A 144,179-nucleotide genomic window follows, 5' to 3' on the forward strand; every position below is an offset into this window, starting at 1 on the left:
CATTGTTAAATCTAGTACAGTAGTCCTGCACAGTTTCATTTGGTCCTCTCCTAATGTTTTCATATTCTAAAAGGATTTGAATAGGGTTCTTTTTATTTTCCCATATATTTAAAAAATGCTAGTAAAATACTTCTAAACTATCTATACTATTGTTAGGTAAAGATCTAAACCATGTTCTCACATCGCCAGCTAGATTCTAGGAAAAAATTCTCATTTGGACATCTCCAATATCAATTTCATGCAATTCAAAATTATCTATCATCTTTCTTGTATGCTGTTGTGCAGTGTAGGATCCTGTGCCATCAAATACGATAATTTTTCTATGGTAATTTGGTGGCATGGCACCTTGTGGAGCAGGCATCACAAGAGGGGCATATCTATTTGCCATGGCTCTAAGTTGGGCAGGATTAAGAAGTGGGGTTTGAGTACCAGAAGGTGATACAATGGGAAATGGAGAATTGGGAGTGGTAGGTGTTTGATGGGTAATGATAGGTTGATGGGGAAGTGAAGTTATAAATGGAGGTGAGGACTGAACTTCAAAGATGGAAGGGAATAATGGTGAACTGAAGGAAGCTGAAACTGATTTGGAAGGATCATGGATATTAACAGTAGTAAGGGATGACTGAGGGGAATTTAGAATGTATTGATCAATTGACAAGTTTTCCCTTTGGATTTCAAATTCTACTGTAAATTCTAGATCAAGAACTATGTCATCAAGTGAGCTCTCAGACCTAGTTCTAAATAGGGAAAGGTCAAAAGCCTCATCAAAGGGGAGGTCTTCTAAAAACAACCACTCATCCAGGTAGGAATTTACTTCAATTGAAGGTGTACAACTGACTAAGCTTTCCTGTCTTCTGGATATTCTTGAAATCAGATTAGGATTATCAAATACTTGGGGAGGGTTTGGATCTGGGTTGGCCCTAGTATAGTGAGTTCTCCTTGAAGCCAGAGTTTCAAAATTTTCTAGTTACTTTATTTTTATGAGATTTTTATAAACAACTTCTAATAAATCCTTCAAGAGGCTTCGATTAAAGATTTGAAATTTCTCAAAGGTTTATTAAGACTGAGGATTTGAGTCCCCAGTATGGTCGCCACTATGTTATCACTCAGAATTCTTCCCTAGAAGTTGTCATAAGAAGGAATAATCTGAGGTAACCACAAACCTAATCTTTTAGACTCGGGTTCTAGCCAACCTAAATCCAGAGAGGGCTCTCTCTTTATAATTTAACTTTGTTTTGGGCGGGATTTTAGGCTAGTTCTTAGTGCTCATAGGGTTTTGATTTTGGCTGGGTGGTGGAATTCTGGGAACAGATGGACAGAGCAAGGCCTTCAAGCCATTGGGCTATGAAGTCAATCAAATTATGGCTTAACTAGATTAGATCAATCACTAAAGGGAGAGTATGTAGGGCAGGCTAGTAAAGCAAAAGGAAAATCTTTAGTTTCAAATGGATGAGGTAGTCCTAACCAGGGTGAAAGGGCAATGAAGTATCCTTAGACCAGGATCAAGATGAAGACCAAGAGGTGATCATGAGCAAAGGGAAACTAAGAATCCTTTACTATAGACCTAGGGGGGAGACTATGGAAGTAAGGGAGCAATTAAGAATTCCCAAACTAAGATAGTTTAGCAGAAAACATTAAGAATGTAAACAGTCAAAACAGAGAGCATTAAAGCCAGTTCTGAAATATCATTCCTAGATTAACATTCCAATTTCATAGAAACACATATGATTATTAATAAACATAAAGAGAAACAATAATACACATGAGAGAGAGAAGACTTATTTGATTTCCGCTTTACACAAGGATCTTGTGAAATGTATTTACTTTATTCCTTGATCTAGCAAGCCAATCCAGTCTTGATTACAATAGCTCCTTAACTTGAGAAGAAAATGTTTATAGAAATGTCTTTGAATCCACCCTAAATACTTCGAAAGGTGAAGTATTTATACAAAAAATATTTACAAAATATCTTAAAACAATATGAGAATTAATCTAGGAAATCAAAATATCTTTAAGCATGAAGATAGAGACAGATGGAAAACTGTATCATGTTGTCCCTTTTATTATGGTTGTGCTGGCTGTGGCAGTTCAAATTTTGACCTCTTTAAGCTAGCTAATATTTGTATGCTGAAATCACCTTTGTCTTCAACCTTTGACTGATACTCTTTAACCTGTTACTCTTTAACCCTGTTTATCTGTCCTTTCACCTACCTTCAGATTCACTGTGGTAACTTATAGTAAATCTGTCATTGTTACCCACCATTCACTTTCAAGCAACTTTACCTTGAGCATATTTCTATATATCTCATCTGCCTCAGTGTATTTGGCAAAATTTGGCTTGGTGACGAAGAGATGCTTCACCTCATGCTCTAGGAAGAATAGACTTTCTAAATTATCGTATAATACTTTCCATGTTGGCAATGCCTTGACTCCTGAAGTGCTTGCCTATTCCTTGGACAATTTCTCTAATCTTTCAACATAGTCCAATTGGGTCATAAGTTTGTCATTGATTACCATGGGATTGGAAAGGCCTTTACTTATCAAAATTTGAAGTTTTGCCATGAATCTGTCAATACCAACCTACAAGTCATGGCATTTTTTCTCTAAGTTAAGCATAAGGCTTATTTTAGAGAGAACCTTTTTTATTTTAATGATGGTTTCTGTTCTGTCCTCCACACCAAGCTCATATAGTTCATGCTTGTTCTTGCTGTTGAAGAAATGGATGAGTTGATTAGCTTCCTCATGTTGGTCCCCTAGGTCTTCCTTTACCTTTTGTATTGCTTCGGTGGCCACTTTCACCAGTTCTATTTGCTCGAATATTACTTGAATTGATGGCCAAACATCATTGACAGAGTCAATGATATTAGCCCAGTTAATCTCCTTAATTTGTCCTAGTGGCTTTTGCAATGTTAAATCTTTTTCAAGGAACTTTATCCTCTCACCCATCCTTAGGGCTTTTTGTGCTTCTTCTTTCTATTGTATTTGTGAAGCTAATAGTCAGTTTCTAAGCTTGTCACTTTCTCCTTAAGCTTTTTTAGCTCTGTAGCCTGGATGGACATTTCCTCCATGGCTTTCACTAACTCTGTTGTCTTTTCTATTGATGTACCTACAGTTGTAGACTCGGTTGTGATTGGCAGTGATGTAGCAGGTGGAGCTGTTGGTGCTAAAGAGGCTGCCAATGTTGAGGGAACTGCAGTAGAGACTGTGGGAATAACAGTCTGTGGAGTGGTGGCCAACTCACTCTGTTTAGACTGAATCAATGTGTCCAACTCTTTCTCAATTTCTTTCAGCTGATTATTTAGCTTAAGGACCAAGTCCATAAGCTCTTCTTGTTCCTTCTAAGTCTCTAAGACTTCTGTTGTTTGTGGATGATGGAGATGTGGAATTTTGAGCTACTTTTTCAAAGCAGCTATGTCATCATTCTTCTTTTTAATTAACCTTTCTACAGCCTTCACATCTTTGGGATCATGTCCCAACTCTATGATTAAGTCCTCCAAGGACTTGATTCTGGTGTCCTTTGCCTGTGAGGAGGCCTTTTCTAGTTGAAACTGTGCTGATATATTATTCAACGAATTCTGTAACTGGTGGGCTACAATGGCTTTGCTTGTCAAAATGGAATATATCATCTCTCTTGTCTGTTTATGCAACTCAATCTGGTCAATAGGATGTATTTCCTTTCCCAACACTTCAAAATTTGTCTTCTAGTAGTCAGCAACTGATCTGGGCTGCTGATTGGTGGGCTTCAGAAAAGTCATCTGCATTTTTCATTCTTTCACATCAAAGCCTGACATAAGCCTTGTTTGGTTGGTGGGAGCCATTTTAAGGTACTGTGCAGAGCTTTGGGCTTTTAGCCTTTATTTCCTTGTACTTTTCTTTGATATCCTGATCCTGGTCAGCTGGAATCCTTGATGAGGACACTTCCACACTTTCCTGTTTTTCCAACATCTGAGCATGTGATGTGGAAGGTTCTTATGTTCCTCCAGAGGGAGTAGCATGCCTGCTCCCTTCTCTTTATGTGCTTGCGGCTCCAACTATTTCTTCTGTGAATTCTTGCTCGGAGAAAGGATTTAATCTTTGTCTTTTGACATATGTTTGTGAAATGGCTGTGCCTGAAGGAGTGGCCTCCTCCCTATCTCTTTTGAGGTTTCTCTCCTCATTGAGAGGAGTCTGCACGATAGGGGGAGTACTCATGATGGGCTCTAGCAGTCTTGTTTGAGTCAATTCTTCTGATAAGTCTGGTTGTTCTGACTCTTCTTGCACCTAGGGTATTTCTTCTACTTGTTGCTCACTGTGTGCTTATGCTTCCCATTGTGCTTGGGATTCTCCTAGTACCTATATGAAATAACCTTCATCAAGTATCCTCTCTAGATCAATTAATGCATTTTCAACAACAACTTCAGTGCTATCTCTGTCCACTAGAGTATTTTCCACCCATTCCAACGGATTTGCATATTTTTCTATCTCAGGGATTTTGTGGTGGATATAGGGAGACAACTTGTTTTTCTGTCTTCTATTGCAGATGAAATTAAAGGGGTCATATCTCCATATGAAGCTTTGTTTCAGTTTGAGCCTTTGAAGGATTTCTTCTGCTTCTTTTCCAGCTTCTCGACTATTGCACACAAAGGGGCCTAGTTGATCTTTGATTATGAGTTGAGCCTTCTTTTTGGCTTTAACAAAATATACCTCATCTGAATTGATTATCTTTTTGTAGTACTCCAGAGAAAATAACCTCATTCGAAGGTATATGGGTAACTTTTATGGTGCTAAATCACAGCCATAGATCCTAATTTCAGAGTGATTTTGGTACAAGTACCAATCTCCCACTTTGTGTTGTTTTGAACGCTGTAGGATCCTCCTGATATCTGAACTGATTCTCGGAGGAGGACTCCCTAGCAGCATGGTCACTATAGGATGTACAAAAAGATCTATGAAGTCTGTGTATGGATATGATGATTCAAATTTGTAGATCAAAGGAGTCCATAAGACTATTGACCTAGGGTTGCCTCTGGTATCAAGTTTTTGAAGAGTAAATGGGAGTTTATCAGCTTGATAATATAAGAAAAGGTGGTACAAAACTGAAGAATACTTAAATACTCTTTCACTATTCATCCTCAAGAATTGATCATGCATTTTATCTGTTATGTACTTGGCATAATCATACATGATAGCAGGGGGTTGTCCTATGGTAAAAATCGACATGAAGGCTAGAATGATTTCATCAACATATTCACTTGTAGTATAGCCTAAGACAATAGATATCATTGACACAATGCCCTGTCCAAGTTTAGAAAATATGGTCCACATGTATGGGGGAGGATCCTTTGGAATATGTTTCTCTTCCACAATAAAGGTTTGGAATATTTCAGCAAGTCTGTCAGGGGTAATCTTGGGGAATTTGTCTAGTAGGTATCCAATGGAAATGGGGGTCATCTTTTGTCCCGGTTGCAACTATAGCATTTCATTGATGGATTCAGCAGTGATGGTGAAGAGTACATCCTAGTTTGGATACATCACTGCTCTTTAACACGGGCTATAATTGGTATGACAATAATGAACAATTTCAGGGAAGAAATGCACCTCTGGGAATTGGTACTTGGGCAAATTGGATTCCCAAAGCCCAATTTCATCAGCTTGGTTTAGGTATTGGTCCCTGTATCGGCAGTATAGTTTAATAGGGGATTCACGGATAGCAATGTCCTAGATTTGGAAATCTGTCCACCAAAGGGAGATGGTCTAAATCCAGATGGGGAGTGGTAATTGGTCAGACATCCGTTACAACTAGAGAGGCCATTCTTAGTTCTTGTGGATATAAGAATGGGGAAAAGGGTTTTCAGTCAAATTGGGGCAATTTGGTTCAATTACAAAGTAGTTTGGGGTTGCTGTGGAGTTCTTTTACTTAATTACTTAATAATTTCAAGCAATTGAGTAACAGGTTTAGGAATGAGACAGGGTTTCTCGGTGTATTTGGATAAATACTTGGAATTTTTTGCTTTGATGGGTTGACGGGTGACTGTGCATGGTTGCAGGAAGTCTATTTGAACTGGAGGGTCGACTGGAAGTTCAGTGGCTTCTGCAGGTTGGCGGTTGGATGTGGGTTGGTAGTTGAACATAGTCTGTCGCGTGCATGGAGGTCTAGAGCGCTCTTTCATGATAAAACAAAAAATAATGAGTTTTTTAGTTTTATTCGCAAAGTCAACCATTGGCGGGCACATGGGGAAAATGTACGTTTGGATTTTAGTGGGAGATGTGACATTTTATCGTCTAGCGGGAGGTGGTAAGCGTGTTTGATCACACTGCTTTTGTGGCTAGAGTGGTTTTGGGGGGAGGCCGCCTGATGCCACTCATCGGGTGCCACATAGCATCGGGGCCCAAAAGAAAACAGCCCATATCAGGTGGGTAAAGGTCGGGTGATGGAGTCTGCCTGATATGTATAATAACCGTCGAATTGAATGGGGAGTGATCGCACGGTGATCAGGGTGGGGATTTTATATGAAGGGAAACGGAGGGGCCCGACCAATGATTAAGCACGGTGGGTTTAATAAAATGGTGGTTTAAGGTGGGTTTAGGGTGTCGGGGGTGATTTGATTGGTGGAGGGTTAGATTATTAATTAACCATAGATTGGTTAATTAACTCTTTTAGTCAGGTTGGTTTATTAATAAAGTTTATGTTTCAAACTTTTTTGGGGGCGAGTTATTAATACATAGGGATTTGTTATATAACTATATGGGAAGGGTTTTATTGCTTTTTTTTGGGATTTAATACATATAAAGTTAAAAGTTATTAATAAAAATGAAAAAGTGCTAAACTATAATGTATTTCATTCATTTGCCATTGTCATAAACACATTATACTTAGGCTTAAAGTATTTTTGGGTTTTTTGATAAAAGGGGTCTTTTTCATGGGGGCGATCACTTTTCCTAGGATAGCAAGGTTTTATCCTTAGAAAAGGGGGTTTATTAAGGGAAAATGACTTTTCCTTAGGAAAATGATGTTTTTTCTTAGGAAAAGGGATTTGTTTGGGAATATGAGTGAATTGAAGCGAGTGAATGTTTATGAGGGGGTTTTTAGTACTTAGGACCTGTAAGTCATTAGGCCGAGGCTCGGGTCCCTCCAGAAGTCAGAGAAATGCTCTGAGCCCCTTTGACTTGAGATTTTGGGTACTTAAGACTTTTTATTGGAAATTAGTTAAGTGAAAGGTGTAAAGAGTGAGGGAAGCTAATCAATTTTGACTTTGTGGATTTGATGCATGTCCAGTTTTGATCCATAATTAGAACTTAGATGAAGAAGGTGAATAATATGCTTTTATCTAACAATCATCACAATTCTGCAACCTTTCTTCTACCTACCCATCTACTCATCCTACCATTTTTACTTCTCTTTATTAGGGTGCACTTACGTTGGCAAACCCTTATCAAAACATTTGCTTTTCTTTTACAGAAGTAATCTAACTAAGTCTAACCTTATTACATCCAAGGGCTCAGATTAAACAGTTGAGCTCTTTTTATTCACTCTACCTAATCTAATTATCTGTCAAGATTACACTGTTTGGTCAGATTTTATTCTCTATCTATAAGCATGAAATTGAAACATGAAATAGCCAAGTTTAAACATTTTGACTCTCATGGATTGTGGCAAAGATTACAAGCTGCACACAATCATTTATTTTGCACAAAAACAAAATAGTAGTGGCATTTTGACTTGCACACTTTCATGGTCTTTTCTTTTCTTGGGGTTCATATTTTCATCTTTTTTGACCTTTTTTATTATTTTTGTCCTTTTATTTTTCTTTTAGGACATACCCTCTTTATATTTTTTAATTTTTTTTTAATATGGAAAACATTTGCAGAAAGCAAAGGTATCTATATATTACAAGTTTAACCTCAGCCATTCAAAAATTATGACTCCTATTGGTATAGGAACCTAATAGAACTACAATTGTACTATCTACTCCATGGTGTTGGTACTATCATTCATTTATTTGTTTGTCCAATACATTTTAGCATGAGTAGCTTAGTTATGTTTAACTAGATGTCCCTTATGTCTTCATGTATTAATTATCAAGGTTGTATGCTATGATTATGCTTGTCTCTTCTATGTGTAGGACTTGATCTGGAGCTGACTCAGGGCACTTCCACCTAGCTGCATTGTGCTCTCCAGCAAATATACATGGAGACTTGAGGTAATCCACCTATCTTGCTTTGATAGTTAGTTAATGTTTATGGACATGCATGTAACTTTGTGATGGCTGCAAATAATCTTACAGTCTGCCAAGGGTCCCGCGAAGACCCTTGAGGGTATCTGAATTCTCCATACACCATGAGTTTTATCCTATAATAGAATTGGCGACTCCGTTGGGGACTATACATATAGTTCCCATTTTACCCGGATAGTTCTTAGTTTCCTCCTCCTTCTAAGACCTCCCTATACTTCTGCATTCCCTTTCTGACCCACCAAAACCTTTTTGCATTATGCCTTCATATATTCATCCTTGAATCTGATCCTAAAAGCCCTATTTTGAGTTGTTTTCCCACACTAATGCAGGTTAGCAGACTACACAGTGCTTTATAAAGCTCTGTGTCTGCACACACAGAGCGTTAGTGGACCCAGTAACTCTCTGTGGCCACTGCTACAGAGCGTTAGTCCCCCAAATCTTGACATACAGTTGTGTCTATAAACTCAAAGGGATGGGAAGCCTACTCATGGACTGAAAGGGATTTGCAGTTGCATTTTGTTAGCAAGATCGGTGTCCTGAAAAAAATTAAAAATAAATAAATAAAATAAATAAATTAGTAAATAAGTTTTTTTTCTTTCTTAAAACATTTTTTATGAAAGAAAGATCCACATTTTTTATTCATTCTTCTGCTTAGCTGGTTAAAAGCTGCTTTATTTTGGTTTCAAATAGTTGTTAGGAAAGCATTGGAAAGATTTATGTTGGTTATGCATGTGTTATAATGACTAGGATGCATGGAACAAATATGAATATGTGAAAGACTCTCACCTATAGAATACAGTTTGTTTTCATCGAATTGAATATTTTTTAAGCATTGTCTTGTGCATGATTTTTGAGTTAGAGTGCCATCACATTTCATACATCAACTCACCTATTGAAGACACTGAAAAAGTACACATAAAATTTACCTAAAATCAATCAGTAACTCTTTATTGAGCAAACAAACATTAGTTCAAGATAGGATTTTGGGATAGGCAGTGTGAGTAAACTGCCCAAGATCAAAAACCAAAACTAGTGTCATTAAAAGAGAGAAAATTCCTGCTACACTCATACAACCGGGACCACTCCAACCAAAGCAGAGCTAAATACGAGACAACATCGAACTGTAAGTGAAGGTAGCCTGCCTTCGCTTGCAACTCCTTTGGGTATTCTGTGTATTGGGGATCCATTCAGGGATTTCGGAGCTGAGTCGGGGACTCAGGTATCCTACCCACACAGCATACTGTCTACGACTATGTCCCCCACAGTAGTGTTTGTGATATGAGGTATCCTTAATGGCCAAGCTTTGAGGGACTTACACAAGGTGACTGGGGCGGAATGCCCTGGTACCTAACACAGATGGACCTACTCTATCTTCAGTTTTTGGGAGGGTGCTCGTCTTCATGAGAGTACTTGGCCCCTCAATCTAAGGTTCAGCTAAAGCTCTAGAGTAACCGTAACTGTACCTTTGGCCAGCCCTCTCTGCTATTCATTTTGATACTGGGTTTCATCTCCAGTGAGTGGTGCTTATCCGACAAGGTCATTTCCCTCTGTTTTCTGATTGATCAACTTAGTGTATTTTTTATATTTTTTGGGTACCCGTGAATTGTCAATAATCCAAGGGATCCAAAGTCCCTAAACATGATGTTCCTACCCCTAGAGGAACAAGGTCAGCAAACCAACAGCTCTCAGATCAGTTCTCCACCTGAAAACACTCAAAAACAAGCAATCCTGAAATCAAAGCAGGTGCTCCACTAGGCTTCTGCGCTGAAACTCAACTCCTCCATGGTGTACCTGCGTTGCAAAGCAGGTAGAACAAAGCCCACCTGCGCTGAGCGAGATGGGACAAGTGGCACACTGAGTCATTGCTCTGGAATCTTCCAAAAATGACACTTGGATCAGGGATTTCGCCTTGTGATGAGTCAGAGGCTCTGCTTCTCCAAGTGGAAGCAAGGTTCTCCAAGTGGACTCAAGAACTGAAGATCAACTGAAGAGAGAGAGGACACAAGGCAGCTACACATCAGTTGCAAGCTGACTCATCCTTTCTCAATTCATCTATATATTGAGCTCTCTCCTATGAGCTCAGGAGGCTGGAATTTTGTGCAAAGTAATGATATGCTGTTGGTTTCACTATAGAGCTATTGGGTGATTGCTTGAAGGAGGTGAAGAGGAGAAATTCTTTCTGCTGGGAGGTGTTGCTGGATTGGGGCCTTCAATGGTTGTAACACTCTCAGAACTTTACTTCTTCCATTAATAAAAGCTATTGAGGTTCTTCTATATGCACTTGTTTCAATGATGTGTTGTGATAATTGTATATTTGATTTATGCTAATCCTTGAATCAGTTATGATTGCATGCTTCTTGTAGTTTCCTTCTTTGTTATTTTGCAGGATCTCATTGTAGCTGGGCCAGCAAAAGAGCAAGGAGCTGGGAGCAAGCAAGCAAAGAGAAGAGTTTGGATTCGACATTAAGTGCAAGGCAATGGTTAGTGCATTTCTTCATTCTCTCTTGCTTTCATAAAGAAGTAAACCTTAAGTAGTTTTGTTTACAGTTGTTGCTGAGGTACTATCACCCTTAGAGTGGGATAGGGTCATCCGAATGGGATACTTTTCCCTACAACAAACTGGCGACTCCACTGGGGATCGTATCTGTTTGATTGTTTGTAGTATTTTTCTATTCATTTCCTGAACAAAAGAGTATCAAATCGAAAAGCTTTTGACTATATCAAAAGCGAAGTAGAGGGCAGCTACTCTAGCTCAGTTCTGAGCATGTTCATGATTTGAAGAGCTGATCTACAAGGATCCTTGTAAGCTCTTAGTGATAGCTTTTCATCTTCCTTGTCATCCCTTAGTGTGTGCTTGACTGATAGCTTCTGATTTGAGCAAAAACTGTGAATTTTTGAGAAAATTGTGACCCGGAAACTATGAAAACGCAACTTTCGTTTTCCAAAGCAGGTAGTACACAGGCTACCTGCTTTGCAACGCAGGTCCCGAAGGGGCTACCTGCGCTGAGAGCCAGACTGGCTGTGCAGCACCTGCATTGGCCCAAATTTGCCTTGTGCAGTTGGGGTTTCCTCCCTTTTTCTTGCCTGTTTTCACTATAGATTTTGCAGCCAGTTACCAGTCTTGTACCTGTTCTAAAACCAACCTTACTTGCCATCATTCCGCCTCTGTTATATAACGAAATTGTACTTGTTCTTTTGTATTTCTTACATCATTTACAATTTCCCATAACGAAGGTGAACTAGTCCTGCTTTGGCCTCTTAGATCTGAACCTGTGTTAGGCAATTTTGCTGGTCTAAAGAGTTAGCTTGTTTGCTGTCCATAGCTGATTAGTCTTTTTACTTTCGTCATTATGGTTTGATTTCATGTATTTCCAGTGATTAAACAAGTAAATCTTAAGGTGTCTTTTGATTTTGGACTAGCTTGTTTACTTTCGCTTTAAATCGAAATCAAAGTTATATAACAACTTTCTTTTTGTAATACATCAACATTAAGAAAGGGAAAAGAAAATACATGCATTGTGCATTTTGCATTTGACTGCTTGCATGACGATTTAGGAAATTTTGCATTAGTGTGTGCTCTATGATCTGTGTGAAAAAATTTTCCTTTCTTCTCCCTCAGTAGTTAAGATTTTCAAAGTTGAAAGATTGAAAAGTTTGCTTCTCATCTTAGACTGCATTCAAGAATTTGTTACATACATCTCGTGGTGATCCTTAAAGGCAAACTGCTAAGCAAGATCAACATTAAAATAAATTCAATTTACATAACAACGCTTTGTAACATAACACAAACACATAGAGGTCTAGGTAGAGACGTGTTCCGGCGTCGTTAAACTTAGTGACTGTCGATCTCTACGAAGGTGGGTGATTCCTCTTGAGAGTCGGTGGCACTAATACGGACTTGTGCTCCCACGTACCGTCGCGTATATATTGGGAGACCCCTATAGGAACAAAGCCTTTATCCATAGGAAGCTGTGTCGGCCGCCCTACTAATCGCGATGCAGTGAACACAGCATTCACGAAGATCGACCACCCGTACCGTAAAACGTATTCTGTGGTTTCGCGAAAAGTTTGGCACACCCTCTGCCTAGAACTCCAGAGCAGTTTCTTTTGGCCTTTTTCAAACTCTATAACTAAAAAAGTCCAACCGAGCATTTGTCACTTCGGGCTCGTTAAAACATCGAAGGAGACTAGAGTCATCTTTAGCTTTTTCTCGACTCTTAAAACATGAAAAAGCAAAGTTGTGTCTAAAGCGTCGTTAATAAAATTTATTTTAATCGGAACATAATCACCTGTTATTCCCACATTGATCTTTCAGTTGAAAAGTATGGAGCCCACCAACCAAGGAAGTCACCTTGGTGGAAGTCCCAATCCCTTCTCCTCTTGGGGAGATGTTGGTGCGCCTTATATGGCCACATTGTCACTTCCAGGATTGACAATTGGCCTACCTGTATGGCTCTTTTCAACTAATGTAGTTCAAATCACCACAAATCCTGAGCAGTCGAATCAACAGTCAGACTAGTCTAGAGCTGCCCACCAGCCTTCCACTTCTTACAATTCTTCCTCTGATCCTTCATCTTCGCAAGGTAGAGCCGGCAAAAGTCAGCCTCCCATGGAGAAGAAGGAAAAGAAGAAGAGAGAAAAGAAGCAGAAGGGGCCTATGGCGAAGGCGACTGAGGGCAAGCAAAAGACATCTGACAAAAATCCACACACTGCACCGACCGGGCCTAAATCGCCATGTGTCATTTGCAAAGGGACCCACTTCCACCGTGATTGTCCTTGTATTCCCCGGATACTAAGGGACTGGTCCCCCAGGTTGCACAATCTGGTAGCATCAACCTCTGGTAGTCATGTTGATTGCAGTCCGTCAACTAGCGAGAGTGAAGGACGAAAAGGGAGACCAAGATCACCTTGTATGCTGTGTGAAGGCGATCACGCCATCCACCGATGTCCATTCTTAGATGAGGCAAAGAGAGTTTTGGAAGATCGTTCGGTATCACCGTTACGACTTCCTCCTGGATATCAAAAACTCGCGCCTAATCCCTCGGTAGTTGAAAATCCAGCTGGCCCGCTCAAGTGGTCAGCTGAAGTGTCAATCATTGAGAATGAACCAACTGAATCTAGACCAGACGAAAGTCTAAAGGTCGATACGGTAGTTGACCCGGTTCTTCCTTCAGAAGTTTCATCCTCAAATAACACCGTCGTTGAAGATTTATCTTCAAATGACACCCTCACCGAAGAGAATAAGGATGACACCATCCAGATTCTTTTCGTCAACACAGACTCTGATGAGCATCAGGGCAATGCGCCCATTCCTTTATCGCAGGAAGGAACATCGTCAGGGTCGTATCCGGCCGTGTATTCGGTCCCACCACCAAGCAACCTAGTTGTATCCTTTGATTGGAATCAACTAGGCAGACCCCGGTTACCAGCCAGTATACCATTCAGAATCATTGTCCAAATCTATAGAATGGTAATGGCTGGAACTATCATTGATGAAGGGGCATCTGTGAGTATCCTTTCCTCTATTTCTTGGAAAGCACTGGGTTCCCCGGCGCTTTTACCTGAGATGAGAAATCTATCAGGTTTTGATAAAGGAACCAGTCGCCCGTTAGGAATTCTCCCCAATGTTCCCATTACATTGAAGGGGAAGACAGTTCATATGAACGTCATGGTCGTCCAGGGACCCTTGGTTTATAACTTACTCCTTGGACGAGACTATATATATTGCATGGAGGCGATAGTGTCCTCACTCTTCAGAGTTATGTGTTTTCCGCACGAAGGAAGGATGGTCAAGCTCGTAGACCAACTTTCATTTCCAGGATCACGCATCGCAAATAGTCAAATACCATCCCTTAACGGTTTATTCACTCAAGGAATGCCTCCACCCCCGGTTCTACTTCCCGATGAATGCGAGTGATTCGGAAGAAAGAACTGGGACCCAGGGGGCATGCACCCTGGCCTGCCTTGGGCAGAGAAAACCTTGGGTATAAAGTTAATTTCCGCAGAAGAATATGACTAGTCCGTACCCCGTCTGAAAGAAGGAAGAGAGGGTTGTTCTAGAATAAGATTCTTTTGTCAAAGTTATGTGAGTGAGATAATCTGCTTCTCGCTCCCTTTGTCTAAAAAGTAGGCTCTCCTGAGGGAGGAGATCCATTTGTGGCGGCAAGTAGCCACCATCTTTGAAGGCAAGCCTCACCCATTAAAACATATGTTTTGAAGGATAAGTAGGGGCAGCCTCCAAAGAAAGAGATGAAATTGTTGCGACAAGTAGTCACCATCCTTAGCAACCTAATGATAGACATCGCCGAAAAGAGAGTTTAGTTTGCGGCAGCAAATAAAACCATTTTTCGGATAATAAGAAAGAGGCAGCGCCTTGAAATTATACTTTATACCTGGGGGCATGCAAACCTTTTGGAGTGCAAACACGGGACGACTATTTATTTTTTAAATTTTTAGGTCCTCCCTTTAAACCTGTAGGTCTAACCCATTAAACTCGTAGGATTAGCCGTTTCCAGCTTGCATAAAGAAAGGATGTGGGGCAAAAGTTAAAACTTGCCAAATAGGAGCATAGCTTCGTGAGATAAAGCTCCTTAAAAAAATAGCTATCTCACCTGAGGCGTTTCTTGTATTATGACTGGTATAATCGAGCAGTTTTAGCAATGTTCATGCTCGTTAAAAAATAAACGCAAGATCCGAGCAGTTTTAGCACATAGTTCATGCTCGTTAAAAAATAAACATAAGTTGTGAGCAATCTTCCCCTAGAGTTCAAGCTCACCCAGAAAAAATGAACCGGTAAATAACCTTGGTAAATGTAACTTTTGACAGCCATATTAAAGCCCTTGGTCGTGTTCTTGCAGTCTCACCTCCATCCGTTCATTTGGCCAATCGTTCATCTCCATATGTTTGTTTACCCATTTTGAGGAACAGCTGTGAAGAGTGATTTCACCTAGCCATCCTTGTGACACTGCCGTGATTGGAAAATTCCAACCTGTACCTGGAATCTACTGCTATCCCTGTTTATCACTCGTTCCTCAAAAGACGAGTCTTCTTTGAGCTCTTTTCACTGACTCGTAAAATATGAAAAGTTTGCCGAGTTTTGGCCTTCCAGCTCGTTAAAGCGACCGGAAGAGCTATCCCTCCTCTAGATTTTAATCTTTTTGGACCTGAGGGATTATTGCACAAAAAGATCGAGCGCTTGTTTTGTTCGGCTCGTTAAAAGTACCGAAAACTCATCCCTTCTGTATTGTTTTATACTTTTTCGGACTTAAGGGATTAGATGACGAAAAAGGAATTCTCGAGTTGACTTTATGTACCTTTTCAGACTCTCTAAAAATGAAAAGGACAGAGTTATCCTTGTCGTTAGACTCGTTAAATTTATTAAATAGCGACAAACTTGTCTTTAGACGAGAATGAGTTTCCCTATCGCTAAGCTCGTTAAAACATAGCGATGGGCTTGCCCGAAGGGCAGGTTATAGAACAAGCATATGTTATCCTCCTCAAGCTTGACAAAAATAAAGAGGTACTGGTCAGCAATGACTGGGGAAAAATTGGGAGAACCTCACAGCTTTAATGGTAGCAAGTCGCTCTTGAACATGACACTTTGTCCTCCGTACCACATCGGGTTGGGTTGTTTCATTCACCGGTCTCATCACCATGGTCCTCGCCACACCATCCACATTTGGGGTAATGCTACCGATCCATCACATCAGTGTCATTATATGTTCAAGAGATGTTGTTCTGCAAAGAGTCAACCGTGTCCCATCCACTACCATACATTGTCCTTCATCCATTTCATGACCGCCACCCTGAATCATACATCACAGTTTGTTTTCACCTCATCACAATCACTAGCTCCGTTCCGTGTCACTGATGTGGGATTCATTAAGGCCCTCCTTTGATGGATCGCTCCTTGTCAACATCAGCTCATTATCCAAGGAGTTGATCTAGGAACACCCCCTTCAGTACTTTGAAGCTTGCATGCCTCAATGGCAAGTTTCTCACTTCCGGCGACAGGTATACATCAATGACCTTCGACCAGAGGATTTTGCATGGTGGTCGACGCCAAGTCTTTTATTCCCACCATGTGAATTGTACTGCTGTACCTTGAGGGTCATCATCCTTATCGGTGATTCCTCTCGCGCTTGTTAACGGTTTACATTATTGACCGGTAATCAAGCGATGTCTTTCCATGTTCGACTTCAAGAAATTCTCACATGGATCGACTTGTACATCGAGTGAAGATCGGAAGAGATTGAAGACCCCGGATCTAGTTTCATCCATCCGGGCTGCGATATATATTCAGGATATAAAGACATTTGATGTGTACATCATTGCAGCAAATGATCATCCTTCTCAAAGGATGATAATTTCAGCATAGAATTATCAGTCTACCATCAGACGATCGTCTGTTCTATGTACCGAAATGAATTTATAAAGCTGAGCATGGGAATGCCCGCCTCAGCTAGATCATGAAAAAGTATGAAAAATAATGTATTGTATTGTATCTTATTACAGGACACTTCTCAGCAGATTGAATGAACTTCAGATCCTCCTAATAAAGCATTTCACCCGATAAATGACCTCATACTTTAGGGGGCATCTGTTATAGACAATTTTGTGCCTTGCAGCATCAGGCATGAATTGTCAATAATCCAAGGGATCCAAAGTCCCTAAACATGATGTTCCTACCCCTAGAGGAACAAGGTCAGCAAACCAACAGCTCTCAGATCAGTTCTCCACCTGAAAACACTCAAAAACAAGCAATCCTGAAATCAAAGCAGGTGCTCCACTAGGCTTCTGCGCTGAAACTCAACTCCTCCATGGTGTACCTGCGTTGCAAAGCAGGTAGAACAAAGCCCACCTGCGCTGAGCGAGATGGGACAAGTGGCACACTGAGTCATTGCTCTGGAATCTTCCAAAAATGACACTTGGATCAGGGATTTCGCCTTGTGATGAGTCAGAGGCTCTGCTTCTCCAAGTGGAAGCAAGGTTCTCCAAGTGGACTCAAGAACTGAAGATCAACTGAAGGGAGAGAGGACACAAGGTAGCTACACACCAGTTGCAAGCTGACTCATCCTTTCTCAATTCATCTATATATTGAGCTCTCTCCTATGAGCTCAGGAGGCTGGAATTTTGTGCAAAGTAATGATATGCTGTTGGTTTCACTATAGAGCTATTGGGTGATTGCTTGAAGGAGGTGAAGAGGAGAAATTCTTTCTGCTGGGAGGTGTTGTTGGATTGGGGCCTTCAATGGTTGTAACACTCTCAGAACTTTACTTCTTCCATTAATAAAAGCTATTGAGGTTCTTCTATATGCACTTGTTTCAATGATGTGTTGTGATAATTGTATATTTGATTTATGCTAATCCTTGAATCAGTTATGATTGCATGCTTCTTGTAGTTTCCTTCTTTGTTATTTTGCAGGATCTCATTGTAGCTGGGCCAGCAAAAGAGCAAGGAGCTGGGAGCAAGCAAGCAAAGAGAAGAGTTTGGATTCGACATTAAGCGCAAGGCAACGGTTAGTGCATTTCTTCATTCTCTCTTGCTTTCATAAAGAAGTAAACCTTAAGTAGTTTTGTTTACAGTTGTTGCTGAGGTACTATCACCCTTAGAGTGGGATAGGGTAATCAGAATCGAATACTTTTCCCTACAACAAACAATATGGTCGGAAACCATTATACAGTTCAAACCCCCAGATACAAGTATCTAGGGGCATTCCCAATTTGCACATACAGATCGAGAACGTAACAATTCCCCCTTCATTCTCAGGCATGCATGGTCAGTCATTGATTAACATGAGCATTCCTTATGTCAATCAAGGACATATGGTTAGTTCTGTGGCGGGCAGGATTCCTCAAGGAGGTCCCAACCAATCCATGGGGGCACCCTACTCATAAATTCAAATGAGTCAAGGGGGCACTTCTTATCTTGGGGGAAATTTTATACCCCAACATCACATTCCCCATGGAAATCCACACTACAACGCCATACCCCAAGGCAACTACTATACCACGCAGCCTATGTATAATATTGGGACTCAAATGATGGGAGGACCGCAAGGATCCTCAAGTCATATGTCATTGCCTTGGTCCGAGTCGGGGGCACCACACACTTTGCCTTTCTTGGCAACGTTGGATATCCCTGACTTGTACAAACTTACAAATGACCCCATCTATCATAACTTACTTTGGCTGCCGATCTCACATAAAATACCAACAAACATCCCCAAGTTCGAAGGGAAACAAGGGGAGGATCCGAGCACCCATATCACCACCTATCATCTTTGGTGTGTTTCCAACTCCATGGTGGATGATAGTGTCTGGTTACGTCTTTTTTCCCACACCCTCACTGGCAATGAAACTAAGTGGTACATTGAGTTACTGTGTGCGTCAGTAAATACCTTCGACGCTCTAGCAATGGAATTCTTAAAGCACTTCCAACTACCCATCTGCTGTGAGACTGGGATAGAGCTCCTCACTTCATTATGTCAGGATACTGCCACCCACATCTTTGATCATATACATGAATGGAGACGTAGGCAGAGGTTAGTCAAAGCTCCACTCCTAGGCTATCTCTTAGCAGACTGGTTCTGCAAGTCCCTACTCCTGTAAATCGCTAAAGATGTCGCTTTAGGTGGTGCAGTCACAAAAGACCAATCCATACATCGTGCCCAACACTTAGATCTAATATATTCACAGTCTAGAACTCTTTATGATGTAATCCCCAATGCCCCTCGCAACTCCAATGTTTCCTCTACTCAGCACCCCAAAGCGCACGCCTATGGGATTATCGGCGCAACCCATGGGGCTGCTGTAAAACAACTCAGCGATCACATTGCCCAGATGTCAGTGGACCCCTCTACCAAATCAACTGCTCTCCCTACCGTTATGATAAACTCTGTGCAGTCTACGCAAAAACCCGGTCGTAAGAACAAGAAGAATAAGAAAAAGACCGCTCCTTCTGAGGAGCAGTCAACAAAGCAGCAAAACCCAAAGCAAAAGGCTGTTGCACCTCCTGACAATGGAAAGGATAAACCCGCCCGATTCCCTTGCAAAATCTGTGCGCAAGACCACATGACATATCTGTGTCCGCGTCTTCAGGAATGCACAGATTTCATTGCTAAAAAGGACACCGGAAGGACCCCTACTATCCTAAATAATCCTTTCCCCACTCAGCAGTAGCAACACCTTATTACAAACCAACCCCAACCCCCACAAGGGGGCAATGGTGGTTTGCAACATCCTTCAGCTGGTGAAGGATCTTCTACCATTTACACCTTTGAAACGGTAGATCTAAAAACAGGAGCCAAATTCTATGGATCACTTGTCGCTCATGCAAAGGAACCTTCCTCAAGTCAAAACCCACCGCCGCCCAACGATTTTCATATCGAAAGGCCAGTTGCTAACCTTGTGATTTGCCCCCCTAAAGGGGCACTTCGATGCACAACACACAATACATCTGCACGTGCCGCCCAAAACTATAGCATTGTAGAAGACTTGGCACAAGCGTCGTCGGCTATGTCGGCGCTTGAAGTATTACAAACATGTCCAGCACAAAGGAAATCTTTTCTTTCGGCTATTGGTGGTATCGACCCACAGGATTCCATGCTTGCAATTTTTGACATGGAAAAGTGTAAACCTCCCCTTTCTCACCAGCTTGCATTTCAGGTGCAAATATTTTCGAAAGGTAAAGGTATACATAGAACTGTCATCGATGAAGGTGCTTCTACCTGTGTCATGTCGGCTTCATGTTGGCTCGCTTTGGGTTCTCCAACCCTATCCCCGCCGTCGAATTCCCTTAAATATTTCAACGGCCACACGTTCATCACAAAAGGTTACCTTGCCGACTACCCCATCACTCTGAGTGGGAAAATAGTAGTGGTGGATATTGAAGTCATTGATCATAAACTCGACTATAATCTACTTTTGGGCTGCAGTTGGAATTATGTCGTGAATGCCATTGTGTCTTCAGTCTTCCGTATCATCCTATTTCCCTTAGATGGAAAGATAGTCATAGTGGACCAACTGTCCTTTTGCACCCCAGATTACTCCCCGTTACCTAGCGGCTCTGTACCCTTAGTGGGTGGTGTACTTGACTCTTACGTCAGTATCGATACTGGTCTATTGAAGGGCTCTTCCCTGATGGGTTGTTTCCCTCTTCCGCTGCCCGCGGTTCCATATACGGTCTCTATGGTTTCATCCATTCCTCATGAACTGACTGATCCTTGGATCCTCACAGCCCCTTCAGACATTGACACTTACGGAGAAAAAATGTCACTATCACCAGCTGAATTGGCCTACCAGGCCATTCAATCTGCATCCGAGTCTCCAGTCACTTTGGTCACGGCCAACGGTACCACCGCCCCTCCCATAACTACTCCTTCTTTCAATCCCCTCAATCAAGTCCTACCTAAGGACAAAGCTATTAGAGAGATCATGAGTTTAGAAGAGCGACCTTGGGAGGACTTGCACCATCATGTTTCAATATCTGATTCGGACACGATGCCTCTTCAAATCCTATCATTTGATGCACCTGAAATCGTTTCCTCACCATATACGACTATCCAAACTTTGGACTTGGAGGGAAACATGGGTAATCTTTCAAAGACATTTCCCATCAATTTATTAGTCAAGACAGGCATTATGGAAAACATACAGATTGGGGCCAATCGCAATCTTGAGGAAATTGCGAACTTCACCTACCCTTTTAAGGACTTCCATGACGTTTTCCCTTGGTATTATGAGGAAATTCATGGCATAGACCCTTCTATTGTCAAGCATGAGATCAAGAAGTATTGAGAGTTCTTTTTATGGTATTTTTCTTTCTCGTTAATCCAAAAAACCTCGAGTCTCCTTCTTTGGGCTCGTTAAACTACTACAAAGAAGATATGAGCATGTTCTTTTTTGGGACTTTTTCTTGCTCTTTAACTGAAAAATCCTCAAGTTTGTCATCATTGGGCTTGTTAAACACATACGACGATGGTCTAAGCAACTCTTTTTCGCTCTTTTTCTAGCTCATTAAACTGAAAAAGACCATTAGAGCATTCTTTTTAGGCACTTTTTTCTTGCTCATAAAACTGAAAAAATCCTAAGTTTTTTCTTTAGGCTCATTAAACATTTATAAAGATGACCCGAGCATTCTTTTAGGTACTTTTCTCACTCGTTAAACTGAAAAATCCTGAGTTTTTGTCACTAGGCTCGTTAAAAATCTACGGCAGCAACAAGAGCACTTGCTTTTTTGGGACCATTTCTCGCTCTTAAATCAAAAAATCCCCGAGTTTTTCCCCTTCTTCGGGCTCGTTAAATCTACGAAGAAGGAATGAGCAGTTCTTTTCCCTCTTTTTCCTTGCTCACTAAACTGAAAAAGATACCTTGAGTTTTCTTCATTTGACTCGTTAAAATTTGATGAAGGTATTGAGTTTGTCATTGCGTGACTCATTAAAAATTCATGATGAAAAACAAGTTTAGTCCATCTCCTCGTACTCGTAACAAAATGAGGTCAGCATCTACAGAACATAGGTTTCTCTTTATCCAGATTAATTAGACTAACTCGCGGAAAATTAACCGATTTGGGTCTACTATTAACCTTTTGTCGCACCTGGTTAACAACTATGACAAAGGGACCATCATGAAGTCATTCTTTACGATCTTTTTAGACTCTCTAAATATGAAAAGACCACCGAGTTGTCTAGTCTGGACTCATTAAATTAAACAGATAAGATATAGAGTCGCTCTTTTTTCGATCCTTTTCAGACTCTCAAAACATGAAAAGATCGATGAGTTTTCCTATCTGGACTCATTAAACTAATCAGATAGGGCATAGAGTCGCTCTATTCGTGGTCCTTTTCAGAGTCTTAAGATATGAAAACATCGATAAGTTTACCCATCTGGACTCACTAAACTAATCAGACAAGGAATGTAGACAATACAACTGCATTCAGTATTAGAAAGCGTGATTTGGGAGCAGTCATTCCCTTGAACATGGCACTCCCTTAGATAAACCTTCCTTGTGACGGCCTCTCAATATGAATCCTACCATACTATGAGTTTAGCCTAAATACCTCAATGTTCTTACATCTACGTATCCTAATACTCTTAGGTGTTCATGATTCTAGTGTTGCATGGTTAAAACCGTTTTCGTGCTTTCTATTGTTTAAGGGTTAACCTTTTGTTTCCTCCATCAACCCATCAAGCATATCCTTTCATCATGCCCTCTATTGTTTAGACCCAATGCTCAAAGATTCCTCAAAAAACAAATCATTCTTGTCCCGTTTCGTGTCAATTGATGTAGGACACATTATTGCCTACCTTTCAACAGGTATCTTCCTATCGACTTCAACACTCTATCTAGGAAGACAACCCAGAAACACATTTAGTGCCTTGGTACTTGCAGACATTAGTGGTAGGTCACCTTGTGTTTGATCAAGGTTCTCATTATTGGCTCCTGGTTAAGCGATTCTACGGGTGTTCGACGACAAAAACATCTTTCACACTTGTTAGATTGTACTGTGCATCTTGGAGACCATCACCATTATTGGTGGCCTTCCTCGCGTCTGTTAACGGTCTCCATTATTGACTGGTAATCAAATGATTTCGTGCATGTTCGACATCAATGCATATATTCACATGTATCGATCTATGTTGTTCGGTGAAGCAGAAATCAAGACCTTGGGTAGAGGCTTGCATCAATCAGCCTTGCTTCCTCTCCCAAGTTGCGTATATTGTTTTTTGGAGACAGCTCATCAGAATGATCCTATTATGACACCGGATCCACATTGTGCTTATCAGCAACCAACATTGTCATATCTCTTTTATGAGAAAATCACTCTGACATAGCTACTAAGCATGGGAATGCCCGACTCAGGACATGATTTTAGTAGTTTTATATATATGTGTTGTATCAGGTTTCCCGTACCACCCGAAGCTCCGATCCTCTCTCTCTTTTTGTCGAAGAAGGAAAATTACAGTTAAGTAAAGTATTTCGGCCATCGTCGCAGCCTCTGATCTCACACTTTAGGGGGCATCTGTTATACAACAAAATGACCCCCTCATCAACTCAAAGGGGAAAGACATGATAGCTGAAGCAAAGACCAAGATCACATGCCTTGTTTCCACACTAACGTTGGCTATACACTGACAACTTGCTTTATAAAGCTTCTCTGTAAGCCTAAGGGTGTGTTAGTGACCCTACTAACTCTAGTTGTTAGTTCGGGAACAGCGTTAGTGGATCCTAATGAAGTTCTAAAGGTCAAAGGAGCAAATTGAATCATAAATATATAGATATTTGCTCCTAAATCTACTCAAGAAGAGCAAGGAAACATCTCAAGTTTGACCTATTTGGGGGATTTCTAATCCTAATGAAGGAGGCAAGTGGGAAGGAGCTAAAAAGCATGACAACTTCATTGCTTTTACCCTAAGGAACTCATGGAGGAACTTGGCAACCCTAACTCAATTGATACATAAGGAAATCTAGGGCTATGGTGATAGAGGACAGATCATTTGAAAGATAGCTTACTTGATTGTTGAGCATAGTCTCAAATCTAAGCATAAGAAGCTGGTAAGAAGGGGGGGAGAGAGAGAGAATATGGAGGGGTAAGGGAAGGCTGATGCAACAGATGGTTGTAATCACTCTTCCGACATTAATATAGATCTACAGTTGTACTGTCTATATAGTATAACTAGGGGGGATAATATGGGGTACAGAGGGAGGTACCCAAGGGAATAATGTAATAATGGGATGGTCCATAGTAATAAATAAGGTGATTAACCTGTATCATGTAAGGGACCACAAGTAGTTAGCAATAACGTAATAAGCCCATGGTATTAGATAGATGGTATTGAGGGAACCATGGTAATGACCCATGGTATTGTATGTATGAGGCCTATATAGAGGCTAGAGACTCCCCATTGAGAGATGTGAAGGATTATTGTATGAACAAGCATATGGCTTGTGGAGTGTTCTCCTTCCTTAAGGAGTGAATGTATGGTGTTGCCCTACCTTAAGGGTTTGATTAATAAAGTGAAGCATTTCTATATTCAAATCTTGTTATTTCTTGGGTTTATTTCTATTATCTTATATTTTTGGATCAGATCTATAACAAGTGGTATCAGAGCACTTTCTTGGGAAAAACAGAGATTTTTATTTTTATTTTTACAAGAACTTTTTGGGGCAGCAAGTTTGTAGATCAGATCTATACATTCTAGTGAAAAAATTGTAGAATATAATTGCAGATCTGGGTTCCTTGCAAAAAAGTACCCAATTTGAAAAAATAAATCGGCCGAATCGGAGTCCGGATGAGGGAGATATTGTTGATTTAAAAATTAGTTCCGCTGTAGACATTTTTCGGGGCGGTGAGTTTGCAGATCAGATCTATATGTTCTAGTGTAGGATCTATAGAATCTAATCATAGATCTAGGTTTTTGGTGAAAATATACCCAATTTGAAAAAAAAAATCGGCCGAATCAGAGTCCGGATGAGGGAGATATTGCTGATTTAAAAATCAGCTGTGTTGCAGACATTTTTTGGGGCGGCAAGTTTGTAGATCAGGTCTATACTTTCTAGGTCAACATGTGTAGAATATAATTGTAGATCTGAGTTCCTTGCCAAAAATACCCAATTTGAAAAAAGAAAATCGGCTGAATCGGAGTCCGGAGGAGGGATATATCGCTGATTTAAAAATCAGCTGCGTTGTAGACATTTTTTGGGGTGGCGAGTTTACGGATTAGATCTGTACATTCTGGTGCAAAATCTACCTAATCTAATTGTAGATATGAGTTCTTTGTGAAAAAATACCTAATTTCAAAACAAAACTCGGTCGAATCGGAGTACGAATGAGGGAGATATTGCTGATTTAAAATAAGCTCTTTTCAGAAACTTTTATGAAGGTGGGACAACGGCAGTGCGAATATGAAATTCCAGTGCCTAGATCGGAATTTGGTGAAGATGTAAAAATTTGATGGCTCTAATTCAGAAATATGGCTAGAAAAAATGGAACAAAATTTCACTCTGAATCACATTGTAGATGATGAAACTAAACTACGTGTGGCAGACCTTTACTTGGACCAAGAAAGATGGCAATGGTGGCAGGGGCATTCTAAATGCTATCCGTGGACAATTACTTGGTAGATGTTTGCAAAATCCATTTGTGACCACTTTGAATGTAAATCTAATTTTTTGGGTCCTCTTACTAAGCTCAGATAGACAAACACAGAACCTAGCAAAGATTTTATTTTTACAGGAAAGAAGGAAACTAAGAAACCTAAAGGGTTATTTTCTGCTGGTATCTCCATATTTCAAGTTCATGGATGTATTCAAAAGGAGAAAATCATTGTGTCTATAAATCCTAGTTGCAAGAACAATATTATAAATGTCAATTTGGCAAAAAAATTGCAAGTTCCAACAAAAAAAATGGAGCACACAGAGGTTAATAATGAGGAGGTGAAAGTTTATAAAGATCTGAAGCTTTCTATGGATAAGTATGTGTTGCATTGTGATTTTTATATTTCAGATATGGATAACATGGATGTTGTTTTGGGATATCCTTGGATGGAATCTGTGGGTACTGTCAATATTAATGTGCAGAAGAAATTCATGAAACTCTGGTATAAAAAGAAGAAAATAACATTGCAAGATATTTCTATTAAGACCCAAGCAGAGACTATGGAGGCAGAAGCACAAAGCTCTAATGACACTGACACATCAGATGATGAGCCTTTAATGGTCGACAACCAAACACAAACATCAAACCAGGTACCAAAAAAACAGGGAGAATCCAAGGAGGTTGAAACATAAAATATTACAGGTACTGATACATCATATGAGGACTCAGTGGTTGAAGTAATATTGGAACATAAGAAACAACAGCAGGCACCACAACATGTACCAGCTACAAAACAGGCTCCATTTGGTGGTGAATTAAAGATAAAGACATCGTTGGTTAAAACTTCAGCATATCACCACTCACATCACCCCGCAAGAAAACAACCAACAAGATGGCAACGAATTAGCCACAAGGATAACAACCCCTACATGACAGATAGAGAGGGGCGATGATCCATATACTACACATCAACACAAAAGAGCCACCAGAGTCAACTTCCATCTCAAGTGAGCAAGGCACCAGCTAGATCGAGGGTTCACCTTTCTCTGGGATGGCTAGATGCACGTCCATGGTACCAGTGGACTACTCTTTTGAGTAGATCTTATTATTTGTGTTCTTCTTATGTTTCGGGGATGAAACATGTTTAAGAGGGGTGGAATGTAGTATACCTAGGGGGATAGTATGGGGTACAAATGGAGGTACCTAAGGGAATAATGTAATAATGGGATGGGCCATAATAATAAATAAAGTGGTTAACCCGTATCAAGTAAGGGACCACAAGTAGTTAGTAATAATGTAATAAGCCCATGGTATTAGATAGATGGTATTGAGGGAACCATGGTAATGACCCATGGTATTGTATGTATGAGGCCTATATAGAGGCTAGAGACTCCCCATTGAGAGATATCAAGGATTATTGTATGAGCAGGCACATGGCTTGTGGAGTGTTCTTCTTCCTTAAGGAGTGAATGTATGGTGTTTCCCTACCTTAAGGGTTTGATTAATAAAGAAGAATTTCTATCTATTTCTATCTTGTTATTTCTGGGTTTATTTCTATTATCATATATTCTCAGATCAGATCTATAACAAGTGGTATCAGATATATAATAGTCTACTCCGTGGTGTTGGTACTATCATTCATTTATTTGTTTGTCCAATACCTTTTACCATGAGTAGCTTAGTTATGTGTAACTGGATGTCTCTTATGTGTTCATGTATTAGTTATCAAGGTTGTATGCTGTGATTATGCTTATCTCTTCTATGTGCGAGACTTGATCTGGAGCCGGCTCAGGGGACTTCCACCTAGCTGCATTGTGCTCTCCAGCAAATATACATGGAGGCTTGAGGTAATCCACCTGTCTTGCTTTGATAGTTAGTTAATTTTTATGGACATGCATGTAACATTGTGACGGCTACAAATAATTCACTATATTTCTAGAGACATGTATGAAACTTTTGCGCAATAGCAAGGCTGTGAAAGGGCTGTAGGAACTTATCACTAGGTGCACTGGGTCAAGAGAACCGTGCGTAGTCCGGAAACTCAGAAAGCACACATTGCAAACAAAAAGGGAAATGAGATTGACTGTGCAAATCAGGGAGTATGAAATGGATCAAGTAATTCTGGATCTAGGATCGGACGTGAATGTACTGCCAAAACAAACATGGGAATGTATGGGCAAACCCGTGCTACAATGGTCTCCTATTCAATTGCGAATGGTGAACCAACATAAGATCTTACCCATGGGAAGATTCCAAGGAGCAATGGTGGATATTGAAGGTACGAGCGCGCTAGCAAATTTCAAAGTAATAGAGATTGTCGATGAAAGCAATCCCTATCCCATGCTACTAGGAATAGACTGGGCCACCGATATGAACGGAGTAATAAATTTAAAGAAGCGCAAAATGATTTTTGAGAAAAAGTCGCTACACGTAGTGGTGCCTTTAGACCCTGCGGAAGGAGCACGCTACACAGAGCCAGTGCGCAATGACGAGAGCGACAACGAGCTAGACTGTATCTACAAGATAACCACTCGGGAATAGGATTGGGTGAATCCTACAATGGATGGCCGGATTTCGTGGGAGCAAAAAAGCTCCTGCACATCAGATTTAGATGAGGAAACAAAACGATGGCAAAACCGGTTACACGAGGTAACCACGCTCAATTTCAACATGATGGTTAGATCACTGCGCTGCATGAAAACAGAGGTAAGGGATCTACCTATGTATGACGGGTTGATAGCGGTGGATGAATTCTTGAACAAATTTTGAAATTGTAGTGCCAGAACAACAATGATTTGATGCTCTGAAATGGGCATTGCGCACGACACTGGGAAAGTGGTGGGGTATGCATCAGAGAAGTATTGAGAGCTTGTGCGAATGCAGAAGGGGGATGCTTATATGATTTGGAAAACCTCAGCTACAGATGAGAGCCGGTTATGAGGGGCAAAACAGCTTGCATGCCCACCTTTCTAGATGGGTACAAGCGTATGGTACACAGCCCACATGAACGCACACTGCTATCATGATAGGAAACAGGAACAACAAGTAGAAGCAGGCAAGACAAGTGCGCGAATGACGAAGCATGATAAAACCTAGTGCACCAAACATCATACACGGGGAAGCCTTTGACAAGGTGTGTGAAGTGCTGAATAGGGTCCACCATGTGAGACGCACCGACTGGGAGTTTTGTACCAGTTGTTGTATGTGCTTATAGGACCATGTGCAAAACTCTAACCGCGCAAGCACCTCCAAAGTTGAAGTATGAAGCAGAGGCTATAGTCCCTATGGAGCATGCGAAGACGAGTCCGCGCATAACATCACTCATAGATATGATGGTCCACGCTGACCGGAATGATGAAATAACATAGTTGCGTGAAACAGAACATATAAGACTTGAGGAAGAATCTGACGAGGAAACTTTAGACTTTGCGAACTTGAAAAATATTGGGTACAACTAAGGGAGAAAAGTGTTTTAATGGACGCAGAGGTCAAGACACTGGAAAATGAAATAAAGGAAGCATTTCTCATCGAGAAACCGAGGATGGAAAGGCAAGGTGCGGATAGTCATACTAACAAATTGGAAAGTTATCATCGTGAATTGGTTAGTCTACTGTCATGGCTAAGACCGCATCTTGCCAAACGTAGTGCCAAGGGCAGCGCAACGCAAATAGTAGAGTGCATGATGCTGACCACTACAAGGGAAGATGGAGATTCTCCGTGAACCATGCTGGAGGACAAGATGAAGCCCTGCACGGGTGGTGCGCCCACATGAATAGCCATAGGGAGGAGAGTCTTAGCGCTCTAGGCAGTTGAGAGGGAGCTTGGGACTATAAAATATTCTGCCTGGGGCCTACGCGATAGGAGAGATGCGTGCAGGAGCAGGACGTCACAGGGTTCGCGACCGCGCACAGAGGGCTACGCTGTCGCGCGGGTCGGCTGGGAAGTGACCATTGGTGTCACTGTTCATGATGAGATGTCTGATTTGAGGCCAAATGGAGTGGGCGGCGGGCATTTAAGGTGAAAGTTATGGGCAAGATTTGGGAAAATTTGCTACCAAGGAAGCATTGATGGCCCGAAATGGGGGGGAACAGTCGAATTTGAATTCAAAAGGTGCTATAAAACTCAAAAGGCTAGCCAGTGGAAAACACTTGGTCATTTGAGCATTGAGCAGTTGAGCAGAGAACAGAGTGTTGAGAGTCGAGTGATAATAGAGCCCCCATGTTCGCGAAAGACAAAATACTATGTAGAGATGATGACAGCCACTAAGGATGGGTTGGGAATTGAGGAAGGAATCGCCAGTGAGGCCGCACAGACCCCCATGGTATAGGATGTTCCCGAAGGCACTGGGGTTGTGACAAAAATCCCAAAATCACCGCGGACGCCGAGGCCAAAGAAGGATAAGCAGGCAATGGGACTAGTACACATGTCCCCGAGGAATTTGTGGCACAACAACTTATCAATGGAAGAAAAAGGGAAGGCAGTCATGATTGAAATAGATGAGGAGGAAGAAGATTTGCAGGCCCTGATTTCCACCGCATAAGAAGAAGAAGACGTGGAGGAGGACATCCAACCATTGCGCTCTACCATTAAACTACCTACGTATGTCCCTCCGTGGAAATGAAAAGCCAATGTACTGAAGGATTTGGATGCAATGAAGAGTTCACTCTAGACCCCGCTCCTCCCCAATGGTATTGTATTTGATGGCTCGCACCTAGGCCGCATGCCCACCATGAAATTTGAAGACTGGGACCTCGCGAACAATGAGAAGTTCCCACACTTAGAGACAAAAAATCTGATGAAACAGAATACGGAGGGGGCGGTGATAGCGTTAGAGCCGCGAAAATGGATGTGCAGTGTGGAAAAGTCTGGGTTGCTGCACTTGTTATGGATTCCACATTTCCACTATGCATCAATCACCATTTTCATCATCAGTTAGGTGCTCTGCCTGGTGCATGATGGGTATCTATGGCTGGAGGAGCCTATTCCCATTACGGTAGACCTCATCCACCAGATTTCTCAGCTTCCTTGAAAGGGAAAGGACCACGCAACAATAGGCAAGAAAAGTAGCGATTTGGCTCTCGCAGAAGCCATGAAGGCAAAGTATAAGCTGGAGAAAAATAAGAGGGGCTATGACATCTCCATCAACAAGGATAAGGGGGTGCTCGTAGCCACCCAACTCCTGGGTGGTAAAGTAATGAGAAAATGTTGCACTGATGAGGTACCAGCGCTGGTGGTCACATTAGCTGAACAATGCACAGAGGGGGTCCAGTTCAACTAGGTCGAGTTCCTATACGAGGAATTTTTGTTAAACTGTCACAAAGCCCAGGAGCAGGGTAAGACCTTCCACTATGCATGGTTGCTCTTATCCATCTTGCTAGTAGTGGGAGAACTGCTGAAGGATAGTCAGTTCCCGAACATTGACCGAGACTTACAAGAGGTCGTGAAGTATCCTTCACTCTAGGCCACAAAGGTTTTGTGCCCATCAACAACCCCCCTTTTTATTAGTGTTAGTAATAACAGTAATAAATGGGGACCCTTCTAAAAAATCAAAACTTAGCACTTAAGATTCCCTTTTTGTTTTCAATAAAACATGATATCAAACAAAAACTCCCCAACAATATGAATTCCTACCTTTTCATGCTTCATGCACATAAAAATATTATAATTGTTAAGCCTCCTTATGAAAAGCGCTATACAACCACAAAGCTAGGAAAACCCTTGTAAGCAGAAAGTCTTGAGTATTAAGCAAAACTTTAATAAGCTCGATCTTTTAATGATAAGCATCACATCGCAAAAAGGGTAACGACGGGCCTCCTTTACAAAGAAAATCTTTGAAATGCGAAAAATCGATAATGCTAGAATGCAAGATCGCAAGCTTTACAAACTCATTGCATATCGTAGATTCCATTGACTGCAGTGCCACTTAATACAAAACGCCCAAATATTGCGAAATGCGATAAAGCTCTCACAAATCACATCTAGCTGCTGGACGATGAAACAAATGGTTGTCAAAGATAATAGGTTTTGCAATATCGTGATCTGCGATATTGCGAAGCAAATCGCAAAATCACTTTATCACAAATCTAAGGGCTCAGAGTTCAATGATAGTACTTTTCGTCGTTCGATGCAAGAGTTATGAGCATTAATGTTAGATTAACGGTCCATTAATGGTATTTATTAAAAACCAATCAGATCTGATTTAAATGATTATTTCACGTAAGGTGATATCTTTGATATGATTTTAAAAATTAAAAGCTTACCCATCACCTTATTGTTGTTCATTATTCCATTATCCTTATTGTATCTTTGTTCTCTGCTTACTATTTTCAGGAGCAGTATGCACAACAGTACATAGAACAACACATAGAACGTAATGGGAAAGAAAGGCAAAGCTCTCGCACTTGAAAAATCAGAGATGACTCCGTTATTTACAAACACCGCTTGTACCAAGGAAGCAAGGATATCTACTTGGGAAGGCATGTACCGATTGTTAGAAGAAGAAAACCCAAGAGTTATGGAGGTTAAAATTACGACAGATGGACGTGGGTCATCTGAAGCAACATTAACAAAGCTTGCATGCTCGTTTCTGCACCGGGTTGTAGCAAGGCCAAAGATACTCCCTTACACAGATATGGTAAAATGGATTATAGACCACGCTGATATATCTGACGGGGAAATCAAAACACGGAACCAGGAGGTCATGGGGTCATTTACCCCAAGTAATTTGAGGCGTATGTATCACCTACCAAAACCCCAGGCCAGTTATAACAAACTGTGTGTGGACAAATTTGCCAAAGAAAACGAGGATTTGGCAGACTACACAAAGAGCTGGTCCGCGAAGGAGGAACCATTAAAGAAGGATAAAAATGGTATGTATGCCACTGGCTCTCTCTGTTCTCCTTATTGTTTCGCTGCTGCAATGCTATGTAGACTATTTGGGAAGCCAGATATCAATAAGTTTTCATCAGAATGGTTGCCTTTATTGGATGCGGCCACCAATGCCACCATAATGGATTGGGCCCAAATTTTATCAAATAATTTAAGCTTCTACTATTTTAAATTATCGAACTAAAAGAAGTTTTTCTTAGAGGTTTTACCCTCCCTTCTTTTAGTGTCAGTCTTTCCAGCCTTCCTACAGTGATCAAATATGCTCTTACAAAGTGGTCTCAGAGTGTCAAGGTCAAATTTTGTCATTTCATTGAGTCTTCAAGCAAAATTTGGTCACTAGAAATTAGGTCTAGGGTTTGCTTTCACTCCTTCTAAAGTTGTCCAAATGTCGGTCCATGTCATCATTCAGCTGAGTGTACCATCATTCAAAGGGTTTTCATTATCATGTCAGGTTCCATTGGGTCATTTTACTCCTTGTTCATGCTTCAGTTGTGCCTAGGCAAGGTTCATTTGCCTCTCCTAGGGTTTTGAAGGCAATTTCTCTTGGATGGTCAAATCATTAGCAAAACTTGTATCCAAATGTTCATACACCTTCCCCTATCATTAAAGTACCTTATCAAACACTTCCCATCACTGAGATCCCCCAAATTCCTCATTTTCGCACAAACCCTAGTTTCTTGCTACAACTTGGCAATTTTCTAGGTTTGGCCTGTGTTTTGCCCTTTTGGACCCCTTCCCCTCACTCAATCTCTGAGATTCCACTTTCCCCTACTTCCTAACATCCCTCCCTACTTCCAAAAATTTTCTCAAGAATTTAGAAGCCCCTCATCCCCTTCATTTCGCTTCATTTCCACAAAATTCCTTGTTTCACACATCGGGATAAGTTTCACTCAAAAGATGTTTCAAAGCAATAAAAGATGAATTTTGGAAAACTAAGAGAGGTTTTTGTCCACACCATTCCAAAGAAGAAAAACTTCCCTCACGTTTTACACAGGTGTCATGGTTTTAGAGAAATGTTAAAAATATCGTTGCCTTAGGAGAATCGAATGCACCTTTGAAGCGACCTTGGGAAAATCAGGTTTTCTCCTATCCTGGTTGGCCAAATGACTTTCTTGATGATTCAAATGATAACTAGACACAAAGATATTTCCAATGAGCTATCATGAGCTCAATTTAGAGTTGCGGAAGGCATTCAACAGTTGACTGTAACAGCACTCTGCCTTGAGGCAGCCTCATTTGGCACATTTTTCCCAGTCTTGGGAGATTTGACTTTTGACAAGGCAAATGAACCCCAAATTAAAAAATTATAGTTGCGTTGGAAAGTAGACTCAAAGACCTTTCCAACGCGTTATCCTGTGCCCGATTTTGACATCGGGAAGGCCTCCAAAAGCCTCTTGAAAAATTCACTATGTAGCTGGGTGCGCGCTACGCATCAAGTTGGGCGCGCTACGCATCAGGCAACAATTCTCAGTGAAATTTTACACGGGTGAGGCGCATTAGGAGTGCATGGCGCGTTGGGTGAGGTGCGCTACGCATTGAATTTTATGCCCAAACACTGTCCAGAAATCACTGAAACGCCTCTTCTCAAGCATCAAATCACAGGTAGGCTTACATTCACGGCTTGTTCTTGGTTTTTGGACGGTTTATGTAAGAGATTATGATATATTTTCCGTGGAAAACCAAGTGTAAAAACCCTCCTTGTCCATTAATTTTCTATAAGGATTTAAATGCCAAGATTGCTGTAGGGTTTTCAAAAATAAAATGTTGCCAAGGTTTTCCTATTTCCTTTGTTTCCCACCCCCTATAGTCACCAATATTTTCCCCAATAATTCCTCATAAAACCCTATACTATTCTCCCTCCAATCCTAACCCCTACCTTCTACTACAAACATATTTTTCCTACCCTACCTCATCCCAAACCCTAAAACTTAAAGATTTTCATGTCCCTTCCCTTCCCTAAATTCCTTGTTTTATTTCCATTGTCCCCATTTCCCTAATGTTTCCCCTTTCCTAACAATTCCCTTGTATATTTGTGTCCCCTTGGTCACAGCATTTTGAGAAAAAGAAAAGGTCTACAGTGAATTGTGCACACAGTTGTATATCAGCATATATATATTCGAGCTACCTTGTTTTTAAAGAACATGTGAGAGACCGAGTCAGCTTATGAGCAGGATTATGATAGTGATTCTACAGCAGAGGTAAGTGTGCCAAGGAGGTATCACAAAGGTGGAAAAGGTGGTCAGCATATCAGGGAGGAGCCTACTTCTTTGGCTCAATTGCAAGCTTGTCCACTTGCAATGGACTATTTTCTGTATCAATCATCTTTTGAATACTGTGAGCGGATCTCACAAATCCAGCATCATCGGGAATTAGTCTGTTTATTTGTTCTACATTTGCAGGATGGTCATGTAAACCTTGTTTGCAAAGCGAAAAATGAAGATCCTTAAGAGGTGATTGAGCAAGGCACTTAAACGGCAGAAAAAGCCCGATCCACTCCAAATTTTGGCCGAAGCCTTTTTGACTGAGCATAGTACTTGATTGGGGACCCCCAGCCCAAATTTCAACAAGTTTGGGGAAAATTTTGTCAATTTTGAAATTTTTTATGGGAAAAACAGGGTTTTGGCCTCAACGCGTAGCGCGCCGCGCGCTACCCTTAGAATTGGGAGGTCCAAATCACGAAATTTTTGCATTTTTGGATTTGTCATGATGAAATACACCTGCTCAGCCACTGCCAAGACATTTCATCAAGGTTTGGGTACCCAAAAGGTCAAAAAACATGCAAAAAATGACCTCACTGCCCCTTTTTGGACACACAGGTAGCAGCCTTGGGAGAATGCACTTTTAGGGGGGCAAATTGACATAAAATTGGAAAATTCCACTTGGGTTGGAAAGTAGACATCAAGGGCTTCCCAACAAGCCAACTTGAGCTCAATTTGGATGCCGGGAAGTGCCCCAAAAGTAGGTGGAAAGGCGCACTACGCGTAGGGCTCAGGCGCGCTACGCATCAGGATTTTTTGCACATTTTGCACCTTCCAGCTCAGGAATTCGCCCAGTTTTGACCAGTTTTGACTTGTGATGGGATTTTTCACCCTCCTTGATGTAATTAATGTAATTTTATGTTGACTTGACACTTATTTACCTATTCTAGATGATTCATTCATAAAATAGCAAAAATTTAATGAATGAATTGGTTTCCTAGCTTATAGAGGCAAGTTGTTTTGACTGCCTAGATTGTAGTGCTTTGTTTAGAATTGGTTGAAACAGCTCCTAGGATGATGAGCTCGACCCCTAGAGGCAAGGGAATGGGTTAGCTTGCCTATATTATGTATTTTCTTAGTCATTTTCAGGGTTGGACTCTTTGGGAAGAGGCTTTGAGACTTTATTGTACATTTTACTTCAGCATTTTGGCGAAGGGAAGACCAGGGTTTTACAGCACTTTTTGGAATTCCTGTGGCTTTATGTCTTGATGGTGTGCTTATTTTAGTACTTGTAAGTTTGTTATGTGTATCATTTTCCCTCTCTCATCTTCTGCAATTGAACAAATGAAGTGTTAAGGTAGAATCCATAAATTTGCTATGCTCTGCCTTTAAATTTGTTTAATTTTCCATGTTTTCTTCAGTTTAAGGAGAATCCTTGAGACTTCCTTGCTCTCCTTAGCTCCTCACCTGTCTGATCTATTCACCTCATTGCTTTTAAAGCATCAAAACAATTGCCTACCTTGCTCCAAACAGACCTCTGCAGAAACTGTGTCTCATTCCCGCACCCAAAATTGCTTTTCCCTTTGATTCAACAAAAACCCCAAAAAATCACCTTTAAACCTCTGCACTTAATACCTAGCCTAAGATTAGTAATTAATTCAGTCATCTCCAGCTTCTTTGATTACCTTTTACCGAGATTGACCGGAGAGAGCCCTCTCCTGTCCTCGTAGGGCTAGCTACGAGGCTGAGCGTGGTATGATGTTGCCTCGAGTTTTGCCTTCCTCAGCCTGAGGTAGACTCGAGCGTTAACATAGTGGCGACCATATTGGCAAGAACAAATGGTTTGTTGGTTGATGTCATTTGTTTTATAAGCTATAGACGGAGCCTGAAGTTATGCCAGGTAGCCTTCGAAACGCTTTTGCTTTGCATTAGCGAAAGTTGATAAACGCTGCTTCAGTCAATCTCCCGTCTAGCTTGTAAACGTGACATTTAACTTGTTAATTACCCCAGTACATGTATCAAGTTCAGATCTGATTGTTGATGGTGGACAACGATCAAGCATAAGAAGGCTGAAATTATTCACCTGGCGACTTCATTCACTGACAAATTCAGAAATCAATGCTTCATGGTAACTTCACTGTAGGGAGATCAGTGGCTGTAAGATTTTCAAGATGGACCGAATCACAAGAAGATATGCTCCCATGAGCCATGATCAGATTCCAGGTTTTCTGAATAAGATGCCCAAGGTAGATTGGTCAAGGAATCTGCCTAAATTTAACGATGATGGTAAGAAGGATGCTGCTTTACATCTAGTTAGATTTCATATGCATATTCGCAAGTTGAAGGTGGATTTTCCTGAAGATTTCTTGATGAAGATATTCTTGGCCACTCTGGAAGGTGAAGCCCAATCCTGGTATGAAAATTTGCCGCTGGCCTGTATTTACTGTTTAAAGGATTTTCATGCCTTGTTCATTGAAAGATATCAAGCATCTTATCCATCATTAAATTTAGTTCATGACTGTTGCAAACATGCTTCTACTTTTATTGAAAGCCTTGAGAAATATTATGAAGATGATAATTTTATGGATGATGAGATCATGGAGGCTCTATATGAGAATCCATTTCAGCAACATGAAGAGAACCTAGTGGATTCCCATCAAGATGCTCAGGAAATTTTGCAGCAGAATCAAGATCAGCAGGTTGAAATTTGCTATATGGCTGAAATTGATGAAAGAGAAGAGCTTGTTTCAGATCTGCCCACAGAAGAAGACAACATACAGATTGCAGAATGTGATAATGTTAGGACAGCTACTTCAGAACTAGATTCAAATTGTAATGACCAACTATATCTTGTGCTGAAGCCCGTCAAAGAGAGCTATGCTATTGAGATCATAGACAGAGTTTTGGATTCAGATGTTCATAAAAAACAGAATGAGATCTTTGTGCAAGTAAGTGATAAATCTCCTTTCAATAACTCAGTAATAAATGATAGTTTGAATGCCCTGTCATATGAAGATAATTACTGTTTAAGCAGAAGAAAACAAAAAGCATTGTCTCCTTTGTCTGAAGATGAGATAGATCTACTTCTGAGAGGTCTTGTTACAGCCCAAGCTACAGCAAATTTGCAGTGCACACATAGTCAGGAAAGTGTTGGTGAAACTTCTTCCTCTTTTGAAAAAGATAACTGTCTTATAATCAGTTTTGTAGACCAGCAAGAAGATAATTTTTCCTTTCACAAAGATGATAAGGTTGTCATGTTTGATAATCTCGAAGATTGTTTTTTGTTTAAGAATGACCTACAGCACATTCACACCACAGAAGATCGAAACATTCAGGATTTCCATTTAGATTCCTCTTCATATGTTTCATGTGCTGAAATGTTTTTCCAAGATGAGATCTTCTCATCTACCTGTTCAGAGTTTTTTGAAGCCCATGAGCATACTTTTACCGAAGCACATGATGAAGGCAGATCATAATTTGAAACAAAGGACACCTTGATCTTTCAGCAGGAGGTGGCAATGGCAAATCTTCATGTTTTTTACGATCCTCTAGCAAGTTTGTTGCAGCCAGCAGTGAAAGTGTTTATTACAGTGTTTTGTTGCAGCCATGGTCAACTATGTTTTTGGATGCCCAGTGATAGGTTTGTACTGTTGACCAGAAGATCTGATAAGAAGAATCAGTCAAGAAGCCATCTTCTTGATTGGTTGCATTGGCATTTCGATATATTTTGAGGATATATTGTCTTGTAAGAAACACAGGTGGTTGTCATCATGATTTCAAATCTTGATGGACTACTGCCCTTCAAAAAGCTTTGTAAAGTCTTGTTTTAAGTCAATCATGAGTCATTTGTGTTTGGTTTGTTGAGTGAGTTTTTTCAAGTTATTTCAGTTTGCCATCAAGTCGGTTTGAGTCAAGCTTCAGTTAAGTTTTAGTCAGTTTTCAGTCAAGTTTTCATTCAATAAAGGTGTCAAAGTTTTGTGTCAAAGGTGAAAATGATGACTCCATCGCCCAATGGATGAAAGCACTGGTCTGCTTTCCCAAAGATCTGCCGTTCTTGGCACCTCCAAGGAGCTACCATCCCCATTGGAGCCAATGTTAGTTTCAGTCTTTCCAGTCTTCCTACAGTGATCAAATATGCTCTTACAAAGTGGTCTCAGAGTGTCAAGGTCAAATTTTGTCATTTCAATGAGTCTTCAAGCAAAATTTGGTCACTAGGCATTAGGTCTAGGGTTTGCTTTCACTCCTTCTAAAGTTGTCCAAATGTCAGTCCATGTCATCATTCAGCTGAGTGTACCATCATTCAAAGGGTTGTCATTATCATGTCAGGTTCCATTGGGTCATTTTACTCCTTGTTCATGCTTCAGTTGCGCCTAGGCAAGGTTCATTTGCCTCTCCTAGGGTTTTGAAGGCAATTTCTCTTGGATGGTCAAATCATTAGCAAAACTTGTATCCAGATGTTCATACACCTTCCCCTATCATTAAAGTACCTTATCAAACACTTCCCATCACTGAGATCCCCCAAATTCCTCATTTTTGCACAAACCCTAGTTTCTTGCTACAACTTGGCAATTTTCTAGGTTTGGCCTATGTTTTGCCCTTTTGGACCCCTTCCCCTTACTAAATCTCTGAGATTCCACTTTCCCCTGATTCCTAACATCCCGCCCTACTTCCAAAAATTTTCTCAAGAATTTAGAAGCCCCTCATCCCCTTCATTTCGCTTCATTTCCACAAAATTCCTTGTTTCACACATCGGGATAAATTTCACTCAAAAGATGTTTCAGAGAAATCAAAGATGAATTTTGGAAAACTGAGAGAGGTTTTTGTCCACAACATGCCAGAGAAGAAAAACCTCCCTCACTTTTTACACAGGTGTCATGGTTTTAGAGAAATGTCAAAAATATCGTTGCCTCAGGAGAATCGAATGCACCTCTGAAGTCACCTTGGGAAAATCAGGTTTTCTCCTAGCTTGGTTGGAAAAATGACTTTCTTGATGAGTCAAATGATAACGAGACACAAAGATATTTCTAATGAGCTATCATGAGCTCAATTTGGAGTTGCGAAAGGCATTCCAAAGTTGACTGCAACAGCACTCTACCTTGAGGCAGCCTCATTTGGCACATTTTTCCCAGTCTTGGGAGATTTTTTGACAAGGAAAATGAACTCCAAATTGAAAAATTCTAGTTGGGTTGGAAAGTAGACTCAAATAGCTTTCCAACGAGCTATCCTGCACCTAATTTTGACACCGGGAAGGCCTCCAAAAGCCTCCTGCAAAATGCACTATGTAGCTGGGTGCGCGCTACGCATCAGGTTGGGCGCGCTACGCACCAGTGGCACGCTACGCATCAGGCAACAATTCTCAGTGCAATTTTACACGGGTGAGGCACATCAGGAGCGCGCAGCGCGTTGGGTGAGGCGCGCTACGCATTGAAGTTTATGCCCAAACACTGTCCAGAAATCACTGAAACGCCTCTTCTCAAGCATCAAATCACAGGTAGGCTTACATTCACGGCTTGTTCTTGGTTTTTGGACGGTTTATGTAAGAGATTATGATATATTTGCCATGGAAAACCAAGTGTAAAAACCCTCCTTGTCCATTAATTTTCTGTAAGGATTTAAATGCCAAGATTGTTGTAGGGTTTTCAAAAATAAAATGTTGCCAAGGTTTTCCTATTTCCTTTGTTTCCCACCCCCTATAGTCACCAATATTTTCCCCAATAATTCCTCATAAAACCCTATACTATTCTCCCTCCAATCCTAACCCCTCCCTTCTACTACAAACATATTTTTCTTACCCTACCTCATCCCAAACCCTAAAACTTAAATATTTTCATGTCCCTTCCCTTCCCTAAATTCCTTGTTTTATTTCGATTATCCCCATTTCCCTAATGTTTCCCCTTTCCTAACAATTCCCTTGTATATTTGTGTCCCCTTGGTCACAGCATTTTGAGAAAAAGAAAAAGTCTACAGTCAATTGTGCACACAGTTGTATATCAGCATATATATATTCGAGCTACCTTGTTTTAAAAGAACATGTGAGAGACCGAGTCAGCTTATGAGCATGATTATGATAGTGATTCTACACCAGAGGTAAGTGTGCCAAGGAGGTATCACAAAGGTGGCAAAGGTGGTCAGCATATCAGGGAGGAGCCTACTTCTTTGGCTCAATTGAAAGCTTGTCCACTTGCAATGGACTGTTTTCGGTATCAATCATGTTTTGAATATTGTGAGCGGATCTCACAAATTCAGCATCATCGGGAACTATTCCGTTTATTTGTTCTACATTTGCAGGATGGTCATGTAAACCTTGTTTGCAAAGTGAAAAATGAAGATCCTTAAGAGGTGATTGAGCAAGGCACTTAAACGGCGGAAAAAGCCCGATCCACTCCAAATTTTGGAAGAAGCCTCTTTGACTGAGCATAGTACTTGATTGGGGACCCCTAGCCCAAATTTCAACAAGTTTGGGGAAAATTTTGTCAATTTTGAAATTTTTTATGTGAAAAACAGGTTTTTGGCCTCAACGGGTAGTGCGCCGCGCGCTACCATTAGAATTGGGAGGTCCAAATCACGAAAGGTTTGCATTTTTGGATTTTTCATGATGAAATACACCTGCTCAGCCACTGCCAAGACATTTCGTCAAGGTTTGGGTCCCCAAAAGGTCAAAAAACATGCAAAAAATGACCTCATTGCCCCTTTTTCGACACACAGGTGGCAGCCTTGGGAGAATGCACTTTTAGAGGGGCAAATGGACATCAAATTGGAAATTTCCACTTGGGTTGGAAAGTAGACATCTAGGGCTTTCCAACAAGCCAACCTGAGCTCAATTTAGATGCCAGGAAGTGCCCCAAAAGTAGGTGGAAAGGTGCGCTATGCGTAGGGCTCAGGCGCGCTACGCATCAGGATTTTTTGCACATTTTGCACCTTCCAGCTCAGGAATTCGCCCAGTTTTGACCAGTTTTGACTTGTGATGGGATTTTTCACCCTCCTTGATGTAATTAATGTAATTTTATGTTGAATTGACACTTATTTACCTATTCTAGATGATTCATTGATAAAATAGCAAAAATTTAATGAATGAATTGGTTTCCTAGCTTATAGAGGCAAGTTGTTTTGACTGCCTAGATTGTAGTGCTTTGTTTAGAATTGGTTGAAACAGCTCCTAGGATGATGAGCTCGACCCCTAGAGGCAAGGGAATGGGTTAGCTTGCCTATATTATGTATTTTCTTAGTCATTTTCAGGGTTGGACTCTTTGGGAAGAGGCTTTGAGACTTTATTGTACATTTTACTTTAGCATTTTGGCAAAGGGAAGACCAGGGTTTTGCAACACTTTTTGGAATTCCTGTGGCTTTATGTCTTGATGGTGTGCTTCTTTCAGTACTTGTAAGTTTGTTATGTGTATCATTTTCCCTCTCTCATCTTCTGCAATTGAACAAATGAAGTGTTAAGGTAGAATCCATAAATTTGCTATGCTCTGCCTTTAAATTTGTTTAATTTTCCATGTTTTCTTCAGTTTAAGGAGAATCCTTGAGACTTCCTTGCTCTCCTTAGCCCCTCACCTGTCTGATCTATTCACCTCATTGCTTTTAAAGCATCAAAACAATTGCCTACCTTGCTCCAAACAGACCTCTGCAGAAACTGTGTCTCATTCCCGCACCCAAAATTGCTTTTCCCTTTGATTCAACAAAAACCCCAAAAAATCACCTTTAAACCTTTGCACTTAATACCTAGCCTAAGATTAGTCATTAATTCAGTCATCTCGAGCTTCTTTGATTACCTTTTGCCGAGATTGACCGGAGAGAGCCCTCTCTTGTCCTCGTAGGGCTAGCTACGAGGCTGAGCGTGGTATGATGTTGCCTCGAGTTTTGCCTTCCTCAGCCTGATGCAGATTCGAGCATTAACATAGTGGCGACCATACTAGGGAGAACAAATGGTTTGCTGGTTGATGTCATTTGTTTTATAAGCTACAGACGGAGCCTGAAGTTATGCCAGGTAGCCTTCAAAACGCTTTTGCTTTGCATTAGCGAAAGTAGATAAACGCTGCTTCAGTCAATCTCCGGTCTAGCTTGTAAACATGAAATTTAACTTGTTAATTACCCTAGTACATGTATCAGTTCAGATATGATTGTTGATGGTGGACAACGATCAGGCATAAGAAGGCTTAAATCATTCACCTAGCAACTTCATTCACTGACAAATTCAGAAATCAATGCTTCATGGTAACTTCACTGCAGGGAGATCAGTGGCTGTAAGATTTCGCTTCATTTCCACAAAATTCCTTGTTTCACACATCGGGATAAGTTTCATTCAAAAGATGTTCCAAAGCAATAAAAGATGAATTTTGGAAAACTAAGAGAGGTTTTTGTCCACACCATTCCAAAGAAGAAAAACCTCCCTCACGTTTTACACAGGTGTCATGGTTTTAGAGAAATGTTAAAAATATCGTTGCCTTAGGAGAATCGAATGCACCTTTGAAGTGACCTTGGGAAAATCAGGTTTTCTCCTATCCTGGTTGGCCAAATGACTTTCTTGATGAGTCAAATGATAACTAGACACAAAGATATTTCCAATGAGCTATCATGAGCTCAATTTAGAGTTGCGGAAGGCATTCAACAGTTGACTGTAACAGCACTCTGCCTTGAGGCAGCCTCATTTGGCACATTTTTCCCAGTCTTGGGAGATTTGAATTTTGACAAGGCAAATGAACCCCAAATTAAAAAATTTTAGTTGCGTTGGAAAGTAGACTCAAAGACCTTTCCAACGAGCTATCCTATGCCCGATTTTGACATCGGGAAGGCCTCCAAAAGCCTCTTGAAAGACTCACTATGTAGCTGGGTGCGCGCTACGCATCAAGTTGGGCGCGCTACGCACCAGTGGCGCGCTACGCATCAGGCAACAATTCTCAGTGCAATTTTACACGGGTGAGGTGCATTAGGAGTGCATGGCGCGTTGGGTGAGGTGCGCTACGCATTGAATTTTATGCCCAAACACTGTCCAGAAATCACTGAAACGCCTCTTCTCAAGCATCAAATCACAGGTAGGCTTACATTCACGGCTTGTTCTTGGTTTTTGGACGGTTTATGTAAGAGATTATGATATATTTTCCATGGAAAACCAAGTGTAAAAACCCTCCTTGTCCATTAATTTTCTATAAGGATTTAAATGCCAAGATTGCTGTAGGGTTTTCAAAAATAAAATGTTGCCAAGGTTTTCCTATTTCCTTTGTTTCCCACCCCCTATAGTCACCAATATTTTCCCCAATAATTCCTCATAAAACCCTATACTATTCTCCCTCCAATCCTAACCCCTCCCTTCTACTACAAACATATTTTTCCTACCCTACCTCATCCCAAACCCTAAAACTTAAAGATTTTCATGTCCCTTCCCTTCCCTAAATTCCTTGTTTTATTTCCATTGTCCCCATTTCCCTAATGTTTCCCCTTTCCTAACAATTCCCTTGTATATTTGTGTCCCCTTGGTCACAGCATTTTGAGAAAAAGAAAAGGTCTACAGTCAATTGTGCACACAGTTGTATATCAGCATATATATATTCGAGCTACCTTGTTTTTAAAGAACATGTGAGAGACCGAGTTAACTTATGAGCAGGATTATGATAGTGATTCTACAGCAGAGGTAAGTGTGCCAAGGAGGTATCACAAAGGTGGAAAAGGTGGTCAGCATATCAGGGAGGAGCCTACTTCTTTGGCTCAATTGCAAGCTTGTCCACTTGCAATGGACTGTTTTCGGTATCAATCATCTTTTGAATACTGTGAGCGGATCTCACAAATCCAGCATCATCGGGAATTAGTCTGTTTATTTGTTCTACATTTGCAGGATGGTCATGTAAACCTTGTTTGCAAAGCGAAAAATGAAGATCCTTAAGAGGCGATTGAGCAAGGCACTTAAACGGCAGAAAAAGCCCGATCCACTCCAAATTTTGGCCGAAGCCTTTTTGACTGAGCATAGTACTTGATTGGGGACCCCCAGCCCAAATTTCAACAAGTTTGGGGAAAATTTTGTCAATTTTGAAATTTTTTATGGGAAAAACAGGGTTTTGGCCTCAACGCGTAGCGCGCCGCGCGCTACCCTTAGAATTGGGAGGTCCAAATCACGAAATTTTTGCATTTTTGGATTTTTCATGATGAAATACACCTGCTCAGCCACTGCCAAGACATTTCATCAAGGTTTGGGTACCCAAAAGGTCAAAAAACATGCAAAAAATGACCTCACTGCCCCTTTTTGGACACACAGGTAGAAGCCTTGGGAGAATGCACTTTTAGAGGGGCAAATTGACATAAAATTGGAAAATTCCACTTGGGTTGGAAAGTAGACATCCAAGGCTTTCCAATAAGCCAACCTGAGCTCAATTTGGATGCCGGGAAGTGCCCCAAAAGTAGGTGGAAAGGCGCACTACGCGTAGGGCTCAGGCGCGCTACGCATCAGGATTTTTTTCACATTTTGCACCTTCCAGCTCAGGAATTCGCCCAGTTTTGACCAGTTTTGACTTGTGATGGGATTTTTCACCCTCCTTGATGTAATTAATGTAATTTTATGTTGACTTGACACTTATTTACCTATTCTAGATGATTCATTCATAAAATAGCAAAAATTTAATGAATGAATTGGTTTCCTAGCTTACAGAGGCAAGTTGTTTTGACTGCCTAGATTGTAGTGCTTTGTTTAGAATTGGTTGAAATAGCTCCTAGGATGATGAGCTCGACCCCTAGAGGCAAGGGAATGGGTTAGCTTGCCTATATTATGTATTTTCTTAGTCATTTTCAGGGTTGGACTCTTTGGGAAGAGGCTTTGAGACTTTATTGTACATTTTACTTCAGCATTTTGGCGAAGGGAAGACCAGGGTTTTGCAGCACTTTTTGGAATTCCTGTGGCTTTATGTCTTGATGGTGTGCTTATTTCAGTACTTGTAAGTTTGTTATGTGTATCATTTTCCCTCTCTCATCTTCTGCAATTGAACAAATGAAGTGTTAAGGTAGAATCCATAAATTTGCTATGCTCTGCCTTTAAATTTGTTTAATTTTCCATGTTTTCTTCAGTTTAAGGAGAATCCTTGAGACTTCCTTGCTCTCCTTAGCTCCTCACCTGTCTGATCTATTCACCTCATTGCTTTTAAAGCATCAAAACAATTGCCTACCTTGCTCCAAACAGACCTCTGCAGAAACTGTGTCTCATTCCCGCACCCAAAATTGCTTTTCCCTTTGATTCAACAAAAACCCCAAAAAATCACCTTTAAACCTTTGCACTTAATACCTAGCCTAAGATTAGTCATTAATTCAGTCATCTCGAGCTTCTTTGATTACCTTTTGCCGAGATTGACCGGAGAGAGCCCTCTCTTGTCCTCGTAGGGCTAGCTACGAGGCTGAGCATGGTATGATGTTGCCTCGAGTTTTGCCTTCCTCAGCCTGACGCAGATTCGAGCGTTAACATAGTGGCGACCATACTGGGGAGAAAAAATGGTTTGCTGGTTGATGTCATTTGTTTTATAAGCTACAGACGGAGCCTGAAGTTATGCCAAGTAGCCTTCAAAACGCTTTTGCTTTGCATTAGCGAAAGTAGATAAACGCTGCTTCAGTCAATCTCCGGTCTAGCTTGTAAACATGAAATTTAACTTGTTAATTACCCTAGTACATGTATCAAGTTCAGATATGATTGTTGATGGTGGACAACGATCAGGCATAAGAAGGCTTAAATCATTCACCTAGCGACTTCATTCACTGACAAATTCAGAAATCAATGCTTCATGGTAACTTCACTGCAGGGAGATCAGTGGCTGTAAGATTTTCAAGATGGACCGAATCACAAGAAGATATGCTCCCATGAGCCATGATCACATTCCAGGTTTTCCGAATAAGATGCCCAAGGTAGATTGGTCAAGGAATCTGCCTACATTTAACGATGATGGTAAGAAGGATGATGCTTTACATCTAGTTAGATTTCATATGCATATTCGCAAGTTGAAGGTGGATTTTCCTAAAGATTGCTTGATGAAGATATTCTTGGCCACTCTGGAAGGTGAAGCCCAATCCTGGTATGAAAATTTTCCGCTGGCCTGTATTTACTGTTTAAAGGATTTTCATGCCTTGTTCATTGAAATATATCAAGCATCTTATCCATCATTAAATTTAGTTCATGACTGTTGCAAACATGCTTCTACTTTTATTGAAAGCCTTGAGAAATATTATGAAGATGATAATTTTATGGATGATGAGATCATGGAGGCTCTATATGAGAATCCATTTCAGCAACATGAAGAGAACCTAGTGGATTCCCATCAAGATGCTCAGGAAATTTTGCAGCAGAATCAAGATCAGCAGGTTGAAATTTGCTATATGGCTGAAATTGATGAAAGAGAAGAGCTTGTTTCAGATCTTCCCACAGAAGAAGACAGCATACAGATTGCAGAAGGTGATAATGTTAGGAAAGCTACTTCAGAACTAGATTCAAATTGTAATGACCAACTATATCTTGTGCTGAAGCCCGTCAAAGAGACCTATGCTGTTGAGATCATAGACAGAGTTTTGGATTTAGATGTTCATAAAAAAAAATGAGATCTTTGTGCAAGTAAGTGATAAATCTCCTTTCAATAACTCAGTAATAAATGATAGTTTGAATGCCCTATCATATGAAGATAATTACTATTTAAGCAGAAGAAAACAAAAAGCATTGTCTCCTTTGTCTGAAGATGAGATAGATCTACTTCTGAGAGGTCTTGTTACAGCCCAAGCTACAGCAAATTTGCAGTGCACACATAGTCAGGAAAGTGTTGGTGAAACTTCTTCCTCTTTTGAAAACGATGACTGTCTTATAATCAGTTTTGTAGACCAGCAAAAAGATAATTTTTTCTTTCACAAAGATGATAAGGTTGTCATGTTTGATAATATCGAAGATTGTTTTTTGTTTAAGAATGACCTACAGCACATTCACACCACAGAAGATCAAAACATTCAGGATTTCCATTCAGATTCCTCTTCATATGTTTCATGTGCTGAAATGTTTTTCCAAGAGGAGATCTGCTCATCTACCTGTTCAGAGTTTTTTGAAGCCCATGAGCATACTTTTACCGAAGCACATGATGAAGGCAGATCATAATTTGAAACAAAGGACACCTTGATCTTTCAGCAGGAGGTGGCAATGGCAAATCTTCATGTTTTTTACGATCCTCTAGCAAGTTTGTTGCAGCCAGCAGTGAAAGTGTTTATTACAGTGTTTTGTTGCAGCCATGGTCAACTATGTTTTTGGATGCCCAGTGATAGGTTTGTACTGTTGACCAGAAGATCTGATAAGAAGAATCAATCAAGAAGCCATCTTCTTGATTGGTTGCATTGGCATTTTGATATATTTTGAGGATATATTGTCTTGTAAGAAACACAGGTGGTTGTCATCATGATTTCAAATCTTGATGGACTGCTGCCCTTCAAAAAGCTTTGTAAAGTCTTGTTTTAAGTCAGTCATGAGTCATTTGTGTTTGGTCTGTTGAGTGAGTTTTTTCAAGTTATTTCAGTTTGCCATCGAGTCGGTTTGAGTCAAGCTTTAGTTAAGTTTTAGTCAGTTTTCAGTCAAGTTTTCATTCAATAAAGGTGTCAAAGTTTTGTGTCAAAGGTGGAAATAATGACTCCATCTCCCAATGGATGAAAGCACTGGTCTGCTCTCCCAAAGATCTGCCGTTCTTGGCACCTCCATGGAGCTACCATCCCCATTGGAGCCAATGTTAGTGTCAGTCTTTCCAGCCTTCCTACAGTGATCAAATATGCTCTTACAAAGTGGTCTCAGAGTGTCAAGGTCAAATTTTGTCATTTCATTGAGTCTTCAAGCAAAATTTGGTCACTAGGCATTAGGTCTAGGGTTTGCTTTCACTCCTTCTAAATTTTTCCAAATGTCGGTCCATGTCATCATTCAGCTGAGTGTACCATCATTCAAAGGGTTGTCATTATCATGTTAGGTTCCATTGGGTCATTTTACTCCTTGTTCATGCTTCAGTTGCGCCTAGGCAAGGTTCATTTGCCTCTCCTAGGATTTTGAAGGCAATTTCTCTTGGATGGTCAAATCATTAGCAAAACTTGTATCCAAATGTTCATACACCTTCCCCTATCATTAAAGTACCTTATCAAACACTTCCCATCACTGAGATCCCCCAAATTCCTCATTTTCGCACAAACCCTAGTTTCTTGCTACAACCTGGCAATTTTCTAGGTTTGGCTATTGAATTATTTTGAAGATAGATCTATATTGCTGAAGCTCATGAGAAGGACCTATTATCAATGGTACTTTTATCTCTTAATACTTTTTGCTTATGTGCCAAGTGATTGAATGAATGATTTTTATTACCAATTGCTGTTGGAAATTATTTTAGATCGCATAAACAAAGTGTTACTCCCGGGATAGTTTAAAGTTAGATGTTTTCCTTCATTAGAATAAAATTGCATATGTTAGATTAGATTTAGAATAAAGCATTCTCCCCATAAACCTTTAAAGAGAAAAACATCATCCCCTTAGTGTACCATCATAAACAAATTGGGAAACTGGTCCCATTACCCCCAGTCAGAGCCACTATTCCAAACGGAAAAGGAGCTGCTTTCAAGGTCCGGACCGGGTGGTTATCCCCCTTGTTGTAGACCCGATTTTCGGGCCTTCAACATATTTGGTGCTAGAAGGAGGGCCTGAACTATGAATGGCGAGAAAATTTAAATCCATAACCCATTCTGAGAGTAAATCGCCCTCAACATCTCCCCCGACTTCTCCATCACATTCTGAATCTCCAAATTCTAAGTGAGAAGTTGAGAAAACAACAACCACTGCTGAAAACCTAAACATCTCAGATAAATCCACTCTTGAACCTCCTGAAGTTCAGTCTTTAATTCATAAACTTCAAGGATTTTCCATATCACCACAGAAGTCTGAGTTATCTCAAGGCAGTGTGACTTCGCAATACATTCCTTCCCATCCTCTTACCAGATTACAGAGTGAAAAGCTTGGTATTGAACCAACAGAATTCCCTCTACCCAAAAGAAAAAGAGCAAGGAAGACACCGGAAGGGTCTGATAGTGAGACTCTTTCATCATCATCATCCATTTCATCCAATCCATTGCAAAGTCAACCATCCACTCCCCAACTCCATATCATTGTTCAACAGGGTACTGGAACTGCATCATCGTCTTCCCAAACACTCGTAACCTCATCTGCACTTTCCTTTGTTAGTATCTCAACAATGGCACAGAGACCATGGAACAATCCAGGAGCAGTCACAATGCCTGCACCCTTAAGTCAATTGCTGGCTCATCCCGAAAAATGGCTACCAAAGTTTAACCCAGATGTAGGCGTACTGGCAGAAGAACACATAAACAACTTTATGTTGTCAATAAATTTAAATGGAGTTACTGAAGAAGACATTGTTGTTAGGCTTTTCCCGTATACCTTACAAGGAGCCACTGGGTCCTGGTATTTTTCATTACCATCAGGATCCATTACTAGTTGGAATATTTTCCAAGAGCAGTTCTTGACAAAATTCAGTGATGATAGGTCTACAGCGACATTAATCAATGACCTCTCAAATCTTAAAACCGAATCAAGAGAACCTATCAAAGATTTCAACTCGCGATTTAATAAACTCTTAAATAAGATCCCTACCGCATCCAAGCCTAGCGAAGAAGTTCGAAGTGAATGGTACATATCTGCCTTACCTTCGAATATAGCAATCTTTGTAGATAGGGCTGCTAAGCCAACATTGGCCGAAAACATGAAAGAAGCGATAGCGGTGGAAAAACGTATCTTAGCTTTAGAAAAGAAAAACGTTGTTGATGAAAGAAAATCTAAGAAAGTTTCTTTTAGAGATGACCCTAAGAAAAAACAATCAAAGGACCCATTCGACTTGGAAGGATTACAGAAAGTTTTAAAAACCATGTCTAATGAAATGGTTGATATTAAAAAACAAGTGGCAGAGACTTCTTCTAAGAAACCTTATAAGCCTTTCAAGAGGAATCCTTCAACCAATCCAAAGCCTCCCAATGCTATAACAAACACAGAATCGGAAGGAGAAGAAGAGGAAGTTTTGAATGAGGAACATATTGATGATGATGAGGTTGTAGAACTACAGGGAATGTGGGACTTCATCCTTCCAGATGAAGAAGATCAAAATGCATTACCAGTCACTACTAGAAGTAGAAATCAACTCGATCCTCCACAATCCAGTTCTAAACAGAAGAACCCAAGCCCAGCTTCCAAAGATAAAGTCACAGGTAAGAAATCATCACCAAAAGCGACTCAGACAAACCCAGTCCAATCTGATTCATCAACTCCATCTAAAACACTTATCATTTCCGATGAAATGGAGTATAATATTGTTGAAGACATGAAGAAGACTAGGGCCAACATTACTTTTCATGAGCTGAGTAAATTGAAGCATCAACAGAAACTACTTTTGAAAGAGCTGCATGCAGTACCTATTGCACCTCTTCCTGCCGCTATAATCTCACAAGCTACTCATGAAATGGGGAGACCTCCAACTGGTATGTTAAATAAAGTTGACCCAAATGACATTGCTTTAATTGGAGGAAGGTCAAAATCCCATACTCCTCCATTCCTCCTTACCTTTGAAGTTTTCAATAAAAATTTGCATAACTGTTTGGTAGACTCTGGTGCTTCATCTAATATTTTGCCTAAGACAGTTTGTGCAAAGTTAAACATCCAACCTCAAAAGTCTGCAGTACGCATAGTGCAGCTGGATTGGTCTCAAGTTGAAGTTATTGGCAAACTCAATCAAGTGACCATAAGGCTTTCATCGAATCCAAAGGTATGTCAAGTCATTGATATCCTCGTTGCAAATATTCCTGAGTTTTATGGATTAATTCTTAGTAGGGATTGGTCAGAAAAGCTTCACGATTACTTTGTGACCGACTAGTCACACATGTGGCTCCCTTACAATGGTAAACCAAATCAGATAAAGGTTGAGCGAGAAAGACACCAAAAGTACATAGTAACAGAGTTAGAAGGAGAAAATGAACCTATAGCGTACAACAATAATATAATTGGAAACTATTATGTTGACTCGTTCTTAGGGAATTTCAATGCTCATACTTCACCTTTTTTAGAAAATTCAGTTTTATCTCAGATAGAAATTTTTTCTCAAACGGATACTTCTAAATGCATTAATTTTGTAGATAGTCCTGTAAATAAATCTTTGTTTTGGAAATTATTTTTCGATGGTTCTAAGTCTAATGATGGAGTAGGAGCAGGTTGTATATTAATTAGTCTAGAAGGAGAGAAAACCATGCTAACCTGTAGACTCGAGTTCGATTGCACAAATAATACTGCAGAATATGAAGCTCTAGTGCAAGGGTTATACAAGGCAATCAGACTTGACATCAAGTATCTACAAGTCTTTGGTGATTCTGAGATTGTTATCAAGCAGGTACAAAATACTATACATTGTCTATCAGGTCACTTAAAGCATTATCAATCATTAGTACAAGACCTGACTACACACTTTATAGCATTTAATATTTCATCCATTCCCAGACTCCAAAATGCTAGTGCTGACCTCCTGGCTAATGTAGCTTCCAAGCTCATTCCCTCAAAAGACTATAGTCCAAATAGATTCTCAATCAAATTAATCTTTAGACCCTCCATCCCGGATAATGTTACCAACTGGAGAGTTTTTAACGATGATCCTGATATTGTAAGTTTTCTGACTTCAGAAGGCTCTTACAATAATCAAATAATTGATGAAGACCAACATGACAAGCAGTTACAACAAGGAAGCACCAATAATGCTATACCCAAATCTGTAGTCAAATTGGAAGACCTATATGATTTAAAGGATGGATTCAAAGGGTCCACCAATTCAAAACTTCAGAGTTCAACTCTGAGATATGAATTAGTGAATCTAAGAACTGACATAAAGCCACAGAATATCAACTTAGGTCTTGGTCTAACTCTAGAGGAAAATCTAGCCTTCATTCGAATTTTGAAACAGTATAAAAATGTCTTTACCTGGAATTATGATGACCTCAAAACTTACAATACTTCAATCATACAGCATACAATTTCGATGATCTCGAACGAGAAACATGTCCAACAAAAGCTGAGAAAAATCCATCCTAATCTGGAAAGCCAGATTAAGTTTGAGCTGAATAAATTATTGAAAGCCAAAATTATTTTTCCTGTTCGACATTCTAGATGGGTTTCCAACCTGGTACCACTCAAAAAGAAAAACAGAGACATTCAGATTTGTATTGACTTTCAAAATCTCAATAAAGCCTACCAAAAGGACAATTTTCCATTACCACCTATGGAACAAATATTACAATCAGTTGCAGGGTCTGAATTGATGTCCTTTTTAGATGGCTTCTCAGGATATAACCAAATTTTAGTCCATTAAGATGATCAATTGAAGACGACATTTTGAACCAAAAGGGGCACATATGCATATCAAAAAATGCCATTTGGACTTATCAATGTTGGTGCCACATTTCAAAGGGCCATGGATATTGCATTTAAAGGATTAGTGAATAAGTTAGTGGTGATTTACTTAGATGACATAACAGTGTATTCTAAAAAACGTAGTAATCACCTCAAAGATTTAAAGCAGATATTTCAACGTTGTCAAAAGTATGGGATCTCACTTAATCCAAAAAAGTCCTTTTTTGCATTAAGTGAAGGAAAGCTTCTCAGATTCATAGTGTCTAAATCTGGAATCCATATTGATCTAGATAGGATTAAGGAGATTTCTAAGATATCCTTACCCCATAACAAAAAAGAAATGCAATCCTTCCTTGGTCAAATCAATTTCGTTAAAAGATTTGTCCCCGACTTCTCAAGAATTGTGTCACCTCTCCAAGCAATGATCAAGAAAAACTCTCTCTTCAAATGGGGTCAGGCAGAACATGAAGTGTTCAACCTGATTAAACAAGCAATTATAAATGCCCCATCTCTAGCGACTCCAAACTTTTCTGATCCCTTCATTTTGTATACATTTGCCTCTGAGAAATCGTATGCTGCAATACTCACGCAAGCCAATCAAGATAAAGCAGAAGCCCCAATTGCCTTTTTCAGTTCAAACTTGCAAGGAGCCGAATTAAATTACTCCGATGTTGAGAAACAGGCTTATGCTATTTTCAAAGCGATCAAACACTTTAGACCCTTTCTTCTCAAGACCCATACAAAAATAATAGTGCCATTTCCAGCAGTAAGAAATCTTTTGGTACAGAAAGACGTGGGTGAAAAGAGAGCAAATTGGGTCATGGCCCTGCAAGAATATGATGCTGAAATCAAGCCAGCAAATATTGTAAAAGGTCAAGGTTTTTGCAGGATGTTGGCTGGAGCATCGCATATATCAGAAATACCATCCCCTGATCATGAGGTACAAATGTATGAGGTAAGCCTAAACGATATTGAATCAAGATATGTTGATATCATGTTTTATCTAAAGAATGGATATGCTCCTTCACATTTGAATCATACAAAGAAAAGATCTTTGAGATTAAAAGCCAAGCAATATCAAATTGTAAATGATGTACTTTTTAGGACGAATTATGATTCTGTTCTTCTTAGATGCCTTGAGAAATCTGAAGCTGAAAAAGTATTGCAGGAACTTCATGATGGACCAACAGGTGGACATTACGTAGGAGATGTGACAACACACAAAATCTTGCGTGCAGGCTACTACTGGCCAACATTATTTAAGGATGCACATAGCTATGTAAGAAGATGTCAGATTTGTCAAACTGTTGCTGGAAGACAGAGGAAACCATCATTGCCATTGCAACCGATCAACATCAATCAACCATTTGAGCAATGGGGATTAGATATAATAGGTGAGATCGTTCCTCACTCTTCTAAACAGCATAAGTACATCCTTACAGCTACCAATTACTTTACTAAATGGGTAGAAGCAGTTCCTCTCAAGACAGCCAACTCTGAAAATATCATCGATTTCATAGATCAATTCATAATTACCAGGTTTGGCTTACCTTCCGCTTTAATGTTTGATAATGCATCATATTTTTCTAGTAATGCTATGACTGAATTTGCACTCAAAAGAGGTTTTAAACTTAAGTATTCTACCAATTATTACCCGCAAGGGAATGGGTTGGCCGAATCAACAAATAAAAACTTGATCAGAATCATTAAACGGACTATTGATCAAAGTCATAGAAATTGGCACAAATCTTTGATGTATGCTCTTTGGGCAGATCGAATAACTCAAAAAGCTTCTATTGGCACTTCTCCCTTTAATTTAGTTTATGGGAAAGAAGTGGTTCTCCCAACACACCTAGCTATTCCTTCTTTAGCCTTAGTTCAGTTCATCGAAGAAACTCCTTCCTCATCCTTGCAACTAAGACAATTGCAGATTCTTAAGCTAGAAGAGGAACGAGAACAGGCCAAAATTACCCATGCACATCATCAAGCATTAGTAAAGGCTTCTTTTGATTCAAACTTGGTGTCCAGAAAAGATTTTCAAATTGGAGATTTAGTATTGAAATGGGATAAAGCCCATGAAGAGAAAGGCAAGCATTCTAAATTCCAACAGATGTGGCTCGGACCATTCCAAATTGTTGAAATCATAGGTCCATCGACTTTCATGTTACAAGACTTAGCAGGGAAAAGAGAGTCTTTACCTGTTAATGGGCAGATTCTTAAAAAATACTTTCCATAGAAGATGACCTCTTCTATTTTTGTAAATTATTATTTTTAGCTTATTTTTCTTTTTGATAATAAAACAAGTTGAAAATGTTTACCTTTTGGTTTCCACGAAAAATATTAGTGTCTCTTGTCAAATTTTTTTTTTTTGCTTGTATAAATGGAAGTGGTTAGGAAAATTAATCTTTATTTTTTAAAAATGCAGTCAAGTGGCATAGTTCTGAAATTTTTACTTGTTCTTTTGTTTCAACTTTACGAGTTTTGATTAAAAACAACCTTTAGTAGGAGTTTGCTTCATATCAGTCATGAAAAGTATCAATAACAAGACAAAGATTCTCTACATAAAAGCTACTTTTAAAACTCTACAATTGTCGTCCAAAAGAACTCTTAAGGAGCCAATGACTTCCTCCCCACTTTAGGAAATTGCAAGTTTCAAAGAATAATCCAGTTATGCACTATAAACTTAAAGAATAAGAGGTCTCATCAAGAGCCGACTTATCATGATCATAAAGATTATAACTAACTGACATTGCCAAACTGCATACCAAAACAGGGTAATGGCTTGAGATTGTTTCAATCAAAAGACAAGGGGTCTCATCACGAGCCAGCTTGTTCAATTAAGTTATAAATCAAGTGAATGGCACTATTAAATTTGTCCACGAAACCAAGACATTGTTCTTTAAGAATTAAAAGAAAAGAAAAATCAATAAGTGTAGATGAGGATTTATCTTTGAAAATTGCATACTTCTTAAGTAGGATACTGGATCATTGCTAGGTAACAGGTAACCCTGTCGAGGCTATGAACGCCTGCTGGCAGCAGAGGCTCTACCTACGACAAATGAGTACACCTAAAATTGATCTACAGAGATGTCTTTCTTTTTAATCTTTATAAACCAAGTAATGGCTGATGTAAGTACAATGACTAACTTTGGGAAGAAGATAATCAGAATTAGGATAGATGGAACAAGATGTTGTTGTTAGCAAATAACACTGTGTACCTTATATTTCTACAATAAAGTTTGATTTTTTAAAACCATTTCTATTTTAGAAGTTTTAGAAAATTCAAAAAACTATCAGAGATAACTAGTTCTTTCAAGTGAATCACCAATTGTTGTGACCATCAACAACCCCCCTTTTTGTCAGTGTTAGTAATAACATTAATAAATGGGGACCCTTCTAAAAAATCAGAACTGAGCACTTAAGATTGCCTTTTTGTTTTCAATAAAACATAATATCAAAGAAAAAATTGCCAACAATATGAATTCCTATCTTTTCATGCTTCATGCACATAAAAACATTATAATTGTTAAGCCTCCTTATGAAAAGCACTATACAACCACAAAGCTAGGAAAACCCTTGTAAGCGGAAAGTCTTGAGTACTAAGCATAACGTTAATAAACCTGATCTTTTAATGATAAGCATCGCATCGCAAAAAGGGTAACGACGGGCATCCTTTACAAAGAAACTCTTCGAAATGTGAAAAAGCGAGAATGCGAGAATGTGAGATCGCAAGCCTTACAAACTCATCGCATATCGCAAATTCCATTGACCGCAGCGCCACTTAATACAAAATGCCCAAATATTGCGAAATGCGATAAATCTCTCGCAAATCACATCTCGCAGCTGCATGATGAAACAAATGGTTGTTAAAGATAATAGGTTTTGCAATATCGCAATCTGCGATATTGCGAAGCAAATTGCAAAATCACTTTATCGCAAATCTAAGGGCTCAGAGTTCAATGATAGTACTTTCCATCGTTTGATGCAAGAGTTATGAGCATTAATGTTAGCTTAATGGTCCATTGATGGTATTTATTAAAAACAAGTTAGATATGGTTTAAAATATTATTTCACGTAAGGTGATATCTTTGATATGATTTTAAAAATTAAAAGCTTACCCATCACCTTATTGTTGTTCATTGTTCCATTATCCTTATTGTTTATTTGTTCTCTGCTTACTATTTTCAGGAGCAGTACACAAAACAACACACAGAACGTAATGGGAAAGAAAGACAAAGATCCCACATTTGAAAAATAAGAGATTACTCCATTATTTATAGACACCACTTGTACCAAGGAAGCAGGGATATCTACTTGGGAAGGCATGTACCGACTGTTAGAAGAAGAAAACCCGAGAGTTATGGAGGTTACAGTTATGGCAGATGAACGTGGGTCATCCGAAGCATCATTAACAGAGCTTGCATGCTCGTTTCTGCATCGGGTTGTAGCGAGGCCGAAGATACTCCGTTACATGGATATGGTAAAATGGATTATAGACCACGCTAATATATCCGATAGGGAATTCAAGACACAGAACTAGAAGGTCATGGGGTCATTTACCCCAAGTAATTTGAGGCGTATGTATCACCTACCAGAACCCCAGGCCAGTTATAACAAACAGTTTGTGGAGAAATTCGCCAAAGAAAACAAGGATTTGGTAGACTACACAAAGAGTTGGTCCACAAAAGAGGAACCATTAAAGAAGGATAAAAATGGTATGAATGCCACTGGCTCTCTCTATTCTCCTTATTGTTTCGCTGCTGCAATGTTATGTAGACTATTTAGGAAGCTAGATATCAATAAGTTTTCATCGGAATGGTTGCCTTTATTGGATGCAGCCACCAATGCCACCATAATGGATTGGGCCCAAATTTTATCAGATAATTTAGCTTCTGCTATTTTAAATTATCGAACTAAAAGAAGTTTTTCTCAGAGGTTTTACCCTCCCTTCTTTTTAGCTGCCTACATCATGGATGCTATTTGTTTCATCTCTGATTTTCCCATCATGGGGTGGAAATGGACAGTACAGAACCCTCTACCTATTCAAGTCTACCACAAAGAACTATGGGAATCAATTTTCATCCCACATTTCTATAATATTTGTCATGGAGTGATGCTTCCTATTCACAAAATGTTATATAACACAGACGCCCCAAGATTCTCCCCAGAAGCTGAAATTGACATTCTCCCTGTGGGAAGGTGGTTTGGGGAGGAGTTATTCACCTACATTAGGGTATTTGGAAGCATTGCCTCACCTCATGTGCTTCCTTTGTATGTTCCTGACAAACTTATGGCCCGAGAGATAGCTTACCAGACCTGTGGTGTTGGGGGAATGAGCAGAGAACTCAAGGATAAGAAGAAGGCCATCTGGCCTCAATTCCCTATGGTCTACGGGGCCTTCGCATTATTTGATTTGGGACATGCTTTTAAAGAGGTTGATAATATGCTAAGTCTACAGCTACCAAAGTTCTGAGGGAGGCAGTACGATCCCTTGGATACTATCAAGAATTTTACAACGATGGTCAAAATAAAAGTGTTTACTAAAGAAGATGATATCTTCGACGATGTCTTTCAGCAGAAGAGCTCTCTTAGAGAGATTCTACATATGGCACAAATTCAGTTTGACCAAGGGAAGCTTCAAGAGTTTAACCATTACAAAGAACAGATATTGGCAAATGTCTCGTTGGAAAAATTGCGCATTAAACCAATAAGGGACCCCACTCCCAGTCTTAGCATAAGTGGAAGTTCAGGAGAAGAGAAGTCTAAACCAAATTCCAAGAGGGAATCAACTGAAAAATCTGATAAACAGTTAAAGAGTGAACACAGCAGAACTGAAGGGTCAATCAAAGATACAGCTCAGTCCACAGAGAAGCCTAATCAATAGGTTTTGTCACCGAAATAGGCCGAGACTCCCGCTCCCTTTGCAAAGCCAACAAAGCCAATTATAGTAGATCTAGAAAAGGAGTTGGAGAATTTTAATGAACTAATCAACACCAAGGAACAGAGTGTAGGGCCACTGATAAACCTAGGGGAGAAAACTACAGAGATGATAATAGAACAGGTTATTAATACTCAAGAGACAGAGCATATTCATGTTGCTCCATCATCCAAAATTGTGCTGAAAATAAAGGAGATCCCTCCTCTAGATGTATTTTATAGCCTGAAACATAAGGCTATTGTTAGGAGACAAAGAAAGAAACAAAAAATAGATACTGTAATTTCTCCAGAGGCTGAACCTTTGGATGTTCTTTGGCAAGACCCGACCACCAATCCAACAGAAAACCTCACTAGGCTCTCTCAGATTGTAGGGGCATATGCTTCTGCAACCATTGATAAAGCATCAAAAGTTCAAATGCTATTAAAAGAAAAGGAGGATAAGATCCTATTTTTGGAACAACAACTATAGCAGGCCAGCATCAGCCGAGAATCAGAAATACAATTGGCAAAGCTACAACAGGATTTCCAGCAAATGCAGTTGGGTTATCAAAACAATCTGGCCGATAAAGAACAACAGTTACAGGCCACAATAGAACTGCATAAGGACGACCCTAAAATTGAAGAATTCGTCACAGAAGCCCTTTCCCTCAATGACCAGCTCTTACAATAGGAAGAAATGCTTTGCCAAAGGATCTCGCAATGGAATTCCCATTGCGAAAAAAACATACATTACAAATCAAGTCGTAGACTTACGACTTGATTATGATTTAGTTTTTAAGAAAGTTTCTGACTTTATGAATTGGCAGAAATCAGAGGAGGGAAAAAGAGTAGAATTTCCCAAAATCGATGAATCCCATAAAGAAATGCTATTTGCAAAATGGGATGCACAACTCAAGGAAGTAGAGCAAGCGATGGAGGAGGCAGTAACAACTGCAAGCAATGTCATCAATTGCATCAACGAAAATTTGCATAAAGAAAATTTAATATCAGAAACCACTCCAAGATTTCTCCCAAAGGCACAACAGCTGCAAACAAGGTGGAAACAAACGATAGAAGAAAAGGAAAATTCAATTAAGCAGATAAGCAAGTTAAACTGGGACACTTGCTGGCAATATTTGCTAAAACCACATAGCCAGTGGATGACATTGAAGTGCCTCATAACCTCTGCTGAGAAGATAGTGCCAGTTCTCGCCGATTCCGTATTCGCAGGTCAATTGAAAGTTGAAGTCGGCTAACCAATGATCCTGAAGCCCATGCTGGACATTTGCAACTTAAAAGAATAGATACATGATTTAGCATAGATACAGTTTTAGTTTAATTTTAGTTCATTTTTGCTTTAAATGAGGATGGTCGTTTTGAACCTCCTCATCTATTTTTGTAATAACTATTTTTAGATTTTAGTTAGTAGTATTTAAACCCCTCTCATGCATTTAGAGAGGGGTCCATAAATTTGTCAAAAACAATTCTTCAGAACGTGCACTTTTGCCCCCCATTGAGGAGGTTTTGATAAATTAATGGAATGAGATTTATTTATATCTGAGTTTGATGTCTGCTACTGAAATGCACTTCTGTACTCTTAGTGGATATTGAGTTATTTGAAGACAGATCTATATTGCTAAAGCTCATGAATAGGGCCTATTATTAATGGTACTTTTATCTCTTAATACTTTTTGCTTATGTGCCAAGTGATATATTATTTTCAGTTGTTTATATATGAAAGCCTAAATGTTCAGTTATCATTTTTGCACTTTTGTACAATGATAACTATTCTTTTTATGCTAAGTGTATGAATGACTTATTATGTGATGTGTTTATCATAATTGTTTCGACTAATTTCTTATATGAAACAATCATTTTTAATGGATTCCTTTCTCATAGTGATTGAATGATTTTTATTACCAATCGTTGTTGGAAATTATTTTAGATCGCATAAACAAAGTGTTACTCCCGGGATAGTTTAAAGTTAGATGTTTTCCTTCATTAGAATAAAATTGCATATGTTAGATTAGATTTAGAATAAAGCATTCTCCCCATAAACCTTTAAAAAGAAAAACATCATCCCCTTAGTGTACCATCATAAACAAATTGGGAAACTGGTCCCATCACCCCCAGTCGGAGCCACTATTCCAAACGGAAAAGGAGCTGCTTTCAAGGTCCGGACCAGGTGGTTATCCCCCTTGTTGTAGACCCGATTTTCGGGCCTTCAACACAAGGATGCGAAACGGATTCACGACATAAAAAGTTTTTGGGTGCTCATGGAGGCAAGCATCTGAATGTGGATCAACAGGAGGCCACGCCTATCACCTACGGTGCACAATAGTCTGCAGAGTTTTGCAGACTTCAAGCCGGATATGCACAACATATACATCAAGGCGCGGAAGGATCCGGTGAAGTAGTGGATGAAGCTACCATTTGTAGCAACTGACGACGCGATCTTTACAATATTGGAGACATGGCCTCCCGAGCCCTAGATTTGTCAGAATTGGAGAAAGCGGCAGCACAGAAAAAGAAGGATGATGCCAAGTTGCACATCACCCAACTGGCCGCGAGAAGGTGGAACGAAAAAGTGGTCGCTGAGGTAAGAGCAGCCCGTGAAGTGGCACAGGAAGTCTTGGAGCAGAAGAAGGCCGCAAAAGTAGTAACAACAGCGCAGACAGCAGAGGCTGCAATGGTACAGGCGGAGGAGGGACAAGCAACGTCTTCAGGGAAGGAGGCACATGACACAGAAATAGTAGAATGGAGTGTGGACCTAGGGACCGCATCCACACAAATCAAATGGCCATGCATCGCAGAGAGATTGGGTCCAAGGAAGAAGGTCAAGGCCTCGAAATTGGCCATTGACCCAATTGTTGGGTGCAGGAATTGCACTTAAGCAAACTCCTCAACACTTAATTGTCAACCCAAGGAATTTGTAAACTTAGAGATGAAGCATAGGCAATGCCAGAGATGGTATGAATGTTTCCAATATCAATCCCTACTTTCTTGAAAGGAAAGGTTACAGAATCAAACTATAGAGGAAAAGTACACTTAAATCACCAACAATAATCTAAGACTGGAACAAAAGAAAATGCATTTGCAAAAGAGATTTAGAAGAAAAAGGAAAATCACTCTAGCTGATTATTGACCAACTACTGAATGTATATCTCTTTTAGCAAAGACACTTTAGCAGTCTCCAATAGATGGGCCCTTCAAATCTGCTTATATAAAGATTTCCTTCTCGCAAGAATCTGTCTTGCACTAGTGCAGGAACAGAGATTTATGCCGAGGGTGTAAAATGATGTCTGTAGTAAAAGTGTTTTCTTTCGTGTAAGGTCCAGACTTTCTCAAGTCCAGAGAACTTAGCCCAAGCAGCAAGAAACTAGTTCTTGTACCAGACAGGAGCTTCTTACACTTTAGCTTTTAATCCTTGAAATCAATGCTTATCTACTACAAGTGTTAGAAAACTAAATTACATAAAAAGATGACTGTTTCTAAATTTATCAAATTGCAGAAAGAAAGAAACAATCCTTGTAATCCATCCTGTTATGAAATATCAGTGAAAGCAAGGAAGCTATTAGAAATAACTTGAAAAGAATTACTTCATCACACGATCTTGCACTGGTGTAGGAACAAGGCAGAAAACTGAATCAAACAGATTTGTAGAAAGTGAATAGCACACCAACGTGCACTGGTGCAAGTAATTTCTCCTGCTCAGACCAGGAGGGGAAAACCAATCCAAACGTGCAGAAACTCAATAGCACACCAATGTGCACTGGTGCAGGTAATTTCTCCTGCTCAGACCAGGCGAGGAAAACCAGTTGAAATAAGATTCAAGAAAAGGAAATTTAATTACTTCATGTGGCAGATCTTCTGTCACTCAAATGGGAATTTAAAGGATGTAATGTGAAATCACACTTGATAGTTTTAAAGCATAAATTAAAAGGACAGAAAAGAGGGAGAACATGCTGGGTTGGTTGGGCCCTTGGCCAACCAGCGCGTTTCCCTTTTAGTTAAGGAACGCTGCTTAGCACCTGCTCAATATCAACATTCAAAACATGAAAGAGACAGTATGAAACAGTAAGGCAGAGCTCTTTTCTTATTAAATCATAAAGCAAATACACACATGATTACATTCCAGCCCAGATTGGGCGATAACACAAGACAGGCAGGTTACTACCTTCTTGGTTCTTTCTCTGCTCTATACACTTACTTAATCATTCCTCCCTTGTCCTATCTACATTTTCTTCTTATATAGATCCTCGGCCGAAGGCCAAGAGGATCGTTCATCTCGTTACATGCTGTTTGCAGAATTTCGTTACAACAGATTACATAACGATTTACAAAATAAGCTTGCGGCCTTCAAGATCAGGGGTTTTAACAAAACAGACCGTGGTTATCTTCAGCTATCCGTTTCTCCAAATTCGACCTCAGCTACTGTAGATTGCTTTGCTGTCATCGCTGGGACTCGGCTGCCTTCAAATGTGTTCGGCAGTCATGGCTAAGGCGGTGCAAAAATAGGCAGCAATCAAGAGATCCGGATTTGCTACCAAGATTCGCGTCGCGGTACTTGGTGCAAAATATGACAATCGCGGTGCTGGAACTGGTGCGAGATCAGATAATCACGGTGCTGGCGCTAGTGCAAGATCCGTTCTGCACTTAAAATCAGCGGTCAAGGTAAGCATTAATTATTAAGTAACATAGGAGATATCGATGAGTTACAAAAGTAATTACAAGTGAGAAATCATGTAATAATAATTAATAAATGCTAAGTTTGAATTAAAAGTATAAATAAAGTAAATGTGAAATGTGTCATCGTTCTTGCACTAGTGCAAGATGAGGGCATAAATAATAGGTAAAACAGGGGTAAATGGTTATGGTTTTAGGACTGACAGATGGTCAAAAAGGGTTCAATTTAGGGGACTAACACCAATCACCTTAATTGAAGGTGATCTCCATGACATCAGTGAGATAGTCTGTGATGTCACCAACGAAGTGCTCCAAGAGTTTATGACGGAGCACCAGAGTGTGTTGGGGGCCCTCAGGGCGCAGCTGCAGGAGTTACAGGTGCGGGCCCCTCAGGAAGGTACCCTGTCTACCCACGTCGTAGCAGGTACTTCAGCAGTAGAGCAGATGTTGTGCGCAAGGATGGCTAACACAATAGTGTTGCTAGAGGGAGTGTTAGTATCATCAGATGTGATGGACTGAATGACAGTTAGCATGATGAAAGGCCTTAGCCTTAATCTAGCTGCCCTTCCCTGAGAAACTCTCTATCAGCTACAGGATGGAATAATAGCAGAGTTGCACGCTAGGGAGAACTGCGTGATCCAAGTTCTTAGTGAACAGAAGATCAATATGGAGTAGCTTAGCTTACAGCGCGACGAGTTGGTGTTGCAGAACCAAGGGCTGGTGCATATGGTAGATGACTGTTGTCGACGCGTCTCAGAGTTGGCTATCGCAATAGATATATCGGTGGAAGTGTGAATCCACAATTTGGCCAGTGGAGTCCGTGACACGAGAGAAGAGACAACAAGGGTGCAGCTGGAGCTAAATCTCCAGATTGCCAAGCTACGGTTGAAGGTGCAGCCTTCCACTCCCCAGAAATCAAAGAATAGCGCGCCAGCACTATTACAGCAGGGTTGGAAGAGATTGGAGGTGCAGTGCGCGACTGTACCAACATGTTGGAACAGGCGCTTGAGGTCCTCATGACATTGCAGGAGGACCCCAACATCCAGCGGCTAGAGACAGAGGCACACAAACTCCAGCAACAATACGATAGCATCAGGGGGACTGTGCAAACAGTAGTCCTTACTCAGCAGCTTGCAAGAATACAGCAAGCCAAGGCACTAAAGGAGTAGGTGGACGTGGTGCGCCCTAAGGAAGTAGTTCTCAAAGTGCACGTCCAGCCATGGATTGATGAAGCCTTCACAATCATGGCAGATATTGAAGGAAATCTCGCGCAAATTTAGGGGATGCATGCACAGATGCAGCGTAGCATGCCAAAAATAGAGGGCTCTGAAGAGATAATGCATTTATAAGATGAGTTTCGGCGTAAATCACATGTAGAAAACCATTTGTCGACGTGTTTCGAACCAATTAGTGTGGTTCATCGTCAGGACAAGTTGAGGAGTCAGATCAAGGCTGCCAATTAAATAGGGAGAGCAGATCTTCCAAACGGCTAGGTTGACTAAGCTGACCATCAACGGCTACATAAAACGGCTAGATTATATAATAATATTAAAATGTTAAAAAGTCAAAGGTACTAACTTATATTAATAGACTAATTATAATATATTAGTTATTTATTAATATATTTTACTTAGGTTATTAATTAATTTAATTCCTTTTTTAATTTATTAATTCCATTAAATTCTTTATTATTAAAAACCCTTTACTTATCCCTAGGGATTTAAACAATTAAATAAATTAACAAGTAATTAAATAAATTAATTCAAAAAAAAAAAGAGAAAGAAAGAAAGAGAAGAGATAGTAATAATAATAATAATAATAATAATCATAATAATAATAATAATAATAATAATAACAATAATAATAATAACAATAATATGAAATAAAAAATAATAAAAAATAAATAAAATAAAATTATATATATTTCTAAAACCCCCTTTACTTATCCCTAACAATTCAAATTACGTAATTTGATATATAAATAAAATTAAAATAGTATAGCATTCTATAAAAAACCCCCCCTTTTTAGGTATCCCTAGTAGTTATATGATTAAATAACTACTAGGGATACGTAAAAAGAGGGGTTTTTTATAGAATGCTATACTATTTTAATTTTATTTATATATCAAATTACGTAATTTGAATAGGGATAAGTAAAGGGGGGTTTTAGAAATATATATAATTTTATTTTATTTATTTATTTATTTATTTATTATTATTTTTCATTTCATATTATTGTTATAATTATTATTATTATTATTATTATCTCTTCTCTTTCTTCTTTTCTCTTTTTTTTTTTGAATTAATTTATTTAATTACTTGTTAATTTATTTAATTGTTTAAATCCATAGGGATAAGTAAAGGGTTTTTAATAATAAAGAATTTAATGGAATTAATAAATTAAAAAAGGAATTAAATTAATTAATAACCTAAGTAAAATATATTAATAAATAACTAATATATTATAATTAGTCTATTAATATAAGTTAGTACCTTTGACCTTTTAACATTTTAATATTATTATATAATATAGCCATTTTATGTAGCCGTTGATGGTGAGCTTAGTCAACCTAGCCGTTTGGAAGATCTGCTCTCCCTATTTAATTGGTAGCCTTGATCTAACTCCTCAACTTGTCCTGACGATGAACCACACTAGTTGGTTCAAAATGCATCGACAAATGGTTTTCTACATGTGATTTACACCGAAACTCATCTTATAAATGTTATGGATCACAGAAGCCTCAACTCAACAAGAGATAATGCAGTGGGTATAGCAAGTAGCAGCTCAGTGCGTTGCAGACATCAAGACCATTCGGGACGAGCTGGAGGGACTCTGCACCAAGATCGTCGCGCCGACAAAGTGACTCGAGAGCGATTCACGATGTTTGTGTTGGGGGCTTGTTAGGCATGGAATCCCCCCACAGCATGGTTTGGGGCTCAAAGCCCAAGTTTCGAGTAATATTGTTGTAATAACTCTGCAAATTGCAGGCGTAGAGCGCGAATTGTATGTTAGAGTCATAGGGTTGTCCGCCCTAAGTTTTGAATGTAGTGTCAGCCTACCCATGGTCCACAGACCATGGGATTATATAAATAGAGCGAGGCTCTAAGTTGTAAAGTAGTTAGTTAACCAACGGATGGAGTCTGAAAATTAGCGAAGCATAGAGCAAGAGTCTAGTATCTTGGGTCGTAGTAGTAGGAAGAGGCTCTGCAGCTGAGTGCATAGAGGCTTGGTAGAGTCCGTAACTAAGTGCATAGACCCCTGCAGCTAAGTGCGCAGGGCAGAGTCGAGTCTGTAACCAAGGAAGAAGAATAATAAAGAGAATTTTTATCTGAATTCTATGTATCTGTTCTTAAGTTATTACATGTTTGATATCAAGTGCAATTATACTGTTTATTTACTGTGCGCTTTTGTATGAATGGTGAATATTGTTATGTATAAATGAAAGCATACAGATAAGCTAAGTTAATCAACTAATATCGGGTTCCTAGTAAGGATTTGGATAATAACACTGTTTGGCCCCCAAGTAGGGCTGTGAAAAGGAAGAATCACTCGCTGCGAGGTACTGACAAGTGCACGTAGCGACGTGCACGTAGGGTCAAACCGCGGACCACTTGGAACCCATCAGACATCCCCAGGGTGTGGAAACCTGGTTCTAGCACCCTCCCATACTACTTCAGGTGAGACCTCAGTCCGCGCTCCACGAACTGTTGCCAGAAGGGCCAGTAGTACCGGGATTTCTTTGGCTAAATCATCTCTGAACCTGGGTCAGGCCCCAACAAGCCAGCATACATGATGCTGGAAATCTATATGTATGACTTTGCACCTTATGGCTATGATTTCCAAGAAGCCCTGACTAACCTAGGCAAAGTATTACACAAATGCATTGAAATGAACCTGTCTCTCAGTCCAAAAAAATGTGAATTGTTAATGACTGAAGGGGTTGTATTAGGTCATTCAATATCTCAGCAAGGACTACAAGTGGACCCAAACAAAATAGAAATCATCCAAAGGGTCCCACCTCCACAAAAGTAAAGAGATGTAAGGAGTTTCTTGGGGTTAGCTGGATACTACCAGAGGTTCATAAATGACTTCAGCAAGTTGGCATCTCCTTTGTTTGGGTTGTTGGCCAAAGATTCTGAGTTTATATGGTCAAAGAGATGTCAAGAGGCCTTAGACATTCTAAAGCGTAAGTTAACTACTGCACCAATCCTTAGAGGCCCAAACTGGGCCCTCCCCTTTCATATTCATGCTGATGCCTCACACAAAGCCATAGGAGCAGCCTTAGGTCAGGAAAAGGAGAAATTGCCTCATACCATCTATTTCATCAGTAATAACTTGTCAAAGGCTGAGCTAAACTATACTATGACTGAAAAAAGAACTACTGGTTGTTGTGCATTCATTGAACAAATTTAGACATTACTTTATAGTCTATCCAACATTTGTGCATACTGATCATGCTACAATCAAGTATTTAATGAACAAACCAGATGTAAATGCTAGAATTATAAGATGGTTGCTTCTATTACAATAGTTTGATCTAACTATTGTTGATAAGCCTAGTAAGGAAAATGTTGTTGCTGGATTTCTATCTAGGATGAATCTGCCTGCGGGTGAAGAAGGAATCGTGTATGACTAGTTACCATATGAGCATTTGTTTGCTATTTCAATTCTCTCCCCATGGTTTGTTGATATAGCAAACTATCTGGTATCATCATAGTTCCCACCAAACTTTCCCTCCAAAGAAAAGAGCAAGATAGTTAGAAAGATCGCCCCCTTCACCTAGATTGGGGGAAATCTATTCAAACTTGGCCCAGATCAAATCTTAAGAAGGTGTGTAAGGGAAGAGGAAGTATTTGACATCCTTCTGACCTATCATGATGGGCCTTATGGAGGTCATTCTGTAGCAAAGAGGACAGCATTCAAAGTGTTGCAAGTAGGCTATTATTGGCCTACTCTTCATTAGGATGTGAAGAAGTACATTAGTTAGTGTGATCGATGCCAGAGGATGGGAAAGCCTACTCCAAGAGATGAAATGCCCCTACAACCTCAAGTGACTTTTAAGCCATTTGACAAGTGGGTCATGGACTTCATTGGACATATTAACCCCCCTTCAAAGCAAAAATAGTGCATCATTGTGTGCGCTGATTATTTGACTAAGTGGGCTGAAACAAAGGCAATTAAAACAACAATAGAAGAGAAGGTGGCTGAGATCATAAGGGAGAATATATTCTACAAATTTGGGTACCCTAGAGAGCTAGTCACATACCAAGGCAGCCAATTTACCTCTAGCATGATTGAAGAACTCCTCATCCATCATAGAATCAAGCATAGGACCTCCACTCCTTATCATCCACAAGCTAATGGGAAAGTGGAGGTGACCAATAGGGCACTAGAGAACATCTTAACCAAGGTAGTGAGCAGCAGCAAAAAGGACTGGGTAGAGAGACTAGTTGAGGCCACCTGGGCCTATAATACAACATGGAAGACCACCATTGGATTTACACCCTATGAGCTAGTCTATGGTAAAAAGGTTGTGATGTCTATTGAATTTGAATATAACACATTGAGGATGGTAGCCCAACTAGATTTAGATCTCATTCATGCAAAGAAAGAAAGGTTGTTACATTTGAATGGCTTGGATGAATTTAGAATGTAGGCCCTCCTACATACAGAGATAGTTTAGTTTCAGAGGAAGATCTAGCATGACAAGCACATCAAGGAGAAGTAATTTCAAGAAGGAGACTGGGCATTGTTATATGATTCCAGGTTTAAATATTTCAAGGGCAAGCTAAGGATAATATGGCTCGAACCTTATGTGGTGGAAAGATGCCACGACAATGGTTCAGTGCAAATCAGAATTATTGATGACGAGCCCATTCCATTGCTAGTTAATGGAAATAGATTGAAAATGTACAAGAGGCCTTTATCGGGACAAGAGTTCATTGAAAACATTAATAAGACAGTGATGATGGTGGATCAAGTTCCAGCTCCTCCCTCATCCGGTCACTGAAAAAGGAAAAAAGAATAAGGATTCATGTGAAAACCTCTATGAGGCACCTGAGTCTCATCTTTCGGTTGAAAACCTCATGAGGCGGCCCAAGGATGAGAAAAATTAAAAGTATAAGAAGATCCTTGGGTGAAAACCTTCCTTGAGGTGCCCAAGGCAGATATCTAGGGTGAAAACCTCTCTGAGGCAGCCTAGGTGTTTTGTTTATATATATATATATATATATATATATATATATATATAAGGAAAAAACATAATTGTTATGTGCAGGTGGGTGAGAAAGACAACTAAGGAGCAAAGAGAAGATCCAAAGGGAACCCTGCCTCACATATATTTCATCTCCTCCACTCCTTACCAATGCATCCCTCCATCAATTCTATTGTTTTTTCACTTCATTGCTTCCATTCAGGTGAAGATTGTGTTTTCTAACATAATCACCTCAACCATTACCATCATCCCTGCATCCACATACACTCCTACTCCCTCTGTCCATTCATTACAGCATCCTCACAGCACCATCCAGCAACATGATCAAGAATTCTAAGGAAGACACCAAACATTGCCAAGTGGTAATCTAGGAGCTCCATAGCAGCAGAAGCATCAAATCCAAGAGCTTCACAGCAGTAGCAACAATATCAGATCTTTAGTCATAGACACCTGCAAAAGCTAATAAACCATCAGCAGATAGCAGAGGAGGAAGAAGGATGACCATCAACAGCACCTCTAATCTTTGACAACTGCAACATGGCATCAAGACCACAGGCAAGTATCCTACTCACTCACTCATATGCATCATTTGATCAAAAGTTGTAAAGGGTAAGAGGTAGTTGGTTTATAAGTGAAAAGGTGGAAAAAAGGAAATTCTTTGATAAGTCAAAAGAGAATGCAAGAGTCCATAGATACAGTATTGTTATGGCAACCATTTGAGAATGCTTGAAGAATTAAGATTTGGGGTAGAAACACCAGTTCATCAAAGACTTAGCATACCCTATTTTTTGATGCAATCACTCATAGACTCCAGTAGAAAAGTAAAGAAAGGGAATTCCCAGCAGTTATTTCACCATGGGTTGATCAAAATCCTCATTAAGGATACCCCCCAAAAACCTCAAGATCCCTATAAAATGGTCAGTCTTCAGAGACTTACCAGCAGAGGGTGACATCAAAACCCTCACCTATGATGTTAGTCCTTCTGTTAGTGAGGAGGAGGCAAAAAAAGAAGAAAATAATACAGAGGAACATGATGAAACAAAACACGAGGATGATGCTAAAACAAAGGAAGAAAATGATGGAGATGAGAAAGAACATCAAAAGGAAGAAGATAATAAAAATAGAGAGGACAGCTGCAGGAAAAGGAAAGCCACCAAGCATGTATGGCCAACCTCTCCTTGAAGGCCATCCAGTGTAGGATGCTAGCTAAATCCTATGTTTTTCTTACCTCGGTGAAAAATGGATGCAATTTCATATTAAAACACTAACACAAAGGACCACAATGCCATTTCAGGGTTGTAGACAGTTTATTGATCTTTGTGATCAAAGTGCACTAGAAGATAGGGCCAAAATGGTTGAGTTTTACTTACACAACATGGCCCTCACAGACATGAATATGTGGGATCCTAATGTAGAGCTAGGAGATCTACAATTAATGGCTTTGGCATCATGGATGAACCATCAAGAGTCAAGGGCTATAGAGATGAAAAGAATATTGGTCAGAAAGCAAAATGAACCTATTTTCATCAAACCTAAACAATCAAATCCCATGGTCCTAGTTAGCACCCATAATCCAATTGCAAATAATACTCAGCTAGCACTTATATAGCTTGCTACCCAAGAGCAAGCAATTTCACATTTTGAGGATATGTTTAGGCTGCTAAGAAATGACAATATACATGCCTGCTAAAGGGAATGGAAAACACTGGGACACAGCTTGAAAATCAGAGAATATCACTCTCCTCAATGGTTGAGAGAGGCACTCATCAGGACACCTATATATAAGCAATCAATGCAAAGGTTGAAGGTCGATTGGATAGGCCTAAAACTCAGTCCTCCACTACTCCTAGGAATGCTATAAGGGAGAACGGAAAAAGAAGAAAAGAGGCAGTGGGAAGAAGTAGAAAGGAAAGAAGGCTTCTATGAACAAGAAGAAGAGACCGCAGCAGAAGAATTGGATGTCAGAGAGGTTACCAGAGCCATGAAGGACATGAACATTGATTAAGTTGCTCAGAGGATGAGCAACACTTTCAGTAAGGGGTGATGATGAGCCTCATCATTGAGCAATTATATGGGCCTTAATTCACCTCCTAGCATAGGCAAACCAACTATTCTCACAACTTATTGCATACTTTTGATTATATTTTGTTTATGAAATGAGTTAGAGTTGGATATTTGGCTTTTTGGTCTAATGTGCATGTAATGCAGGAATAAAGGGGTAAAAGCAAGGAAAAATGTAGGTATAAAGGATAAAAGCAAAGAACTATGGAAAAGACCTTGGAAAAGACTCAAATGGGACAAGGGAGAGTAACTATAGGAGGTAAATCCTCCTCATTTACTACCCCTCCATTCGAATATTCCACCATCAGCTCGGAGTGCACATAGCCACATCATGAGGACTAAAAGACATCCAAGTGAGTGAAAAGGAAAGAAAACAATTTATTTTGAGTTGGGAGCCAAACCACCCTAATTTGGAAGGAAGTTGTTAGAGAATTCAAATGTATAAATAGAGAGGCTTAGGACCTCATTAGGATTCAGACTTCATTTGTAAAACTCTGTTTTATTTCTGAGCTGCAAAGACCTATGATAGTTTGCACTGTAATCCATGATTTCTATAATAAAGATGAGTTTTGTTTAAGCCAGCTCTAAGTTAACTTTGAAGGCTGAAGTTCTTGGGTTAGGGCCCGACCCAAGCAGCCACAGCTCCTCTTTACTGTACTTTTATGCTAGCATAGATTCCGTTATGTTTATTTCTGTAAGTAGTTTCATGGTTTTCTGGGCATTTGCTCAAGACGTTTTCTGGTTCTTATTCATTTGATTAAGCAGCTTTCTGGTTCTAGTCATTTGTTTGAATAACTTCCTGTTTATGTTCATCTGTTTCAGTAGCTACATTTGTTGTAGTTTACTTTAATTTATGCCTTATTTTAGTTCACAGGTTAGTTAGAGGAAAAAGGTCACTATCAAGTTGTGCACAGGTGTCTTGGCCTCATCTCCTACCTCTCGGACCATGAATTGAGCAAGAGACCCTCCAACAAGCCCAAAAACACAGTCTCTGGTTCTCACATGGGCTATGGAGTTCGTTGTTTAATGCAGTTGTTTTCTCACCCGCAATGGTTCTCTCTATCATTTTCATTTGAAACCGCCTCCAGCACGTTCCTCCTACATTGCTTCCTCATTGTCTGATCACCAACAAACCTTCACAATCACCATCTGATTCACTATTTTCTCCAACTGCTGCCTTGCGTGGAGTCCATCACTTACTTTATGAACTTTAAGTCCCCACCGTCGATCTGCCTTACCTGATCCGACGGCTTTCGCTTCACCCAATCACTTTAGGCGCTTTAAACCCCCACCGTCGATCTACCTTGCCTAATTTGATGGTTGTCGCTTCACCCAATCACCAACTAGCTTGGCCGATCTTCACTGTTGATCTACCCCGCCAGATCTGATGGATATCACGCGATATCATATGGATTTCTGTCTGACTGTTATCCACCCGAGAGCACGCGAGAAAAGTGGTTTCTACGTGCTACGTGTCGCCCAATTAGGCTATTTTCGTGAAATTTTAGAAAACAACTTACAACTTTGAGGGTACGCGAAATACATCTTATGACCCTCTAAACTCGCTCCACCATTTCCGTACATTTCTTTTCCCCGCGATATGATCTCCACCGTCCATCTCTTGCCTTCACTCGCGTGATAAGATCTTAGCCGTTCATCGCTCCTGTTAGCCTCGCCCGTCCATCTCTTGACCTCACCCGCATGATTAAATCTCAGCCATTCATCTCCTTTTCTCCCTTGTTCGCCCATCTACCTACGTAACCTCCTGCGATCAAATCCCCGCCATTCATTTACCTTTCACCCGACTGATCCAATGGTTCTTATGCACTGTTGCTCCCTCACGTCCTCCGTTCACTGATTTCGACCTCTGATTGCTTTCTCCGCTTGAAACCCGATTTAGCCTAAGTTTCTTTGCTACACCTTAGTCTAGTTTAATGTTTTTACTTCTGCAACTTAGATAATTAGCATTAGGTTAATGGTAATTTAGCAATTCTTCTTAGCATAGTTGTTTAATTGATTAGTTAGGTTATGGTGTAAGTTTAGCATTTCATGTTGTTTTCTTCATTACTGTAGTAGAAGTAGCTCTCTCTTAGAATAAGGTTTTCTCTTTTTCCATCGAAGAATTAAGCTTATTCTAACTCTATAGAAGTTTGGCTTGGAACCCTGGGATCTCTTACCAGATAAACAGTGACAACAGGCAGGACCTTCACTTCTACTTGTGCATATGGCACTCTCACCTCCAATTTTGTATGAACCTCGGGTTGATAAGTAAAGTTGGTAGCTCTGGTAGTTGCAGCATTATTGTTGCAATACCTAGGCTCATTAAATCTCACGATTCTCATGTTGATCAATATAGAGAGAAAATAGGAGTCATGACAACAAGTTCTAAATAAAAAGCTTATTGATGTTACATCATTCTTCAAAATCACAACTATTTTGATTCCCTAGCTTCTATGAGTAATATAATCTTCGAGAGAGATCTCATGTGGAATAGTACCCACAGTCCCTAGACGGTTGCAAAGTAGTCAATGTCCCACAGTGTAACAATAACACTTAAGGTGTAACAGCAATGCCTGAGGTGTAACAATAGTTTGGAGTGTAACAACAATGCTTGAGGTGTAACAGGGAGTACTCAGAATCTGTTGTTCATCCTTTGGTTGTGGTCTTGGAAGCATCACCTGAAAGAAACATAACCATAGAGCATTTTCTCCATAATTGCCTTGGTTAGCCATCAAGAAGGATATCACCTCATTCATATTTAACAAAAATGGAAAAATAATTTGTTATGACAAAAATGAATTCTTATAACCAAGAAAAGGTAATTGTGATGTAAGGTCCACAGGTTTGGAGGTGAAATGGTCAAGGATCAGGGTAAAAAGGTACTCAAAATATACACAATTCCTGCACCCAACATCTCCCCCAAGCCGAAGAAATTTCATGTCCTCATGCAAAATCCCTCAAAGCCTGCTGTTATGCTTCATATGAAATTCTGTCAAATTATAATCATTAGCAATATCCTCCTCAGCATCCCTACAACCTTGACTAGTTGTAAGCTTATGTGGCCAAGATTCCTCCTCATCATCACATAGTTGATGCAGAGCCTGGTATTCCTCCACTGGTAACCAAATTAGAGGATATTTGAACCTAAGTCCTATCCAAAAGGGACCTAATAGATCCACAATCCTGGCATACTCTAGAACTCGTGAAATAACAACCACAAAATTTTGAAAACAAAATGGGTCACTCTCTTGTAGTCCTACACTACTAACCTTTGTGTGTAGCACCCTGTTAGTGCGCGAATCTTAATTTGCACAAAGAGGTTGATTCAAACCTTCATAACCCTCCTCCTATTGGTCGCTTCCTACTCCTTGACATCTGGAACACTAAGCAATTTCCTAAAGAGTCGTCTCATTTCTGCAGCCATACCTGGTTCATCCCAGATCATCAGTGTTTCTTTCTCCTAGTTCGCATCCAATGACTTCATAGCCATATTCCAATCTATCTTATTTTTCATAAAGGAAATAAAGGCGTGCAACTGCTAATCGCCCATGTAAGAAAGAATGTTCGTAAACATGTGCATCCTAACATGTTCACAAATTATGTTATGAATAAAAAGCTCGCAAAGCAAGCTTTGATCCTGAAAATTACAAGAACGAAAAACATCCAAAAAGGTTTGGGTATAATTACCCAAATAAGGTCTATTTTCATAGACTGCATTCAACTGAAACAGGAAAAATCGTTCCCACAAAAAAATTGGGTAGGCCGGAGAGGGTCTTCTACACCCTAACAGATTTAGGGTGAGTTCATGCAGCTTGTTTTTTTCATTTGTCAGATCCTGAACCTGATCCTGTAACAGTTGCAACTACTCTTCTTTCTTCTTCATAGCTGCCTCTTTCCCTTGTCTTTCCCATTTTTCTGCCAAATCCTTCTCAGCCCATTTCTCCTTGAGCGAGTTTATAACTTTCTGGTGTGCCGCCAGCAAGATCACTCCATCCTGCAATAGGAATTTCTGTTGTTTCCACTTTTGTAACTCAGATATCAATAAAATTCTCTCAGAACACCATCCTGATTCAGGACCCTATGTTCCTCTACATGCACTATCACTTGGGGGTGTAACAACATCCCGAGGATTGAGCTGCTCCATCTCAATTGTTGGTTCTTGTGTAACAACAGTGTCATCAATGGGTTCTTGTGTAGCAGTCTCTTCTTTTCATCCCTGGTCAGCTTCTGCCTCTATTGTTGGTTCTTGTGTAACAACAATGTCGTTGGTAGGTTCTTGTGTATCAGTTCCCAGGTCGCCACCCATGGGATGCTCCGTTTCAGCTGCTAGTTCTTGTGTATCAACAACATTGTCAACAGGTTCTTGTGTAACAACTTCCAAAGGATCAGTTTGAGTCTCCATTGAGGTGGTGCTTGCAACATAGACTTTATATCTGGTTTCCTTTAGGTTTATGGTGAATTCCGTTCACATAAGACCTGGTGCAGAATTCGCCCTCATTTTTTACACTGCTTCTACCAAAGTATCCAGATGTGGAACCCTTACTTCTGCTCTACTTTCTTCTAATTTATGTTTTAATTTGTCATTTTCATCTTCTAAGCCTTTGATTTTAAGCAGAAAAGAATGAGTCTTGTTCTTACCTAGAAGAGGGTCTTCTTTCAGATGGAGTTGTTCCTCCTCTTTCTACTTCCCCATGTCCTTGCTCGGTCCTTCGCTGGATGAACGTGAAGGTTCTAGCTGTGAACTAACTTTTACCCTTTTCTTCGGTATTTTTTCGCCAATCATCTTCTTTAATGACCTTTTCCCCACCCTTCCCCCTAAATACTGGCCTTGTTTTCCATTTTCCTCTGCTTCTTTTGGGGCGTTAGGGGATTCAATTCACCTCTTGCAAGAGGTCCTTACTTTTCTACTCATGAATTCTTCCCATCTTTTGCCTTGTCGTTCCAAGGTTTCCAGTACAATCAATTTGATCAGACCATGATTGGTGACATGGGTCTTGGGGTGTGCAGCAATTTTTATAGTTGCATACATGTGCCTGATGTTCTCTAACAAAAAATATAGAATGTTAACCAGATGCCCGTGCCACACATGGTTCTAATGCAAAAGGGTAGTTAAAGACGATTGTTTCCTGTCCCTCACAGGTGATATACCTAATAATGTACAGGGAAACATCTCCCCATGTCTGAGAGAGTGACAATCTATCAATTCCCCTCCCCTTCTTCTCCAATTGTTCTTCTTCTAGAAGGACCTTAGCCTTAAGAGAAGGGTCATTTATTTTTCTATCGAACCACTGTTTCCCCACGGTCTATAGTGATGTTACAGGGACAATTACTTTCTCTTTGACTTCAAGATTTAAACCCCAGACTTCCATCTGGTTTCTATGTAGGTTCCAAGCAAATTCCATCGCCACTGACTCTTCTGACCCCTTAAGTTGTTCGAAAAAATCGAACGAACCTGTTTCCTTAAAGACCTAGCATGCCTCAGTGAAATTCTCCAAAGCTTCCGTCGAAGTGGGCTCTTGTTAGACTGTTGCTCCTCCCATCTCTACCTTAGCACTCTGTACTCTATTCTAGCTCTGAGAATTTGGAATGAAGGTGCAATGCTTGCTGACGTTGATGTTAGGGTAGTAAAAGGAAATAAAATGAGGATTTTGGGTTAAACAGGATCGTATTACTCACAGTATGGTCCATTATTGGTCTAGATCATGGAGATCTAGCGTTAAATGTGCTTTCAATTATTGGCATATTTGGAATAAAAGGGATAATGATGACAAGGTTTTAATAATGATTACTAGTTTTAAATTTGAGATCATAGATTACGAAATGACTCATCCTCCACCCTGAGTTTAATGTGACGTCTGTCCTCGGTCGTCTAGAGAGATGCCATATTTAATTTCCATAATTGTTAAATAGAGGACATAAGTGATATACCTTTATGTGACATACCTGGCATGATGTGGCAAAAAATTGGTAACAAGAATTGATCCTGGCGATGATGTGCTAATTGTATGAGTTTCTCCCGCAGCATAGCGCTAATGAATACTCTTTCTTTTCTTATTGTGGTTGACAATTTTGTTGATGTGGCTTCTTACAAGTTGACGATTGTTACATGTGTAACAACAACCTGTTTTCCATGCTATTTGTACAACCGTGTTTTATTTACATAATCTTCCTAAAAATACTTACAAAAAAGAATTTACAAACATATTCTAATAGCACTTGTAACATCATAAAAAGTAGAATATACATGGGTTACATAATGTTGTTACAAAGGAAAAATAAATGTGTAACAACCACCACATATTAGTTTTCAATTGTAACAATTGGTCTTTTTACGCCCCAGAAGAGGTTTTCACAGCCATACTTTTATTTATTATTTTTATTGTTGTTGTTATTATTATTATTGTTAATTTTTTTTATTTATTTTTTTGGGTGTAACAGCCACCAACATAAGTTGGTTTAGTTGTTACACTTATTGGAAAATTAAGCAATTGGCAGGACAGGGGAATTATCCACTACATTTGTAACATGAAGGTCAGAATTCATGACAATGTTGATAAATGATTCCTTTGAAGCATGTTTATGATATAGCCGAAGATGGTGCCCATTGGCAAACAATGGTGTTCTAGCACTATGAATGGTTACTAAAGTTACAATCCCATTGTCAAATACTGTGTCAACTTCATAAGGACCTAGTGACATGGTGCAAAGCTTCCCTTTAAACTCCTTTTTGAAATTTCTTCTTGTTAATGAATTTATCATTCCCCTTATCCCTTTGTTGTTGGATAATGTATGTTTGTTGAATAACAGATAACCATTTCTCATCCAGTTCATTAAGCTGATTCAACCGTTGTTTTTGTATTGTTTCCAGATCCAAATTTACCTATAGTGTTGTTCTAAATGTCTTAATTTCGAACTCTATAGGAAATAGAAGATTTTCACCATACTCCAATTCGTATGGTGAGAATCCCATAGTGTTCCTCCATGTAGTTAGGTATGCCCACAATGCTTATGGGAGTTTATCAGCCCAATTCCTTTGATGGCTAGCTATGATTTTGGTAAGAATACCCTCAATAACCTTGTTGGTGCTTTTTACTTGGCCATTTGCTTGCGGATGGTAAGGCGAAGTGATTCTATGACAAATTTTATATTTCTCAACCAAATTTTGAATCAAATGAGATGTAAACTGGGACCCTCCATCTGTCACTATTTCCCTGGGTACTCCAAAGCGAACAAAAATCTCTTCAAACAAGAAGTCTGAAACAACTGCTCTGTAGCTCTGGTTAATGCTTTTGCCTCAACCCATTTGGTGACATAATCTATGTAGACCAGAATGTAAGATTTCTGCTGAGATGATGGGTTAATTGGTCCTACAAAATCTAAGGCCCATTTCTCAAATGGTTCTAAGAATATTTGAGGTTGCAATGCCATCTCATCTGATTGGAGCCGTTGACCCATTCTCTGGTAGCTGTCACATCCCTTCACGAATTTCTTAGCATCCTGGAATATTGTGGGCCAATAGTATCCTGTCGAGAGCACCTTATATCCTGTTCTCTTATCTGCAAAGTGTCCTCCACAAGGTTCCTCATGACAAGCCTAGAGGATATCAAAAATTTCATCTTCCCTTACACAATGTCTGATCTGATGGTCTAGCCCAGTGTAATAGAGATTTCCTTCTATCCATGAGTATCTAGCACTTTGTTGGAAAATCCTTCTCTTTTCCCTGTGGAATAGGTGTTGAGGAATTTTTCCTGCAGCAAGATAATTAGCTATGTCTGCATAGCATGGTGAATGAACTGAAATAGCAAAAATATATTCATCCGGAAATGAATCCTCAACAGGCATCCTTTCACTGCCAACATTCAGCCTAGAACGAAATTTAGCCACCACATTATCTTTCCCCAGTTTATCTCGGTTAATTATATCAAATTCCTGTAACATTAATAACCACCGTGTAACCCTACCATCAGTGACTAGTTTCTTCATCAAAAAATGAATGGAAATGTGTTCAGTGTGTACAAACACTTGATATACTGTGATGTAGTGTTGAAATTTGTTGATGGCATGCACTACTGCAAGGAATTCCTTCTCAGACACTATGTAATTGAGCTCAACAGGAGTCAAGTTTTTTCTTATATAATAAATGGCATGTGGTTTCCTGTCCTCCAGCTAGCCTAAAAAAACTTCCACAGCAGTTTCGGATGCGTCTATAGCTATGTGGAATGAAAAATTCCAATTCGGTCCTCATAAAACAAGAGTCGTTGATACACAGTCTTTTAATTTCACAAATACCTGCTTGCATTTTACTGACCATACAAATTGTGAATCTTTCATAAGTAAAGAAAATAAAGAGGATGCAATATTCGAAATTTTTTCGATAAACCTCCTATAGTACCCTGCAGGACCCAAGAAACTACGTTCCTCTTTCTAATTACCTATATCTTTGCAAGGTCCACTTTAATCTCGTTAGCTGGAATAAGATGTCCCAGCATGATCCCTTCATTCATCACTATGTGACATTTTTATGTACTCAAAGAAACATTACTATACACACATTGTTCCAATACTTTTTCAAAATTAACTAATTCTATTTTGAAGGCATCCCCATAGGGTGTGAAGTCATCCATGAAAATTCCCAGATAGTCATTCAGCAGATCCAAGAAGATTCCTGGTATCGCCCTTTGGAAGGTTGCTGGCACGTTAGAGAGTCAAAAAGGAATAATTTTATAGGTGAAAGTTCCCCAAGGGCAGGTAAAGGTCATCTTATCTTGGTCTTCTAGGGAAATCTATATTTGGTTGTACCCACTAAATCCCTCTAGGAAGGAGAAAAATTTCTTTCGGATAGAGTATCAAGGACCTGGTCTATGAATGGCAAGGAAAAATGGTCCTTTTGGGTATCCTTGTTAACTTCTTGATAATCCACACAAACCCTCCACTTGTCATTCTTTTTGGGGACAATGATAAGCAGAGATACCCACTAACTATCAGAAATGGGATAAATGAAGTTGGCATTTAGGAGTTTCTGCAGTTCTTCTTTTACTACCTCCTTTAATGCAGGGTTCATACGTCATTGTGGTTGTCTCACTAGACTGCAACCGTCCTTTAAATAGATGTGGTGAGTGCACAAGCTGGGATGGATACCCTTCATATCTATATAGTCCCATGCAAACACATTTTTGTACTTTTGTAATAGTTGTAACAATAATCTATTATGTTCAACAGTCAAGTTTGGATTAATATTAAGATATTTACCTAGTTCTATTTCAACGAAACTATTGTTAATACTTAGAGCAGTATTCATCTGTTCAAGGCTCAAATCTTCTACAACATCCTCCTCACCCAAGTCTTCAATGGAAGTAACATAAAGTGAATTACTAATATAACCACCTATGATATCGTCTTACATTTCATTCTTAAAGTACTGCACCTTCCCGAGGGCGAGAAGTGGCTGTGAATGATCAGACTCGGGTTCAAATTCATCCCATAAAGGATTTCCTGAATCCATATCTGGTTTTGTTAGGGGATAAAGACTAAGATTCTTGGTGGCCTGGGCATCATAAATCATCATAGATCCAGATCTGCATCCTATGAATGCATCTGCAGTGGCTAGCCATAACCTTCCTAAGATTAAAGGATGCCCTCCTAGGTTTGATTTAGTTTGCAAAATAAGGAAGTCAGCATGATATTGCCAAGAATCTACTCTAATCTCTACATCTTCTAACATCCCCTCAGGTTTAACACGGGACCTATCAGCTAATTCCAATACCGTAGGCATCTGTTTTAGTCCCTGTAACCCTAAGGTGATGAAGAGTTTTTTTTTTCATTACATTAATAGTTGCCCCTAAATCAATCAATGTATTTGTTATGGGATTATTACCAATGTAAATAGTGACAGTAGGATTCCTTGGATCATTGCATTTGGTTAAAAGGGGTTGATCAATCATCAACTCGAACAACTTCCCCATCACATGAATAGTAGCAAGCTTCTTAGGCTTCCTTCCAGGTTTTTGAACACACAGGTCCCTTACTATTTTGGCATAAACAGGTACATATCTAATAGCATGTAGCTGGGGAATCCGTATGTGTAAATTTCTTAACTCCTTAAGGAAATCTGATTCTAGGTGTGGAGTCATACTAGTTTCTGCTAGCCTCTGAGGATATGGGGGGTCTTTAGCTGTTAGAGTCAAATCGGTTGTTACAAGTGTATCATCTTGATTCGAATTGGTTGTTACAGGTGCAACAATCCCTTTCAAATCATCTGTTATAGTTGTGACAACAACATCAAAATCTATAGGACCCCTCTAAGGTGAATCACATTCTTCTTCAGTTATAACAGGGGGGATATTTGAGTTAACTACTTTCCCTGACCGAAGATACATTTTGTTACACCCGACAGGAGTGATATAATAAGTCTAGAAGGTAGCCGAAGGTTCAATGTTTTGTGTTGCCTTATTGTTCAGGTTAGGGTTAGGTTTCACAGGTAATTGGGGTCGTATAGAAGGTGTAGCAAAAGGTGCTTGGAGAGATGGTAGTTGTAACTGATGTTGCATTGGCATTACAGGAGGAGATGGACTTAGGGAATTTCCTCTCTAATCCTGAGTCCAAGAATATGGTTACGATGGAGGGCATTGGAAAGGTGGTGAGGGATACCACTGATTCCAAGGTGAACGATATTATGTCGGAGGAGGGGCAGAATATTGCCATGGAAATTGTTGAACATTATATGTATTATTCCATGGATTGAGAGAAGATAAGTATTGAGGCATACTTGGGGGTCATGGTTGCAAAGGTTTCCTAGATTCGATGAAGTAGGAAGACTGAACCTCTTCGCTTGATTCCTTAAGAACAACTTTCAATCTAGGAAACTCCAGACAATGACCTGTGGAATGTTCTAGATCACAAATGTTGCATAGGCTGATGTTGTTCACCCTACAGTCCTTCCGGGAATGTTTGTCCTTGCATACTGGGAAAAACATGGCCAAAGCTGCATCAGCCTCATTCTGTGCTTTCTTCACTTGTTTCATCATTATTTGAGTAGACAAGGTACTGAGAAGATCGGTTTTAAGATTCTCGAACAAGTTCCCGATTTCCACCGTGGTCAGGCCACCAGTTGTAGATTTATATATCCAGGCATAGGCATCTCGTATCGTGCTTCTCCCCTTCAATGATCCTCTAGAGCATCTCAAACAAACCTTTACTCTCTTGGTGAATGGTTCCTGATATATGTCCCCCTTCCCTAATAGATTCAGGGTATCAAGGTAGTCATCTCTCATTCCCCTTATGAATATGGTCTTCAATATTTCTTTATCTAAGTCACTATATTTATATCTCTACAAATTATAGTGGAATCGCTCCACATAGTCCTCCAAGCTTTCTTCCTCCTTTTGTGTCATTCTAAATATTTCTTCCTTCAAGTCCCTGGTTCTACAATAATCTTAATACTTAGATAAAAATGTTTATTTCATGTCGCTCCATGTTCGAATGGAAGCAGAGCCTAATCCCATGAACCATCTCAAGGCTTTTCCTGTTAGAGTAGCAGGAAATAATTTTAGTTTCTGGGCATCTGAAACATAATCATAGCTCCTACACATGACATCAAATTCAAAAAACAAGGTATCAAGGTCTTCTACAGTCATTCCTTTAAAAGATGGAAGAGCTGATAGAGGAATGTTTTTCATGGGAGCCTCGCCTCTGATATCCCCTATTGGAAACTCAAATGTGGTGATAGTAGCATCTGTTTTAGTGTTGTTTTTATTTTTGTTGCCCATTGTTGACCCTCCTAATCCTTGTTTTGACAGGACTTCTTCAGACCGTTCTAGAAATATTCTTATGGGTGGTATTGATAACTCAGGCTGCTTCGGAGCTATCTATTTCACTGCATTTCCTGAATCCGGATATTGATAAACCAATAAAATATCCCCCACTTCAGGCTTCTGGTGCTCCCCCTCAGTTTCCCCTTATCCCTCAGTCCTAAGGTTCTGGTCACTAGCTTCCCCCCGCTACTCCTGTTTTGGATGCTTAGCTTTGTGAGTGTTCACACTAGTTTTAGAATGATATGGTCCAGAGACAGAGGAATTGGATGCTTCTATTCTTATTACAGGAGTAACAAATTTTTTTGGCCCTATTTTCCTTGTGCCCCTCTAAGAATTTGACTGCTCTTTTTCTTCTTTTGAGATCAGCTCATGAATGAATGTTTTCCTCCCCGGGTCTGCGCTCTTCTTATTTCTTTTATGACCCATTTTTCCTGTGATTTATTAGAGTGGTTGTACTTTCGAATTTATATGATTCCTACACTTTACACATGGACCCTATGTGTATTTATTCAAGCCCTAAATGTCTCATCTTATACAGTGGTGAGCCCACCCAGGTACATTAGAGCAATGTGCAGGTTCTTACCTCTCGTCTTACCACCCAACACTTGCAAAGCTAAGGACACATCTAAAGAAAAATCAAGGAATTCACACACCCTAAGAATTCTAGTAACCACAGTGGTGAGCCTGCCCACACATATTAGAGTGATGCGTAGGTTCTTACCTCTCGTCTTACCGCCCAATGCTTGTGCACTAGAAACACTCTATTACAAACACACTTGGCTGATTATATTTTCAACTGCCTTCCCCGGTAATGGCACCAAAATTTTGAACCGATTTAATCACCATTAATTGACTAAACCTCAACCATTAATTTTCAACCCAATGTAGGTCTATTTATTTTAAAGAAGCATGCACTATCTGTGCTGATACACTTCAGCCAAGAGTAAACACAAGTCAAAACAAATGTCACTGAAGTTAATTGCAAAAATTAATCATTCATGCAGAAATCAAAAAACATTATTCAGAATTGAAATCACACTACATGTCACCAAATGAAAGGTGTACCACACACTACGATACTAACTGAGTTGTCTAACTGAACAGTATGATTAAATCAATCCTGCGTGACAGCGTGTTAGAAATCTGGAAACATAAATAAATTCATCGTGTGAATCAAATTACATTGAAACAAGAATAATTTAACACTTGCTGAAAAGAACCAATAATTAACCTACCACTATGATACTATTGCTACTGCAATCCCTGCTAAATAGGAGGGCCCTTCCTCCCTAGTAGGGCACAAGGATGAAATACGAATTAATAAAGCCTCAACACCACAGTTATGAAAGCATCAACAATGCTACTCTTTGTATTATGAAAATGATCATGAATTACAGGAGAAAAATAATGATACACCTCTCATTTACATGGAACCGAGTTCCTTTTATAAGTTTGACATGTCAAAAATAAGAAACGGATCACTTATGAGAATCTCACGATTCTCATGCTGATCAATATAAAGAGAAAATAGGAATCGTTACAACAAGTTCTAAATAAAAAGCTTATTGTTGTTACATCATTCTTCAAAATCACAATTGTCTTGATTCCCTAGATGCCTCTAAATAATACAATCCTTGCAATAGTTTTCCTGTGGAATAATACGCATAGTCCTTATACGGTTGCAAAGTAGTCAATGTCCCGCGGTGTAACAACAATTCTTAAGGTGTAACAAAATTGGCTGAGGTGTAACAACAGTGTTTGTGGTGTAATAGAAAGTACTCAAAATCTATTGTTCATCCTTTAGTTGTGGTCATAGAAGCATCAGTTGAAAGAAATGGAACCATAGAGCATTTTCTCCATAATTTCCTTGGTTAACCATAAAAAAGGATATCACCTCATTCATATCTAACAAAAATGGAAAAATAATATGTTATGACAAAAATGAATTCTTATAACCAGGAAAAGGGTAACTATGATGTAAGGTCCACAGGTTCGGAGGTGAAATGGTCAACGATGGGGCGGAAGCTACTCAAAATATGCACAAATCCTTCACCCAACAAGATGTTCACTTGGTTTGGCCTGACCCAGGTTCGATCTATATTTCACACCAATAAAAGCCTCAATCACTAGCCCTCTCGGTAGTGACCTGAAAGCATATCGTAGTCTTAGCCAAGGTGACTATGGGAGGATGAAGAACTAGTTTTCTGCAGCCTTGGGGGACTAGGGAATGTGGTATTATTATGTTTCTTATTATTAAAATTCATAAATTAATTTGTCACATTAGATTAAATACTTAAACATGCCATATTAAATCATAAACCATCATTCTGTTGAAAGTAAAATGCAATTGTAATAACTGCAATTCTAAAACAGATAATAAACAAATATACACATGTAGACACCAATTATTGTGGTTCACCCCATTGTGGGGCTACATCCACAAGAACTGTTTCTTATAATAATGAATATTTGTACAACAACAGTTCTTGGCCTACGCACTAAGATACAGGTTGTTTGCACACTCAACTGCAGACTTGGGCCTTTACGCACTCAACTACAGAGCCTCTCCCTCACTACAAAATTGCAGATCACAACAATACAACCATAACACTGATCGAGCCCCAAGGGTTAGCTCAATTGGTCAAAATCAGTGCCTCGCCATCGGGAGGTCACAGGGTCCATTCTCCCCGAAGCCCTTGGGGTCAGGTCTTGCAGTAGGCCAAGGGGTGTTAGCCCAGATTTTTCTGTGGACAAAGCGCCACCCATTGACCAGGGTGTCCGTGAACCACTCTAAAAAAAAAAAAAAAACCATAACACTGATCTGGATCATAAAATATGATTCTCTTCATATTATTTTGCCCTATATATATTATTACATTGTAGGGTACATCATCAAAATACCATGGTCAAAATAGCATGGAATCCCTAATACAAGCAACTATGGCCCAAAAGCCTTGACAAAATCACATTTTTATAAGAAGGAGGGGCTTCAAACTACCCCAAATTCCTTATACCACATGGTATATTCCAAATCCTCCACTATGTAGTCCACTTCGTGTTCCTCTTCTCTATTTCGTTTTCCACTACATACTCTACTGCACTCTCCACTCCCCAAAATTCAGAGTCCTTGCCAAAATCTAGGCCAAGTTGGGCTGCACCCAATAGGCCCCCAATGCTCACATGTCACTCGTTTAGAGTCACTTAGCCATTTTTGCCTCTAATATTTGTTGCAATGTTGTTGTACACATTGTTGAACTGCTGCAGAATCTCTGTGACCTACTTCTCTTCATTGCGCACTTCCTCGAGCAGTGCTTCTGTCACATGTTTCGTAGCCTTCTGCACCATTGTTGTATCCCTCTATCAAAGCTCTTAAAGCTTCTCATCCACTACTTGGGATAGTTGGAGAGCCTCATCCTATCACGTATACTTTCTCTCTATCAAAACCTGCTCTTCTTTCCTTAGATCCTCTATCTTCTTCCATAGGGAATTTCCCTCATTGATCTTTGTGAGCTTCTGTGAGATTGGTAAGGTCTTCAAAGTTGCCTGAATCTCTTCTAGTTGCTAGTGCTTCTGCTAAATGTCTTCCTGCAGTTTCTACATATTTGGATGTTCCTGCAGTGAAGTCCAAATCTATAATATTTCAACCAAAAGATTCCCATAATCTACCACTACTAAGGAGATACTGGTCATTGCACCCTTCAATTCGTCTCCCTCTACTCTTGCACTTCTTGTGATGTTATTGGTTGTAGCTTCATCTATAGTTCACGGATCTGTATTTCATATTTAAATTGTACTACGATGATTTTCTCCTTGTATCCTTTTACTGCAAGGCCTAGCTTTTCAACCTTGTCATCCACAAGTTCTTCTTCTCAGACAACCATGTCCAGAACTTCATAGCATGTTGCTTCGACTACTTCCTTCAAATTTTGTTGCTGTTGAACAGCCTGATCCCTTTCCTAGATCACCTGGTTGAGATTCTACTACAATGAAGCTTTCTCTCTTTCTACATAAATTTTCAGCTGTGAGGTGTGTTGTTTGCGTAGCTTCAGCTCATCTATTATTTCCAAATGCAAATTGTGTAATATCTGCAATGGTACTACTGTGATTTTCATGTTGACATACCTCCACTCTTTGGCCTGCTGGTGAACCTTGGTGGAGTCAAATTGCAGGGCTCTAGCATTGGTGCTATCCCCATTGCAAATGTAGGCTATACTGGTGTTTCTTCTCCAATCTTCTCCACTACCTGCATTGACTGTATAACTGTTTGTGTTAGTATCTTAAGTTCTGCGATGTGCTCCTGCACACATGTAAGAAGTGTGCCATAGTAGTCTTCTAACTTGTTCCATGATTCTATTGTCACCTCCTGAATCCTATCCCTAATCTAATCCAAGTCCCCATCAGTAAGAACCACTGGCGTGATATCCTTTGTCTTGTTTGCCTTCTGATTCTTTTTACTTTTCATGGCAGCTTCACCCTATGTGTTTCTCTTCTCTATTACAACTTGTTATGTTTCTATCTTTTCAGACTCTTTATATTACTCATTATCTTCAGGAGGATCCTAGTGACCCTCATCATGTTGCTCCTCTTCCTCTGACTCATGCTCATCCTTATCTTTTTTCTTTCCACTTGCTTCCCTGTCCTGTGATGTGTCCTCCTCTGGCTGACTATCTTCTTCCTCTGTCTCCAACGTAGTCATCCATTCTATGGGCCACTATTGTACTTGTGCGAGGAGATCATCTTTTATTACTAAATATAGAAAGGGATGCCATTTCTTCTTTGAGTCCCTACGAGCCTGTATATAAAATTTGTGGAATTAGCCTTAAACTTTGCGATAGGACTATACTGATCGTATAAGCTCCATGAAAGCCGAGGGTGATGGTTCCCCAACATGTGTAATTCCATATGGTATAATACAAAAAACATATTTTTCTCCTGTGATTGTGATGGTTTAGTGGTATACCATAGCGAGGCATACCGTGCAACTTCACAAACATCTGAAGCTATCAGAGGGAAAAGTGAATCCTCTGACTCTCTCCATGCCAACATTGTAATTATCAAAATTAGCCATGCGTAATGAAATGTAGTACATTTTTCTTGAACTTCGTGGCAGTCGTCTAGAAACTCCTAGCATATAAATGTGGCCTAGTTTTACTAAACCCTATTAGTGCACTACACAACTAATGAAACCATTGATGCAGGGACTTTATTAGCATGACACTTCCTCATGATCTTCCCAGCCAGTATATGTGCTGTGAAGCGAACTCCATAGTCACTAACAGAGTTGATATCATAACCTCACTTACCATTTGTTAGTCCAAAATTATTCTTCATGTTTTTGGCTATTGCTTTGTCCTGGTCTTTTCCAACAAATTCTTTTGTGGGGTTCCGCCCTTGATATGACAGTCTTGTGATTCTCCATATTAGCATTTGGTCTATAGGGATCCACTTCCCCATCCACAAACATCCATAATGCACCAATACGAGCAGTTGTCTCATAGAGGTTGTGCTCCCTAGACTTCTCCCGAAGTGTGGCACATTCAACATGTTCATCAACCCCAACTTTTCCAACCCAGACACCCATTGTTGCGATTCTAACCTCGTCACACCACTTTCAAGGTAATGCACTTGCTTTAAGTATCTATCTGGTGAAAACTGTAGACATTTATTCCTGTCATTAAAATCATAGTCCACGAACTTCAGCTACGGAATTTTCCCAAGAACTTCTCCAACAAATGGCACTAACTCTGGCAATAGGTGTGTGAAGGTGCCATACTTCGCATCCTTCAAATCTTTCACTGGTTTTGCACCTAGTTTTCTAGGTGGAATATATGGTGGTAAAGGCGATGGAAATGTTGTGCCATTTATTTCCATTTTCACATTCTCGGCTTCTTCCTCACTGTCTCTTGCTTGTTCAGGTTCTTGTTGAGGCTCGATAGGTCTCTTGTCCTGTTTCTTCTTCGTTCTCTTCTCTTTGGTCAGTTTCTTTCGAGGGGATCTCTGTCGCATGCATGATGATCCTACTACGAGTGATGCTACTATGGGCATCTAAGATGATGCTATGGATGTATCAACAACTGTTGCAGCTGCTGCTTCCATGATTCCAGCTAAGCCTTTCTCATTGAATATACAAAAAAATTATTCAAGCCACAATGTATTCATGTGGAAATTTCTGCAACTTCTTCGCAATATCAAGACTCAAATTATAAATTCAGCAAAGTGTGAAATATGGGTCGTAGATGACTTTTTATAACAATTCTGAATTTATAATTCCATTAATAGCTTAGAATTTGTGCAGATTGTGTTCATTAATTGCATATCTATCCTTAGATCTTGTAAGTATGTCCTCATAAATGCGAATAGCCCTTCTTACGTCGAGGCTCCTACAAACTTCGACATAATCTAGACTATAGTGAAGTAACTTCCTATGTCAAAGCTCTCTCAGCAACATAGTTTATAGTCCAGTGCCCACTTTTAAATGTAGGTGGCACTAAGACTTTTCTCCTCCCTTATTTAAAGTGAAGTTGTAGGGGAAGGTTTGTCCTTGTACAGCTTCAACCTACTTCCATTTACTCTTCCTTGAGTCAATTATCCATTTAACTTTTCTAATTGAATTGTGCCTCCATCAGTAATATGCTTGATAATGTATGGGCCAAACCAATGCATTTTTAATTCTCCTGGAAGTTTTATTGTATTAGAGGAGAACAAGGTCTCTTACTTAGAACTTATTTTGCTTAATATGTGTGTCATGCCAAGGCTTTTCTCTTTCTTTCTATACCTGTTGATGCAATCCTATTATAAATATATCTTCCTCCAAAGAAAGCAACTGCGACATTCTTTCCTCCCTTATATCAAGGTCTTCCATATATGTAAAAGCTACAATCCTCAAGCTAGGCATGATGCACTCCATGGGAATCACATCTTCTTTCCCATAAACTAATCTGAAGGGTGTCTGACTTGTCAACTTTTAACATGTGGTCCTATAAGCCCATATTATTGTTGGAATTCTAAGGTCCCATTCATTTATATTCACATTACATACCTTAGTAAGTGCATTCTCCAAAATCTTATTAAATGCTTATATTGCTTCATTGGCTTGAGGGTGATAAGGGGTACTTTTCTGACGATAAACTTGGAACTCCTCAGTCAATGCTTCAATAGTCTTATTTAGGAAGTGTGAATCTTGGTCACTCATCAAAATCTTAAGACATCCAAATCTAGATAATATGTACTCAAAAATAAACTTTGCAGCAGTCTTTATGCTTCAGTCCCTTACTGGTTGTGCTTCAACCCATATTGTCAACGAATCAGTTTCCATAATTATGTACCTCACACCAATCCTTTTTCCAGGTGGGTTGATGGGTCCAACAAAACCAATGGACCACTTATCAAAGGCCTACAATGTTAGGTCCCTATACTACTAATGTGGCCCCTTATTATTATTAGTGCAACCCACTTATTTTATTATTTTGCCCATGTAGTCCCCATGTTGTTATTATTATGCCCAATTATTCCCCATGTTTTTATTATTGTGCCCAAGTAGTCTCGATGTTGTTATTAGTGTTCCCCATATAAGCCCACTATTGTTATTGTTGTGCCCCTAAAATATTATTGTTATGTAGGCTCTAATTATATTGGGACCCCTTAGACTCCTATATATAAAAAGGAGGTATTTTCATTTATATCATCCAAGAATTGTTAATTTTTGTAATGTAAAGGAGGCTTCTCCCTCGAAGAGGCTTATTTTTAAGTCGTTGATCTTTCTTATCTATCTTTTTGTGAGTTGGTTCATAACATTTGGTATCAGAGCTTTGGATTCTAGGGTTTCACTGCTCCAAACAGGTCATCGTAGAATTTTCGATATAACTTTTTTTCTACAAAGTTTCTGAAGCTAAGACAAAACCCATTTGAGTTGAAATCATTCTCATCCTTGGGTCCGAATTTCAAATCTTCTCTTGCTATATTTTCGGAGATATGATCTGAGGAATTTAGGGTTTTGCAAGATCCAGAATTCCATCTCAAACAGGTCATCGTGGAATTTTCACTATAATTTTTTTCTACGAAGGTTTAGACTCTGAAATTAAAACCCATTTGATCCAAAATCGTGGTGAAGTGCAGGTCTGAATTTAAGATCTTTCTTCACTATATTTTCGGAGATACAATCCATGAAATGTAGGGTTTCTGCAGGCTCCCAAATTACGTCCCAAAGAATTGACCTGGGGAAAACCATCATAACGTTCTCTCTGAGTATCATATGGAAATTTCGTAAGAAGCTATAGAAAGAGGACAGACTGTACTTTTTTGTGTATTATGAAGGTCAAAACAGTAACACGTGTCACTTCGTACAAGCTCACTCTACAGAAAACGTATATAAGCACGTCATCTTGGGAAATTGGTCATAACTCTTTCTTGGAAAATCTAATTTCGATCATACTGGTGGCATGGGAAAGAGGACATAGAGAGCTACTGCAGGTCACAATTTCAGATCTTGGAGATCTGAAATTTAAGAGATACAATAGATTCAAGATCGAGCTACTAAAAGCAAGAAAAAGAATGACTCGAATTAAGAAAATAGAAACACCTAGGAAGCAAAATTAGATGGAGGATTTGAAGAATGTGATCGAAGCTAAGATAAATAGTTTTATATGTGCCATGAAAGTTAATATCGATGGTAGGGAAGTAGATTTGAAGAAAGGCATGGAAGATTTGAAGAAACACATGGAAGGTTTGAAGGAAGGTGGGACAAATCTACTACAAGAAAGGCCTCCTAATGACGAAAATACCCACCATATTCCAAAGGTCATTATGAGGAAGTTTGATGGAAAGGATCCCATAACATGGATACTACAGATGGAGAAATATTTTGATCCACATGATGTGCAACTGTTACAAAATGTACGTCTTGCATCTTTATACTTAGAACCGAATCAATTTTTATGGTATAAAGGGCTTTGTTCTCGTAAACCACTTGTCACCTGGTCAATTTTCATGGAGGAAATGGTAGCACGTTATGAGGATACATAGAGAAACACCTTCTTTAGCCAATTGATAAATCTCAAACAAAAGGGTTCAATGGTAGAGCACATTGAGGACTTCCAAAAATTGAATATAAGGGTAAATGTATTCCAGAGAAGAAAAGGGTTGATGTCTTCATAGGGAATTTAAAGGATAACATTCAACGTGAGGTTTGTCTTTGGGAACTCGATTCATTGGAGAAGGCATTCCGGTTGGAAAGAAAAATTGAAAGCGGAATTATGGAAACAAGGAATCCTACCACTCACAACTATAAATATGGAAGTGTTTTTTCGTAGCCTTCCACAGCCTACAAGGTTTACACCACAACAATTGGAACAAAAAAGAGAAAAAGGGATTTGTTACAGTTGTGATAGAAAATACACTAAAGGTCATAAGTGTGCTGAGAAGAAATTATTTTACATAGATTGTGAAGAGGAGGAAGAAGAGGATCAAGAAATGTCAAAAGAAGAGGATATACACCAGGAACCAACACTGGAGAAAGAAGAAATGAATCCAACCATATCTTGTAAATCATTGGCAATAATTACCACTCCTCAAACTCTCAAGATAGAAGGACATGCAAACAAGAAAAAGGTTCAAGAAATGAAAGATCACATCGAGCATCAAGAAATGAATTTGACCATATCTTGTAATGCATTGGCAGGAATTACCACTCCTCAAACTCTCAAGATAGAAGGACATATTAATAAGAAAAAGGTTCAAGCAGTGAATTATCACATCGAGCATCAACAACAAGTTCTCCAACTTTTAAAGGATAACCCAACTTTGGTGCAGAATCGAATGAAACAACAGGCAGATCAACATCGTAGTGAAAGAAGTTTTGATGTAGGCGATTGGGTATTTTTATGGCTACAACCATACAAACAAATGTCCCTCATGCAAGCTAAGAAGGATAATAAATTATCACCAGATTACTGTTGTCCTTACAAGGTGATGCAAAAGATTGGTACTATGGAATACAAATTGGAGCTTCCTGCATCTTCCCAAGTTCCCCCAGCTTTCCATCTTTCATGCTTAAAGAAGGTTATAGGTGAAAATCTTTGAGTTCAAACAATATTTCCATAACTTGATGAGGAAGGAAAAATCATATCGGAACCTGAAGAAGTCACGGAAATAAGAACCTGACAACTATGAAATCGATCAATTTCCAAGTATCTCATCAACTGGAAGAACTTAACTGTTGAATATTCTGCATGGGAGGAGAAGAATTTTATACATAAGCATCAAGAACTACTCAAGCATTGAGGACAACACCTTTTGAAGGAGAGGGGCATGTTAGGTACCTATACTACTAGTGTAGCCCCTTATTATTATTAGTGCAACCCACTTATTGTATTGTTTTTCCCATGTAGTCCCCATGTTGTTATTATTCTTCCCAAGTAGACTCCATGTCGTTATTAGTGTGCCCCATAGAAACCCACTATTGTTATTCTCATGCCCCTAAAATATTATTGTTATGTAGGCTCTAATTATATTGGGACCCCTTAGACTCCTATATATAGAAAGGGTTTCTTGTCATTTGTATCATCCAAGAATTGTTCATTTGTGTAATGTAAAGGAGGTTGCCCACTCGAAGAGGCTTATTTGTAAGTCGTTAATCTATCTTTTCTATCTTTTTGTGAGCTAGTTCATAACATACAATGTAACTTGTGGTACCAATGACATCTCATCACTTCCTAAAGGCTTTCCTATTCTTTGACACACATCACATGCTCAACAGTACTCCTTTGCATCTTTGTGTAGTGTTGGCCACCACAATCCTTCTCTCAAAATATTTTGTGCAGTAGCTTTTCCTGCATAATGTCCACCATTTGTGCCCTCACGAGCCTCTGCTAGAATTATTTGTCTTTCATGTTCAGGAAAATATTTGTGTAGTATCTCATCTGGTCCCATCTTATTTAAATGTCCTGCTATTAATGAAAAATCAACTTCCTTAACCAATAATTCTTTCTTTTGTTGTGTAGTATACTCTGAAGCATCCATTCCTATGTTCACAAACTGATTTATGTCTGCAAAATGGTCACCTACAACTCTGATTGCAAATAACTATAGATTAGGGAGATTATCCTCTATCCTGGTTGGCTCTTCCCATGTTTCCAATCTTGACAAATGGTCAGGTCCTACATTTAGTCTTCCTAGTTTAACAATGATCTCAAAATCATATTCTTGGAATAACAGTAACCATCCGCAAATTTTCCCTCCTAAGACAGGCTTATTAATCAAATAATTTAGTGTAGAATGATCTGTAAACATTTTAAAGTGTTACCCCAGAAAATAGTGTCTAAACTTCTACAAAGCATATACCATAGCCAATCCTCCTCTTTCTATAGTGGTGTAATTATTTTCTACTTTAGATAACTTTCTACTTGAAAAATCTATAGGATGATCAATTTATCCTGCACCAGGTTGCATCAGTACTACTCCTAAAGCTACACAAGAGGCATCCACATGGACATAAAATTTCTTATGCCAATCAGGGAATACTAGTATAGGAGCAGCTACCATTTTTTCTTTCAGTATTTCAAGGCTCTTTTGACATTCTTCATCCCACTAAAAATTTACATCCTTTTTCAACAATTTCTCCATAGCCATAATGATCTAAGCATACCCCTTGATAAACTTCCTATAATACCTTATATGTCCCAACGTAGTGCGAAGCTGTATTACTATCTTAGGTGGAGGCAAATTCACAATGATAGAAATTTTAGCAAGGTCTACCATTCATCCTTGTCTACAGACAATATGTCCCAACAATATGTCTAATGGTACACAAAACATGCACTTCTTTATGTTCAAATAGATATGATGTTGTCTACATGTGTCGAGCCTAAGTTTTAAACTTCCAATATATTTACCTAACAATCCAAATATTGTCCAATCATCAAAATACACCTCTAAAAACATGTGGATTTATTCCTTAAAAGTTGTGACCACCACCCTAGAAAATATAGCAGGGGCATTTTTCAATGCAAAAGGCATTACAGTATATTGATATGAGCCCCATTCTGTAGCAAATGTGGTCTTATGCCGATCTTCAGGTGCAACCCTAATCTGATTATAACCTCATAATCGATCTTTAAATGAGTAAGCTTCTTTACCTCCTACATTGTCTAGTACTTCATCTGTGAAAGGGGTAGGGAAGGGATCATGTAAACATGCATCATTCAACGTTCTCAGCTCAACATTTCTCCTTGAGTTTTATTTTCTTGCACCACCATAAGACTCACCCATTCTTATTCTTCTACAGGTTAAATAATTCCTGCTACTATCATTTTATCAAGCTCTACCTTCACTTTCTCCTTATACTTCGGGTTCAATCTGTAAGGTCTTTTTTTTACTAGCTTCACATCAAGCGTAAGGGGAATCCTTATGACTCTTAGATCTCCTATGATACCCTTCATCTCTAAAAACTTGGTGGGAAATATTTCTTTCTATAATAAAGTAACTCTATAAATTTACTGACTGTCTCCATGTCCCAGTAGTCTCCTATTGTTGCAAACTTGGGTTCCTTCTCTGATCCTATGTTCACCTTCTTGGTCTTTAGTGGCTTTGTTATGTATGGTATTTCTAGCTCAATACCAGTTACTTTGTGGTATCCTTCTAATTCTACTATGTCAATGTTGTGAGCATATTCTTTTTCATCTTCAGTAAGGTTATAACATTCCAGTGCATTTTCTATTTGCGCAACCCAATCAGGTTGTTGCCATGTCAGTGGGGTTACATTCTCAAATATTCTCTTCTTGACTGTCTAAAGGGCCAAATATATATATGGGAAATCATCCTCAAAGTTGAATGTTAATATGAAGCCATCAACCATGTCCTCCCAATTCACGGTACCATGTCGAAGCTTTGTTTCTAGGTTCCAAATCTTAGGAATTGTCTCTAATGTATGAATGCATCCATGAACCCATTCTTGTTGTGGATTCTCCTTCCATGTTGTAGTGCATAGTTGTATATGATTTCTAGGATTAGTTTCACCATCATATTTTATCTCCATCTCTGTATTTATCTTTCCAAACCTTATCCACATCAATATTCGACATTCCTACCAACCTCCTATATTATTCTTGTGTGCACTCCACCATCTAGCAGTAGTAGCTTTTAGGGCTATATTCAAGAATGAAAACCTTTGATTTTCTAGAACCTGTTCCTCATAATCATTAGGAAAGTATTTACATCACCTTAGCCATCATAAGAAGGCAGGTTACATACCTCAGATATCATACAATGAATTGACTTGGTAACCCATTCAGGTGGTAGTTCACTATTCTTCAAGTCAGCAGCAGAAGTTGATGATCAGCTCTCATTTTATTGAAAAATTATGAAGGACGCAGGAAGCCAGTTCAGAAAGTGCGTCCCCGCAGGTATACCATGCAGAACCCGCGTCCAGGGACGCAGGCCAGCCGTTCAGGGGGTGCGTCCACCCAGTGCACACATTTCAAGGCAGAGAAAAGCACGTGGGGGTTTCTTGTGTGGTATCTAGCCAACGGTTTTATGTTTCTATGGTGTCAGCTCGTGGTATTGTTCCATGTTTTGAGGAGGAGCTTGCCTATATAAAGCAAAGGAGATCATTTGGATTTTGTAAGTCTTGGGTTGAATATCTTATGAGGGCTAGATCTGGTCTAGATCTAAACAAGGCGAATCTACTGATGGACCGAGATCTCTTCGGCGCATGTTCAGATCTGTGGATCTGATTGTCTGGGTTACTTCTAAAGTCTTGAAATCATCTATGCCCGGAGGGACGCAGGTGCAGTAAGGGTTCAGGTGCGTCCGGGACGCAGGAGCGAAGAGTTTCAGGTGCGCCGGACGCAGGCGCAGAAGGGTTCAGATGTGCCGGGACGCAGGCAGTTCAGTAGACTCAGTGCGACGGACTCAGGCTAGCAGTTGAGCAGAGTGCGTCCGGGACGCAGGCCAGCAGTTGAGCAGGGTGCGTCCAGGGACTCAGGCCAGCAGATGAGCAGGGTGAGTCCGGGACTCAGGCTAGCAGTTGAGCAGGGTGAGTCCGGACTCAGGCTAGCAGTTGAGCAGGGTGCTTCCTTCTCTTAAAATCTTTGTTTATCATTGTTGTGTTCTGGGTTTGGTCCTATTATTGTTGATCTGGTTACTTCAGTTGATTGGGTGTTTCAGAAGGTTGTTTGAGCTTCAATGTTGTTGTTGGGTCCAGTATGAAAATTGGATGAAATGTGGCCTTTCAGTTTATGGGTTGTGCTTCAGTGTATCCAGTATGAAAATTGATGAAACGTGGTACTTGAAGGAGAGAAGATTGTAGGCCGGCGCCTACGTACTAGTATCTAAGCTAGTACAAGAGCTAAAGGAAATCTTTGGAGCATTGTAGCAGGTAGTAGCCTGCGTACTAGTAAATGGATCGGCTAGTACAAGAGCAAAGGGGGTTGTAGCTCCCGTACTGGTATAAGGCTACACCAGTACAAATATTGTAAAAGAATTTTCTTATTAAGAAGAAGATTGAGATGACTTGCAGCAGGTGGTTTTTCTCCCGCATTGGGTTTCCACCTTACATCATTGTGTTCATGTGTGTGCCTTATGTGTGATGATCTAATTTATGTTACTGCATCTGTTAACTGATAATATGGTTGATAATGTTCTAATGCACTCATTGAAGATCGATTAACTTAATCATAAGAAGTTGTGGAAGTAGCATATATGAATCTGATTATGGAAATGAAAAAGTTTTATTAATATGATAATACTGATTCACCCCCCCCCTCTCAGTATTATTTCCAACAATTGGTATCAAAGCAGGTCCTTTGATAGAAGCTTGATCGCTTGAAGGAGATCCGTGGAACAATGGGAAAGAAGCTTAAGAAGAAAGCTAATAAGAAAAAGTCATCTCAGAAGAACTATGACAGTGGAAGAATCGATTGGGGTTTAGGCATAAGAAGCTCTTCAGATTCAGAATCAGATTCAGAGTCATTATCAGGTATGAATGTGTTATCCTCTGATGTTCCAGCTATATTTCCTTTTGAAAGAGATGAAAGTGATAGCGAAACTACTGAATTTGCTCTTATGGGTGAACAAGAAAGATATCAAATAGAGGCAGAATTTAAAAGGCTGACAGACAAAATTAGAGATCAACAAGATCTATTAAACAAAAAGGAATGTGATTTCAAAGAAGAAGCTACCAAACTAAGGGCACAACTAGAAGAAGGAAATAAGGTAAGAAAGCTACTCAAGGACAAGGAAGACCAATGTCAAAAATTGCAGCATGAAGTGACATCATTAAGAAAAGAAGTCAACGAAAGAAGCACAACCATCAAGAAACTCAAAGATAGATCCAGCTACTATGAAAATCTTGAAGCTACAATCCTCTCACTAAAAGGAGATCTTGAAGAATCAAAGAAGCATAATACATATCTACTCCAAGCTATTGCAAAACAAGAAAATGAAGTCACCAGCTTAAAATCTCAACTGGAATGTGCCTTCCGAGTTCGTCAAATGCAGCAGGATCTGTATGAAGAACAAGAAAAAGAAATTCTCAAACTAAGGGAACAAATGGAAGAAGGAAGGAAAGCTGAAGAAGTTTTGAAAAAGAAATCTCTTGAAAAGGAAGAACAGCTTCAGGTTGAGGTAAATATCTTGAAAGGTAAACTAGAAGAAAAGGATAAGCTTTTACGATTTCAAGATAGCTCTAAAGTATTGGATGATATTCTTAGTAGTCAAAGGTCCCCTGCTATAAAGACTGGTCTTGGTTTCCATGAATCTGTTGAAGGTGAATCTAGTTCACAAGGTGAGGCAAGAAACTCTAAAAGGAAATCTAAAGTGATCAACGAAGAAGTGAAAGATCAATCTCATCATCAACCAAGGAAAGAGATTCCTCAAAGAAAATCCTTTACTCCTCCTATGAATAATGTTGAATGTTATGTATGTCATAATCTTGGACATGTTGCAGCTAGATGTAGAAGAAGAAGAGTTCAAGACCATTATGCAGAAAGGTCATCTCAATCAAGGTATTTTTATGGATATTGCTTTGCTTGCAATATGTTTGGTCACAAAGCTGCTGATTGTTACAAGAGGAATATGAAACATGTAAGATGTTATGCATGTAACAAAACGGGACATATAGCTAAAGAATGCAGGAACAAAGTAAGGGCACAAGATCAAAAGAAGAAAATGTCATCATCACGCTTGAAGATATGGAGGAAAAAGGAAGTACAGTCAGAAAAGGATGGCACAGTACAATGTACAGACATACCAGAATCAGAGGAAGCTGAAAATACAGGACGCAGTGCAGTAACAGGAGACCTGCGTGCGGACGCAGGCGAGACCAAGTTCAGGTGCGTCTAGGACGCAGTTCAGTAACTGGAGATCTGTGTGGGGACGCAGAGCGACTGAGGATCAGGTGCGTCCCTGAAGCAAAAGGACGCGGCGCGATAGTAATTTTGGGTGCGTCCCTGAGTAAAAGTACGCGGCGTGATAGTGTTTTTGGGTGCGTCCCTACAGCAACAGGACGCAGCGCAGCAGAAGATGAAGTGCGTACCTGTCTCAAAGCATTTATTGGCTGATTCTTCTTGATATGCATGATCATATTTAACAGATGGCACTGGTTCAGGGGGAGCATATGTCCTAAATTCATTGTTGGCATTATGGTCCTTGGTGACAATGCTTATGATTCATCTTGCTATTATGAGTTGGTCACATGATCAGATGTATGGTTGATTCTCTAATGATGCTTGCATGAAGTCTTTATTATCCTTGGCACATATATGGATGAGGTTGGCTGATTTCGTGGATGATTATTCAAAGTCGCATTGTTGGAGACATGATGATGATGAGTTACCCATATGCACTTCATGATGATGTTGACATGAGCAAGATGCATGATTTCTTTCTTGGCACAAATGGATGAGGATTGTTGGCTGGATACAGGGATGATTATTCATACATACGTTGATTGATGCTGATGCTTTCATTTGATGGCTCTTGATTCATGTAGATCTGGATGGTTATGAGTTGATGTTGACAGATACTATGGAGCAGATTATACAGTGCTGTTGTTTGTCATGATCTTTAGATGTTTGGAAGGTCGTAGCAAGACACATGTTGTAATGGTCTATCTATTATAGTCATCTCTTCAGGTCATGTAACGGCCTTTGTCCCCCCCACTATGCATGGGATCAAGATGTAATGTATTTGGTTTTCATATTTCTGATGTATTCCCACTTGGTTGGATGGATGATCCTTATTGTGATGGGTGATGGATGTATTGAGTCTTTTGGTGATAGGAAGGTCATTTATGATATATAGAGTCATGTTCTTCTTGTAGAACATCTTTTTGCAGACCTTGCTTACAGTTAGGGGGAGCTTGACCATGAAAAAGCACTATACAGAGCAGACATCTCAGCTTGTTCTCAGAAAGACCATTATCAGATTGGAGCATCATGACATATACAAAGGGGGAGCTCATTCAGAGACTTCAGCAGATCTGGTTCATAGTCAAAGGGAGCATGTTCTTAGGGGGATCATACCCCTTTGCCCTTGATGTCAAAGGGGGAGAGTGATCTGGTGTTGTTGCCATCAAGTCCAAAGGGGGAGATTGTTGGCATTATGATGCATGTGTTGTACTTGATGGCAACCCCCCTCATAGAAGACCATCTCACTTATATACATTCAGAAGAGATATCAGATGTAACATAATACATAGATGCAGGACAGCTCAAAGGAATCAAATGGCAAGTTCTTAGTAAGCTTTGCCATCAAGTCCAAAGGGGGAGATTGTTGGCATTATGGCTAAAGTGTTGTCCTTGATGGCAACCCATTCAGGTGGTAGTTCACTATTCTTCAAGTCAGCAGCAGAAGTTGATGATCAGCTCTCATTTTATTGAAAAATTATGAAGGACGCAGGAAGCCAGTTCAGAAAGTGCGTCCCCGCAGGTATACCATGCAGAACCCGCGTCCAGGGACGCAGGCCAGCCGTTCAGGGGGTGCGTCCACCCAGTGCACACATTTCAAGGCAGAGAAAAGCACGTGGGGGTTTCTTGTGTGGTATCTAGCCGACGGTTTTATGTTTCTATGGTGTCGGCTCGTGGTATTGTTCCATGTTTTGAGGAGGAGCTTGCCTATATAAAGCAAAGGAGATCATTTGGATTTTGTAAGTCTTGGGTTGAATATCTTATGAGGGCTAGATCTGGTCTAGATCTAAACAAGGCGAATCTACTGATGGACCGAGATCTCTTCGGCGCATGTTCAGATCTGTGGATCTGATTGTCTGGGTTACTTCTAAAGTCTTGAAATCATCTATGCCCGGAGGGACGCAGGTGCAGTAAGGGTTCAGGTGCGTCCGGGACGCAGGAGCGAAGAGTTTCAGGTGCGCCGGACGCAGGCGCAGAAGGGTTCAGGTGCGCCGGGACGCAGGCAGTTCAGTAGACTCAGTGCGACGGACTCAGGCTAGCAGTTGAGCAGAGTGCGTCCGGGACGCAGGCCAGCAGTTGAGCAGGGTGCGTCCAGGGACTCAGGCCAGCAGATGAGCAGGGTGAGTCCGGGACTCAAGCTAGCAGTTGAGCAGGGTGAGTCCGGACTCAGGCTAGCAGTTGAGCAGGGTGCTTCCTTCTCTTAAAATCTTTGTTTATCATTGTTGTGTTCTGGGTTTGGTCCTATTATTGTTGATCTGGTTACTTCAGTTGATTGGGTGTTTCAGAAGGTTGTTTGAGCTTCAATGTTGTTGTTGGGTCCAGTATGAAAATTGGATGAAATGTGGCCTTTCAGTTTATGGGTTGTGCTTCAGTGTATCCAGTATGAAAATTGATGAAACGTGGTACTTGAAGGAGAGAAGATTGTAGGCCGGCGCCTACGTACTAGTATCTAAGCTAGTACAAGAGCTAAAAGAAATCTTTGGAGCATTGTAGCAGGTAGTAGCCTGCGTACTAGTAAATGGATCGGCTAGTACAAGAGCAAAGGGGGTTGTAGCTCCCGTACTGGTATAAGGCTACACCAGTACAAATATTGTAAAAGAATTTTCTTATTAAGAAGAAGATTGAGATGACTTGCAGCAGGTGGTTTTTCTCCCGCATTGGGTTTCCACCTTACATCATTGTGTTCATGTGTGTGCCTTATGTGTGATGATCTACTTTATGTTACTGCATCTGTTAACTGATAATATGGTTGATAATGTTCTAATGCACTCATTGAAGATCGATTAACTTAATCATAAGAAGTTGTGGAAGTAGCATATATGAATCTAATTATGGAAATGAAAAAGTTTTATTAATATGATAATACTGATTCACCCCCCCCCCCTCTCAGTATTATTTCCAACACCAACACCCATTAAAAAAAAATGTTTTTCTTCCATAAATACTTATTTTTCTTTCTAAATATCAAAAACAGGACCCTTCTCAGCAGTCTTTCTGACATATTCCTTCTTTTCATCCACTTTATCACTACTAGTCGCAACTCCACTTCTAGTGACAATACAAATTTGAGGTTCATCGGTCCTCCTTTCAGCAGTCATCATTTGAATATTCTATGTCGGTTGTTGATTTACTTTTTCTTGCATCTTCGCCACAAGTACAATACATTCTTCAATTAAATGGTCAAAGGATTTACAATACTTACATGTCGTTGTGGGATTCTGGCAGTCTCTCGCAAAATGTCTTGGTTGGCCATAGTTATAGAAAATAATTTGTCCCCGTTCTCAACCAGCTCCACCACCTCGACCTCTTCCTTGGTAACCTCCTCGAGTACTAGGACGTCCATTTTCCTCATGTCTGTGTTCTTCTATAAGTGTCAGCACCATGCTCCATCATTAGTTCATAATACCAACAATTATTATCATCATGCCTTACTGATTTACTAAATTTGCAAAATAGATTCCTTGAGGTTTGTACATATTTCTATAACAAAAAATAGTCTTCAGAACTGTTACACAAAATATTGTCACCATGACTATTTGCAGTCAGTATGGGTCTATCATCATTCATACTGTCCTCCTAAGCAAGTCTCAAACCTCAGCTCTTCATGTCAAGCTTTGAAAATGAGAGAAAGACCTTAAAAATCAATAAAATTCTGGTTCTGCACTTTCTCTCACTGTTGCCTGCGGTCCCACACCCCCTGTTCGTGTTACCTGCGGACCTGCCCGCTCTGTCTCTAAAGGAGTGGGTGCGGACCCCTGTGAAAGTAAAAAAGGCGCAAGTTTATTCTTAAAAACTCACTTTGGGTTAATTCTAGATGATTCTAGAAGGAATCTTGACGTGGATGGTGCGCTCCTAGGTGGTTCATGCATCCCAAAAGTGAAGGAGCTAATCCCTTGATGAGAGGAGCTATCCCTTTGAAGGACGACCTAGTAACTTCCCTCCATTGCACTATAAATTAAGGCATTGGGCTGGTTGCTGGGGAGGTTAGAAGCTGAACATTTTTTAGGGTAAATTCTGTTGGAATTAAGACTTCCTAGTTAAGCTTGAGAGGAGAGATCACATACCTTTTGGCTTCATTGGGAAAAGAGTGAAACTTGTCAAAGTAGAGGAGACTTCTTGCTAGACCCTGTGAGGAGCTTGTACGGCATCAAGGCACAGGTTGTAAAGTTCTTCTTTGATTTGAATTAATACAATCAGATTCATTTTTCTCAACAAATTGTCTTATGCCATTTGTTTCATGAATTCCTTGATCATCATGATAAGTATGCTTTATTATATTGGCTTTTCAGGTGCTATTTAATTTGTGTGCTTGTTTGTGTTTGCAGATTCTCTACAAGGGAGCTCATTTGGATCAACGGAGCGAGGCTTCCACAAACTTGCATTGGACCCAAGGTAGGCCTAAAACACTTGTTTGCCTTTATTAATAAATTGCATATTTAGAGAAAGATAGTATTTTATTGGCTTGCTTGTCGCTAGATATCAATAGATACAAGGGAGGTCAATCTTGTCCGCAAGAATGACTCATTCCATGTGACAAAATGGTGACTCCACTGGGGAATTGATTATTTCCTTGTTTTTGCTTTGACTTGAGAAACTATGTTTTTGTTTCTGTTTTTGGCTTGAAGTGTGTGGGATTGGGTAGGTTTAGTAGATCTTGAATTATTTTTTGTTTTTCATACTTTTGGGAGAGGACCGCACCCTCTTCTTGTAACACAGTGCGGACCTATCCGCACTTTTTCTTTACACACAGAGCAGTACCGCACCTGTGTGGACTGCGGGCCTGCAGACCCTGTCAAAATTTTGAAAAACTTAAGATTTTCTCTTTCAGTCAGCTTAGGATTTGTTTAAGTGTTTGTAGCCTTTGCCCAGATCTGCACGTGACTTGTCAGGAACTTTTCTTAGGTTAATTCCATTGGCATTAGGGTTTTAGGTGAAATTCCTAGAAGTTTTGATTGCCGGGCTTGATTTTCATTTTGGTCTTGTAATAGCTCAGAGCTTAGAAGCCTTAGAAGCCTCAAATCACCTTGGTTTTTACTAGCCTTCTTATGAGTCTGACCATTTTGTAAAATCTACTTTTGTTGAGGAATCCATCTTGTGTTTCTCTTTGCGAAACTTCGAAAAGACTTGTGTTGGAAGTTTTGGATTTCATTTTTAGAAAAGAAAACAAAAATTGGTTGTTTTTTGACTGATTTGTGATTATGGACAAATTAGTCCTTAGTTTGCTTATAGCTAAGTAAAACATCCTTGAAAAGAAATCTTGTAAGATTTTACTTCAAATAGTTCTTAGAATTTATAGATCTCAAGATTAGATTTTTCCATAGTTTTGAGTGTTTTATGAAAATAAATAAAAAATCTCTTTTGGAAAAAGTTTGTTTCTGTAGTATTTGAGTTTTTGGAAGAAAAGAGAAATTTTTGTGAGCATAACTAGTTGTCTCATTTTTTAGTGTATTGGAAAAGACAAAAAGCTCTTCTTTTGATTTGTTTGTTAAGGAAAAGATTTGTTTTTACAAGCATTTGCATTCTCAACTCTTTCCTAGCTAGAAATTCATTGAAGGGAAAAGATTGCTTATCATCTTAAGTGCATTTTTTAGTGAATTGGAGTCAAGTCTTCACACCATAAGTTTCATCTCCGCACCTTTTGACTTAAGAAAAAACCAATAAAAATAACGCTTAAAGTAAAATCTATCTAGTAATCTTTTTATTTCTAGGGCTCTATATCACCAACATAGCTTAGGCTAGTATCTTGGAGTAGGGAGTAATTAACTCTCCAAGATAGTAAAAACAAACAAGTAGTTGTATCTTGTGGTAGGAGATAAAATCCAATTGTTACATCTATGCTCTGGGAAAGCTCCTCTTAAAGGAGAAGCACGAGATCGTGTCCGAACCAGTGTGGGAATCAATCCTTCCTCATTGGGAACGATGCCAGATATTCACGTATTAAAAACGATAAACCTCGGATTAACCATTGTTGAGGAGCCTGGGGTCACTTGTTGGTAAACCTTGGATTATGTCAAGGAGCCTTCAAGGGGATTGAGCTTGTCACTCTGCCCTTGCGTGCGTATCGGATCGTAGACTGTTCCCCCAGGTATATTTGTTTCCATTGGTAACCATAATGACCATATTCTATAGGATTCTTTCCTAAGGTGACGGTGGAGGGAAGATCCCACTGTACCTGGAGCAGACGTCGGCTAGACTCACTTGCATTTTCTGGGGGATTCTCTTCACTCGAGATAGTTTAGTGGAGAAACTTGTGCTAGTCTATTCATTAAGCAGGTTGTCGGGGTAACTGTTCCAACCGCCATTTCTGTATTGAACTCTGCGACATTGGATTTTATCACCAACTAGTGTTTTCAGTACGGAAAGTTACCGTTTGTGTGTGGTTTGATCTCCTAGATTCTTTAGGCGTGTGATTCAAAATTGTTTGGTTCTTTAGAGGCTTTAGGTGGTTTTCATTGAGATTTTTCTTTGTTTGCGTGTGAAGTAGTTAAAATATTTCATCATGGCTGAATTACCGAGGAAGTCCCGTAGACTTCGGGACGAACCTCCTGAGTTTTCACCGAGCCAGCCTGAAGGGCTACGAGCCCTTGTAACTCCTAGAGACAGTAGAGTTGGGTCACCTGAAGAAGGAGAGTCTTCATTGGTTGTACATCCTGATTATCAAGCTCTAGTAACAGATTATAATCCGCAATCTATTTCATTTTCCGAAGTTACTGGTAGTTTTTCATCTACTAGTGATTTAGGTGAGGAACCTGAAATATCTCAACCTGAAACTGAATTTGTTGCTACTCCAACATCGGGGTTTTCCTCTCCAGCTTCCAGTGGTCCTGATTCACCCAGGGTAGAAAGAGTAATTACCCAAAATCTTCCTTCTGGACTTATAGCTATTGAAGAACTTGCTACTCCGGAAGAAGGTATCCCTATCCCTGAAAATCAACCAGCTATAGAGCTTAGGGAGCATGAATCAATCTTTTACAGTCCACCTAGGAGCAATGCTTGGTATCTTTCATTGACCAATTTTTTGGAAAACCTGGGACTAAGTTTTTCTCCACCTTGCATTCCTTTTCACCCAACACTTAGGGTTTACTATCCTCGTTTAAATATGTCAAGCCAGTCATCCATGTTTTCTCAATCTCCAGAAACCTTTTTATACGACGGTCCTTCTGTTCCCTCTGGGTATCAATCACTTACTGGTACTTTTTCGGGAGCATCTCCTCAACCTATTGAACAAGGGTTATTAACTAGTAATAACGAAACTAAGCCGTTGAGTGTAGAAGATATTCTTATGATGTCAGGTGCTATTCCTAATCCGCAACCTCAAGGTGGCCACTTACCGCCTGGGGGGCAGCCTCAAGGTCCTCAATTATCGCCTGGGGGGCAACCTCAAGGTACCCAATTACTGCCTGGGGGGCAACCTCAAGGACAGTACATACCTACGGGACAGTACATTCCTCAAGGTCAACCCCAGACTCAGTATGTACCTCAAGGTCAACCCCATTATCAATATGTACCTCAAGGTCAACCCCAGTATCAGTACGTGCCTCAAGGTTATCAACCTCAAGGTCAGTACCCAACCTTCCGGTCAATCATTTGTTCAAGGAGCTGGAAATGTACCTTTGAATTATCAACCCTACCCTCAACCCGGTTATGGTCCTCCATATCCTCAACCTGCTATGGGTTCGTACCCCGGAATGAACTTAGTGTGGGATCCATCTCAATCTCAACAAATCTTGCAACCGAATGTGTAGTTGTCATCTCAATCTGCACAGCCCTTGGTTTCTGGTTCAACCCAGCAACCTGTCTAGTCTACTATTCAAACTTCTGCACCTTCTGTAGTTTCTCAGCCTGGGCCTAGTACACCTCGTACTCCACCTCAAACGACTGCTGCAACTGCTACAACATCTGTTCAATCTACCCCACCTACTTCTGGAGTATCGACAGCTCCGGTTTCTACTGTTCTTGTATCAACTCCTCAAGCATATTTACCTCAGTCTGGAGCCACAATTTAGACTTCGGTTCAAATGCCTGTAGGACAACCTGGTCCAAGTACGGTTGTCACAAGTCAACCTCAATTTACTTATCAACCGTAACAGGGACAGTACCAATTCTGTCCTGCTGTGCAGTAGCCAATCTATCAGTATCAACCATACCCTGGGTATACATATCAACAACCTCAACAACCCCAGTACGGTCCGGTTAATCCTGGTTTTCCGAGAGGATATAATATTGCAAATGCAATTCCAATTCCTAGTTATCCTGGATATCCTCCTCCTGGGGCTGGTCTCATGACCCAAGGTTTCAGGGACCCTAATTGTCAGTTACCATTCATTGCAACTTTGGACTTGCCTGACTTGTCGCGCCTTACGAATGATCCAATTAACTATCTTCCGTTTTGGTCGCCAATGCCGAATAAGTTGCCTAGTGATATTCCTAAGTTTGAAGGCAAATCAGGAGAGGACCCGTCGAACCATGTGATGACTTATCACCTCTGGTGTGCGTCTGATTCCATTTCAGATGATTCAATCCGTTTAAGGCTTTCCCAGCGCACTCTAATTGGTCTTGCGGCCAAGTGGTATATTGAGTTACCGCGAGACACTTTTTATAACTTTAGTCAGTTAGCTACTTCGTTTTTAACACATTTTCAGTTGCTAGTCAGATATGACAATGGCACGGAATTATTAACTTCATTAAAGCAGTCAACATCCACTTACATTTTAGATCATATTCATGAATGGAGACGTCGACGATGTTTAGTGAAAGTTTTTATTCCGGATCAGATATTAGCCGAATGGTTTGTAAAATCTTTATTACCAAATATCACTGAGGATGTAGCTAAGGCAAGAGTCGTTACTGAGGAGCAAGTAATTGCTCAAGCTTAGTACCTTGACTTAGTTTATACGCAGTCAGGTACGTTACACGAGAAAATCCCCAACCTTCCTAAACAAAATCAAATAGCTACAGCTCCTTCAGGGTCTCATGCCGCTGACGGTATGATTGGTATGGTTAATACCAAAAGTAAGAAGAAATCTTCCAAGAATTCTTCTCCTATCATAACTTTACCAGATTCCCCAACAGGAGATTCTTCCGTGGAAATTTCTACCGATATTCATGTTGTAGAGTCATCTACGGCAAAATCAAAATACGGCGGTAAAAAGAAAGGGAAGAAGAAAAATAAAACAGATAAAAATTCGAAAGAGAAACCAGAAAAAGCGGAATCAACTGATGAGAAACGCAAACCTCGTTATCCTTGTCTCATTTGTGACGAAGAGCATTTTACAAGAGACTGCCCTCATCATGCAGAGGTTGCGAAAATTGTCAAAGGTTCCCAAATGCCTGCTATTTTGAAGGATCCTTTTCCTAGTCAAGACAGTAAGATGATAGGTTCTTCCTCAAATGCCTCCGAAGAACCCATAATGATGATGTCCCATGTTAGGATTGCGACTCGATCACAAGATTATGGAAGTAAAAGTCCTATTGGTGGTAAGGAAGCAGAATCTTCTCATTCGAACCCATCAACTTCAACTCCCGGTTCTGATCCACTACAGATCGAGAAACCTAACCCAGACTTAGTAATCAAACCGCCCGCCAAGGGTATACTTCGAAAGTCAGCTTTCAATCCACATGCGAGAGCGGCTCAGAACTATAACATTGTTGAAGATTTGGCTATTTCACCTTCAGCAATGTCGGCTTTGGAAGTGCTGCAATCATGTCTAGCACAGCGTAAATTGCTATTGTCCGCTATAGGAGCTGTTGACATTCAAGACTCGAACTTTATAATTTTCGATCTAGAAAATAGTACACCGTGCTTACCTCATCAAATGGCTTTCCAGATCCCGGTGTTAGTCAAAAACAGACCTTGTTATATGACTGTGATTGATGAGGGGGCCTCAACGTGTATTATGTCGATACAGTGTTGGAGATCGCTTGGTTCTCCTACACTTAATCAATCCCCGATGATTCTAAAGGCCTTTGATGGCGGTGGGTTCCATCCGTTTGGCATTCTACAGGATTTACCTATAGGGGTTGAAGGCAAAACTGTTAATCTAGATGTGGAGGTGGTTGATGCCCCTCTAGATTACAACCTTCTCTTGGGTCGTAGTTGGTCTTACACTATCACTGCTGTTATCTCATCGGTTTTTCAGCTTATAAAGTTCCCTCATAATGGAAAGATCGTAACTATAGACCAGTTAACTTACTTTTCATCCGACCCAGCCTCTTTTGAAAGTATTCAGCATGTCGGCAAAACAACTATCCCATATAAGGATGTTGGAGTAGGACTAGTTAGAGATTTTGGTTTACTAGGAACTTTTCCTTTTCCTCCTATCAACGCATCGTCTTCTACTGCAACCATTCATATGATTTCATCAGACACTATTGTTTATGATGATCCTTGGATCGTACCTTCCGAATCTGAGATAGATTCATTTGGCGATGTTATGCCTTTGAGTCCATATGAAATTGCGTATCACGCCGTGCAGTTGTTTTCCGACCCTTCTTCAACCAAAATTGACTTAATGAATGTGGTCCATGAGGAATCACTTTCAACATCAAACTCAGATTCAACAATGTTTTCCGAACTTGTCCACACTGATGAGCAAATTCGTGAAATCCTGTGTGTTGATGATTTACCATGGGAAGATCTTCATCATAGATCTTCATTTTTACCTAAGATTGATCGCTTTGAAAATGATTTTTCATCTATTTTTACGACTGATTATGTCAAGGAACCTCAGAATCCAATGAAAAATCCTGATTCTGAGTTAAATTTGGGAAACATTTCTCGAACTATTCCTATTGACATTTCGGTTAAGCCTGGAATTGTTGAAAACATTCATATAGGTGCCTCTTGTACGGAAGATGAATTTCAAACATATAAGGCCCTATTTCAAGAATTCTGCGATGTGTTTGCCTGGTCATATGAGGAAATGCCAGGAATTGACCCAGCAATTGTTGTTCATGAAATCAAAACTTACCCGGATGCTAAACCCGTCCGGAAACGTTTGCGTCAGATCCACCTGCGAAAAGCTACTGCTATTAAAGCGGAAGTTGAAAAATTACTCAAAGCAAGTTTCATTTATCCGATTCCGTTAACGGATTGGGTATCAAATATTGTTCCTGTTAACAAAAAGGAAGGGACAATAAGAATATGTATCGATTATAGGGATATTAATCGAGCCTGTCCAAAAGACAATTACCCAACTCCCTATATCGATCAAATCATTGATGATTGTGCCGGCAGTGAAATATTCTCCTTCACGGATGGTTTTTCCGGATACAATCAAAACAATATTCTACCTGCTGATCAACCAAAAACGGCTTTCATTTGTCCATGGGGGACATTTTCTTATTGCAAATTACCTTTTGGGCTCAAGAATGCTGGGGCAACTTTTCAAACAGCCATGTCTTACGCGTTTCATGACATCAAGCACATTGTGCAACCCTATCTCGATGATTTACTAGCTCATTCATTACATCGAGCTGATCATCTCATCCATTTACGAGCAATCTTTATGAGGTGTAGGCATTATCGGATCAGGTTGAATCCACACAAGTGTTTTTTTTGTTTAGAAACGGGTCAGTTACTGGGGTTTGTTGTTTCGAAAGCCAGCATTCACATCGATCCCTCGAAGGTTGAAGCCATTGTCAAATTGCCTCCTCCTTCGAGTCTTCGCCAACTCCAAAGTTTGCAGGGGAAAGCAAACTTTTTACGCTGATTCATTCCTAACTACGCCGAGATCACAAAGGGTTTTACCCGGTTGTTTAAATAGAATACTCAGTTCTTTTGGGATGAGATAGCTGACACATCTTTTGATGCACTAAAACACGCGTTGACCCATGCACCGTTATTGCATCCTCCCAACTACAACCAGGACTACTTCTTATATCTCGCAGCTTTGCATTCCACCATCGAAATGGTGTTAGTTCAGGAATATGAATTCGGTACTGAACATGTGATATATTACCTTAGTCGCACTTGAAATCCAACTGAGCTAAAATACTCACATGTGGAGAAATTGGCATTGGCAGCTGTTCAAGCTGTCCAACGTTTTCGTCATTACATTTTACTACGCAAAACTACAATAATTTCTGATTACAACCCTATGATCTATATTTTGACCAAGCAATTGCTAGGGGGAAAGTACTCTAAATGGATTGTGATCCTGCAGGAGTTCGACTTGGAATTTGAAAAGTCTAAGTCGAAGAAATCTTTAGTTTTTGCGGAGTTAATGTGTGACTTCCCGCGTGCTGACACGGAAACTGTGGCGGAGGAGCCCATTGCAGAAGAATCCTTGTTTCTAATCAGCACTTTAGATCCTTGGTATGGGGATATCATAGTTTATCTCCAAACCCAATCCTTTCGGCAAGAAATTTCAAGATCAGAACGTCGAAAAATACAATTCCAATCCCAACAATTCAAAATTATTGGAGATACACTTTATCGTCCTGGGGCAGACTCGGTTTTCCGACGTTGTTTAACTCATGAGGAAGCTAAAAGGGTTCTAAATGACTGTCACTCTAGAGCGTGTGGCAGTCATATGTCTGGGTTTGCCACAGCCCAAAAGATATTGCACGCTGGCTATTTCTGGCCGTCTTTGTTTAAAGACTGTATTAACGCGGTCCGAAAATGCCACAACTACCAAATTTTTGATCGAAAGATGCGCGCTCCACCTGCTCCTCTCCACCCTATAATTGTCGTTGGTCCTTTTGCGAAATGGGGTATCGATTTTATTACATGTAACCCTCACTCGGCCGGGGGGCATGCGTATATCATCCTTGCGGTAGATTATTTTACCAAGTGGGCCGAGGCGATGCCTACATTTGAGGCAAACGGCAGAACTGCTGCGATTTTCATGTTCAATCATATAATTGCTAAGTTTAGTGTTCCACAAGTGATTATCACTGATCATGGGCGTCATTTTCGAAACATTATGATGACTGAACTTATAGACCAACTTGGCTTGCGTCACGATAGTTCAACTCCATATTATCCACAGGCTAATGGTCTGGTTGAAGCCATCAACAAAGTTCTATTCATCATGATCCGACGAATCATTAGGGTTCATAGGTCGAGTTGGCATAACATGCTATTTTCAGTGCTTTGGGCATATCGAACCTCGGTAAAAACATCAACCGGGTTCACTCCTTTCCAACTAGTTTATGGTCTGGAAGCTGTGTTACCCATTGAATGCGAAATCCCATCATTGCAAATGGCCATCGAATTACTTCCAGCCACTTCCGAAGAGGAAAAACGTTTGTTATACTTGGCTCAGCTAGATGAGAATCAACGTGATGCTGCATTAGCGATCGAAACTCATGCCAAACGTATGAAAGCTCAGTATGATCAAAATGTTACCCCTCGAAATTTTTCGGAAGGAGACCTAGTCTTATTGTACGATCAAGCAAATAATAAATTAGGTGCTGGAAAATTCATACCCGTGTGGCATGGTCCTTATGTTGTTAAGCGAAAGGTAGCAAAAGGGGCCTATGAGTTGGTAGACTTTGATGGGGTCTCTTTAGGTAAACCCAGAAATGGTCTTTACCTGAAGAGGTATTATGCTTAAATCTGGGTGTGGAGATTTTTAGTTAGGTTTAGTTTTCTTTCTAGCTGGTGTGTTTTAGATTAAAAAGTGTGCTTAGCTTAGAGAGTGTTTTTTGTCATTATTCCTGCTTATCTTGATTTTACTCTTGATATTGCAGATGTCGACGCCTCTCCAAACATACATTGGTTTTGTTGATGGTGCTTGTCGTAATACACGGAATATTTCTTCCGCAGCTTGGGTTATCTATTCGCCCTCTGACGAGTTGGTATCTATACATGGGGTAAGCCTCGGTCAAACAACGAACAACATTGCCGAGTATAGTGCAGTGATTGAGTTATTATCTGAATCTATTTCATTTGGGATTCGGAGTTTGATAGTGAGGTTAGATTCTGAACTCGTTGTATTACAGCTTAATAGAGTATATGCCATTAGAAATCCAGTGTTATTGAGATTATTTTTGAGAGTTCGTCTCTTGGAACGTGAATTTGACTATATTGAATATCAGCATATTCCAAGATATTTAAATACATTAGTAGATGCAATTGCTTCTCGAATGTTAAGTAGACATTTGCAATAATCATACAAGTAAATTTAAAAACATTCCATAATATGTTTTGCAAGATAAGCTGGTAATAGTGATATAGTATAACATAGGAGTGTGTCAAATATACATCGTCTTCGATCATAGGTTGAAAAACACCTTATGATCAGCAAAAATGATAGTACAAAAAGCAAAAAATGTCATATGTGTCTACAACAGGCGATCATCCTATCACTGGTGATGATCTCGATAAGAAACCACTGTACGGGCCACCCTGCAAAGGAACCTCCTGAAAGGTCCTGGGACCCCAATCACATAGCATTGTAGCCTAAGAGGAATGTCATCTATGCTGGTCTCCGGAATGTCTGCTGTCAAACGCTCTAGATGACTCTCCAATTCAGCCAAGGTCTCTGCTGATTCGTCCTGTGGGACTAGTGCTGCTGCAGCTGGTTGTTTCCTCTCATAGGGCCGGAGAGCGGCTGGTCACCGTGGACCTACATCTGCATTTGAAACTTTTACTATCAATTTTGGGACGAGATAAAAACAAAAAAAATTAAATTAGAAAATGTTGAAAATGATTTTACCTAAGTCATCCCATTGCTCTCCTGGTGGAAGAGCCATGTCTGGGTCACCGCGAAAATCTACCCTAGCATAAGGAAAGTCCTAAATAGCAAAAACTTGGTTCTCCAACCAATGGAAATACTCAAGATTGAATCGAACAACTTCCGCCCCCTCCTCAGGATGACAGGCCATAACTGCAACCCATCGCATCAGTGTGGGCTCTCGAGGAAGTCCAGCTCCAACGGTGAGATGCTGCGGGACCAACATTGGGACCCTCTCCAGACCAGAGCTCACGACTAAAGCACCATATCCAAAGGTCTTCAGTTGTCCGTTCTTTGCTCTAGTCGGTTGGCCTTTTATATTAGCCAACACAGCATCGCACCAGTTGAAGATGGTGCCTCGAAAGTAGTCTACTGCCATTCGCATCTGGGATCCAGTGGCCACATGTAGTGCTGCGCTCCCGCAGAGCCTGGTAATAGTAAACGCTATCACTTTCAGTTCAGGAAAGGATATGGTTTTGATATCTATCCCTTTGTCTCTAGTCTGGTTGTTTCAAAACTCTAGCCGGAGGCTATCGACAGACTGGCCACCTGGCCTAGTCCCGAATAGAGTCAAGTGTTCACCTCTCTTAGGCAAACCAGTCAAAAAGTAAATTTCTGCCGGCTCCATATCGAGCTGGTGTCCACCAATAAAGAAGCACTGGTCCCGTATGCTCCACCTGTCTACCAGCCACTGCAAAAAGTCCACCTGGGCCCTCATGCCAGGTATGGCCCAGAATTTTTATAAGCCGCATGCCTTCAATGCATCAATCGAAGGTTGATGATTTATCGTGGCAAGATGTACATCCTCATGCTCCCGTTCTTGCCAATCAAGCATGATGTATACTCTACATTCAACAAGAAGGCAAATTAGAATATCTAAAAACAAAGTTTATGGGTGAATTTTGAGAAATTTAGGTTTAAAAACCCTTGCTGCGGGGACCGCACCCTCTCTGTTAGAGACAGTACGTGGGTCCACACCTTGCCTTCACGGCAGGTGTGGACCCCTGACTTTTTTCCTTTTACGAAAAAGTCGGGGTCCGCAGGTTACCTGTGTTATGCCTGCGGACCCCCGCGCGTGGGTTTCTAACCTAAAAATCCCTTAAAAAATGAAATTAAAGCCTAAAAACAAATTTGAAACGGATGAAATGAAAGAGTAGGATGATGTAGATTACCTGGAGGAGACGGCGTTCGATTCCAACGGACGGATTTTCCGCAATCTTCACGGGAAGTTTCTGACCAAAAGCTCTATTTTCTCACCCAGAATTCAAACGGTAAAAATGAATTTACGAAAGCCCTTCTTATAAGTTTTTTGAATAAATGAGTTTTTAATTTGTTTATTTTTCACTTTAAAAAGGTAACTTTTGAAGCATTTTTATCCATTTTAAATAGGTATGAGTAATGTTTGAGTTTTTGTGTAGGATAATGGATTTTTCAGGTAAAATCGGTCATTTTCGACAAAAAACATTAGAGTCACCTTTAAGCTCTTTTCTAACTCCTAAAACATGAAAAGATTGTCGAGTTTTTCTTTTTAAACTCTTTAAAACGGAACTAAAAAGACGGTCCACTTACAGCCCTTTTCTGACCGTAAAAACATGAAAAGATTGCCGGGTTTTTGTCGTTTCAAATTCGATATTGGTTATAAAACGACGTGTCATTGATCGCTTTTTACTTTTTCGGATCAAAGGCACTAATTATGAAAAGTACTCCTTGGTCGTAATGATCAAGCAGTTCTCTCAAGTATTAGTTTACACTTTTTGGGCTTGGGAGACACAAATTTACGAAAAAGGACAATCATGGAGTCTTCTTAAGTTTTTTCAGACTCTCTAAAATTGAAAAACGCCGAGTTTCTCCTATATTGGACTCGTTAAAATTTAACAGTAAAGGACCTGTTCAATTACAAACAGGAACGAACCACTCCTTCTTAGGGTTTGAATTTAAACTAAGTTGGACTCATCCGAAGGATGAGCTTATAATCAAGCAAATGTTATCCTCCTCAAGCTTGTCAAAAATAAAGAGGTACTTGCCAGAAATGGTGGGGGAAAAGAGAGAAAAATGAGCCTGTTTGTCATACTTTGTAACCACTCTTGAACACGACACTTTTATTCACCTGGGTTGGGAAATCCTTTGCCTAACAGTTGATCAAACCATATTGAAAGTCTTCAGCCGGTTTCTGGGTATTAACTTTGGGTCAATTGTCACCAAACCATCTGTTGTGTTGTTATGTGTTCAAGAGGTCAGTGCAAATAAACCATTCATCTGCAAAATATCTGTCATCCATCTTGACCATCCCTGAGTCAGTCCTTGCAACTAAATTTTTCAAACTTTATTTATGATTTCGTGTTGTGGGCTTGCCTGCGACGGATCACTTTCTATCGACTTCAGCTCATTATCTAGAAAGATGATCTAGAAATCGTCAGTACCTTGGGATCTGCATGCCTCAATGGCAGGTTTCTCGCCTTCGACGATAGGTTGCATCATTGACCTTCGATCAAAGGATTCCGTGACATGTTCGACATCAACACATCTATTCACATCTCATGGATTGTACTGAGTACTTTGAGAGCCATTAACATTAATGGTGGTTTCTCTCACACTTGTTAACAGTTTACATCATTGACTGGTAATCAAGTGGTTTCTACCATGTTCGACTTCGACACATTCATTCACATGGATAGAATCGTACTATTTCGGGAAGTAGAAATCAAGACCCTGGATCTAGTTTCCACCATCCAGGCTGCGAGGAATTTTGTATTCATTATACAGTGGACTATTCATAAACAGATGGCTGCGTCCATACTGTGTCTACATGTGTCTATACTTGTGATGTATTACAAGATCATTCCTATATCAGAGCAGTAGTTAGTTTTCTAGTCAGTTTTGATCTGAGTATGGGAATGCCTACCTCAGCGATGATATGATCTCATATATATATTTTGCATTGAATGTTTTTACAGGTTCCAACCAGTCTCCCCACAAGATGATCCTCGAAATGATAAAGTACTTCACTCTTCTTAGATGATAAATGAAATCCTCATCTACTACAGACTTCGCACTTTAGGGGGCAATCTGTTACACAAAATATTGTCACCATGACTATTTGCAGTCAGTATGGGTCTATCATCATTCATACTATCCTCCTAAGCAAGTCTCAAACCTCAGCTCTTCATGTCAAGCTTTGAAAATGAGAGAAAGACCTTAAAAATCAATAAAGTTTTGGTTCCACACTTTCTCTCACTGTTGCCTGCGGTCCCACACCCCCTGTTCGTGTTACCTGCGGACCTGCCCGCTCTGTCTCTAAAGGAGTGGGTGAGGACCCCTGTGAAAGTCAAAAAGGTGCAAGTTTATTCTTAAAAACCCACTTTGGGTTAATTCTAGATGATTCTAGAAGGAATTTTGACGTGGATGGTGCGCTCCTAGGTGGTTCATGCATCCCAAAAGTGAAGGAGCTAATCCCTTGATGAGAGGAGCTATCCCTTTGAAGGAGGGCTTTATCCCTTTGAAGGAGGACCTAGTAACTTCCCTCCATTGCACTATAAATTAAGGCATTGGGCTGGTTGCTCGGGAGGTTAGAAGCTGAACATTTTTTAGGGTAAATGCTGTTGGAATTGAGACTTCCTATTTAAGCCTGAGAGGAGAGATCACATACCTTTTGGCTTCATTAGGAAGAGAGTGAAACTTGTCAAAGTAGAGGAGACTTCTTGATGGACCCTGGGAGGAGCTTGTACAGCATCAAGGCACAGGTTGTAAAGTTCTTCTTTGATTTGAATTAATACAATCAGATTCATTTTTCTCAACAAATTGTCTTATGTGATTTGTTTCATGAATTCCTTGATCATCATGATAAGTATGCTTTATTATATTGGCTTTTCAGGTGCTATTTAATTTGTGTGCTTGTTTGTGTTTGCAGATTGTCTACAAGGGAGCTCATTTGGATCAACGGAGCGAGGCTTCTACAAACTTGCATTGGACCCAAGGTAGGCCTAAAACACTTGTTTGCCTTTATTAATAAATTTCATATTTAGAGAAAGATAGTATTTGATTGGCTTGCTTGTCACTAGATATCATTAGATACTAGGGAGGTCAGTCTTGTCCACAAGAATGACTCATTCCGTGTGACAAGAACAATGTTGGCCTCTAGCCTTACATATCTTAGACAATAGGCTGGATCCTCCTTTGAATGGATTCGGTGCCCTGCTAGCCATGTAATTCTTTAAGATAGGGTATTGTTCTTTAGAATGGCCCTCTGATTTTCACTTCATACAACATGCTTCTTCTCTAACTTCTTTTATTTTCTTGATGTCTTGTAACTGCAGGGTTAAGTTTTCCATCTGATTTTGAATCTATTGCATGCTTGCATTAGTATCTCCTATAGGCAAAGCTTCCAATTTCATCGCAATCTCTAGAGCTTCGGCCTGAGTTACTATCATTTGTTGCATCAATGTAAATTTGATGTGCGGTAGCATCGCAACTATAAACCACTCTTGATGTTTCTTTGGAGCTATTTCAAAGGTTACTTAATAAAATAACACCTTAAATCACCGATCAAACTCCCAAACAGACTCAGTGGGTTACTCTTTGATCTCTTTAAACTCAGTGATGCATTGTGACTCAGACTTCGGCTTCTTAAACTCTTTTATCAGTGTTGTTTTAATAACTACAAATCTTCTAATATAGTTATTTGAATACTTCATATACCATGTCAATTCTTTATCTCAATATGTCATAACAAACTATGTTTTCTTTATGTTCTGATCATTGATCTTCTTCTGTTAGGCCCCTATACTACCAATGTAACCCCTTATTGTTATTAGTACAACCCCCTTATTATATTGATGTACCCATGTAGTGCCCATATTGTTACTATTGTGCCCCATAGAAGCCCACTATTGTTATTATTGTGCCCTTACATTATTATTGTTATGTCAGCTCTGATTATATTATGACCCCTTAGACGCCTATATATAGAAAGGAGGTCTTTTCATTTGTATCATCCAAGAATTGTTCATTTGTGTAATGTAAAGGAGATTGCCCCCTCGAAGAGGCTAAATTCTAAGGCGTTTATCTATCTTTTCTATTTTTTTGTGAGCTGGTTTCTTAACATTTGGTATCAGAGCTTTGGATTCTAGGGTTTCGCTGCTCCAAATTTGTCATCGTGGCATTTTTGCTATAACTTTTTTTGCACGAAGTTTTAGAAGTGAACAAAGAAACCCATTTGAGACAAAATTTCTCCGAAACTCGGGTCCGAATTTTAGAGCTTTTCGCACTATATTTGTGGAGATATGATCTGAGGAAGTTGGTATTTTTGCAGACTCCTGAATTACATTCCAAACAAGTGACCTGGGGAAAATCGTCATAACTTTTGTTTTGAGCATCAGATTGAAATTTCATAAGAAGTTACAGAAAGAGAACAGACTATAGTTTCCTGTATATATTTTTTAGATCCTAAGGTTAAAACAGTGACACATGGCACTTCATACAAGTTTGATCTTCTTAAAAGGTATATAATCAGGTCATCTTAGGAGATTGTTCATAACTCTTTCTTGGAGAATCTAAATTTGATCAGACTGGTGGCATTGGAAAGAGGATGCAGAGGGCTACTACAGGTCACAATTTCAGAATTGGAAGAACTGAAATTACAGAGTTATAGTCATTTCAAGATCGAGCTCATAAAATCAAGAAAAGGCGATATGAGGAATTTTGATGGCAAGGATCCGGTAAATTGGATACCTCAGATGAAGCAATATTTTGATCTACATGGTGTACCACTGTTACAAAAGGTATGTATTGCATCTTCATATTTAGAACTGGATCAATTTTTATGATGTAAAGGGCTTTGTTCTCGTAAACAACTTGTTACGTGGTCAATCTTCATAGAGGAAATGATAGCACATTATGAGGATACAAAGAGCAACACCTTCTTTAGAGCAACACCACAACAATTGGAAAGAGTAAAAGGGCTTTGTTACATAGTGGAAAGTAAAATTATGGCAACAATGAAGTCTACCCCTCACAACTATAAAGATGGAAGTGTTGTTTCTCCTAGCCTTCCACAACCTACAAGGGTTACACCACAACAATTGGAAGAAAAAAGAGAAAAGGGGCTTTGTTACAATTGTGATAGAAAATGCACTAAAGGTCATAAGTGTGCTAAGAAGAAATTATTTTACATAGAGTATGAAGAGGAGGAAGAAAAGGATCAAGAAACATCAAAAGAAGAGGATATACGCTAGGACCCAACCCTAGAGAAAGAAGAAATCAATCAGACCATATCTTGTAAAGCATTGGCAAGAATTACCACTCCTCAAACTCTCAAGAAAGAAGGACATATCAAGAAGAAAAAGGTGAAAGAAGTGAAAGATCACATCGAGAAAGAAGAAATGAATCCAACCATATCTTGTAATTCATTGGTTGGAATTACCACTCCTCAAACTATCAAGATAGAAGGACATATCAAGAAGAAAAATGTTCAAGAAGTGAAAGATCACATCGAGCATCAAGAAATGAATCTGACCGTATCTTGTAAAGGATTGGAAGAAATTACCACTCCTCAAACTCTAAATATAGAAGGACATATCAAGAAGAAAAAGGTTCAAGCAGTGAAACATCACATCGAGCATCAACAACAAGTTCTCCATCTTTTAAAGGATAACGCCACTTTGGTGCAAAATCGAATGAAACAACAGGTAGATCAACATCGTAGTGAAAAATGTTTTGATGTAGGTGATTGGGTATTTTTACTACTACATCTCAAGTAAGCTATTTATGAGAAGGAAATGTTGGCAATACTACATGCACTTAAGAAATGGTGACCTTACCGAATGGAAAGACACTTCAAGGTAAAAATGGATCATGATATTCTTAAATACTTTTTAGAACAACTATTATCTTTATAAGAACAGAAAAAATGTGTCACAAATATGTTGGGTTATGACTTTGACATCATCTATAGAAAATGGAAACAAAATTTTGTTGCAGATGCACTCTCAAGAAAGGATGAGGATGTGGAATCATTATTTTGTGCTATTTCTATTATCCAACCAGATTGGATAAACGAAGCAAGGGATGAATGGAATAAGGACGAAGAAGTATGGCCACTTATTCAAAAGTTGCAAAAGATCCCAATTCAAACAATATTGCCAAAAATTGAAGAGGAAGGAAAAATCATATTGGAACCTGGAGCAGCCACAGAAACAAGAACCCGACAGCTATGAAATCGATCAATTTCAGAGTATCTCATCAAGTGGAAGAACTTACCCGCTAAAGATTCCACATGGGAGGACAAGAATTTTATACAGAAGCATCAAGAACTACTCAAGCGTTGAGGACAACACTTTTTGAAGTAGAGAGGCATGTTAGGCCCCTATACTACCAGTGTAACCCCTTATTTTTATTAGTACAACCCCCTTATTATATTGATGTACCCATGTAGTGCCCATATTGTTACTATTGTGCCCCATAGAAGCCCACTATTGTTATTATTGTGCCCTTACATTATTATTGTTATGTCAACTCTGATTATATTATGACCCCTTAGACTCCTATATATAGAAAGGAGGTCTATTCATTTGTATCATCCAAGAATTGTTCATTTGTGTAATCTAAAGGAGGTTGCCCCCTCGAAGAGGCTGAATTCTAACTCATTTATCTATCTTTTCTATTTTTTTGTGAGCTAGTTTCATAACATCTTCCCTGTCCATACTACTCCACATAAAAACCAAAACGGTTCTGTATCCTCCGATCCATTTCCTTTGAAAATGGGTAGTCTAATATCATCATCCATACTTCTTCGTGGAGGGGGAGGGGGGTGGGGGGTATGAGGGGTAGAGCGAGGGGGAGGGGGAGGGGGGAAAACCAAAAACACCCTGGCTATTACTGGATTCTGGATTCAGCGAACTCTCCGGCTAGAAGGGAGAATACTGCAGAGTTACCTGGGGGTTATCAAGGTGGCTTTCTTCACTTTTAGATTCACTCAAAAGAGGACTATAATCAGTCTCTATGAAGGTCTTCGGGTCTTATCCATGAGATATTTTATGGTATCCACTCTATATCTCTTTCCACTTCACGTTACTCCGATCTCTTGTTCGGATTTTCTTCCAAACATAAGTAAACTACAAATATGATTGCATCCATAAAACTCCCTTTTCAAACAGAAGCATCTTAATCCAAAGTTTCAAAGATTTCAAATACTTACCTCACGGTCCTTTGAAGAATCTTTGTTCCACTTCGCTATAGGATAGATTTGATTCTACCGTGAACTCAGTAATGAATCCTCCCAATATTTTATCAATCCAAAAATCGACAACCCTTGAAATCATATTGTAAGTGCTCTTCAGTCGTTGTATCAGTTCAAGACTCCACACTGTAGGTTCGTCACCCTTAAAATAGTCCTACAAATTCTCGTTCTTTTAGCTCTATTCAGTCTTGAATTTATTTCTTCAATAGGTGCCACATCCACATATCCCTCAAATAGATCTTGGTCTCGGAAACAAAACCATTAGTTGGCTTGATTTGGGCTAACCCAAGGTCGATCTATTCTACGCACCAACAAAACCCTCAAGCATTGGCCCTTTCGACAATGATGTACATGCAGATCGCAGTCTCACCTGAATTGACTATGGGAGGATGCAAAACTAGGTTTCTGTAGCCTTGAGGGACTAAGGGATGTGGTATTATTATGTTTCTTATTCTTTACATTCAAAATTACTTTGTTGCATTATATTAAACACTTAAACATGCCATATGAAATCATAAACCATCATTGTGCTGAAAGTAAAATGCAATTGTAATAACTGTGATTCTAAATAGATAATAAACAAATATACACATAAAGACACCAATTACTATGGTTCACCCCAATGTGGAGCTACATCCACAAGAACTATTGCTTATAATAATGAATCTTTGTACAAAAACATTTTGTTTCCTACGCACTAAGCTGCAGACTGTCCGCACACTCAGCTGCAGACTGTCTGTGCACTCAACTGTAGACTCAGGCCTCTGTGCACTCAACTGTAGAGCCTCTCCTTCGCTACAAAATGCATATCACAAAAATAAAAACTTAACATTGATTTGGATCATAAAATATGATTCTCTTATTAGTATTTTAACCTATATATACTATTACATCGAAGGGTACATCATCAAAATACCATGGACTCCCTAAACCAAAAAACTGTGGCCCAAAACCTTTTACAAAATCATGCTTTTACAAGAAGGAAGGGCTTCGACCCTACCCGAGGCCCTTATATCATGCGGTATATTCCAACTGCTCAATTACGCGGTGCACTTCGCTTTCTGCTGCTCTACTGCGCATTCCGCTCCCCAAAATTTGGAGTCTTTGCCAATATCTAGGCCAAGTTGGGTTGCGCCCAACATGCCCCAAATACTCACATGTGACTCGTCCCAAGTCACTTAACCATTTTTCCTCTAATATTTGCTGCAATGTTGTTGTATTGTCACATGTTTTGTAGCCTTCTACACCATTATTGTCTCCCTCTATCAAATTTGTTAAAGCTTCTCATCCACTGCTTGGGACAGTTGGAGAGCCTCATCCTGACATGGCTAAGTTCTCCTTGTCAAAACCTGCTCTTCTTTCCTTAGATCGTCTATCTTCTTCTAGAGGATAGTTCCCTCATTGATCTTTTCGAGCTTCACCGAGACTGGTAAGGTCTTCGGAATTTCCTTAATCTCATCCAGCTACTACTGCTTCTGCGAAATGTCTACTTGTAGCTTTTTAATATTTGGATCTTCCTGCACTGAAGTACAAATCTATAAGATTTCATCCAAAAGCTTCCCACAATCTTCCACTCCTGCGGAGATGCTGACCATTGCACCCTTCAGGTCAGTCTCCCTCTGCTCTCACACTTCTTATGGTGTTGTTCGTTATAGCTTCATCTATATTTCATTGATCTGCATTTCATATTTAAATTGTATTGTGGTGATTTTCTCCTTGTATCCTTTTACTGCAAGTTCAAGCTTCGCAACCTTGTCATCCACTGGTTCTTCTTCTCGGACATCCATGTCCGAAACTTCATGGCATGTTGCTTGGACTACTTCCTTCAGATTTTTTTGTTGTTGAACTGCCTGATCCTTTTCCTGGATCACTTGGTTGAGCTTCTTCTACAGCGAAGCTTGCTCTCTTTCTACCTGAATTTTATGTTGTGAGGTGTGTTGTTTGCACAGCTTCATCTCATCTATGATTTCCAAGCGTAGCTTATGTAATCTCTGCAATCGTACTACTATGATGTTCATGTTGACATACCTCCACTCTTTGGCTTGCTACTAAACCTCGATGGAGTCAAACTGCAGGGGTCTGGTAGGTATTGGTGCTATCCACGCTACAAGTGTAGGCTCTACTAGCCTTTGTTCTGCAATATTATCCACTACCTTTGCTGGTTGTCTAACTATTTGTGCCAGTATCTTAAGTTCTACGATGTGCTCCTGCACACCTATTAGAAGTGCATCGTAGCAATCTTATAACATGTTCCATGATTCTGTTTTCGCCTTCTAAATCTTATCCCCAATCTGATCCAAGTCCCCATCAATAAGGACCAATGGCATTATGTCCTTTTTTTCTTGTCTGCCTTCTACTTCTTTTCTCTTTTTGTGGCAACTTCGCTCTGTGCCTTCCTCTTCTCTGTGACATCTTGTTTTGTTTATTTCTTTTCAGACTCTTTATTCTTCTCATCGGCTTCAGGAGGATTCTGGTGACCCTCGTCATGTTGCTCCTCTTCATATGACTCATTCTCATCCTTATCTTTGTCCTTTCCACTCGCTTCCCCATGTTGCGATCTGTACTCCTATGTCAGACTATCTTCTGCCTCTATCTCAAGCACAGTCATCCATTCTGCGGTGTTGTAGGGAAAAGTATCCAACACGGAATGACCCTATCCCACTCTAAGGGTGATAGTTCCTTAGCAACAGTCAAAGCGAAGCTATCTAAGATTACTTCTTTATGACATGCAAAAGAGGAAAGGAAGAGATCCACTCACCGATGTCTTGCGCGAATGGTCGATCCAATCTTCTCTCTTTGCTGCTTGCTCCCAGCTCCTTGTCTTGTCACGGGCCCAGCTACACAAGATCCTACAAACAAGACGAGAAAGGGAAACTACAAGAAGCATGCATTCATAATTGATTCAAGGATTAGCATAAATCAAATACGCGAGTAAGACAATACATCATTGAAACACATGCGAATAGAAGAACCTCAAATGCTTTATTAATGGAAGAAAGTAAGGTTCAGGTGGTGATACAACCATAAGAGGCCCAATCCAGCATCACCTTCCCGACGGAAAGAAATCTCCTCTTCACCTCCTTCAAGCAATCACCCAATACTTTCAACTGTAAACCAACATCAATTCTTTGCACAAAATTCCGGCCTCTAGATCCCATGGGATGAGATCCTTATATAGAGTTTTGGAGTGAAGATAAGTCAGCTTGATGTGTGACTGGTGTCCTCTTCAACCCCAGTTGTTCTTCAGTTCTTGAGTCCACTTGGAGATTCTACCTTCCACTTGGAGTTTTAGAACCTCTTACTCTTCACTTAGGCGAATCTTTTGATCCAAGTGTCATTTTGGAAGCTTCCTGGGCACTGACACATTGAGGAAAGATTCCTCCACATGTCCAAACTCGCTCAGCGCAGGTAGCCTTTGATGAAGTTGACATTCAGCGCAGGTACACCATGGAGCAGTTGACATTCAGCGCAGATGCTCAGTGGAGCAGTTGACATGATCTAGAATTGACCTATTTTTGAGTGTTTTTCAGTGGAGAACTGATCTGAAGTGCTGTGGTTTGCTGACCTTGTTCCTCTAGGGGTAGGAACAACATGTTTAGGGACTTTGGATCCCTCAGATTATTGACATTTCATGCTTCATGCTGTAAGGCACAAAAATGTCTATAACAGTTGCCCCCTAAAGTATGAGGTCGTTTATCGGGTGAAATGCTTTATCAGGAGGATCCGAAGTTCATTCAATCGCCGAGAGGTGACCTGTAATAAGATACAATAAAATACATTATTTTTCATACTGCTTTCATGATCTAGCTGATGCGGGAATTTCCCATGCTCAGCTTTATAAATACATTTTCTGTACATAGAACAAACGATCGTCTAATGGTAGACTGATAATTCTCTGCTGAAATTATCATCCTTTGATTAGGATGATCATCTGCTGCACATGTTAATGTCTTTATCTCCTGAATATATATCGCAGCCCGGATGGATGAAACTAGATCCGGGGTCTTCAAACTCGTTCGATCTTCACTCTAAGTACAAGTCGATCCATGTGAGAATTTCTTGGAGTCGAACATGGAAAGACATCGCTTGATTACCAGTCAATAATGTAAACTGTTAACAAGCGCGAGAGGAATCACCGATAATGATGATGACCCTCAAGGTACTGCAGTACAATTCACGTGGCGTGAATATAGGACTTGGTGTCGAACACCATGCAAAATCCTCCGGTCGAAGGTCATTGATGTATACCTATCGCCGGAAGTGAGAAACTTGCCATTGAGGCATGCAAGCTTCAAAGTACTGGGGGGTGTTCCTAGATCAACTTCTTGGATAATGAGCTGATGTCGACAAGAAGCGATCCGTCAAAGGAGGGCCTTAATGAATCCCACATCAGTGACATGGAACGGAGCTAGTGATTGTGATGAAGGTGAAAACGATCTGTGAAATATAATTCAGGGTGGCGGTCATGGAAGGATGAAAGATGATGTATGGCAGTGGATGGGACACGGTTGACTTTTCCTGAACGACATCTCTTGAACATATAACGACACTGATGTGATGGATCGGTAGCATTACCCCAAATGTGGATGGTATGGCGAGACCATGGTGATGAGACCGGTGAATGAAATAACCCAACCCGATGTGGTACGTAGGCAAAAGTGTCATGTCCAAGAGCGACTTGCTACCATTAAGCTTTGAGGTTCTCCCAATTTTTCCCCAGTCATTTCTGACCAGTACCTCTTTATTTTTGTCAAGCTTGAGGAGGATAACATATGCTTGTTCTATAACCTGCCCTTCGGGCAAGCCCATCGCTATGTTTTAACGAGCCTAGCGATAGGGAAACTCGTTCTCGTCTAAAGACAAGTTTGTCGCTATTTAATGTATTTAACGAGTCTAGCGACAAAGACAACTCGGTCCTTTTCAGTTTTAGAGAGTCTAAAAAGGTACATAAAGTTAACTCCAAAGGTCCTTTTTCGTCATCTAATCCCTTAAGTCCGAAAAAGTATAAAACAATACAGAAGGGATGAATGTTCGATAGTTTTATCGAGCCGAACTAGACAAGCGCTCGATCTTTTTGTGCAATAATCCCTCAGGTCCAAAAAGATTAAAATCTAGAGGAGGGATAGCTCTTCCGGTCCTTTTAACAAGCTGGAAGGCCAAAACTCGGCAAACTTTTCATATTTTATGAGTCAGTGAAAAGAGCTCAAAGAAGACTCGTATTTTGAGGAACGAGTGATAAACAGGGATAGCAGCAGATTCCAGGTACAGGTTGGAATTTTCCAATCACGGCAATGTTACAAGGATGGCTAGGTGAAATCACTCTTCGCAGCTGTTCCTCAAAATAGGTAAACAATCAAGTGGAGGTGAATGATCGGCCAAATGAAAAGTGGAGGTGACGGTGCAAACACGACCAAGGCTTTTATGGCTGATGGATTTACGGTCTCAAATGGTCATTTACCGGTTCATTTTTTCTGGATGAGCTTGAACTCTGGGGGAAGCTTGCTCACAGGTTATGTTTATTTTTTAACGAGCATGAACTATGCGCTAAAACTGCTCGGTTTTGCGTTTATTTTTTAACGAGCATGAACTTTGCCAAAACTGCTCGTTTTTACCAGTCATAAGATAGGAAGGTCTCCTGGAAGATTGCTATTTTTTAAGGAGCTTCATCTCCCTACGCTTTGCTCCACATCCTCTCTTTATGCAAGCTGGGTATCGACTAATCCTACGAGTTTAAAGGGTTAGACCTACAGGTTTAAAGGGAGGACCTAAAAAACTAAAAAAAAATCAATAGCCGCCCGTGCTTGCATTCCAAGAGGTTTGCATGCCCCCAGGTATAAAGTACAATTTCAAGGTTGCCCCTCCTCTCCCCCACTTCTGCTTTTCTTTGGGTGTTCTCATCTACTTGTCGTCTTGCTATTCTAATGTTAACGATACTTGTCTTCTCGTTATTTTTAAACGGGTCTTATGCGATACTTGTCTTCTCGTCAGCCCAACTTTTAACCAGCTATTTGCGACAAGAGAAGAACACTTCTCAAAGACAAAACATCTGTGTTATTGAGGGAGGCCTACCTCTTTCAAGTTATCCAAAGATTGTTCCATTAGCAGTTTAAACAGATCATTCCTTGGCGGTGTCTACCGAAGTAGACAAAGGTGAGTGGCGCTGCCTTAAACACATAACTTTGACAAAAGAATCTTTTTCCAGAACAACCCCACTCCCAATTACCCCTTCTTCTTCATGAGAGCTTGGCACTTTGCCGGCTCTTTCTTTTACGAAGAGGAAGGAGGGGACGGGGTACGGACTAGTCATATTCTCCCGCGGAAATTCTACCTTACACCCAGGGTTTTCTCTGCCTGAAGCAGACCAGGATGCATGCCCCCTGGGTTCCAGCCCTATTTTCCCAAATCACTCGCACTCATCAGGAAGAAGAACCAGGGGTGGAGACCTTTCTTGAATGAAAAGACCATTCAGGGTAGGTATGTGACTATTTGTGATGCGTGATCCCGGAAATGAAAGTTGGTCTACGAGCTTGGCCATTCTTCCTTCGTGTGGAAAACACATTATTCGAAAGAGTGAGGAGACTATTGCACCCATGCAATATATATAGTCTCGTCCAAGGAGTAGGTTATAATCCAAGGGTCCCCGGACGACCATCAAGTTCATTTTGACAGCCTTCCCTTTCAATGTAATAGGCACATTAGGTAAAATCCCTAATGGTCGACTGGTTCCTTTATCAAAACCTGAGAGATTTCTCATCTCAGGAAAAAGCGCTGGTGAACCCAGTGCTTTCCAAGCAATAGAGGATAGGATACTCACATATGCCCCTTCATCAATGATAGTTCCAGCCATTACCATTCTGTATATTTGGACTATAATTCTGAATGGTATACTAGCTGTGAACCGGGGTCTGCCTAGTTGGTTCCAATCGAAGGACACAACCAGGTTGCTTGGCGGTGGGACCGAGTATACGGCCGGATATGATCCTGACGATGCTCCTTCCTACGATAAAGGAGTGGGCGCATTGCCCTGATGCTCATCAGAATCGGTGTTGATGAAAAGAATCTGGATGGTGTCATCCTTATTCTCTTCGGTGAGGGTGTCAGCTGAAGATGAATCTTCAGTGACGGTGTCATTTGAAGATGAAACTTCTGAAGGGAGAACCGGGTCAACTGCCGTTTCGACCTTTGGACTTTCGTCCGGTCCGGATTCAGTAGGTTCATTTTCAGTGACTGACGCTTCAGCTGACCACTTGAGCGGGACAGCTGTATTTTCAACCAACGAAGGACTTGGCGCGAGTTTTTGGTATCCAGGGGGAAGTCGTAACGGTGAAACCGGTTGATCTTCCAAAACTCTCTTTGCTTCGTCTAAAAAGGGACAACGGCGGAGGGTGTGATTGCCTTCACACAGTTCGCAGGGGGATCTTGCTCCCCCTCTTTGTCTAGAACCTTCACTTTCGCTGGTTGACGGTAAGCATTCAACCTGGCTGTCAGAGGTTGATGCTTCCGAATTGTGCAAACGAGGGGACCAGTCCCTTAGTATCCGGGGAATACTGGGACAATCTCGGTGGAAGTGGTCTCCTCTACATATGACACATGGCGATTTGGGCCCGGTCTGTGCTGTGTGTGGATTTTTGTTAGATGTCTTTTGCTTGCCCCCAGTCGCCTTAGGCTCCTTCTTCTTCTTTTCTTTCTTCTTCTTCTCCTTCTTCTCCATGGGAGCTTGGCTTTTGCCGGCTCTACCTTTCGAAGAGGAAGGATCGGAGGAAGATTTATAAGAAGTGGAAGGCTGGAGGGTAGCTCTAGACTGGTCTAACTGTTGACTCGACTTTTCAGGAACCGCGGTGTTCTGAACTACAGTGGTTGAGAATAGCCACACTGGCAGGCCAATTGTCAGCCCTGGAAGTGACAATGTGGCCATGTGGGGCGCACCAACTTCCCCCCAAGAGGAGAAGGGACTAGGATTCCCATCATGGGGAATTCCTTGATTGGTGTGTTCCATGTTCTCAACCTAAAGATCAACGCAAGAATAAGAGGTGATTATGTTCCGTTTAAAATGAATTTTATATGACGACGCTTTAGACACAACTTGCTTTTTCACTTTTTAAGAGTCGAGAAAAAGCTAAAGATGACTCTAGTCTCCTTCGATGTATTAACGAGCCCGAAGTGACAAATGCTCGGATGGACTTTTTCAGTTATAGAGTTTGAAAAAGGCCAAAAGAAACTACTCTGGAGTTCTAGGCAGAGGGTGTGCCAAACCTTTCGCGAAACCACAGAATACGTTTTACGGTACGAGTGGTCAATCTTCGTGAATGCTGTGTTCACTGCATCGCGATCAGTAGGGCGGTCGACACGGTTTCCTATGGATAAAGGCTTTATTCCTATAGGGGTCTCCCAATATATACGCGACGGTACGTGGGAGCACAAGTTCGTATTAGTGCTATCGTCCCTCAGGAGGAATCACCCACCTTCATAGAGATCGACAGTCACTACGTTTAACGACGCCGGAACACGTCTCTACCTAGACCTCTACTGTGTTTCGTTATGTTTCAAAGCGTTGTTATGTAAATTCAATTCTTTTTAGGTTGATCTTGCTTAGTAGTTTGCCTTTATGGATCACCACATGATGTATGATACAACTCCTAAATGCAGTCTAAGAATGATAAGCAAGCTTTTCAATTCTTTCAACTTATGAAAATCTTAACTACTGAGGGAAAAGAAAGACATCAACTTTTCACACAGATCATAGAGCACACACTGATGCACTTTTCCTAAATCGACATGCAAACTGTCAAAATGCACATGCACAATGCAAGTATTTCTTTTCCTCTTTCTTAATGTTGATGTATTACAAAAAGAAAGCCGTTGTATAATTTCGAATTTAATTTCAAGTGAAAGCAAACAAGCTTTTGTCCAATAATCAAAAGAACACCTTAAGATTCACTCATTTCAACACTAGAAATACTGAAATTCGAACCATATAACGAAAGCAAATGCTCAATCAGCTATGAACAGCAAATAAACTAACTCTTAGAATCGAAATGACACTTTATCACAGGTCTAGATCTAAGAGGCCACAGCAAGACTAGTTCACTTTCGTTATGGGAAACTGTAAATGAAGTAAGAAATACAACAAGAACAATCACAGTTTCTTCATACAACCGAGGCGGAATGATGGCAAAGAAAGGTAGTTTCAGATGGGTATACAGGTTGATAACAGGCTGCAAAAACAATACTGAAAACTGGGCAACAGAAGGCAGGGAACCCCAGTTGCACAATGCAAAACTGGTTCAGCGCAGGCTCTGCACTGTCAGTTTGACATTCAACGCAGGTAGGCCCTTCGGGACCTGCGTTGAAACGCAGAGAGCCTTCACTGCAGTGGCGCTGAAGAGAAAACTCTCGTTTCTCTTAGGTTCCGGGTCACAGATTGCTCAAAAATCAACTGTTTTAGGCCAAATCAGAGGCTATCAATCAAGTATACACTAGAGGATGATTAAAGGAAGATGAACACTATCACAAAGAGCTATTAAGAGTCCTTGTGGATCAGCTCTTCAAATCATAAACATGCCCAGAACTGAGCTAGAGTAGCTGCCCTCTACTTTGCATTCGAAGGACTCAAATGCAGTTCGATTCGGTACTCCCTTTGTTTAGGAAATGAATAGCAAGAAACACAAGCTACCAACAAGATACGATCCCCAGCGGAGTCGCCGGTATGTTGTAGGGAAAAGTATCCAACACGGAATGACCCTATCCCACTCTAAGGGTGATAGTTCCTTAGCAACAGTCAAAGCGAAGCTATCTAAGATTACTTCTTTATGACATGCAAAAGAGGAAAGGAAGAGATCCACTCACCGATGTCTTGCGCGAATGGTCGATCCAATCTTCTCTCTTTGCTGCTTGCTCCCAGCTCCTTGTCTTCTCACGGGCCCAGCTACACAAGATCCTGTAAACAAGACGAGAAAGGGAAACTACAAGAAGCATGCATTCATAATTGATTCAAGGATTAGCATAAATCAAATACGCGAGTAAGACAATACATCATTGAAACACATGCGAATAGAAGAACCTCAAATGCTTTATTAATGGAAGAAAGTAAGGTTCAGGTGGTGATACAACCATAAGAGGCCCAATCCAGCATCACCTTCCCGATGGAAAGAAATCTCCTCTTCACCTCCTTCAAGCAATCACCCAATACTTTCAACTGTAAACCAACAGCAATTCTTTGCACAAAATTCCGGCCTCTAGATCCCATGGGATGAGATCCTTATATAGAGTTTTGGAGTGAAGATAAGTCAGCTTGATGTGTGACTGGTGTCCTCTCCAACCCCAGTTGTTCTTCAGTTCTTGAGTCCACTTGGAGATTCTACGTTCCACTTGGAGTTTTAGAACCTCTTACTCTTCACTTAGGCGAATCTTTTGATCCAAGTGTCATTTTGGAAGCTTCCTGGGCACTGACACATTGAGGAAAGATTCCTCCACATGTCCAAACTCGCTCAGCGCAGGTAGCCTTTGATGAAGTTGACATTCAGCGCAGGTACACCATGGAGCAGTTGACATTCAGCGCAGATGCTCAGTGGAGCAGTTGACATGATCTAGAATTGACCTGTTTTTGAGTGTTTTTCAGTGGAGAACTGATCTGAAGTGCTTTGGTTTGCTGACCTTGTTCCTCTAGGGGTAGGAACAACATGTTTAGGGACTTTGGATCCCTCAGATTATTGACATTTCATGCTTCATGCTGTAAGGCACAAAAATGTCTATAACATGCGGGCGATTGTTGTTCTTGTGCGAGGATATTATCTTATGTTACTAAATATGGCATGGAATTCCATTTCTTCTTTGTGTTCCTACGAGCCTATATATAAACTTAACATTGTCTGAGAGTCAGTACATAGAAAAGGTGTTGAAAATATTTAATATATAGAATGAAAAAACAAATATTACATATTTTTCTATCCATTTCAAACTAAGGAGATGTGTCCCAAGGCCCAGGCAAAGATGGATTATATGTGTAAATTTCCATATGCATTAACAGTTGGAACCTCAATGTATGCAATGGTCTACACAAGGTCTGATATTGCACATGTAGTGGGAGTTTTAAGAAGGTACATGAACAATCTAGTAAAAGAGAATTGGATGGCAGTGAAATGGATTCTCAGGTATTTGAGAGGTGCCACAAACCAAGCATTATTCTTTAGTGGTTCAAACATTGCTCTACAGGGATATGTTGATGAAGATATGGAAGGCGATAGAGATAACAGGAGGAGAATCACAAGTATGTGTTTACTATAGGTGGAACAATTTTTAGTTTGGTTTCAAAATTGCAAAACATTGTTGCAATTTCAACAATCGAAGAAGAGTATATTGCTACTACAGAGGCTAGTAAATAAATTATTTAGTTACAAAGGTTTATGGATGAAATGAGAAAGAAGTAAGAGATTAGATAGAAATATATAGTGACAACCAAAGTGTTATTCGTCTTGCAAAGAACTCACCATTTCATTTTGACACTAAACATATACAACTCAAGTATTGTTTCATACTGTGTGTTGAAATATGGACAATTGAAGCTAGAAAAGATACACACTAACCAGAATCATGCAGATATGTTAACAAAATTTGTAACCAAGGAGAAACTAATATTTTACTTAGTTTAAATTGTTTTTCAAGAATTATGGTGAAGATGAGAAATAACTATGTCCAAGTTGAGTCATTGTCCAACAAGTGAAGCAATGATGGAGTTTCTATAATCAGTCTCCAAGTGTGAGATTATTGGGTGTGGAGCCTAATTACTTTCCCTATTCAGAGATCTCAATTGTGTTGGACCCCAGTTCCTAAACAGGGTTTCAATGCCTCCCATATGATTTCCTTCAAGGGGGGTCTAGTGGGGGCGATGGAAAATTTTAATGACCCCCCCTTGATGAGGGTTCGGGGGCAGTGCCCTTGAAGCTAAAAATAGATGAAAAAATTCCCTGTAAAATATTGTAATTTCGTAGTCAATCTAAGTCGTTCATTAGGAGGATGATCTAATGGGAGAAGTTATGTTAATTTAGGGTTTTTTTCCTTAGAAGGAAAACTTTGGTTTATATGATGGAATTGTATTGTGACTATGGATTATTATTATGAGTGCAAAAGAGAGAGGATATTGTGTGAGAGAAAAGAGAAAAATACAACGAATCTGTTGTAGGTTGTATCCCTTCATTTTGTTGGATAATCTAGAAGGAAGGACTAGTTGCTTCTTAATAGACGTAACACAAATTGGGTGAACCACTAATATATTTGTCTCTCTTGTTTTATGTGTTTTTCATTTGTGTTTCCAAAATATTTTGTGTTTCATTGCTCCATTAATTAATTTCTAACATTATATGGTTTCTTATATACAAGTCAAAAAATTGTTAAGAATTGTAAATTACTGATTCAGAACCCCCCCTCGTCTCATTAATTTTTGATTCCCAATAATTAGTATTAGAGTGAGGTTCCTTCAGGAACAACATAACCACTAGAAGGTATATCAATAGGGAATCATGACAAGACAAGAAAATCAAGATTCGTATTCAAGAAAAATATTAGTCTTTGATGGAACAAACTATGTATTCTAGAAGGTTAGAATGGAAGCGTACCTCATATCCCTTAGTGTAATTATTTGGGGCTCTATGCTAGCTGAATATACATTTCCATAAACTCCTCCAACTGAGCTAGATGAAAGAAAATCTTATGTGAATAAGGAAAATGATAATAATGTTATTATTTTTGGCCTTAACCAATACAAATTAGTGAAATCTATGCATTGTCAGTCAGCTAAGGAAATTTTGGAAAAATTCAACAATAGTTATGAAGGAGATGATAAAGTAAAGTGAGCCAAGCTTCAAGCCTTCAAAATGAGATTTGAAATTATGAGGATGAACGAATATGAGAATATAGCATAATACTTTCTTAGGGTTGATGAAGTTGCACACATTATTAGAGTGCTTGGTGAAGACTTGAAAAATGAAGTAGCTTTCTACAAGGTATTAAGGTCTTTGCTAATGAGGTTCAATGCCAAGATCTCAACATTAAAAGAGACGTTAGCCTTGAAAACCCTCACAATGGAGAAACTATATGGAACTTTCAGAGCTTATGAGATGAGAATTATAAAATATAAGGTAGAGACAAAGGAGGTTGCATGAACATGAAGAACATCAAGACTATTATTGTGACTCCGATCAAGAGATGGCTCAATTTATTAGAAGACAAAAGAGGCTTAGGTAAATATAAGGGGAAAATACCCTTGAACTTTTTTGACAATTTTATAGTTGGAAATATTTCCTCCAAGTACCCTTATACCAAATCAGAGAAGTGAAAGAATGAAAAAGACCAAATATCTAGAGATAATACTAAGAAATACTAGAAGAGGTAATATCAAAAGAGAAAGGGGTTCTACTCCAAAGAGGAAAATTATTCATGAGAAGCAAACAATGAAGAATTTTTTTAGGAAGAACATGATGAATTCCTTCTCATTGAATTTGAATCAAAATAAAAATGCAATTATACCTCAAAATTTCAGTAAGAATATGAAGGTGTAGTGAATCTCGAAGGAGAGCTCATCAACACTCTTGATAAATTAAAGAAATTCATGAAGAAGAACAAACAACTAAAAGAGAATTTATTGCTAGCTAAATAAGGTATGTACAATTATTATAATGAAGAATTTATTTATAAGAAAGAGAAATTGGACAAAGGTGTTAAATGTAAACACGTCTTAGCTTAGCAGTTAGAATAAGGAAAAAGAATTGTAATAAGCTAGAGAATGTGAATAAACTCTGAAAACAAGAACTAACTCAGAAACAAGAGAACATGGTCCTAGAGAAATCTAAAGAGGAAATTATGTCACTAAACATCCAGTTGGAGTAAGAAAAGAGAAAAGAGGAGGTTCTTATTGAAAAAATGATCAAATGGGAAAATAACCGCCACAGTTTAGAGGTAGAGGCTATATATTTGAGGATAGATGTTGAAAATTTCAAAGCCAATATGGATATGGACCTTAAATTTGTTGAAGGAACAAAGAATTTAGAAAACATTATTAACAGTTAAATATCTCCTGGAAATAAGACATGTTTTGGATATATAGATCCCCAATGAACTTTAAATTTAAAGGCCAACACTATGTCTATAGGAAAGAGGATAATTTAAATCTATGTGAAATAACTTCAAGCGAGAGTGAGTTAATTTAAGTAATAGACAAATTAGAGAAGCAAACAGCAAAGGATCCTAATCAGTCAATGCTTCAATTTTTTTTCCTCACAGATATATAAGCCAACTAACAAGGCAACCAAGGTACAATCAATTGAATCAAGCTCAATGCTCTTCAAATTTTAGGCGTCCAAAATTGTTCTATGGAAACTATTATGTGTGTAATAATTTTGGGCATAAAGCCATTAATTTTAGAAATATTAAATTTTAAAGAGATGAAAATTTAAGATCTAGATATTTCCAAAATTCTAGATCTAGAAGTCATTTGCTAGCAATAGAAACTCATTTTCTCTTGTCTTAATTGAGATTGAGTGCTTCAAGTGTAATAAATTTGGCCACAAGGATAGTGAGTACAAAATAAAGTTTTATTTCTCTCCTAAATAGGAGATCCTTGAATAGTTAGTACATTCAATAAATATGAAGAAATGAAAGAAAAGGACTAAGATAACTGAAAAATGTGGGCTTGCTTTAGTTGCACATGACCAGGAAGGAAAATTATATCTGGATAGTGGCTTCTCAAAGCACATGAATGGACATAAGAGAAAATTCTTATTTCTAAAAGAGCACGGGAAAAACAATGTTAATTTTGGAAAAAAATCCCCAACAAAAGAAAGAGGAGCATTCAGCTTGGATGAGACTAAGGCCCAAAATATTTTGTATGTGAATGGTCTTAAGCACAACCTTATGACTGTAATACACATGTGTGATAATGGTTATGCTGTGAATTTTTATTGTAAATTCTATGAGATATGAAAAGTAGATATGGTAAGCTGGTAGGGAAGGTAATTAAGACCCTTAACAATGTATATGTATTCAATGACTCCTAAGGAAGTTCCTACTTAAGAAAAGACATATGAGACATGGTTATGGCACAAAAGGCTAGATCATGTAAACTTTGATAACTTAGTGAATGTCAATAATACAGAGGTAGTTAGAGGCCTGCCAAAGCTATCAAATCCAGAGAGCCCAATTTGCAAGGCATGTTAATGTGAAAAACAAGTAAGAGTTCATTTTAAAACAAAGGAGTATTAATATTTGAAACCATTTGGAGTATTTCACACTGACATATGTGGTCCTACGAGGACTCAAAGCCTAAGAGGAGGAATATATTTAATTATGTTCATTGATGATTTTACCATAGCGATGTGGATAATCTTTCTAAAATAAAAATCAGAAGCATTGAGTAAGTTCAAAGTGTTTGAGGCTCAAGATGAAAATGAGGAGGATCTTAAGATAAAACACTTGAGATATGATACAGGAGGAGCATTCACCTCTAATGATTTTGAATAATTTTGTGAAAATCATGGGATTGGGAGGAAGTACTCAGTTGCAAGAACCCCTCATCATAATGTTCTAGTAGATAGAAAGAACAGGTCCATTCAAGAGATGACCAAAGAAATGATGGATGAAGGGAATGTTGCAAACACCTTTTTGGAGGAAGCATCTTATGCAGTTATTTATTTGTCCAATATAGCTAAGGCCTAATAATGACAAAAATCCCTATGATTTATGTAAAGGAAGGCCAACATATATAAAACATATCAAGGTGTTTGGAAAAAAATGTTACATTAAGAGAAATGATAAATACCTCGTTAAATTTGATCTCAATCATACGTGGGAATTTTCCTTGGATATTCAATTAAGAGAAAAGGATAAAAATGTTACGATGAGAGAATGAAGAAGATAGAGGAATACATTGATATCAAAATCGATGAACCTCTTCTCCATTCAACCAAGTTTAAATAACATGAGAAATTAGATGAAGAGGATGACCCTGAGGTAGAGCTATAAGAATAAGAACAAGAAGAAGAGACAATTTCAAGGCACAAGACCCCATTGAGGTACGTGAAAAAATAACACCCATAGATCCAAATAATTAGTGATCAAAATATTGGTGTTCAAACAAGATGAATTCATTGGAATCCCTAGCCATGCAAATCTTGCTTTGTTGTCCCAAATCGAGCCCAAATTTTTTAGTCAAGCAAGTGAAGACAAATATTGGGTGAAGGCAATGGATAATGAGTTGGACCAAATTGATAAGAATAACACCTAGGTACTAATTTCAAGATGAAAGGAAAATAATATTACAGGCACCAAATGGGTGTTCAAGAGCAAGCTGAATGAAGAAGGCCTTGTGGTAAGGAATAAATCTAGGCTAGTTTCTAAACATTATGCATAACTAGAAGGTATAGATTTCGAAGAAACATTTGCCCCAATAGCTAGGATGGAAGAGATAAGAATGTTTTTGGCATTTTCTACCTATAAGAACTTTAAATTTTATCAAATGGATGTCAAATCAACATTCCTCAATGGGGAATTAGAAGAGGAATTATGTGTTGAATAAACCAATGTTTTATTTCTCCAAAAAAATGGAGATTATGTTTATAGGTTGAGAAATCTCTTTATGGGTTAAAACAAGCTCCAAGGGCTTGGTACGAAAGACTATATAAGTACCTTCAGTTGCAAAGTTTTAAGATAGGGACAAATTTTAAGATTTGCATTCGTTAACCATTGTTGTTTATGTGGATGATATTATGTTTGGAAACGATTTGGAGAAAATGGGATATGAATTTGCTAACGTTGTGCAAAAAGTGTTTGAAATGTCTACACTAGGAGAGCTAGCATTTCTCCTTGGGCTAAAAATTACTCAATCTAAAAGAGATATCTTTAAATCTCAACCCAAGTATTTAAAGGAAATGTTATGGAAGAGTGCAAACCTATTTGCACACCTATGGAAATTGGTTGCAAATTGAGCAAAGAACATGATTCCCCCATTATAAATTAGACTACTTATAGTTCTATGATAGGAAGCTTTCTATACCTACAAGGCCAAACATAATGCAGGCAATGGGATTTGTGGCTAGATTTCAAGTAGATTGTAAAGAAAGTCATGTCAATGTAGTAAAAAGAATTTTCAATATTTGCAAGGCACTATAGACTTTGAAATCTGGTAGCAAAGAGGTAAATATTTTAATTTAAAATCTTATATTGATGTTGATTAGGCTGACATCATAGATGATTGGAAAAGTACTAGGGGAGAAACATTTTTCTTGGGAGACTACCTTATGTCTTAGGTAAGTAAGAAGACAGATTCAATTTATTTATCTACAACTGAAGCTAAGTACATGGCCACAACCACTTGTCATACCCAAATTCTTTCAATGAAGCAGACATTAAAACACATCAAGGTGGATTTGAATGATCTAATTCCCAATTGCATGATAACACTAGTGCAACATATTCCAATTAAATTTGATTTCTAGAGAGATTAGGTTGTTGCAAATTTTGTTTAACTTGAATATTTGGAAACTAATGAGAATCTTGTAGATATATTTACAAAGCCTCTCCCCCAAGAACCATTTTAATATCTCAGGAAAAAACTAGTAGTTTCTCCTCAACTAAATGTCTTAGTACGAGTGAGGGTTGGCAGCAAATCGGATTATTGTTTAACTTAAATAGTTTGTTGCAAGCCAAGAAATATGACTTGGGTAGTTGCTGTAAATTTTGGGTCATCAGTAAAGTATGTGTAGGAGAAGTAGGACTACATTACGTAGTATTATTATTTATTTTTGTATACAGTCCATGTAGTGTTTCTATTTACTTTGTTAGGGGGAGATTCTTTAGTTGGTTACACCCTTTACCATTGATGTCAAAGGGGGAGAAGAAAATGTTGAAAGGAAAATGTCCTAAAAATTGTCAGGGGAAGTATTTTCAAGGGGAGAAGATCTTGATAGGTGTTAGGTGAGAGTGTTGATATATGTTGTGGCCATCAATGCCTCAACAATGTTTCCATTAATTCCAAAGCGAGATATTGTTGGGAAAAATGTTGTCATTGATGTCAACTGACATGTAGTCATTGATGTCAAGTTTAGTTAAGGTCAAGAAGAGTTGGATGGTAGTTGAGTTCTTTGGTTGAGAACCATCACAGTAATAGGATGAGTTATGAATGCTTAAAATATTATGACTATGACTAGTGGATGTGTGGTTCAATGGCATGTCTTTAGAGGAATTTTGAGTGTAGTGGATTAACTTAGTTGTTTGTGAAAAGTGCATAGTTAGATGGTCATATGAAAGGTCTTTCCAATAGTATATTGAACTTAGAAAATCAAGGCATGAATTTTGGGCATTTTGAACAGAAAATAGTGTTGTGCATCTAAATGGACTAGACGAGGAGTCTAGGATTCATGTCTTAGTCTTGACATGGATTCATACCTTATTCAAACTTGCAGTATAGTCTGGGAATCTGTCCCTTAGAATTTTAGTTAAATACTAAACTAGAATTTCACTCAGACCTAAACCCCTCTCTTCCATACAATTTGATTACGCGGTAAATGATGTAGCATGCTCCGTACAATACGCAGTAGTTAGTTTTGGAATTTTTAGGTAGCCAAGTTTCCCTTTTTGGGTTAACACATGTCACTACTAAGAGGCATCCACATGGAAATGATGATGTCAACATAACATAATAGGTGATGTGGCATGTCCTTGAAGTCTATGTTAGGGGCCATGTTTGTGGATAGTTTCCCATGTTAATGAATTATCAATTTGCTGGAGAAACCAGTTGAATGGTAAAAGCTCAAGAGTGATGACACAAGGAATAGTAGTTGACAGGAAATTTCTTAGCACCATAATTTAATGGGAAGTTTGTGCCTCGTGAGCAAATTCTTAAGGAAATGGTAAGGATGGGATGGTCCTATGGTCAATGGAAGTTGGGAGAGGAGAATATTCCTAGCACCATCATTCGACAAGAAATTCGTTCCTCAAGAGAAAAGGATCAAGGGAGTGGTAAGGATGGAAATATCCTATAGTTGATAAATGCTGGGAGATAGAATCTTTCTAGTAATGTCATTTGAGATGAATTTTTCACCCCGAGTTGTTTAAGGATTATAATGGAACATGTAATGGCATAAATGGATGGGTCATGATAAGTGGAAGTTTCTGGCCCTTAGGAAATAATGTTAATACATAAGAGCACAATTTTTAGACCCTTGATAAAGTAAAGAACCTCCCATAGTTAACCCATAGCCTCAACACAAACTTTCATGTGAAAAGAGGGGCTAAGAGTTTAAGGGCTCGGCTTTATTTAATTTTAGCATCTAAATGTCAAAACTATAGTAAATTGCATTCAAGGAGCATAGTGAATTGAAGATGCAGTACAAACTAGTATACGCTTTTAGTGAAGTAGATGGTGTTGATGGCCTTAGTTATGAATTATCCACATCAAGCATTTTTCTCAGCATAGTGAACAATACTAAAGGAATTCTTGTTCCATACAAAATTGAATTGAGATGTTCCTTGAGCTATGTAGGTGATAATGGAATTCAATCCATGACAGGGTAAGCCATATTGAAGTATTTCCTTGATCTATGTGTGCGTACTAAAGCTCAATCTCAAGTCATGGAGAAATTAATGGTTGCACTCCTTTAGCTACATACGTTAGTAATGGATACCATTCCTAAGCTCTATGAGCGTACTATTGCTCCATCGTGCGCCATGGGAAATTAAATGTAGTCCCTTCTCAAGATATTTGAAAAGGGATGGATATTTCTCACTTGATGTAGAGGAATAATGTGTCAGATGATGGATGTGTGTGTGTGTTGAGTGTGAGGTTTGTGGAGTGTTTCTACTACTGGGTTTGTTTCTATTTAAGAGTGAGAGGTGAGTGTGTGCTAAGTGAGTGAAGCAGTCAACATATTTGAGCATAGCGAAGATGTTTTGTAAAGAAGAATAAAGGTATTTGAGTGAGTGCTAGTAGAATCTCAGAGATCATGCTAAAGCAAAGTGATAATATTGCATATTTCAAAGTTGCAGAGACATCAAGTTGGTTCCTGCGCAGAACAGAGGTTGGTGCCTCTATAAAGTGGGTGCTTTCTAATCTAAGGGAGTTGGTGCTTCTTGTTGGTTGATGCTAGGAAACAAAATAGGGATTTTTTTCTTCCTATGAGTGGGTTCTCACAAACATTAATATAATCGGAGTGGGTGTTATCGATTTACATCATAATACAAACAAGATTTTGTGGTTTTTCTCACCGAGGGGTTTCCACATTAAAATCATTGTGTACAATTGTTTTCTGAATGTGGTAGTCTTGTCTACTGCTGGTTATTCTTAATTGATTTTATGGCCACTTAAATACAAGGTAAAAATTGTTAAGAATTATAAATTACTAATTCACCCCCCCTAGTAATTCATGATTCCCAACATGATTGGCATTTATTAATTTTTAGATTAATATATTAACATATGTTTTAATATATTATTGTGTAGATTGATATATTATTAATGTGTTATTAAGTGAGATAAATGTACTTTTTGTGGGGCAAACAATTTTTGTTACTTGAAATCATGAAGTACATATTAATTCATGGATTTTTGGGTTGGCTTTTCACTGAGAAAACTAGACCATACCTAGAATCTCAACTTTTTCAAAAGAGTAGAGGACATATTTCTACTTTTTGATACAAAAACTAAATACCAAAAAATAAAAAGTGGGACACATAGGCCAATCAAAAAATGAGAGATATAAACAAAGAGAATGAAGGAATACTATGGAAAGTGATCAGTTAGGGAGATTTGTCCTTCTTAGTTATGGCTAAGTATTATTTCTTCAGGTGAGAGTCTTCAAAGGATTCCCATGAGGAGGATATATGCAAATCTAGTGAGATGTATCCTTGGTTGGCTAAATTATCTACACTTTTATTTCCAATTATTTTGATGTGCATAAGGATGATCATCAAAAATGGAAGGAAAGAGTGGCACTACTCAAATTAGTATGCCTTCAAGTCTCCAAATTCGATATATTTTTCTAATCTAGGTGCCATGTAGCATCTTTCATATCTTGTTAATAATGAGTTGAGAATGTCCCTCTGCCATAATTTTTGTGTAGCCTTAAGTTTAGGAAACTAATAGTCCCTCTTCCAAGGATTTAAATTATCCTATGTTGTTATTGTTTTATCCAATAAAGCATAAATAAATGTACATAGGGGATCCCAAATGATCTGCGAAGAGACCTCCATAGCCGACCTCACATGGGTTACCTTTTGAAGCATTGTTCAAATTGAGTTTTAGAAAATTAGGGGTAAGAGGGCTCCAAGAGGAAAGAATAAGAAATGTATCAGGGTGAAGAGAGGTGGAA

Source organism: Pinus tabuliformis, chromosome 1_2 (assembly GCF_031772625.1).
Source record: "Pinus tabuliformis cultivar Carrire ecotype Pingquan chromosome 1_2, CPIR1, whole genome shotgun sequence".
Lineage (NCBI taxonomy): Eukaryota > Viridiplantae > Streptophyta > Pinopsida > Pinales > Pinaceae > Pinus > Pinus tabuliformis.